Below are 144,179 nucleotides of genomic sequence, written 5' to 3'. Positions count from 1 at the left end.
TAGGGATAGGATCTTGCTATGTTGCCCAGGCTGGTCTTGAACTCCTGGGTTCAAGTGATCCTCCTGCTTTGGCCTCCCAAAGTGCTGGGATTACAGGCATAAGCCACCATGCCCAGCTTGTAATAATGTTGATGATGACAACTGGAACTGCCATTTCTGGAGCTTACATGGGCCAGGCAGAGTGGAGGCACAGCACGCATTACTTCATTTGCACCTCACCAGGCCTCTATGAAGTGGGTGCATGTTGTTATCCCTGTCTTACAGATAAGGAAACCGAGGCTCTGAGAGGTCTTATCACTTGCCTCAATTTGCATCGGCAAGGAAAAGAGGCAAAGCTGGGATAAACCTAGGTCTTTTTGACTAAAGAGTCCCCGACCCTTTTGGTAGATGCTTAAAACCTGTCCTGTGGGAGGGAAATGGGTTTGGTGGCCATGCTGGCTTCCCTGATGCTCCTAAATCCCATTAGGCTTGCTTGGACCTCAGAGCCTTTGCACTTGTGGTCTCCTCTGCCTGGAATGCTCTTCTCCCAAGTGGGTGTCTACAGACTGGGCTTCCCAACCTCCTGTAGATCTTGGATCAAACATCATCTTTTCAATTAGGATGCTGTCACCTCCATACAACTGCAAAGCACCCCCCGCTCTAGTGTCCTCTATCCTCACCTGCTTCATTCTCCTCCACAGCATTGCCGTCATCTGACATACTCTATGCCAAGCTTGTCCAAGCCACAGCACATGGGCCACATGCAGCCCAGGACAGCTTTGAATGCGGCCCAACACAAATGCATAAACTTCCTTAAAATGTTATGATTTTTTTTTTGCAATTTTTAAAGCTCATCAGCTATCATTAGTGTATTTTACGTGTGACCAAGACAATTCTTCTCCTTCCAATGTGGCCCAGGAAAGTCAAAAGATCAGACACCCCTGCATGCTTTACTTACTATGTTTGTCTGTCTCTTTCCACTGGAATGTCAGCCCCATGGGGACAGGAAGCCGTGGCTTACTTTGTTCATAGCTGCATCCCTAACACCTGGGACAGTTCCTGGTGGATATCAGGAACTCCTGGAGCATTTGTTGAGGAAAGAAGGGAGAGGGGAAGGAAGAAAGGAAAGGAAAGGAAAGGAAAGGAAAGGAAAGGAAAGGAAAGGAAAGGAAAGGAAAGGAAAGGAAGAAAGAAGCGAGGGAGGAAGGAAGGAGGGAAGGAAGGAAGGAAGGAAGGGAGGGAAGAAGAGGGAGGGAGGAAGGAAGGGAAGGAGGAAGGAAGAAGAAGGCAGAAGGACACGGAAGGAAGGAAGAAGATGGAAGGGAGGGAGGAGAGGGGAGGAAGTAGGAGGGAGGAAAGGAGCGAGGGAGGGAAGGAGGGAGGAGTCCTTGACAGGAAGAATTAATGGAAGGTATAGGCGGAAGGACCCTGCACGGAGCCCACAAGGTACGGGAGAGAAAAGACGAAGGAGGACTGACTCGACGGCGGAAGGCCAGAAGGAAGGCGGAAGGAGGAGGAAGAAGGGAAGGGGGAGGGAGGGAAGAAGGCAGGAGGAAGGGCAGAGAAGGAGGAGGCGGGGCGGCGAGGGGAAGGAGGAAGGAAAGGAAGGAGGGAGGGAGGAAGAGAGGAAGAAAGGAAGGAAGGAAGGAAGGAAATGGAAATTCTCAAAAGTCCCCCAATTTTTCTTACAGCAAAACTTCTCAGAGCCTTCATCATGCTCACATATATACTGTACATTTTATTTATACTGTACACATATATTTTATTTATACTGTACACATATATTACTCTACATAAATATTCTAAATAATTTATGACAGCTTTGATCATTCCTCACACTTACTGGATGGCAGAGCACTTCTTGGTAGAGCTGCCATTAACCTGACTGTCCCCAGGCATGTTCTACACTCCCCTGTGCTCTCAGGCTCTCCCTTCTCACTCCTGCCCTGCTTCCTGCACAGAGTGCACAACCAGGCATTGAGGCACATGGACACCTACCTGCACACTCACTTGGTGGCTGTGTTGGAGATCTGCCTGTGTGACAACACTGGCCTGTTTGTGGAGATGCATGCCGCCTTTGAATGGACCAATTGTCAAAGGCAGAGAAAGGCCAGCTCACCTTTGAAAGAGGCCACTCACCAGGCAAAAACAGGGTGGCCTGAACTTGGAACAAACAAAACAAGGCAGACAATGAATCCATTGGAAGCAGTTGGGAGCCGCAGGGGCTGTGAGAACTTGGCTTTGCTGCACTAGAAGGACAACAGGGAACCAGGTCACACTGGGACAGAAGTTTCCATGTCTTTTTTATCTGCAATCGAGCCAACAGTCCCGGGGGCCGAAGGACTCCAGAAGTCAAGGATGGTCTCATTCATCAGACCTTTGAATTCCCGAGGACCAGGCTGGACCAACCTGGGAGGCTTTGTGTTTTCCCTTTACCTGCAAAGACCTCACCATTTAAAGAGAAATGGTGTCAAGAGGATGCCCTTTGGAATCAACAGGGCTTGGTTCAAATCCTGATTCAGACAGTGGCTGCTGAGTGAACTCAGGCAAGTTGCTTCACCACTCAGAGCCTCCGTCTCCTATAAAAAGGAGCAATCACACCTGACTCACTTTCTCCCTCCTATTCTTCCTGCAGTCAGTCAGACTCATTGATTCATCTGTTCGTTTGTGTGTTCATTCATGCATTCACTCCTTCTACATTTACTATTCTGGGCTCCTTTTCTTTTTCTTTTAGAGATGAGGTCTTGTATGTTGCACAGGCTGGTCTCAAACTCCTGGCTTCATGCAATCCTCCCACCTCTGGGCTCTTTTTTGTTGTTGTTGTTTTTTGTTTGTGTTTGTTTGTTTGTTTTGTTTGTCTGAGATGGAGTCTCACTCTGTTGCCCAGGCTAGAGTGTAGTGGTGCGATCTCGGTTCACTGAAACCTCCATCTCCTGGGATCAAGTGATTCTCCTGCCTCAGCCTCCCCAGTAGCTGGGATTAGAGGCATGTGCCACGCCCAGCTATTTTTTGTTTTTATTTTTTTATTTTTAGTAGAGTTGGGGTTTCACCATGTTGGCCAGGCTAGTCTTGATCTCCTGACCTGACACGATCCACTCGCCTCATCCTCCCACAGTGCTAGGATTATAGGCATGAGCCACTGTGCCCAGCCAACCTCTGGGCTCTTCTGATGATCCACAGTGATCATCCTTGGATGCCAATTCTCTCAGCATCCACCATCCCACACATGGCCCAGAGGAAGGAGCCCTGGACGAGGTACATGGGGACTGGCTCCTGTGCTGCCAGCATCCTGCTGTATCCCACACAGTGGTACTGGAGGTCAGTAGCTTCCTTTCTAAATAATTTTTGTTTCCTCTGATTTCCAAATAAATAAGAAAACAAAAACCTCTAGAGATGCACTTCTAATACTTTGTGTATCTCCTATCAGTTTACATATGTGTGTGTATACATATCACGTATATATATAAATGCATTACAGCTCTTAACACTATGCTGAGCTTTGCACTAAGCAAATTAAATGCATAATATCCTTTAATCCTTCCAATAGCTTTATTATGTATGTACTATGATCATGCCTCTTTTCTAGATGGGGAAACCATGGCTCAAAGTGGTTAAGAGCTTGCCTGGGGTCACACAGCTGCTAAGTGGTAGAAGTCCCCGCAGATGGCAGGGGGCAGGTGGGGCACAGTTACTTGGCTGGGCAGAGAAGGCAGGAAAAGTGGCAAAGAGGAGCAACTTTTAAAGCATGCAGAGAGGTACTCAGGTGAGCACTGTCTTAAATAAATAATGTAGGCACACTGTACAAATTGAAGAATAGCAGATCAACAGAAGAGACTAAAAATGACCTCTGAACCCACCCCCATCCAAAAATAATCTCCTAGAATGCTGATAATTTTTTTCACTCCAGTTCCATTTAATTCTAATGCCTCTCATCTCCACGCTAAAGTACCTCTTCTAGAAGTGCTTCCTGACAGGTTCTTTTCACTTAATAAGATGCCATAGCCATTTCTGCATGCAATTAAGTATACTTTTGCGGGGGGGAATAATTGTAATCACGAGGTCAGGAGATCGAGACCATCCTGGCGAACACGGTGAAACCCCGTCTCTACTAAAAAAATACAAAAAACTAGCTGGGCGAGGTGGCGGGTGCCTGTAATCCCAGCTACTCGGGAGGCTGAGGCAGGAGAATGGCGTAAACCCGGGAGGCGGAGCTTGCAGTGAGCTGAGATCCGGCCACTGCACTCCAGCCTGGGCGACAGAGCGAGACTCCATCTCAAAAAAAAAAAAAGAAAGAAAAATTGCATGATGGTGGGGATCATTTATCTCCAATAGACAGATTTGTCCCCAGTTTGGGATATTTAAATTGGATCTATATTTTAGCTGTTGTCAATTACACTGGGATGAACATTCTTGAAGATAAATCTTTTCTCACATCCTCAGTTATTTCCCAAAAAATTGCTTAGAGATGAATTGCTTTATCAAAGAGTGTGCAAAATACTAAGCACTTTGTGCCTATTGCCAGGGTAGGTTAGGAGGGCAGCTTTGCGTTCAGATGTGCTTGACCCAAACCTCTTAACTCTGCCCGCTTCAGTGGACACAGCAGCCTGGCATTTGGAGTTAGAACTACAATCCCAGCAGTGTTTGGCTCAAGCAACTCTCCTGAGGTCCTTTTCTCCACAACCCCAGTAGAATGTGGATATTTTGTCTACAGTATTGAATTCATTAAGGGGAGTTGTGGTATTAATAGGCGTAAAGAACTCAGCGTGAGTAACATTCGATCACTCCCTAAACAGCTGAGTGAATGAGATCAAGTTCTGCCCAGGGCAGGAGACCTGAATTCTAATTCTAATCTGCCGCGGACACTCTGAGGGACCTTGTAAAAGTCACTTCACCTGTTGCCTACTTTTCAAAATGAGGGGTTTGGGCCAGGCGCAGTGTCTCACACCTATAATCCCAGCACTTTGGGAGGCTGAGGTGGGTGGATCATTTGAGGTCAGGAGTTTGAGACCAGCCTGGCCAACATGGTGAAACTTTGTTTCTACTAAAAATACAAAAATTAGTCAGGCATGGTGGCAGGCACCTGTGATCCCAGCTACTCGGGAGGCTGAGGCAGGAGAATTGCTTGAATCTGGGAGGCAGAGACTGCAGTGAGCCAGGATTTTGCCACTGCACTCCAGCCTGGGTGACAAGAGACACACTCCATCTGTATGGATGGAGGGGTTTGAATAAGACCACGGAGGAATCTTCCAGATCTAAAATGTGAAGGTTCATCCAGCCCCTTGATTTTTCAGGTGTTTACTCACTAAGTTAATTGGAAATTAACTTATATTTAAACATTTGGGAACTTGAGGCCCATCCTGGAAAGTATCTTGCTTGAAGTCATGCTGCAAATGAGCAGCAGCATCAGGGTCAAAGCCCAGGTGTCTGGTTTCCCAGGCCTTGCAGCTTCCTTTCTGCAACATGGATGATGACGGAAGTGTGCATGCATCTCTCTGGAGGGATGTGTTTGTGCATGTGTAGTCACATGTCTGTGCATGTACACCTGTCTGTGGGTGCCCATTTCCGTGAGTGCTCAAGTATCTGCCTACACACAGTTCTCTGCACACATATATGTCTTTGTGCACATGTATGTGTTTGTGTGTATGTGCATACACATTTTCTGCATGTATACATTTATGTGTGCACATTTTCTGTGTGTACGCATGTCTATTGTATACACATGCCAGTGTGTATGTACATGCCTGAGTGTGTACATGGCCTTTATGTGTATATTTGTGTATATGCACATCACTGTGTTTATGCCTATGTTGTGTGTGTGCCTCTGTTGGTGAGGATGTGTACACATCTCTGTGTACATGTGTATTTGTGAAAGTCTTGTGCAGGGTGAGATGTTGACTCCAAGGCAAGCTCTGGCCTTGGTTTTCCCCTCTGTGTGGGGAGCCTCCTGACTGCTTGGGGTCCCAGTAAATGCTTCCTTTGAACACATGGGGTATCAGGTCATCCTTCAGCGTCAGCCAAATCAGACATTTTCACGTGGACAAGGCGTCTCCTGCTCTGGGAATGCTGCTTGGACAACCCTCAGCAATGAACGAACAGGGACTCCCGCTTGGAGCTGGCCTTAGAACCAGCCGTTCTCTCTTACTTCAGCCAGGCAATCACTCCGTGAGTCACTTCAAAAACACACATGGGGTGCCTACCACAGGCCACCCTTCATGCTGGGGCTCTGGAGAGACTGAGACGGGTGTATTAGTCTGTTGTTATGCTGCTGTAAGGATATATCTGAGACTGGGTAATTGATAAAGGAAAGGTTTAATTGAATCGCAGTTCCTCAGGGCTGGGGAGGCCTCAGGAAACTTACAATCATGGCGGAAAGGGAAGCAAAAACATCCCTCACATGGTGGCAGCAAGGAGCTGTGCAGAACGAAGCTGGGGAAAGCCCCTTATAAAACCATCAAATCTTGTGAGAACTCACTCACTGCCACGGGAACAGCATGGAGGTAACCGCCGCCATGATTCAATTACCTCCCAGGGGGTCCCTCCCATGATATGTGGGGATGATGCGACAGTTCAAGATGAGATTTGGGTGGGGACACAGCCAAACCACGTCAGACGGGCAAGGCAGGCATGGGGAAAGGGGCCTCTTTGAGAGAAGCCATAGTCCAATGCCATGGAAAGAGGCCACCGGCAGTGAGTGTCCTGAAACTTCACGGGGCTCTGATGGACATGAGAACCCAGGCCTGCGGCAGGCACAGGTGGGTGGAGCACATGGGACAGGGCTACCTGGGCAGGCAGTGAGGGCGGAAAAGTTGCATGAACTTGGGCCTGGGGTCTGTTTAGAGCAGGTAGTGGTGGGTGGTAAGGACTGTCTCCTGTTAGTGATGCCTGCTCACTGTGCAAAAGGAAGAAAAGCAGATGAACACAAGGAGAAGAGTAAAACTGAACTCCAATCCCACCGCCATTCAGAAACAGAGTTGAAATGGTGATATTTTTTCTGTGTGGCAGGGGGAGCGTGCATTTTTGCAAATCAAATTGGGATCACACAGCTGTATTATTTGGCAATTTGCTTTGATGTTCATGCAATACAATGTGCCATGAACATTTTCCATGTTGTCAGCATAGCTTGGCGGCTCCGAGCATGAACAGTGAAGTCCTGGGTCAAAATCGGTCCCGCCACTTGGAACATCTTCTTTGAGCCTCACTTCCTGCATCTGTATGAGGAAAGAAAAGTGGGGCCTCTATCAAAGGGCAGGCCAGAGTCCCCCTGCAGGACCAGCTCTCCAGATCAGCCTTGCTTCACTCCACCCCAACCAGGGGCCATTTTCCTAAGTACCTGGCAGCTTCTCCCTTAGCTTGGGATGCCGCTGCCCCCACCTACTTGGAGGACACTTACTCTTCTTTCAATAATCAGAGAACAACCTTGAGGATTAAATGAACATGGTGATGTATATAGACAGGGTACCTAGCACAATGACCAGCACATCTCAGGAGCTTACTTTTCTACAGTATCTTTGTTGATGGCTGCATACTATTCCAATGTATGAATTTCCCTCATTTGCTCAATAAATCCCTATTACTGGACATTTAAGAAGTTCCCAGCTTTTTGCTTCTGTGAAAACACAACTGCTTGCTGCAATCATTGAGAGAAGAACAAGTAGGTAAGGCAGGAGCATTCCAGGCTAAGGGGGCAGCAAAAAGCAGCCAGGCGCTTAGGGAAATGGCTCCTGGTGGGGGTGGGGGGTGAGGAAAGACTGAGCTGGAGAGACAGACAGGAATCAGGTCCAGCAGTGGGGCTGTGGCCTGTGTCAGAGCTTAAACACTGGCCTCTGGGTGACAAACCTGGACAGGGATTAATTAGAGTGAAATTGGTGCTCTTTGCAGGCCAGAGGGCAGGCCAAGGAGTGAAGAGATGGGAAGGGACCTGTGGAAACATTGGGGTGATAAGGAGAAGGGAGGGGGAAGCAGGGACAGGGTGCGAGCCTGGCACTGCTCTGAAACTATCCCAGTTCTGCTACTTAGTAGCTGTGTGACTGTGTGCAAGCTACGGCTTAACCTCTCTGTGCCTTAGTTTCCTCATCTAGACATGAACTACCTCTACCCCTTGGGATTGTGGTGAGGGGTAAATGAGTTAATGTGGATGGTCCCTGGACCATGCCCGACAAACAGCAAGTGCCCTGTGTGTTAACAATTATTATGATTCCATGATTGTAGAAGACAGGGGGAGGCGGGCTGCTACACAATGGCCTTGCAGTCACCAGGTTGAGTACACATAGGAGCAGGTGGCCCAAGTTGCCCAGATGTGGTGGTTTCAGTGCTGCTTCCCCAGCTGGCTCCTTGTCCCCAAGTCCACAGCGATGGCACAGCAGCAGCTCCAGGTCCTGGAGGACGGCCCGGCTGGGCTCTCTGCCTCTTGACTTCTCTCCTCTCGGTTCTCTGAACTCTTTGCCTTCCTGACATCTCCCCCACAGCCCTGCCCTTTCAGCTCTTCCTTATCTACCCTGTCCACTCTTTCCTGTGGATTTCGAGCCTCAGACGATGGGGCCTGGAGTGTGGCTGGGGAGACCTTCATGGTGGTCTGGGACTTGGCTGGAGGTTTCACAGCAGCCAGCCAGGTGCAGATAGCATCTTTTGCCCTGGGAGAAGTAGCCTCTTCTACTGTACCGTGCTGAAAGAGTGTCTGTTCTTCCTCACTTCGAATGATGTTGAAAAGGCCTTTTCTGTTGCCTTAGCCTCAGGAGACACCAGGCTCCTGGAAGGAACTGACAAGAAAAGCAACCTCAAAGACAACGCCTCCCGCTGACTGAGTGCTTTCTGCCCTTGACTTCACTGATGCCTCTTAACAGCCAGTCACCATTCACAGAAGACGGCAACATAGACGGCAAACTCCATGTGCCCCTGACCCTGTCCCTGAGTTAGCAACCATTCCGTGGGCTGCCTAGGCTGCAGACACAAGGGCCTGACCCTCTGTCCAGCCCCACCCAGATGCCACTGGGTGTGGGGAGCTGAGATAGTGGGAGAAATGCTTTGAGGGCTCAGCTGATAGGGCCTGGGGTGAGGTCAGCCCTGGGAGGCCCCGTGGAAGAAGCGAGTATTCCAGAGGCATTGGCAAGAGGGTAGGGGGTTCACTGCTGGTGCTGGAAGCTGGGAGGGGGCCGGTGCCAGGATTGACAATATAAACGTCCTGAGCACTAGGGAGAGACTGGCCTGGATGTGGGAGGCAGGAGGGACCTGTGTTCTTAGGACAGATGGTCACATATCTGCAGCAACAATAGCATTGGTGACAGTGACAACTTGCTGAGTACATAGTTCTCATTCAGTTTTCCCCTCTTTCCTATGGGGAGATGTTCTTACCTGTGTTTTCAGATGAGAAAACAGGCTCATAGGAATGAAGTGATTTGCCCAAGGCCACACAGCTTGTATGTGGCAGAGCCAGATTCAGGTCTACTCAACCCCAAGCCAAGGTCTCATTACAGGATTGGTTCAGGATCCAGGAAAAGGTGCACATTTCCAAATCTGCCTGCCTGAAGACTCATCCTTAAAATTCAGATTCACAGGCCGGGTGCGGTGGCTCAAGCCTATAGTCCCAGCACTTTGGGAGGCCGAGACGGGCGGATCATGAGGTCAGGAGATCGAGACCATCCTGGCTAACACGGTGAAACCCCGTCTCTACTAGCCGGGCGAGGTGGTGGGCACCTGTAGTCCCAGCTACTCCGGAGGCTGAGGCAGGAGAATGGCATAAACCTGGGAGGCGGAGCTTGCAGCGAGCCGACATCCGGCCACTGCACTCCAGCCTGGGCGACAGAGCCAGACTCCGCCTCAAAAAAAAAAAAAAAAAAAAAATCAGATTCGCAGACCTACTCCAGAACTACTGACTCAGCCTATTCCAGGATGAGGGAGTGGCCCTGGTATTTCTCACCTGAGTAGAGTCAGGGTAGAAACCTTTAGACAAGAAAAACATTTGGATCCCTTTGAGCTGTGAGATTCCTTGAATCACGAACAAGACCACATTGGAAGTGAGTGCCTCGTCACAGAAAGCATGCCCAGAAGCAGGTCATGTTTCCTCCAAGGGGTGTGGGGTGAACAAGCAAAGATTGAATGGATGGTCATTAGCACAGAGGAAAACATTTAGGCTTTGGACCTGAACAATCCTGGGTTTTGTTTGTTTGTTTGTTTTTGTTTTTTGAAACAAAGCCTCACTCTGTTGCCCAGGCTGGAGTGCAGTGGCACGATCTCGGCTCACTGCAACCTCCACCTCCTGGGCTCAAGGGATTCTCATGCTTCAGCCTCCCAAATAGCTGAGACTAGAGGCACGAGCCACCACGCCCGGCTAACCATTTTTTTTTTTTTTTTTGTAGAGATGGTATTTCACCATATTACCCAAGCTGGAATCCTGGGTTTTAATTACACTCCCCCTACTTTCTTCTCTGCAAACACAGAGAAAAGGTATCTGTATTGTAATATGAAGGCCTAGAGAGAATAGCTGGGAAGCCCAGATCACATTGGGGACCCAATGAGATCTCTGTTGCCAGAGTGCCAGGATCGGAGGCTAGGGCTTTATTTTCCTTCTCTTGGAACCTTTTATAAATACCACCTGGCATAGGTCTTAAACCATTCATTGGAGCTCAATATACAGTCACTGAACAAGTTCCAGGTATATATTTAAATATAAACCCATCTTTTGTTAGTCATTAACACTTTAGTGTGAACTAGTATATGGAAATACTAACTCTGGCAGCCAGGAGAAAAACCAAGTCAAACTGCATGGGAATAGAGTCAGGATTTGGGGAAAGAGGTTCTGAAGGAAAAGACGGGTCTGCGGGAGACGTCAGACCTAGAAGAGTCCCTCCAGTTCTCACAGGTAGAGAAACTGTAAGAATTTTAAGAAATTAAGAAAATTAAGCATTTTCTGCTTAAAGGCAGAAAATGAATTGTCTGAGGTTGCACAGCAAGATGGAGGAACTAGAACCAAGTGTCTCAAAACCTAGGCTGCCACCTGACCTCCGTACAACCCCTTCGTCATCCCAAATGGTGGAGAGGGTGATGGCTGCCCTTCTCAGAACTCATCCATTCAGGGATGAATATCTGGCAGAGGTGTTTGGGTCCTTGGAGAACAACTTAGTTTCTCTTCTTCTCCCTGCTGGTGATGTGCTGGGAGGAAGAGTCCATCTGAACTGTCCTGTTCATCTCTCTACTAGCTCAGCAGGTGGGAGTCAGCCTTCTCCAGTCTCCTGATTTTTGTTAAAACAGAGAAGGGGATGGAAACAGCCTCGCAGAGGAAGGCAGGGATCATTCTCAGTCCTCATTGCAGTTGGTTTGTGCCAAGGGCAGAACTTTCTCCCCCGAAGGCCAGTCGCATTCTCCGGTCCGATGTCTACCTAAGTTCCTGCTCCTTCCAAGCTCCTCACCCCCTCTCAGCGGCTCCTTGCCTTCTACCATCCCTCCAGTGATATCACTGGGTCAGGACTGATGCTAAATACAGCCTGCTCACTTTTCCATTCCAAATAGCTGCTTGACACCTTTTAGCAAGCATCTCAACCTTAACATGTCCAAAAGCAAACTCTTTATTTTCTAGCTAAACTTTCCTACCAAAATCTTCCCCCTCTCAGATGACATCACCAACCACCCAGGTGGTGGGGTGCCCAGCAGCAAGGGAGATGTGTGGGGGCCCCGATACCATCCATCGCATGAGTCATCCTTCATTCCCCGCTCCACTCACGTCCCACATCCACCCATTGGAAACACCATCAGCTCTGCCTTCCTGGGGCATTCCATTATGACAAGTTGTCACCACGCACACTTCTTCATCTTAGTCCATGTCGCCACTGCCTGTTGCCTGCACCAACCCCACACCCTCTGCTCAGCCCATCTCCTGGTTTCACTTTGGCCTCCACCAACCATCCTACAACCAACCACCAATCCAATCTTCTTTCTTTCTCTCTCTCTTTCTCTCTTTCTCTCTCTCTCTTTCTCTCTTTCTCTCTCTCTCTCTTTCTTTCTTTCTTTCTTTCTTTTCTTTCTTTCTTTTCTTGCTTCCTTCCTTCCTTCCTTCCTTCCTTCCTCCCTCCCTCCCTCCCTCCCTTCCTCTCTCTCTCTCTTTCTCTCTCTCTCTGTCCTCTCTCTCTTTTTATTTTCTTTCAAGACAGAGTCTTGCTCTGTTGCTCAGGCCGGAGTGCAGTGGCTCGATCTCGGCTCACTGCAGCCTCCACCTCCCTAGCTCAAGTGGTTCTTGTGCCTCAGCCTTCTAAGTAGCTGGGATTACAGGCACCCACCAACACACCTGACTAATTTTTGTATTTTCAGTAGAGACAGGGTTTCGCCATGTTGGCCAGGCTGGTTTTAAACTCCTGACCTCAGGTGATCCACCCTCCTTGGCCTCCCAAAGGGCTGGGATTACATCTGTGAGCCACTGCACCCAGCCCAATCTTTTAAAAACATAACTCACATTAGGTCACCATCCCTCTGAAATCCTTCTGGAACTACTCATTGTACTTGGAATAACACCCAAACCTGACCTTGGTCTACAAGGTTCAGAGTGATCTGCACTTTCTTTACCTCTTGTACTGAATTTCTCATCATTCTCTTCCTCACTTGCTAACTCCTGATTCCTTTACATCGACCCCTTTTTATTGTTCTTTAAATTCACCCAGCTGGTTCTACCCTCAGATCCCTTGCATTTACTGTTTAATTTGGATGCTTTGCCCCCAGCCTGGACTGGTTCTTTCTCATCTTGGGGAATCTCAGTTCACAAGTCCTCCAAGTCCCTCTTTGTCCTATCAGCCAGCTGAATTTCTTTGTAGCGCTTTGCACTATTGGCAAGTATTCTGTTGATATTTTCCCCCTGCTTACTTCCTGTGTCCGCAGCTACAGACTCGGCACTCTGAGTGCAGGAGCCTTGCCCGTCTCCCTGCCTAGGATACTGTATACTCACTGTCTAGGACAGTGCCTGGCACATACAGGCTTACAATAAAAATCTGTTGAATGAATAACTGAATGACTCTCCTCCCCTAGTCCCTATCTGTATTAGTCCGTCTTTGTGCTGCTATAAAGGAATACCTGAGACTGGGTAATTTATAAAGAAAAGAGGTTTAATTGACTCTGCAGGCGGTCCAGGAAGCATGGTACCAGTGTCCCCTTGGTTTCTGATGAGGCCTCAGGGAGCTTCCAATCATGGTGGAAGGTAAAAGGGGGAATCAGTGTATTACATGACACGAGATGGAACAAGAGTGAGGGGAGGTACCATGCTCTTTTTAAACAAAGAGATCTCCTGTGAACTCACCGAGCAAGAATTCATTCATTACCAAGGAGATGGCGCTAAGCCATTCATGAGGGATCCACTCCCATGATCCAGTCACCTCCCCCAGGCCCCACCTCCAACACTGGGGATTGCATTTCAATCTGAGATATGGAGAAGACCAGGATCCAAACCATGTCCCCTTCTTTAACTGCTTTCCTCTCCTGGTTTTGGACAGAGGACACTGGCAATGCTGCCCTCTATCTGGACTGTGTTCTGGGGGGTCTACCTCCCCCAACCCCCAGGAAGAACCCTGACCCCATAAGCATCTGTGACATTGACTCTTCCCTCTGGACTCAGGAGGACTACATACCAAGCCTGCCCCACCAGGGCAATCACAGCAGAAACGGCATCAACAACCTCCTCTGCTTTCATATGGGCTGCCAGACCTGAAACTTTTCTCTTTCTCTTGAAGAATCTCATTGAGGGCTACATAAAGGAGCCAACACAGCCCAACATCCTTACATTTTTCCAACAAATTCCCTAAGGCTTTAGCCCCTGAGGCACAAAATCAGAGTCTCAGTATACAACTAGTATAGTTCAGCCAAGTGCCTCCTCTTACCTAACAAGGATTTTCAATTTCCCAGCAAGGATTGGGGAACCCTCCCAGGCCTGCATCTCCCCTCAACTCAACTCATTCCACATTTTAGGTTGTCATTTATAATATATAATTTTGGGGTACCAATTTCTAAATATATCATTACTGTTTTAGTTGCTAATGATTAGAAACATGACCTTAATGAGCCTAAGCAAAAAGGGAAGGCGTTGGCTCATATAATTAGAATACCGAGGGTATGACAGTGTCAGGCATGGCTGGATCCAGGGACTCAAGTAATGTTTCCAAGACTCTGGCCATCTTTCTTCATTCCTCTCTCTGTAGTTTTCAACTCTGCTTCCTTCTGTGTGTTAGCTTAAATCTCAGACAACTTTTATCTCACAGAGTGAGAAGAAAACTCTGCCAAACTCTATATTGCTTAAGATCCAATAAGTTGTTTTCTCCCACAGTCCATACATCTGACCTTGTGGAAGGAATCTAATTGGCTGTGTTTGGATCAGCTGTCCACTCCTTGGGCCAATAACTATGAGGGGTGAGACCCATGGCAAATCAACAGGCACAGTAGGGAGCCCTGCCATTGATATATCCACTGGAACCATGCGGGATGGGAACCTGGGGAAGATGTAGCAAGTGATGTCCCTTGCACCTGTGCTCCAAAGGTTATCTTTGATTCAAATGGAAAACAAAACAGTAATAACTATAAACCCATCAAAACCTGTCAGCACTATAGTTGTTTCCATGCAGGTCATGATGCCAGTACTGTTTCCATGCCAAGGCGCACATAGGCTGTGAGTCCTGAGCAAAGCCCAGGGCTAAAGCTGTAATTCCACAGCTTTCTCTTGCACCCCAAAAGCTGTCCAAAAGTACGTGGGTGAGAACCATGATAGCTCAATTCCTTCTGAGTCTCAGTAACTTTCTGTAGAATTAGCTGGGATACACCTCCCACAGATTTTCACTTGCTAGGCAAACATTTGAAAGCTGTTGTTCTAATGAATGAACACAGCGATTCCCACAGTGTGTCCCGTAAGATATAGTTGTCATGGGAAGGAAAAAGAACTACATGGTCATATACATTCAGGCAAAATGGATATATGGTTTGACTCTGTGTCCCCACCCAAATCTCATCTCGAATTATAATCCCCACATGTCGAGGGAGAGATCTGATGGGAGGTGAGAGGTGATTGGATCATGGGGGTGGTTTCCCCCATGCTGTTCTCCTGATAGTGAGGGAGTTCTCATGAGATCTGATGGTTTAAAAGTGGCAGTTTCCCCGACACGCTCTCTCTCTCCTGCCACCTTGTGAAGAAGGTACTTACTTCTCCTTTGCCTTCCACCATGATTGTAAGTTTCCTGAGGTCTCCCAAGCCATACGGCGCTATGAGTCAATTAAACTTCTTTCCTTTATAAATTACCCAGTCTCAGGTAGTATCTTTATAGCAGTGTGAGAATGGACTGATACACTAGATTAAACAATATCAATCCAGCTTCTTTCATGGAGGATTTCTCAGAGCCTTTAGGTACTAATGAATATTGTGACTTTCCAAGAGGGAGAAATAGTTTGCAGCATTTCCCAAAACACTTCACCCAAGAAGTTCTTTTTTGGCATATTACCTGGTGGCTCTCATGACCCATAGGACACACTTGGGGAGTGGAAAGATGACAGGACTTGGAGACAGCACAACCAGGTTTGGGGCCCAGCTCTGCCATTGGGCAGCTGTGTGACCTTTATATTTTGAGCCTCCGTTTGCTCACTTGTAACATGGGATCATTATAATTATTGCCTTACCTGTTTTATTTTTGCCTTGTTTTGAGGGTTATTTATATGAAGTCATCCATTGAGAGCCTGGCACAATGAGTTATCTTTCTCTGAACTAAATTCTGCTCTTGCAGCAGAACCATCAAAGGATATGAACAGTGTCCTTGGTGGTGATAGCCTAAGAGTGTCACCCACACACTGAATCCCCCAAGTACAGAAACACGGTAACCTTGGGAACTCAATAGCTTGCTTGCGTCTGACATCCTGCAACTGCCCTCCAGCAAGCAGGGGCCTCCGGCCTACATCACCGGGAGCTTTAGGAATGGGAAATGTCAATGTCTAATGGCTCTGACCAATAGGTTGAGGTGCATTGAAGGAGGGGAGATGTCAGTTCAGCCGAAGCAGAAATCTTTGGGAACCTCTTTGTCCAGTGGCCATTGCTATCTAATTATCCTGTGAACTGTCTGAGTCTTAACTTCAGAGCCCCTTATGTTTACATTACTGAAACTTTAAATGTTACAAGCTTTATAAGTCCTACCCTATGAGTATAAGGCATGCAAAAAAAAAAAAATTTTTTTTTTTTTTTTTTTTGAGACAGAATCTCCCTTTGTCACCAAGGCTGGAGTGGAGTGGTGCAATCTCAAGTGATTCTTGTGTCTCAGCCTCCCGAGTAGCTGGGATTACAGGCGTCTACCACCATGCCCGGCTAATTTTTGTATTTTTACTAGAGACGAGGTTTTTTCACCATGTTGGCCAGGCTGGTCTTGAACTTCTGCCCTCAAGTAATCCGCCTGCCTTGGCCTCCCAAAGTGCTGGGATTACAGGCATGAGCCACAGTGCCCAGCCAAAAAAAAAATTTCTGTTAAGGATGCTGTATTTGACTACACTTAAGTTTTGCATTCCATTAGTCATGGATATAGAGCTGACTAGAGGGTGAGACTGGAGGGGCCTATACCCGGAATCTGTCCCTTTGGGATTCATCTCCCCTGATTCCATGGCTTTGAAGAGGAAGTGGGAGGAGGCCGCTCAGGAGCTATCAGGCCCCTCTTCCCTGCTGAAACCAGGGGAACCAAGCAGGAATAAGAGGTAGATGCAGATGGTCCTGATCCCCAAGGCCAGCCTTTTAAAGCTGTGAGCTTCACCCGCAAGGCAACACATTCCTTTTCTCTTATAAACCAAGTTATGTTTCTGTCTCTTGCAGCCAAAAGTGTACTGATTAATCTGAGGACTATTTGAGCCATTTATTAATAAGCAGTTGTTCAGCCAGGTGCAGTGGTGCATGCCTGGGATTCCAGCATTTTGGGAGACCAAGGTAGGAGGATCACTTGAAGCTAGGTGTTCAAGACCAGCCTGGACAGTAAAGTGAGACCCCAGCTCTACATAAAATTTAAAAGTTAGCCGGGCACAGTGGTGTGCACCTGTAGTCCCAGCTATTATACTTGGGAGCCTGAGGTGGGAGAATTTGTTGAGCATAGGAGTTCAAGGCAGAGCAGCAAGTTATGATTACACCATTGCACTCCAGGCTGGGCAGCAGAGTGAAACCCTGTTAAAAAAAAAAAAAAAAAAAAAAAGGCAGTTATTAAACAAATGTTTATTGAGCACCTACTATCTGCCAGGTCCTAGTATGAGTTCTGGAAATGCAACAGGGGACAAAGCAGGCATGTTTCTGGTCTTCTTAGGCCTGTCTGAAGTATAGACTCAAAGGGTGAACTAACTTAAAAATACTACCTTTAGGCCAGGCGCGGTGGCTCACACCTGGAATCCCAGCACTTTGGGAGTCCAAGGCAGGTGGATTGCTTGAGGTCAGGAGTTCGTGACCAGCCTGGCCAACATATAGTGAAACCCTGTCTCTACTAAAAAAAAAATACAAAAATTAGCTGGGCGTGGTTGTGCATGCCTGTAGTCCCAGCTACTTGGGAAACCAAGGCAGGAGAATCACTTGAATGCAGGAGGCGGAGATTGTGGTGAGCCAAGATTGTGCCATTCTACTCCAGCCTGGGCAAGAGAGCAAGACTCCATCTCTCAAAAAAAAAAAAAAAAAATTACCTTTAATTCCCGGTTATAAAACGAATACAGGCCAGGTGCAGTGGCTCACACCTATAATCCCAGAGCCTTTAGGAGGCTGAGGCAAGAAGATTGCTTGAGGGAGGAATTTGAGACTAGCCTGGGCAACATAGCAAGACCCCATCTCTAAAACAAAACAAAACAAAAATAGGCAGGAGGTGGGGGCTCACGCCTGTAATTCCAGCACTTTGGGAAGCCAAGGTGGGAGGATCACTTGAGGTCAGGAGTGCAAGATCAGCCTGGCCAACATGGTGAACCCCCATCTTTACAAAAAATACAAAAATTAATTAGCTGGGTGTAGTGGCGCATGCCTGTAATCCCAGCTACTGGGGAGGCTGAGGTTCAAGAATCACTTGAACCTGGGAGGCGGAGGTTACAGTGAGCCAAGACCGTGCCACTACACTCCAGTCTGGGTGACAGAGCGAGACTCTGACTCAAAAAATAAAATAAAATAAATAAATAAATAATAAAAATAACAAAACAAAACAATAAAACACAGAAAAAGAAAAAAGTAAGAAAAAGAAATAAACTCCTTGGAATATAAAAAACAGTAGAAAAAAGACATATACAAAAAAACTGGAAGAAAGATTTAAAAATTGACGTATTATCCCATCACCCAAGGACAATTACTATTAACATTTTTATGTATTTAGGGTTTTCAAAACAAATATGCATTTTAAAATGAAAGAATGTGGAATTTACAGTCTTTATCTTGCATTTCCATAAAAGGCATCATGAATATTTTCCCATGTCATTAAATATTCTTCAAAAGTTTTATTCTGAAAAACCATGATTCAAAGCAGCTGTCTTTTTTTAAGCACATGGATGAACAGCGTTTTGAAAAGTGAATCCTCTATTTTGGGGCAGCCAGGTTATTTCCAACACCGTGCTGTGATAAATAACACTGAAATGAACATCTCTGTACAAAAAACAAACTTCGTCCGTATCAAAAGACTTCTTTAGATGAATCTCCAGGGGTGGCATAGTGGTAGGCCATAGGAAATTAATATTTTAATGTTTTTGGATGGATGTCACCAGTCTGCCTTGCAGAGAAGCTGTATCAGTCTGGATCCCAGCCAGTAGGACAGGAGCAGGTCCGTTCACAACACCTTCTTCCTCTTTTAGAATTTACCTGGGCTGAGATTGGGTGAGACCCATGAGACACTTAACTGGGGCACAAAATTTGAGAGGGTGTCAAAAAGCTCAGTAATTAAGATAAATGCTATTTCAATGCAATACTTTATTTAAAAATCAAAGTGAATGCCAAAAGAAAATCCATGATGAATAAAATATCAAAATTTTTAAATAAAAATAAGATTTGACAGTGCCCACCACACTGCTATGGCGAAGCCTGAGGAAAACTGTGTGCCCCTATACACACGATTTTATGCATTTTTCAAAAATATGCTTCCCAGAATGTCAAAGAAGCTGAAAAGTTATTAAAACATTAAAAAGTGGGTTATTAAAACTCACAATAGTATTTTAAGCTTAAATATCTAGAGAGTATATTCATATCTTTTTCTAAAGTTTTACATTCATCAAACGTACTTTCAAAGCTTTCTCTCATTTGTTGTAAGTTACAACTCTCAATTGAAAAAGAAAAATAAGCATAGCCAAGTGTGGTGGCTCACGCCTGTAATCCCAGCACTTTGGGAGGCCAAGACGGGAGGACTGCTTCAGCCCAGGAGTTCGAGACCAGCCTGGGCAACATGGTAAAACCCTGTCTCTACCAAAAATCCAAAAAAATTTAGCCAGGTGTGGTGGCACCTGTAGTCCCAGCTACTAGGAAGGCCAAGTCAGGAGGATCGCTTGAGCCTGGGAGGTCACAGCTGCAGTGAGCAAAGATCGTACCACTGTACTCAAAACTGGGTGACAGAAAAAGAAAGAGAGAGAGAGAGAGAAAGGAAGGAAGGGAGGGAGGGACGGAGGGAGGGAGGGAGGGAGAGAGAGAGAAAGAAAGAGAAAGGGAAAGAAAGAAACAGGAAGGAAGGAAGGAAAGAAGGAAGGAAGGGTGGAAGGAAAGAAGGAAGGAAGGAAAGAAGGAAGGAAGGAAAGAAGGAAGGAAGGAAGGAGGGAAGGAGGGAGAGAAGGAGGGAGGGAGGGAGGAAGGAGGAGGGAGGGAAGGAAGGAAGGAAGGAAGGAAGGAAGGAAGGAAGGAAGGAAGGAAGGAAGGAAGGAAGGAAGGAGAAAGAAAGAAGAAAAAAAGAAGCCAATAAGTAGACTGACTTTACATTTTGATTGTTACTGATGAGTTTGTTTTCAGTAAAGGCAGGCGGGCAAAATTACAATATATTCTGATTTTGCTATAAATAAAATATTGAAACTTAATGTTGTGATTTTTAGTACCCTTGCTTTTTATTCTTCAGTATTCCTTTCCTTAATGTTCTAGAAAAAAAGTAACGATTGAAAAACCACCTAAAATATGTATAGAGAAGTGCACATTTTTCCTTTTGCTTGAATTCCAACACGGCTTGGGACAGTGGCCCTGGAATTTAGCTCGGTGGTGGTTGATGTGAAAATGACAATGGTTACATACTCATTTATTCATTCGCTCATTCAGTCATTTGATTTTGTGCACATATTATGCTGGGTCCTGGGAGGAAGGGTGTGCAGAGGTGAGTGCCACACAGTCGGCCCTGGGAGGGAGAACTGATGCCAGTGAAAGAAAGCATCATTTGGACCTGGGTCCTATCATTTACCAGCTCTTCGCCTTGAGCAAGCCTTCAACCTTTCCAGGCTCAGTATTTCCTCATGTAAGGCAGTGATTTTAAAAACCTCCTTTGCAGGGTTGGTTTAAAGATTACATGAGATGATGCAGGTGAGGTGCTTGGTGCACGGTGACTGACGACAGTGATGCTGTGATCATTTACACATCCAGTTACTTCAAGGCATTCATTCTGCAAACAACTATGGAGCAGCACCTAATGTGCCAGGCACTGCGATTGACTCTAAGAATTGTGCCAACACATCTTAAATCTAAACTTAAGGTTCTTATAATCCTGGGGGCAGTCAGCATGAATGGATAAAGGACAATATAATGCAGTAACTCTGACGGAAGTTGTGTCCTGCAGGACACGATGAGGAGGAGTTTGCCAGGCAGGGAAGGGGGAAGAACAGAGATACCAGGCAGGAAGAGCCTGGGAAAGAGCGTCAAATCCAGGTGGCTTCAAGGAGGGTGAGTAGTGCAGTCCCAACCGACCTGGCTTCACCCTGGGAAGAGATTCCTTCACCATCCCAGTGGCCGGGGCGCAAGCTGGTCTCTCCCTGTCTCTCTGCAGTAAATGGCGTGAAGTGCTGAGTGGCTAAGGGATTTCATCCAGGACACAGAACAGGGGACTCCAGGACAGTGATTCGGTGAAGGCCGAACTTTGTGTTTGTCCTTTGGGGAAGCTGGAGAAGCCATGGCATTTATGCTTGTTTTCCCCTTTTTCAAATCCCATCTTTGATTATTCACCCCTCCTTCCGCCCTCGTGCATATGGACTGTCCCTGACATTTGGCCATGAGTGTGTTCAGAAACAGCCGCCTGTAAATCACATCTTGTCAACTTGGAGCCAGTGAGAATCGAATGAATGTGACTCCCTGCTCCCCACCTCCCGGCCCCCCAACACCCTGTAAAGGCCACGAGAGCCGGGGGGTCCTGTCTGGCCGCTTCCCCCGTGTTGGAGGCAGCACGTGGCCTGTAGTAGACGCTGGACTAACCCGTTTTGAATCGACATCATCCAGGTGATGGGAGGACCCTTTGAGGGATGTTTTAGCCGCAGGCTGGTTAAGTGCAGAAGACTTCTTCCTTTTTCTCTGCATCTTCCCAGTTTCCCTGGCTGTGTCCCTTGGGGCCTCCCAGCCTCTCTGTCTGGAAGTTACTGAGCTATAAACAGACACCTAAATGAACGAGCTTAGCTTTTAAAGAATCCTTTGAAGAAGGATTGCAACGTGACTAATCACCCCCTAATTTATTGGCCTGTAAATTTGCATTTTCCTACAATACATTTTTCTTCGCAGAGGGCCCTCCCATCCCACAGACAAAGGGAATTTCAGCTGTGGCTGAGCTGCCCATTTAGAAGCTACAGATGCTTGTCTTTTCCAGCAGTGGAGTCATTATATTGTTTTAATGTCAAAAAAGGAGATTATAGGCAGGCAGGGGCCAGGAGAGAGGGTGGGGGCGGGGGCGGGGGCAGGAAGGAGGAGAAGGATGCGAGGGGGCGGGGCTAGGAGAGGGCTGGGGTAAGGAACGTGGGCAAGGGAGGGGGAGGTCAGGGGCAGGCCGCCTGGCCCATTGTTGCCCCCATTCTCGGTCCCTGTTGCAGCCCCTGTCAGCTCCATCCTTCTGTACCTAGAACTGCCCTTCTACACCTTGCCCCTGCCCCCTCTTGCCTCCCCTCCCCCATCCGTTGGCCAGGGGACAGGGTCGCGCAGGATTTATGGAGCTGGCCCCTGCGGAGAGGATCCGGGGATAAATCTCAGCTTATTTAGGAGCGTGATCTACATTTATTGCACTTAATGTGATCTTTAACGTGTCCAAAAGGGGCCCATAAATCCCAGCCTGGCCGGCTCTGCCAGCAGGGCCCCTGGGCCGGCTCCTCCCCTTGCTGGGGTGAGCTAGTGCAAGTTCCTGGATCTGTTGATCCCTCTTTCCCTGGGGCTTGCGCCCTGGCTCAGTCACCCAGGAGTGGTGCCCTCCCTAAGTGGGCTGAAGCCACATCCAGAGTGTATGCCAGGCTCTGCTGAGACCTGGGTTACCACTCTGGGACAGAAACAGCGCATGCCTCTTTGACTGGGTAACTTCTGAGATCCTTTCCCCAGCTAGATCTGAAAGGGCCAAGATTTGTAATTAACGTGATGCAGGCCCAGATGACAGAAGTGAGGGGAGCGGAGCAGAAGGGAGGCCATGGGAACAGCATCCCAGTGCAGAAGGCAGAGGCGGGGAGAGGGAGATTCTACCAACACTGTTTCCTATGGTTTTTATAAATATGAGCCCATGCATATCTAACAACGGTGGGCTCTCTAATGTAGACAGCAGTTTACAATTTATAAAGCACGTCCACACCTGCCCTCCCACTGCCCAGAGGAAGAACAACGGCTTCCAGAGGCCACCCTTGCTTAAATTCACAAAGTTAATAAGCAGCAAACTGGACACGGACCTGTCTCTTCTCACAGGACCACGCTGCCCAGATGTGTGGGCACATGTGTGTACCCCCCCAAAGCACACACATAGTCCTTGGGACTATGCCGTGTGTGTGTTTGTGTGTGTGTGTGTGCACATGCACGCGGGTGCGCCTGCTGGAGCACTCCCAGTGGAGATTGTGCAGACACGCTCGAGGTCACTACATGTATTTTTAAAATCCTTTTGTCTCTGTTTTTCTCCCAGCAAAGAGAAGACATGCCTAGCTGTTAAGAATCTGTATTTTCACATGTGTGTCTCTTGGGTGTGTAAGTGCGTGTTTGGAGTAGGGTGGGAAAATGATGGGGAGGGAATCCCAATGAGTCTATTTGCCTGGAACGAGAGAAGCAGCTTTAAGAACCAACTCTCACATCAAAGATCATTCTCTTCTCTGGATTAGAGATTACTGTCCCAATCCCTATTTTGGCATCAGCTGGCAGCGTGCCCAGCCTCAGGAAACACACTCTGCACACATCTGTCTGCACACACGTGTGCATGTACATGTGAGACACAGGGTTGAAATCCAGGACCCAGCAAGGAGCATTAGGACTGCCACTGAGGGTGAGGGCCATATATTTTTCTTGGGTGAATTTCTATAAATGGTGTCGTGTCTGTAATAAAGGTTTGCCACTGAGGGTTGTGTAATAAAAACCAAAGAAAGATTAATAACTGGTGTTCCACTGGATTTAACAGAAAGGTTACCCTTCTGTGTATTATTTTCTAATTATAACACTAATCCATATCCATCACAAAAAATTTGGAAAATCAGGAAAACACCTTTAAGAAAAAAAAGTTCACAAAATCGTACGTAATTCTTCTGTACAGAGATAAGCAATTTTTAACTTTTCCAGGGTATATTCCATCAGACAATTTTCTGTGTGTATATCTTTCTTAAAACCTAGGATCAGTCAGGCACAGTGGCTCATGCCTGTAATCCCAGCACTTTGGGAGTTCGAGGCAGGAGGATTGCTTGAGCCCAGGAGATTGAGACCAGCCTGGGCAACATGGCGAAACCCTGTCTCTACAAAAAACGCAAAAATTAACCGGGCACGGTGGTGCACATCTCTAATCCTAGCTAGTCAGGAGGCTGAGGTGGGAGGCTTACTTGAGTCTGGGAGGTTGAGGCTGCAGTGAGCCAAGTTCACACCATTGCACTCCAGCCTAGATGACAGAGTAAGACCCCGTCTCAAAAATCACAGAACAGAACAAACAAACAAAATTCCTAGGATCATCCAATGAATCCTATTTTAAAATCTTTTTTGCTTAATGTATTGGGAACCTTCTCGCCTGACATTCCACATGCTGCTTCCCATTGTTGTGAAAGGACGCCTTGCATTCCAGGTATGAATGAGCCACAATATTCAGGTTGATTTTGCTATCTTTTATTCTTCCAAACAACCCTTGAGGCTAAACCTCAGTGCATCCCTGTACTGAGGTTTTCCTTTGATTAAATTCCTAGAAGTAGAATGGCTACCTCAAAGGTTTGTACACATTTGAGAGGTGTCTACTAATTCCTTTTTTTTTTTTTTTTTTTTGAGACGAAGTCTCGCTCTGTCGCCCAGGCTGGAGTGCAGCGGTACTATCTCGGCTCACTGCAAACTCCACTTCCTAGGTTCAAGCGATTCTCCTGCCTCAGCCTCCCAAGTATCTGAGATTACAGGTGCACATCATCACACCTGGCTAATTATTGCATTTTTAGTACAGGCAGGATTTCACTATGTTGGCCAGGCTGGTCTCAAACTCCTGACCTCAAGTGATCCGTCCTGCCTTGGCCTCCCAAAGTGTGGGATTACAGGCGTAAGCCACTGCGCCTGGCCAGTTTCCACTAACTCTTGCTGAATTGCTCTCTGGAAAGCAGAATCTGGGATGAGAGGATCTGCTTGAAAACAGGAAGGGTTTTGTTGATAAAGGAGGGGTTTGGGAGTCAGTCCCTTGGGAGCAAAGGGCTGGGGTCATCCTGTCTCTTCTGCTGTGGTTTGGGGTGACAGAGGAAAGGAGGGAGGTATTGAGGCCGTTCTGCCACCCTGAGTCTTTTGCCAAGGACCAACTTGGCTTTATGCCACCTGGGGCTCTGTCCCTAATACCACATCTGCAGTCCCTGTGCACAGGGAAGGAGCTGAGTCAACACCGGTGAGAGAACAAATATTTGTTGAATGGGCCCATGTTTGTTGAATGTTCCAAAGTTTGCTGATGGAATGAATGTTTGTTAGGAGAACACTATTGTTCTTGGAAAAGCCGCTGCTGATTCACAGGCTGCTTCCCTTCTCCGGGGTTCCTGGTAAACTCATGGCCCACCTCAGCAGAGCCACACAGGGGACCACGAGAGCCTCCTCCTGGCCGTACCAGGCGGCTTCAGGAGGGTGGGCTGGGCGTCTGTCTTCTCTGAGACTCCAGGATGCAGCCCATTTCCCTCTTCCCACTGTGTTCGAGAAACATCGGTTAAATGAATAAAATGCCTTGGTTTTAGATCCCTGCCCGACTCACTGCTACTGCTCAGTGAGGCATAGGATAGTTTGCTTAACCTCCCTAAGCCTCCACTCTCACATACAAAATGGACAGACTGGCCTCTCTGTGGGTATCTGTCTTCTTTCTTTAAAGCAGAATTTTTTTCTTCAAACAAATTCCATTCCAAAGTGCTGCCTCCCCTCCCTCCATGAAACCTCTAGAGTTCCGTGGTACCTAGTTTGAGGGCCCCTGGAATTAATTGTTTGCGTCTAAAATCCACACTAACTCAAGGGCGCCATGGCTGGACTCAGCACCATGGATTTCCCCCAAACATAGATGATCCGTCCAAGAAATTGTGAAGAAAGGGACGTTTAAATCATGGAGGAGAAACTGTGAATTAGATAGAAATGTTGTATCGATATTAAATGTCTTGGATTGTGAAATTATATGTTCTGGGTTATATAAGAGAAGATCTTTATTCTTAGAAAATACTCACTGAAGTAGGAAGGCAAACAGTAGCATCACATGGTCTGCTTTCAAATGGTTCAGAAAAAGGGAATATATATACATAGAATGAGGAAGCAAATACAGCACAATGTCCAAAATACTGAATATGGACAAAAGATACCCAAGAATTGTTTGTACTATTCTCTTGCAACTCTTCTGCAGATTCAAATGATCTCAAAATAAGAAGCTTTAAAAATAATTCATCTTTTTTTTGAACTACTTGGTTAAAACAAACTTAAAACTTTAAATATTTCTCATTTTAAAATAATAAAAATGAAAGAAGAGACTCTAAGGCCAGGGAACATCTGTTTGAATATCTACAGGCCGGCTCAGGTTAGTCCTTTCTGAAGGCCAGAGGGAGTAGGCGTCAGGGATCTCTTCTTCTTCTCCTTCTCCTTCTTTCTTCTTCTTCTCCTTCTCCTTCTCTCTTCTTCTTCTCCTTCTCCTTCTCCTTCTTTCTTCTTCTTCTTCTCCTTCTTTTTTCTTTTCTTAAGATAAAGTCTTGCTTCATTTCCCAGGCTGGAGTGCAGTGGTATGATCATGGCTCACTGTAGACTTGACTTTCCCAGGCTCGAGTGATCCAGAACCCTCCTCTTAGTAAACTTACTGGCCAGAAGTTTGGCTGCACCAAAGCTGGGGCTGGGATCCCTCTTACAGAAGCTGAAGTGGCCCAAGTTTTCAATGTGCTACCAGATCCCACTGGGAGAATTTTGCTGATGAATATAACCTATTGGGCTGCTTGATTTTCTAGCCTTGTTTCCTGGGACAAAAGAGGAGGAGGAGAGGAAGGGAGGGGGAGGAGGGAGAGGAAGAAGAGGAAGAGGAGGGTGGTGAAGGTCTAGAAGGGATAGGAAGGAGATGCTTAGGGAGGAGAGAGGAAGGAGGAGGGGTCATGGAGAAGGATGGGGTTCAGGGCAGCTGCAGAAGCTGGGTAGCCACTCGATGAGGCTGTTGTTGAGAGGATTCAAGAGATGCCTTTGAGGATCCCTCCAGCCTTGAAAGAGAAAAACTCAAGGACTGAAAGAGGCAAGAATGTTCCTGGTATGTGGACGTGTATGTAGGTGCACACACACGCGTGCACACACACACACTCACACACACACATGGCCCCGTCCCTCCTGCTCCCATGGTAAGAATATGGCTCTTGACATTTATTACAAGTGAACAAATATGTGGGTTGGTGTATGTCAGGACTGAGCAGCCCACCTGGCTGAGGGACTCGTGAGAGGCACTCACCTGTGATCCTGAAATCCAAGAAGTTCGGAAGGCCATGTTTTCTGTTAACTCATGAGCCTGGTAAAACACAACTTGAAATGTCACGAGGCTATTTATGGACTTTATTTTCCCCACTTACTGTGAATATTCACACATTTCACTGTAGAAATAGTCATGTTTGCTTACTGAGTGCTGCTCAGGCCCTACAGGAGTTATTATGAAATCTACGGTATATGTACCAAATCCCCCTTCTAAAATTGGACACATTCTGAAGTCTGAAATGTATCTGACCCCAAGGGTTTTAGATAAGGGACTGTGGACTTGTACGAGAGTAAAGTTGTAGTTTCCAGAAGAGGGGTGGGGAGAGCAATTTGCAAGGTGCCTGTGTGTGATTGTGTGTGTGTGATTGCATGTGTGTGTACATGTGTGTGTAAAGGCTTCATCTGGGTGCCAGTGTCTAGCAATGTTGATCTCTGCAACCAAACATCAAGATATTGGCTTTGGATCTTACAGAAGAATGGGATTCATTCATCCATTAGTTTTGGAAACATCAGTATGGTCGGTTGAAAAGAGCAAAGTTCACTTTATAAATAAAGTAAATTACAGGTACAAACAAAGAAAGTGGGGAGCAGGCAGAGGGCTAGAGTTAACCACCAATCCCCACTCACCAGGACACAGTGAGGCCAAGTCCTGTCCTAGGTCCCCTGCTTCATCCCTCCTGGCTCTATGCCTCTGACTTGCCTTTTCTACTTATTTGTTTCCAGTTAGACGATGCTGTACCACACTCACCTGACACATTTCAAGGCCCACAGTGATGCAGCAAGGGTGGATGGAGCTGGTGCGCCAGGGGTGGATGGAGTTGATGCACCAGGGGTGGATGGAGTTAATGCACCAGGGATGGACGGAGCTGATGCACCAGGGATGGACGGAGCTGATGCACCAGCGGTGGACGAAGCTGATGCACCAGTGGTGGATGGAGCTGATGCACCAGAGGTGGATGGAGCTGATGCACGAGCGGTGGATGGAGCTGGTGCACCAGGGGTGGATGGAGCTGATGCACCAGGGGTGGACGGAGCTGATGCACGAGCGGTGGATGGAGCTGGTGTACCAGGGGTGGACGGAGCTGGTGCACCAGGGGTGGACAGATCTGATGCACCAGTGGTGGACGGAGCTGATGCACCAGTGGTGGACGGAGCTGATGCACCAGTGGTGGACGGAGCTGGTGCACCAGTGGTGGACGGAGCTGGTGCACCAGTGGTGGAAGGAGCTGGTGCACCAGGGGTGGATGGAGCTGATGCACCAGGGGTGGATGGAGCTGGTGCACCAGGGGTGGACGGAGCTGATAAACCAGGGGTGGACGAAGCTGGTGCACCAGTGGTGGACGGAGCTGATGCACCAGGGGTGGATGGAGCTGATGCACCAGGGGTGGACGGAGCTGATACACCAACTGATGCACATAGCTGTGGTTAAGGAAGATGTTGGCATTTGGGAAAGCAGTGTGAAGGGTATGTGGGAACTCTCTATAGTATCTTTGCAATTTTTCTAGAAATCTAAAATTATTCCAAAATAAAAAGTTTATTTTTTAAAAACTTTCTCTTGATTCCACACCCCTCCTACTTTTTTTTGCTTCTTATTTATCAAAACTTCCCCCAAAGAACTGTCTGCGCTCATTGTCTCCGGTTCATCTTCTCTCAGTCTTCTGCAAGCCCACACTCCAGTCATGTCTTCACCCTCGATATGTCACCCAAAACTACTCCTGTCCAGGTCTCCAGTGGCCTCCATGCTGCTCAATCCAACGGCCCATCCTCAGGGCTCGACTTTCTTGGCCTCTCAGCAGGATTGCTGATCAACTCCTTAAAACGTTTCCTCAACTTGGCTTCGAGGTGCTGCTGTCTCTTGGCTCTCCTTGTATCTCACTGAGTCTCCTGTTTCATCTTCCTGCATTTGCTTTCTCTCTCCAACCTCTGCATGAGGCATAGAGTCCCAGTCTTTGGACGATCTGCACTCGCTCGCCAGCTGACCTTATCCAGCTCCGTGACTTTGTATACCAACTGCAGCCCAGCCGCTTCCAAGTCCAAGTCCGCAGCCCCTGGATCACCCGGGAGCAGCCGCTGCTGCCTACTCATCGTCTCCACTTAGAGGCACAAGAGGCTTTTCACACTGAACCCGTCCAAACCCAGCCCTCGAATCCTCACCATCTTTCCCATGACAGTCAACGGCGACTCTCTCTTTCCAGTCGCTCTGGCCAGAAACCTTGAATTCATCTTTGACCTCTATTTCTCACACATCCAGTCGATCAGCAAATCTAACACATCCAAAATCTGACCACATCTCCCCGCTCCACTGCAGCCGCCCCATCCAGGCGCCGTTGCCTCTCGCCTGGATGAGTTCCCTCACCTCCGCCTCGGTCGCCCATCACCTCCTCCCGGGGCTCCCTGCTCTGCCTTCCCCCAGCCCCCACCTGCTTTCGTCTATTCTCAAAACAGCAGCCAGAGGCCCCTTTGCAGATGCGTCAGCTCAAGTCATCTTCACCCCTAGTGACTTTCCCCGGCATTCACATGGAGAATCGAAGCCCTTACAATGGCCATCAAGGTCCCCTGGGACCTGACCTTACCCCCTACCCCACTTCCCCTTGTCCACTCTGCTGCAGCCACAAACGTGCCAAGCACATTCCTGCCTCGGGGCCATTGCACATGCTGTTCCCCTGTGCCGTCACTTTCCTCGAGTTTCTGCTCAGAGGTCCTCCTCCCAGTGAGGGCTTTGCTGACCACCTTTCACAACAGAGTCAAACCCTGATTCTTCCCCCCAGTTCATGCTTCTGCAGCACTTGTTCTGTGATGCGCTGTCTGCTTGCTCTGTAAGCGGATTGTCTGTCTCTCTGACTAGACGTGGAGTCCAGGAGACAGATATTTGATTTTGTTTCCCTCTAGATCCTGACAGCCTATAATAGGGCTTGGTGGTGGAGAGATTTTTTTTTGTTTTAATTAACTTTCATGACTTAAGCTGGGAAAATAATCACTTGCTAGGCCGAATGCCGCCGGAAACATTCTCTCTCAATTCTGGAAGGCCTTTCCTGGGGCAGCCAGAGCTGCCACCTGGCCAGCAGGGCTTTGAGCGTCATTGTCTCCCTGTCCACACCGTGGGAATCTCCCAACAGGTGTGCATGGTGACTCACCCATGTGCCTGCGGCCTGAGTGTGTGTGGACACTGGGGGACGTGAGAGTGTGTGGAGCATGAGGATGGCTGCAAGGCCCAGGTGTCCCCAGGGCTGCTGGCTAAGTGACTTGTCTTCCCTCAAAGGTTCACTGTGACCTCCCAGGGTGAAAGTGGGGCTCGGGTGAGGACTCCTGGAATCGGAGTCCAGGAGGTTCCCCCCCACTCCTCCTCTCTCCCACCCATGCAGCCCTCCCTCTGGCTGACTGCAAACTCTGGCTGGGTCAGGTGTGGAGGGAGGGGGGCCTGAGCACCAGGAGGGGCCCAGCCCAGGCCAGAGGGGGCTGCAGGACCTGTCAGCTGAAGCAAGGCTGCTGCCCCCTGGTCCTCTCCTCTAGCTGATGGGCTGGACCCCTGTCCCTTGTCCCCAGTCAAGGCCACCTGTCAGGTATGTGTCCATCCCTCTGTCCACTCCCTCTGGCTCCACTTCGTTTCTGTCACTCTGCTTTTCCCTTGTTGGCTCCTTACCTTTCTTCTGGTCTCGTTTCTGCTTTTCTCTGTGTCTCTGAGTCTGTCTCCCTTTCTCTGTCTCCTTATCTCTGTGTCCCCTCTGTGGGACTCTCTCTCTCTCATACCTCCGTTTTCTGACTCTTTTCTCCCCCTGCCTCTGTGTCTCTCACTCTCTCTCCCTTCCTCTCCTCCTTCAGCCTTGCTCCCTGCTCATCTCTGCTCATTCCTCCGCCCTGCTTGCCCTGCCTGCCCAGCCTGCCTTCACTGCCTCCCTCTCTCCCCACCGGCCTCCCCGTCGTCTCTTCCTCGCCCGGCCTCGTCTGTCTCCCGTCACCCTGTCTGTCTCTCCCTCCGCTTTCCGGGAAGGCAGCGTGATTTATGAGCTGCGGACAGGGCCAGCTGCGGGTGCGGGAGGCCCTGATTACAGTTTCCCGGAGGAAGCTGCCTGCTCGGGGATGGCAGGGTGACAGCGTTTACACAGAGCAGCCCGGGCTCGGAGCGCGGCTGTCAGCCTGAGACGGATGGAGTGCCGGAGAAGGCCCATTACTTCATTCACACCTCTGCGGGCAAACAATAAAACACTTACACACGGCTTTGACAAGGGGGCGGGCGGGTGGGCCTCCCCCAGGAACGTTCCCAGCCTGGCCCAGGGGCTGGGCCTCTCTGATGGGAAAGAGTGTGGCCAGGGGGGGCAGCGGTGGTCCCAGGGGAGGCCCACTAGGCCCAAGCCCCAGAGAGAGCCCCGGAGCTGGCTTTGAGCCCAGGCTTTGGTACTGCCAGTCACTTCTTGCCGGGCCTCAGTTTCCTCATCTGTGAAATGGAGTATAATGCTCACACTGGAGAAACAGGAGAAAAGAGTGTGTTATCATCAATATGAACTAAGAGTCACATTCAGGTCAGCATCCTGGGTGGAAAGGGAAGTGCTCAGGATTCTAAACCTGGCCTGTGAAAGAAGGTATCCAAGGACGTGGGCTGTGACCCAAGGCTGCCATTGGACAGGCAGAAAACTGTGAGGTCGGCAGTCACCCCCTTTCTGCCTGTTTTCTGGGGAGCCCTTCACCAAGGCACGCAATTCTGGAATCTTCATTCACATGGAGGTGAAAGTGACTATGAACAGCTGGCCGGGTACAATGGCTCACACCTGTAACCCCAGCACTTTGAGATGCCAAGGAGGGTGGATCACCTGAGGTCAGGAGTTCAAGACCAGCCTGGCCAACATAGTGAAACCCCATCTCTACTAAAAATACAAAAAGTTAGCTGGGCATGGTACTGCCTGTAATCCCAGACACTGGCTGAGACAGGAGAATCACTGGAACCCGGGAAGGGGGCAGTGAGCCGAGATCGCATCACTGCACTCCAGCCTGGGCAACAAGAGCGAAACTCCACCTCAAAAAACAAAAACAAAAACAGCCATCATGTGCAGCATCCCTCCTTCCCCAGCCATAGTAACACCCGTGGGAAGTTGCGTTTCATCCAGGAACACAGCTTTCAATCCAGGGAATGCTGCCCCAGTGGCGGAATTCCAGGCACCATCAGGATACAGAGAAAGGACTGAGACTGGGTTGAGGCTGGTTTCACTGACTTGTAACTGACCCCGCATTTCTAGAAAATGAAACTAGAGTGGAAATATCGGTCATGACACACTCACGGGCCGTGGGACATGAACCACAAGTGCCACTCCCATTTGTCATACCCCTTCCATGTGCCAGGCATAGGCCATGCCCTTTCTATCCCTTGCCTCATTGGGATCCTGCAAAGTGGGTATTGTGTCCACATTGCACAGCTGAGGAAACTGAGGCTCAGAGAGAGTAAACAGCCGGCTCAGGCAGCTTGTACACAATGCAACTCAGGCTGGAATCCAGCTCTGAAGCTGTGTTCCTCTCCCAGATATGGGAGAGCCATGGGTGGGCTCTGGAGCCCAGTACCTGGGTCCCAAGTGCCGGCTTCTTGACTTGCCAGCTGTGTGACTTTGGACAAGTAGCTCAACCTCTGCTGCCCTCAGCCTCCTCATCCAGATACTGGGGAGAATGATGCTGAGGATCTTCAAGGATGGCCGTGAGGATGAACTGGGATGATGCATGGGAAGTGCTGGGAACAACGCCTGGTACACATACCATGCATCCAGTCAATTCCAGGCCATGAGCAAGGCTCAGAGCCTCTATCCATGTCCACAGGCCAGCCCCTGCTTCCTGCCCCTCCTTGCCCATCCCTGCCCCTCAGCCCCACTGTTCATCACTGGTGTCAATTTAACACCGATCCTCTCAGGGCAAGGCAAGAGGCTGAGGTTACACATGATAGCTGTTAACACAAGGGGTTGATCACAGATTACTTAACTCAGGGAATAAAATCCACCCCCCTACCCCAACGAAAGCCTGCACAACCTGCCTGGGGAAGCAGCCTGAAGGGAGCAGAAGCCAGCAGGTCAGTGTGTGCCTCTGTTTCTTTCTTTATGCTGAACCAACCAGTTGGTGTCATCACACACCAGCTTGTGGTCAAGAGGTGAGAGGCCTTGGTTTGATTTAGGCTCCACTGGTTACTGGGTTTGTAGAGTAGCCAATTCCCCTTTTTTGGAGCCTCAGTTTCCCCATCTGCAAAATAGAACTGAAGTTGCCTACAGCGAAGGGTGGGTATAAGGATTAAATGAGTGTGGTCATCAATCTAATGAGTATTTATTGAGCACTCACCATGTGCCAGGCTTTGTTCCTGGCACTGGGGACATGTGACAAACCAGACAAGGTCTGTTCTCACACTGTGGTGCTCACACTGTGGTGCTCACACTGTGGTGCTCACACTGTGGTGCTCACACTGTGGTGCTCACACTGTGGTGGGGGGTTTCAGGTTGTGGGAAGGGCTAAGGAGAAGACAAACCAACAAGGTGTGACGTAGGGGACTGGGGAGGACATCTGCGGCCAGGGTGAGTGGGTGGCGGGAGCAGGTTCTCTGCCGAGCCACTTCTCTTTTCCCACCTAAATTGTGAAAGCCCCATTCCTCCAGGGTGAGCAGGCCCCCTCCCCGAGTGCTGCTTTCTGGGGGATCCCCTGTCTCCACGCTCACAGGGGTTCTGACCAGACCTTTGAGCAAAGAGGCCATGGGGAAAGCAGCCTCCATCAGGGTCTTCTGAGGACTAAAGCGCGCCTTTTCCCAGTGCAGCCTGGCCTAGTCCCCAGTGTCCCATGGCTCCCGCCCCAGCCCTGCCCTGCTGCTGGCTACCAATGGGAGGCTGCTGGAGAAGGCGTCCTCCATTCCGGCTGGGGTCATGGGGCAGAGTTCACAGAGAGGCTGCCGCAGACAGGATGGCCGTGAGCCCAAGGGCAGCAGGTATTGCAGCAAATGTGGTGAGGCCTCAGTCCCGTGGGTGACTGGGCAGGGAAGCCTGATGTCCCAGGTGAGAGTGTCAGGCACAGCCAGTGCAACCGCCAGTGAGGTTGTCTCGCCTTCAGTGTGAGGACTCCAGCTGTGGGGTAGCTGGCCACCAGCATGTCTCGCACCCTGAGGAGCCTTCCTGGAGCCACTGGAATGAATTTACAGGTACCCTCTGGGATCCCCCATTTGAATGGAGCCTGGCGCCTGGCCCAGAAATGACCCTCTGACTTAAACTGCATAAACGAGACCTCTCTGGACTCTAGGGTTGGGGCCGGAGCTGGTACTGGAGTTGGGGCCAGGACTAGGGCCAGAGCAGCTTTGCTGTTCTATCCTAAACTGAGAGCTTACAGAGTATGAGCTGGGAGCTGCTGAGCAGAAGCAAAAAGGGGGAAATTCTTACCTCTGTTAGGCTCAGTCAGAGGAGGCTTCCTGGAGGAGGGGGTATTCTTAGGATGCTAAAATATGGTTATGATAATAACATTTACTGAGAGTACTGTGGACCCCTATGCACACTGCATCTCATTCTTTCCACGGAAGCTCACCAGGGAAGGGCCTCCAGAGTCTTTGATTAGAAATGGGGACCCTGCAGCTCAGGAGGTGGCAGGGACCGTTCCAAGCATTCACGGTGGGTACGGGGGGAGCTGGGTTCCACACCCAGGCGTGCCAGTCCCAAGAACCCGTGTTCATAACCACCGTACCGCAGGTGTCCTGAGTTTAGGCAGCAGCGTGAGACAGAAGGCGCAGGACCCAAAGGCCGTCCAGCTGGAAGAAACCTCCTATTTGCCCACAGCACAGGTGAGAAAGTGGAAGGGGAAGTGTCCCCCCATTCAGCTGTGTCCCCTGTGAGCTCTGAGGCAACCTGGCTTCTGAGAGTTACATGAGCAGAGAGGAAAGTGGCCTGAACCATCATCTCCTAAATACCTGCTACGTCCTGAGAATTCACCATGAGTGGTCTTATCACACACACACCTGCAGAGATGCCAGCAACCCATCCATTCACCAAGGATTCCATTGATTAATTTTTGTTTTTTAAAATAGAGATGGTGTCACCCAGACTGGAGTGTAGTGGCATGATCTCAGCTCACTGCAGCCTCGAACTCTTGGGCTTGCCTCAAACTCTTGGGCTCAAGTGATCCTCCCACCTCAACCTCCAGGGTGGCTGGGACTACAGGTGCACATCACCACCCAGTTAATTTTTTTTTCTTTGGGTAGAGATGAGGTCTCACTACACTGTCCAGGCTGGTCTCAAACTCCTGGCCTCAAGTGATCCTCCTACCTTGGTTTCCCAAAGCACTAGGAGGGCAGGCATGAACCACCAGGCCCGGCCACTTTAATCAATCTTTTTTGAACATCAAGTATGCTTTCACCATTGTACTAAACACAGGGCCAGGGGTGGGGGATAACAAATGTCAGGAAATATAAGACATGACTCTTGCCTTTAAGGGGCCTGTGATCCTCAGATAGTAGAAATGTGGGCTGAGTTACGCCAGAAGGTGAGTTTTGTTCTTTTAAGTGTCTTATAAGTACGATCTGCAAATGCTACAAGAACATGGAAGGGGTTGAGGACCAGTGATCAGCGGGCTTTCCAGAAGGAGGGTGCTCAAAAAGCCCTGTGGAAGTTACCAGCCCCTTTCCACACACAGACACCTGGTCACTCCTGACTGCTGGTCATGTGTGGAGTACCCAGGTGCATGTGCTCATGGTACCCTGCATCTGCCTGGAATGCTTTGTCCCTGGTCTACCTGAAAACACCTACCCCTCCTTCAAGGACATCCTTGATGGTCCCCTCTCTATGACTTTCCCACAGAGTTGGATGGATGGATGGATGGATGGATGGATGGATGGAATGATGGATGGGTGATTGAATGGATGAATGGATAGGTGATTGAGTGGATGGGTGATTGAGTGGATGGATGGATGGACGGACGGACGGACGGACGGATGGATGGATGGATGGATGGATGGATGGATGGATGGATGATTGAGTGGATGGATGGATGGATGGATGGATGGATGGATGGATGGGTGCATGGATGGATGGATGGATGGATGACTGAGTGGATGGATGGATGGATGATTGAATGGATGGATGGATGATTGAATGGATGGATGGATGGATGGATGGATGGATCGATCGATAGGTGATTGAGTGGATGGGTGGTTGAGTGGATGGATGGATGAATGGATAGGTGATTGAGTAGATGAGTGATTGAGTGGGTGGGTGGGTGGGTGGATGGATGGATGGATGGATGGATGGATGGATGGATGGATGGATGAATGACTGAGTGGGCAGATGGGTAAATGGATAAATGAGTGATTGGGTGGATGAATAGAAGGATAGGTGGGTGGTTGAGTGGATGCATAGGCTGGAGGGATGAAAGGGTGGTGGGTGAACAAATCCATCCACCCACTCAACCACCCACTCACCCATCCATCTCCACTTTCCCATCCCTCTCCACTTCCTTTGGCAGAATTAGCAGCTTCAATCTCTGTAGTCCGATCACTATAACTAATATGGACTCTCCTACCTCACTGATCACACAGAAATGTGATCACCTGTTTTTCTCTTCCTTCATAGCCACCATGTAGATGAAGAGTCAAGAAGTGATGGCCATCAGGTGCTTCCTTAGCATGGGACCTGACACCCAGCAGGGCCGCAGCCATACAGGTAGTTCTTGATGTGGCCAGTGGCGCTCCACTTATTCAGCACATGGGTGAGAATGGGAGGAAGCTCACACCTGGGGCAAGGCTGGCCAGGAAGGAGCATACATGCAGGGGGTGCATCTAGGAGGCTTGGAGCACTCTGAAGATCTGCAGAAGGGGATGCCTGGTGGAGGAGCTGAGCAAGAGGAGGGAAGAGGGAGGCCGTGTCATCCTTCACTGAGATGAATGGTTCCAGCAACAGCCCAGACAGGTAAACAGTGGGGCTGGGGCCAGACCACACCCCCGCTGGCTCTGCACTGGTGACAACTCCTGTCAAGGCTTGATGGGAGGCTGCTGGTTGCTTCTGCCCCTTTTGCCCTGCTAGGGGGTGGGGTTTTACTCAAAGTTGGGGAGCCAGTGTCTACTCTGTTGACTCCAGCTGCATGAGAGAGCCCAGGGGGAGAAAGAAGAGAGGTTCTCCTTTCCTCCACCTCCATGGAAATTCAGGAGGACACTAGTCCTGCCAGATGTTCTGTGTTGGTCAATGCCCCCTTCCTCCAGGAAGTCCTCCCTGACCAGTGCTGTTTATCTCTGCTTCTATTCACCACCACTTCACACCCTCGCAGAAACTGATCTCCCAAGCGATGGCTCCGGCATCCACTGTCTGTCTCATTCACTCAACACTTGCACTGCTGTTTGTACAACTGAAGTCCAGTCTTCCCTCGCCGGCTGTGTGGTCTGGTCTGCTCTAACCTTCAGTTGCTTTATCTACTTCATGGGAATATGAGGTAGATATTCTTTAAGCTGAACTTTGATCCTAGATCTGCCACTTCCTGTTTTGAACCTCAGCCTTGCATCTGGCAGATGGAGATCACAATGCTGGGGTCCGGATGAAGTGAGGCCCTCGTGTGAGGGGCTGGGTCCAGGGCAAAGACGGCAGGTACTTCCTGAGCGTTAGTGATTGCCTCTTGTGACCAGGTGAGCACAGGGCTCACAGGCTGCCCCTGGACAAGAACTCAGGTGTGAAGGTTCCTGCTCCAGTCTCTCTGAGTTGGGATAAGGGATCTGGGAGAGAAAAATGGGGTGTCTGCTACATTCTCCAAAACTCTGTTAACCCAATGACCTGTTTACCTTTTGATGCCCCCCTTCAGTGTTTTTGCACCCACTGAGTATCTGATTTTGTTTGCTCCACTTTTTCTTTGTTTTTTAGCTACTCAGCTTAAAGACATTCATGCGTGATTTGGGGGTGATTAAATAAGGATTTCTTAACTACACAGTGTTTTGGTAGGAGACAGGTGTCCCTTTAAAATTTGTAAATTTACTTTGGAACACTTCAATACAATCTTTCTAGTTTTTTAGAGTTTAAGATCAAGTCACCAAAAGTAATTTTAGTTAACTAACCTTAAAGTGCATTATTATTTGAGGGAATTTTCAGTTTCATTTTTAGTTTCAAGACAACTAAAGAGATGTAAAACCACCCCCAAAGTAGAATTCACTGTAACAGGCAAAAGGCTCAAATGTTCAGGCATTTGTACTGAGGACAGAGGCTGCCTCCTCCCCCCCAGGGGCTGATTTGGGGTCCTGAGGGGAGCTGTCAGGACACCCCAAGAATTGAAACTGGGGACCAAAGAGAAGGGTTACTGTGGTCTTCCAGTTGTTCCCTCAAACTTTGCAGGGCAGGACAAATTAGAGTTGGGGGTGAAAACTATAAGCACAAGTCACTTAGGTGGGGACAGAGAAGACCAAAATCTGAACAGAACTGTAGCATCATCCTTCCATCTCATTCCTTCATCCATCCGTCCATCCATCCATCCATCCAGTCAAATTTGTTCACCCACCACCCTATCATCCCTCCAGTCTAACCATCCACTCAACCACCCATCCATCCATCCATCCATCCATCCAACCATCCGTCTAGTCAAATTTGTTCACCCACCACCCTGTCATCCCTCTAGTCTAACCATCCACTCAATCACCCACCCACCCATTCATCCATTCACCCGGTCAAGTTTGTTCACCCACCACCCTTTCATCCCTGCAGTCTATCCATCCACTCAACCACTCAATAACCCATCCATCCATCCATCCACCCATCCATCCATCCATTCATCCATCCATCCACTCACTCACTCATTTATCCATTTACCCATCTGTCCACTCAGTCATCCATCCATCCATCCATCCAATCACCCATCCATCCATCTATCCATCCATCCATCCATCCATCCATCCATCTACTCAATCACCAGTCCATCCATCCATCCATTTATCCATCCATCCATCCAGTCACTCATCCACCCACCCATACGTCTATCCAGTGAATACGTTTTTTTAAAGAGCAAAATAGAAGTAATAGTAAGACCCCTGGGGTATGTAAAAACAGAGAGCTTGAGGATTTGAAAGAGGAACCACGTGACTGAAAGTGTTGAGTAAAAAGCAAAGGGAGGGAGAGCTGTTTGGGTACCCGGGCAGGGACCAGGCAGTGCTGGACCTTATGGGGTCTGAAGTCTGGGTCTGGAGCTTGAGGCCAAGCTGGTAGCGAGGTGGAGGTGAAAAGGAAGACAGAAGCCACAGGAAGCCCAGACCCTGAGGTCTCTGCAGTAGCCTTAGTGCCACCACCAATGACCCAGCAGCCGTGGCAGAGGCAGGAGCTGGGACTGGGAGAAGAGGGTTGGGTTTGGAATCTCCAGACCTGGGTGTGTGTTGGGCTCTGCTTCTAATTGTCTGTATGACCTTCCCAGGCCTCAGTCTCCTCATCGACAAAATGGACATAATCTTTCTATCTCCTAGTTTGCTGGGAGAAGCAAATGATGTAATGGTTGGGAGATGCACAGGTGAGGTTATGAGAAGCCAAAGAAATCCAGGTACATCTGAAGCAGCAGGTGCAGGGAGAGGGCGGAGAATGTGGGCGACTTGCCTAAGTGGCCAGAAGGCAGAGGTGGGGTGTGCCCAGGCTCTCAGACTGTCCGGGGGCTCTAGCTGTGGGGCTGGAGCCTTCTGATAGCAAAAGATGGGCAGACAATTCAAAAGGGAAATGCTATACTTAACCCTACTTGCTCAGGGGAATGAGTGGGGAGTTTCATAACAGAAACCTTCAAGAAAGGTTTCCATCCGTCCCTCTGCCCCTGCAGGTGGGAGCCACCACCTATAACTGTACGACTTGGATCCAGCTAGTAACCTCATCGCAAAGTGAGGACAGTTGGGTGGCTAGGGGGTAAAGCAGAAAACATCCTTCTCTCCCCCAACCCTTGATTTGTTCCAGAAAAGTATTTAAGGCTGATGTAAAGTACCTGGCACACAGCAAGTGCTAATTCATCCAACAACATTCTCCAGAGGCCCTGAGTGGTCAGCCCTGTGCCCTCCCACCCGTCTTGGCCTGCTAGAGGCCCCGTTGCTCCTTTCCCCTGGGACTCAGTGGGTTTTGAGGAAAGTAGGAGCAGCGACTCGGGAGGAGAAGGCTGGGGCACCAGACCCTGGCAGCTGCCCCCAGGCTAATCTCTCAGAGATCTGAGCTGGGCCGGGACGCACTCAAGCGTGTGCTGGATTCGGGAGCATCCTGGAATCTGTGATGACTGTTTCTTTCCATCTACTCATGGCCTTTGCAAGCATTTGCTGAGCACAGGTTCTGGCTTCCCTAAGTGTGGAGGCCTGGCTGGGGGCCCTCGGGCCTCTGATTGGCCTGAACACCTGGCTCACTAAGCCCAGAACTGGGGAGAGAGGGGTGGGTGAGGGTGGGAGGCGTTGTCCCAGACAGACAGGCAGACAGACAGACAGAGCTAAGATAGCCCCCAAGCTTAGTCACCGTTTCAACTTTTCACATCTGAACCCAAGACAGCAGATGTCAAACCCAGGCCCTGCCCAGACTCCCACACCCCTCTCCCCTCTCTGGGCCCCTCTCCATCCCCCACCCCTGCCTGGAGTTTATGGATGACTCCCAACCTTGCCCTGACACTGTGGGATCCTCACTTCCTGTGTTTATCTTGGAAAGGGATGGGGCTCTCTCCTCTCACCCACCCTGTTGGCTGACAGAGCCACCCCACGCAGGTTACAGCGTGTACTCATGTGTGCACCATGAGTGTGTGTTTGTGCACATGGGCACGAGGGTGAACCAGGGCACATGTGTGGGGCCAGGAAGCCTTGCTGTCCTTCTGGGGTCTATGGTGTTTGCGGGTTCTCACTCGTGTGGGTGCCTGAGTGTGTGGGGGGGGCATCACAGATGTTGGGCTCCTACCAGGGGTACTCTCAGCACCGCCCCTTTCTGTCTTCACTGCATCCCCATTAAAGATGGCCCCATTTTGCTGGGAAGGGAGATGAGGCTCATTGTGATGAGGTCATTGAAGCAGAGTCAGAGAGCTGCTGAGTGGGTGGTGGAGGAGAGTCTAGAACACAAGACGTTCCTTTTTTTTTTTTTTTTTGAGACAGGGTTCCACTAACACCCAGGCTGGAGTGCAGTGGCATGATCTCAGCTCACTGCAACATCTGCCTCCTGGGTTCAAGCGATCCTCCCACCTCAGCCTCCCAAGTAGCTGGGATTACAGGTGTGAGTCACCATGCCCGGCTAATTTTGTATTTTTTGTAGGGATAGGGTTTCGCCATGTTACCCATACTGGTCTCGAACTCCTTGACTCAAGCAGTATGCCTGTCTCAGCCTCCCAAAGTGCTGGGATTATAGGGGTGAGGCACTGGGCCCAGCACCCTTTCTTTTTCTTAATAGTTGTGTGATTTCTTCCCAATTAGAAAAATTAAAAGTACAAAGAAGAAAATGAAAATCACCCATAACTCTACTAGAGATAGCAGTTGTTAACATTTTTGTACATATGCTCCCCGACTTTCTTCATGCATACAAATACACACACAACTCATTTACTTAAAAAATGGAATCACATACGGAATCTGTCTTTTCTTCCCTCCTTCCCTCTCTCCCTTCTTCCCTCCTCACTCCTTCCTTCCTTTCTCCCTCCCTCCTTTCTTCCTTCTTTTCCTTCCTTCCTTCCTTCCTTCCTTCCTTCCTTCCTTCTTTCATTCTTTCCCTCCCTCCTTCCTATTTTTCTTTTTTACTTTTTATTATAGAAAAACTCAGCTATACAAAAGTTTAAAGAATAGCGTAAAGAACCCCTAACAGACATTTTAAAACCTCCTCTCCTCTCTTCATCATGTGAGCAAATAAACACTCACGCCGTGACTTCTGCCCACCTATGAAGCCCTGACCATCAGCCGTGTAGACCATGGGAGTCCCGAGGCATCGGTTTGTGATTTGTCTTGTTCAGGGCACACAAGCTGAGCAGCTGTTTCTTCCCTTTCCATCCCAGCTCCCCCAGACTCCACCAGCTGGGTATAAACACTCATTTCTGGTCTCCTGAGCACAGGATGGGGCTGGCACAGGGTTTGGGGTGGTTAGTTGGGGGCACTGCCTGTCAGAAGTCACTGTCCTTGTCCCTGATTGCTTCCTCAGGAGGCATCCTTCAAAGGAGAATGACCTAGAACAAGGGGCACGGAGGCTACGAAAGACCCTGCTCCTGGTGCTGTGTGGCCCCCTCCCAGACCAGCGTTTACAGTTTACCGTCCACCCACCCATCTTCTGCCTGCAACACAGGAGACGGTCCAAGTCCCTCCCCCTGGGAACACTGGTGGTCGCTCTGCAGACCAAGAGAAGGTCAGAGGGGTCTGTGGGTGGGGGCTGCGCAGAGAAAGCCCCCTCCCTCCCAGGCATCTCCCCTGGTGGCATCCCAGTCTCCAGAGTGGCTCACTCTGTGGGGAGCTCTGGCTTTCTTTCCTCTGGGATGAATCCCTATCTTCCCCACCTGGAAGGAAATCTGCTCAGGGAGTGAACAGATGAATTCAGCCTTAAGTGTCACTGCCTGATGACCAGTTCTATGTCCTCCCCCGTAGCGCTCACATGTAACATACGGGAGAGTCCCAAAGGTGAGCAAGGCTCCTGGGGACTCAGGCAGTCAGAGAGGCATGGTGTACAAGCAGACCGTGTCCGGGCTGCAGCTGAGATACACTCAGCCTCAGTCTCCTCATCTGCAAAATGGAAATAACCCTTGCCTTGCCTTACTGGGTAGCTGTGAGGATTAAATAAAGTCGTATGTGGAAAATGCTTTGCTCCTGGGAAGAGCTAAACATCATTTGCTGTTATCATCAGAAGAGCTGATGCCTGGGTCCAGAGCTGGTGGCAGAACTGGCCCCATTTACCTAGAGGGCGCAAGGAACACATCCTCATGGGACCTTCACATAATTATTAAATCATTCAATAATCTATAAATGATAATAATTACAATTTAATTATCAACAATCTAATTGATAGGAAAATGTTCATTAAATCACCTATAATCACTACAAAAAATGATCATAAAGTGTGCCAAGTACATTAGGAAAACAGAGGGCTGGACTGGAGAATGGATTGGGTCACCAGTTGGAGGCTCTTGGAGGAGGCATCATTCAGTCCGAAACCTGAAGGCCGAGGAGGTCTCTGGAGGGTGCAGAGGAGAGCGTTCGGGCAGTGTGAGCAGTGTGTGCAGAGGCCCTGGGGTGGAGGGAGATGAGCTTGCTGAGTTTCAAGGAACAGAAGGAAGCCTGAGTGGCTGGAGTAGAGTGGGCAAGGCAGAGTCCCCAGGAGTGGTGCTGGAGGGGCTCCGGGGTCATTTGTCATCACCCTGTCTGACTTTAGGCTCTGTCAAGGCCCCCTTCCCGGCATGCCAGTCCATTGCCCCTCGAAACAGGGCTCTCCGTTTCCGTTTGCCTCCCCCAGTACTTCATCTGAGGCTTTGCGCCAGGGCCTCTGGAAGCCCTAGACCCATGGGTGGGCAGGAGCCTTCTGGCCTTCTCCAGACATCCCAGCCCTAACTTTGCCTTGACCACAATGTGCAGTGGGCCCAGGGCCAGGCCAGGGCTGGGGGAGGCCGGTTTCCCTCTTGCTTTCATCTGCAGGCAAGATCTCTTTCATCGTATCTGTTGTTTTTAGGCCATGTGTTGGGCTGTGGACAGTGAATGAGAGATCAGGAACACACGCCTATAAATCTGCACAGAATGAAAGAAAGGTCCAAGAATCAGGGCGCCTGACACCCCACGGGCCCTCCCCCTTCCCCTGTCCATCTGAGGACTCCCTGGGGTCTGATGTCAGGGGACAAGCTAGGAAAACTAAGGAACAGGGGTGGGTGGCAGAGAGATGAGACCTGGAAAGGAGCCCAGAAATATCAAACCCAGCACAAGACGGGTGGGGGACTCACTCAGCACATTCGGCCAGAGCTAGACCAGAACCAGGGTCTCTGACGACGTTCCGTGAAGGACCTGAGCACCTCCTGGATGCGGGTCCTGGAAGGAAATGAACAATCCCTATGAGAAATGCCCTGATGTGGGATGGCCACCTGACAGAGCAGATCCGGGAACTCTGGGCCAGCTGGGTGACCTCGGGCAAGTCGAGACCTCCCTGAGCTTTTCTGAGCTTTTCTTCTTTCTCTTCTGCAAAATGTTTCTGCCAGTGATGTTGGGAGGTTCTGAAATCACATGAAACCACCTATGTTGAGGGGCTCCTGGAGCTGTTGTATCTGTGCAAGCCTCTGAATCCTGTTTTTAAATTATTTGATTTTTTTTTTAACCAGTCAGGCATGGGGCTTCATCCTTGTAGGTACATCCCATTTCTGTCTAGCCTGGGTTAAAGGTGGAGGACTGGGAAACAGACTAACTCACATGACATAGAGCAAACAGTGCAGCATGAATCCAGTGTCTGGTATCTCCTCCTATGGCTGCACAGATGGGCAGCTTACCACCAAACAAGGCTGCCGTTTTCCATGGTGAAATAGCACTGATGGGTTATAAAGTACCTCCGACACCAAGCTGCAGTCAGCTCTCACTCCTAAGCCGTTAGACCTGCAATAATCCTGGTTACTCACCCATTTTCATGGTGATCCTTCTAGAATCCTCTAGCCTTGAGTGTGTTTCCCTGCCAGCTCCCAGAACCCAGGCTGACTCTAGTTTCTGAAGCCTTTCTCATCTCCCTTGAGTTTTCTACAATGAGCATGTGCTGCTTTTTCTATTTTTCAAAGAGATTATATTATTTGTGATAACCAATCAATACAGAATGTAAGAAGAGGAAGTGAAAGTCTCCCTATTTTTCTCTCTCCAAACCTGGCTCCATGCAAGGCCCGCGGCACCTTGCTCCCGGCTTTTCTCTCCCTTTGGTTATGTATTGTTTGGAAGCACAGAATACCACCGAGAATGCAGCAGCCAGCACGGGGGAGGGGTTGAGAGCACAGGCGCTGGAGCCTGCCTGTGGCCGGGACTTGAATCCTTCCCCTGAACCTCAGTCTGCTCATCTGTAAAATGGGGTCATTAGGGTACCTGCCGCACAGGGTCATTAGGAGGATCGAGTGAGTCATGTACACAAAGCACCCAGACTGGTGCTGGGCGCACAGGAGCCATTATAGGCGTTTTACTTTGTTTGTTTAATTAAAAACAAATGGCACCACACGTACATTTCATTCTGTAGATTGCATGTACATCATGGACGGCTCTCCGTGGGAGCTCAGGTAGGCCTATCTCATCTTGCCAACAGCTGTAGAGCCGTTGCGTGACCACACTCATGCTTTATCCACGTTTAAGATCAGGAAAAGTCACTTTTAAGAAAGGACCCAAGGTGGGGTCCTTAGGGAGCCTTTGGCTGCTGTTGGTATCATTTCGTCCCAAGAAAATCCTTTGGTCCTCTCCTCGGTGGCCCATGGAGGCCCTGAGCCGGCCAGGCCAGCTCTAGGAAGTGGGAACCAGGCCCTGACCAAGAAGACAGCTGGGCCCAAACAGGTTTTGTCCCCAGGGAGAGGGTGGGTACAGATGAGAAGTGACCAGGCTCCTCCTGGTGTGGCCAGAACCCCTCAGAGAGGATCATGTGGGCAGGGCTAATCAGAGAAGGCTTCCTGGAGGAGGCAGGGTCTGAGTGAGGTCTTGAAGAGTAGGACAGAGCTGAACAGACAGAAGAGGTCTGGGGGAGAGGCACTCATGGCAAAGACAAAGCCATTTGGGCTGGTGAGGAGTTAGGGTGTCTAGAGCCAAAGGGCCACATAAGGGAAAAGGTGGAGGACCTTGAACACCAAGATGCATATGGATTTGCCCTGCCAGCAGTGGGGAGCCACAGAAAGCTCTGGATGATAACAAATGATAACACTCTGTGTGACCCTGAGAAGGCTCAAAGCCTCTCCAGGCCTCAGCTGCCTGTGGGTGCTGGAATAGACCCGAGGGAGGCAGAAGGGACTACTTAGGTGCAGGAATTTGGGATCAGGCCCTGCTTCCTCTAATCAAGGGGACCCAGAAGCATGGGGGCAGTCCCAGAGGTCAGTCTCTGCCTTCAGATCCCCACTCCACAGAATTCAACGTTTCCTTTCCTTTTAACCTGCCGGCTTTCCAGGGAAATCTGATTTTGCAAACATGTTTTCTTAGCCAGGGGAAATGAGCACCATGCAAACAACGAAGATGACTGTGTGTGATAAGGCGTGTGGCTGCTCCAGCACGGTCTGGAGGGAAAAGAGGGACTGGTCGCTGCTGGCTGCCTTAGGTGGAGAGAGGACATCAGGCCTCAGAATGTCTGAGCTGGAGGGGGCCTTGGGAAGTGTCTAGCCCTCAGATGGGAAAGTAGAGGCTCAGACAGGGAAGGGGCTTGCCAAGCCAGGACGGAGGGCCTGAGTCTGCTGGGGCTCATGCCCCACACTCAGCTGGAGGGCTGAGGTGGGACTCCCTTTCTTTCTGTAGCAGGCTGGGCTGGTTGAACCCATGCTGGGATTCCCAGTCTGGCTGATGGTGGCCCTACTGGGTCCTCTCTGGTGGGGATTCACAGAGGTAGGGAGGAGCTGGGTACTTGAGGTCGAGAATGCGGGAGATGAGGGTGATGGGGTCAAAAGGTATGTCCCGCCCCACCTTGTTTTTGAGTCTTGATGAGAAAAGGACAGAGAAAGATGCAGCCCAAGCCATTGTCATGGAGACCATGCAAGACCCAGGGCCCTGGAAGGTCTGCCTTAGGGCCCAGGTGATAATTTGCAAACTGGAATTGGCCTAAGTCCACTGCTTGACCACCTCCACGGCGATGTGGCAAACGTGGTGCTCCATCGCCATGGCAAACGTGGCACCTGGAAGCTTCAGGTGACCAAGGTGGAGGATGGCCACACCTGGTGCGGCATATTTACGGGAGCATCTGTGGCCGATGCAGTCACCAGGCATCTTACCAAGAAGTGAAGAAAACTCCTAGCCGGGGGTTGGGCACAACTTGGGGGGCGCCGGGAGTAACTGGCCTTCCAGCTGGGGCTGGGGAGGGGTGTTTGAAGGGGATGAGGTCTAAGAAACTTCATCTGAATATTAACATAAGTGTGACGTGGGTACCTATAGGCTGGTGAGGCCTGGGCACAGCGGAATTCCAGTGAGTTGCCTGCCGTCCTCCTGCACTCTGCAGCAGGGCCAGAGGCTCCAGGTCCGCTGGGAGGCCCCTCCACTCAGGAAGAACACACCTCCTTTGGCCCCTGGAACTGTGTTGGGAGTTTTCACAAACTGAGGGAGTTGGTGTTGGTTCCATTTTCGAGATAAGGAAACCGAATCTCTTAGGCTGCTGTGCAAGTGGCCTCGCGTGTGACTTTCCTTTCTTCCCAACAAGGTTGTGCTTTCTCTGGAAGCTGTTAATGGTGGAATTTCTGATGTTGCAACAGACTAAAAGCAAAGGATGTTGCTGGGCTATTTGTGCTCCTGGGGGCACCCACAGCTTCAGCTGAGCACTAGGAAAGAGTACCAGCTTCCTTTGCAGCCCCCCATTCCACCCCCATCAGTGACTGTGGGAACCAGAGATGTGGGGTGTTTTCCTACGTGATTTCATCTTCCTGAGGACCATTCCACACAGAACAGGCTGCCCCCAGGGAGGCCCAGTCACTTCCCATCCCTGCTATTCTTGGGCAATAAGATGCCAAAGTCAGTTCAGTCAACATCTCGCACATAAGACTGGCATGACTGTAACATTCTGACCTGACTTAACCCTGCAAAGTGAACCAGGCACTTCCCTCTTCCCAGCCATTGTTCTTTCTAATCCTCTTTGGGCAACCTCTCTGAGCCTCAGTTTTCCCTGCTGTAAAATGGGGATTCATAGAGACAATGCCTCATAGGCCTGTTATCTTTCTCCATGGCTTGACATTGTCACTGAACAAACTCAGAGACAGAGGTTCAGCTGGGCGTGGTGGCTCACACCTGTAATCCCAGCACTTTGGGAGGCCGAGGCAGGTGGATCATATGAGGTCAGGAGTTCAAGACCAGCCTGGTTTAGTAGAGATGGGAAGACCCCATCTCTACTAAAAATACAAAAAATTAGGTGGGTGCGGTGGCTCGTACCTGTAGTCCCAGCTACTCAGGAGGCTGAGGCAGAAGAATTGCTTGAACCCAGGAGGCAGAGATCATGTCACTGCATTCAGGTCTGGGTGACAGAGCAAGACTTGGTCTCAAAAAAAAAAAAAAAAAAAAAAAGAGGTGAAGGTTCACTTGCTTCCTATCCTATGAGCTCCCACCCCAGTTCCCCGTGGGCTTCTCATCCAAGCCAGGACCACCAGCAGCCCATGAGAGACCATGCAGCTCTCTGGACCTGGATCCCGATACCTTTACTTACCCGATTACTTACTATGACCTCAGAAAAGTCCCGTAGCCTCTAAGTGCCTCAGTTTCCACATGTGTAGAATGGGGACAGTAATAGTACCCACCTCGTAGGATGAAATGAAACTCAGCCCAGGGCCTAGTTTTCAATCGCTACGTAGTACACGGCAACCATGAGTGCAGCTGGGAAGCACAGTGAATATGGGGAATGGAAAGTGTTTCATCCCCGGGGAGGCCACATCAATCTCACTTTATTAGATCATAAGTGCTTTTCACAAGGCAAACAGCAGAAGGCAGGCAGCCGGCCAGCCAGGGCCAACAACCCAAGTCCAGTTCTCCAAGACCCTGGACATCAAAACAGCAACGCAAAAGGCCGAACATCAAAGAATGAACAGCAAGTCCAAACATTTCACTGTGCTCTTATCTTAATTAAAGCAAGTCATACTCAGAGTTTTGGATGACACAAGTTGAAGAGCAGGGTCTGGTTTTATTAGCTTTTGCTGACACCCACAGAGAAGTTTGTGACTTGCCCAAGGTCGCCCAGCACCCTGGGGCCAGAGTTGGGGTCCAAAACCAGACCTCAGCTGCTAGAGCCGGTGCGCCTTTCATCACCTCCCTGCCCCCACCCTAACCTGAGCTATAGGGACCCAGCGTTGTCATTTCAAGGGAGAAGTCTCCGTTCGTTCATCCAGCTATACACTGAATCATGTTTATTGAAGGCCTTCTGCTTTCTAGGTACTGTTCTAGGCTCTGAGGATACAGCAATGAACAAGACAATCTAAAGGGGTGGGGAAAGCAGACATCAGTACATAATTATGTAGATAATCATAGTCACACATTACATAATAATGTTTTGGTCAACTCTGGACTGCGTATATGACCGTGGTCCCATAAGATTATAATGGTGCGTTCACTTTGCAGACACCGCCACCGTCGCGAGCCCCGTACTATCAGCCACGGTCAACCCCACTGTGTTCGTTGAGCAGATAAGTTTCCAAAGACAGCAGAAAACTTTCGTGCTGTGAGCACTGGAGAGAAAGGATTTGGTTATAAGGATTTCTGCTTTCACAGAATTATTCCAGGGTTTATGCGTCGGGGTGGTGACTTCACACGCCATAGTGGCACCGGTGGCAAGTCCATCCACCGGGAGAAATTCGATGACGAGAATTTCATCCTGAAACTTACAGGTCCTGGCATCTTGTCCATGGCAAATGCTGGACCCAACACAAACGGTTTCCAGTTTTTCATCTGCACTGCCAAGACTGAGTGTTTGGATGGCAAACCCGTCGTCTCTGGCAAGGTGAAAGAAGGCATGAATGTTATGGAGGCCATGGAGTACTTTGGGTCCAGGAATGCAAGACCAGCAAGAAAATTACCATTGCTGACTGTGGACAACTCCAACAAATTTGACTTGTGTTTTATCTTCACCACCAGACCATTCCTTCTGTAGCTCGAGAGCACCCCTCCACTCCATTTGCTCACAGTATCCTAGAAACTTTGTGCTCTCGCTTAGTTCCCTTTGGGTTCCATGTTTTCCTTGTTCCCTTCTATGCTTAGCTGGATTGCAGAGTTAAGTTTATGATTATGAAATTAAAACTAAATAACAAAAAAAAAAAGATTATAATGGTGCTGAAAAATTCCCATCATTTAGTGACGCCCTATCAATGCAACTCATTACCTTTTCCATATTTAGATGCACAAATACTTACCATTGTGTTACAGTTGCCTACAGTATTCTACACAATAACATGCAATACAGGTTTGTAGTCCAGGAGCAGTAGGCTAAGCCATAGAGACCAGGAGTGTGGTATGGTGTACCATCTAGGTTTGTGTAAATGCACTCTATGAAGTTTGCACAATGACAAAATTGCCTGGGGATGCATTTCTCAGAATGTATCCCCATCATTACATGAGGCATGGCTGTATTTTGTTGCAATGGTAAATGCCATTTATTATGTCCCTTCTCTCTGAATCTGGCCTTGACTGACAGATTTCAATGGAAGTGTTTGCTGTAATGCTTTCCAGGCCCAAAGCTACTTTCCCTTCTCCTGGGATGCTCATGTCTGAAACCCAGCTGCCATGGTACGAAGAAGCCCAAGCTGCCCCGTCGAGAGAACCATGTGGGAAGAAGCCAGTCAAGTCAGTCATTACTGTGGAGGGCAATCCCCCAGCCCCTGTCAGCCAGCCCTGGCTGCCACCTACACCACGGGGAGATCAGCTGGCTCTGTCCAGCCCTGCCCGAATTGCAAATTCATGAGCAAAACAAAGGATTGTTGTTTTGAAGCCATTCAGTTGTAGAGTGGTTTGTTATGTAGGAATAGGCAACTAGAGCGCCACCTTTTACCCTCACAGGGTAGCATAGACCCAATGATGAGCCTCATTTTATAGACGAAGAAACTGAGGCTCAGAGAGGTAAAATGATGGGCTCAAAATAACGAGTGGCAAAGTAAGATTAAACGACGTCAACTTCTGTGTTTTTTCCGTGCTACCCCTTTACCGTTAGCGCAACAGCAGGGCAACTGGGAGGTTTCCATGAACACCATTCTCACTCAAAAGCAAGAAACTCCAAAGGGGGATTCTTGGGCATGGCGAAGTGACTGGGGAGACAGTGGCTGAGCAGGGGAGCTTACAGCGGTCTTAGGGTCCTCCCGAGTGTACCAGGTAGATGGGAGTCTGCTCGTTGTTTTATAAGCAGAGGCCATGGAGGCCTTTTGAGATGAGAAACACAGGCTCCTTTGCCTGTTGAGGGCCTCTGTTTCCCCATCTGCGAAAGGGGTATGGGAAAACCACCCCTGTCCTGCTCTAGCCGGTGCTGGAGATGAGCGGGCCCCTGGTCAGCTGCTAGCATTCCATTTTGAAAGAAATGAGTAATAGCGGAGACTCCCACAATGAGAATTTTTAATGCAAGAAAGTCTGTGGTAGGCAAGAGGGAGAGGGCAAAGCCCGCTCCTGAAAGCTTTGTAAGCAAAGCCCCTGCCAAACCGTGTTGCTTCTGAGGCCGGAAGCAGCTTGAAAGATTCAACCGGGGAGGGAGGCGGGGACTCTGATTCTGGTCCCAGCTCTGATCCTCACCTACTGTGTGACCTTGGGCAAGTCACCGTCCCTCTTTGGTCCTTATATGTACAGTGAGAGGATGGGCTGGCTGATCTGGAAGATCCTGACAGTGTCCAACAGGCAGGATGGACAAACGCAAAGAAACTGAGAAGCTTCTCTACCCCCCAACCCCAAAGCTTGCAGAATTTAGCTGTCAGTGAGGAACCGATCAATCCCTTAGGCTGTTCTAGAGGCAGTGATGTAGGTGAGTCTCCAGGCAAATTCTTCTCCTCCCCCTCCTCTCCTTCCTTCTCCATTGTCATCATTATTATTTATTTGCCTTTCCAATGGGCCACCCGGAGCTCTTTATAAAGATAAAAATAGCATAATTCAAAGCCTCCACCAGCCACCCAATCCCATCTGTGTGATGGAGGGTTGCACACAATCACTTTGTTCCTCCCAACTCTGACTCCTTCAGGGTCTTATAAAATGAGAGCATGCACTTTCAATGTTTAATTGAAGCCGATGAGGACGATGCCCATGCTGAGGGTGGTGGCTGTCATGTACCTGCACGGGCTCTGTGCCACACTGTGTATAGCATGGTCTCATGTGCTCTTCTCAATAACCTTACAATGTAGTCAACTATCATTACTTTTTCTTTCTTTCTTTCTTTCTTTCTTTTTTTATTTTTTATTTTTTTTTGAGACGGAGTCTTGCTCTGTCGCCCAAGCTGGAGTGCAGTGGCCGGATCTCAGCTCACTGCAAACTCTGCCTCCCGGGTTTACGCCATTCTCCTGCCTCAGCCTCCCAAGTAGCTGGGACTACAGGCGCCCGCCACCTCGCCCGGCTAGTTTTTTGTATTTTTTTAGTAGAGACGGGGTTTCACCGTGTTAGCCAGGATGGTCTCGATCTCCTGACCTCGTGATCCGCCCGTCTTGGCCTCCCAAAGTGCTAGGATTACAGGCTTGAGCCACCGTGCCCGGCCTTCTTTCTTTTTTTCTATAGAGACGGGGTCTGGCTGTGTCACTCAGGCTGGAGTGCAGTGGCATGATCATGGCTCACTGCAGCCTCATCCACCTAGGCTCAAGTGATCCTCCCAAGGAGCTGAAACTATAGGCATGCACCATCACATCCAGCTAACTCTTTACTTTTTTGTAGGGATGGGGTCTCCCTATCTTGCCCAGGCTGGTCTCGAACTCCCGAACTCAGGGGATCCATCCACTTCAGCCTCCCAAAGTGCTGGGATTACTGGCATGAGCTACCACATCCAGCCCCATTACTACTTTTACACAGATGAAGAAACTGAGGCCTACAGAGGGAAAGTAATTTGTCCAGGGTTGCAGAATTAGTGACTGGGATTCAGACCCATGCATCCTGACTCCAGAACCTTGATTCTGAATTATTAGGCTATTTTGCTTCCCAGCAGCAGCAACAACTACTACTACTATTGCTATTACCCACTACTATTTCACTGAGCACTTATTATGTGCTAGGCATGGAGCTCGGGGTTTTAATTCTGTTCTAGCAAATCCATGCTGCAGAACAAATCAATTCAAAGTTGATTAGAACAATGAGTTATATGTTTGTGTTCATGCATCTGTAATTTGGATGGGGCTCAGTGGAGACTACTCATCTCTGCCTCCGCTGGGATGACTCCAAATGCCTGAAAGAGCTGGGGCCTGGCTGGGTCCCTCCCTCCCTCTCTTCCTGCAGGTCAGGGCCTCCACGTGACCTTGCCAGTATGGAGTCCCCAGGGTCATCAGTTTCTTTTCTTTTTTCTTTCTTTCTTTCTTTTTTTTTTTTTTTTTTTTTTTTGTGAGACAGACAGAGTTTCACTCTTGTTGCCAGGCTGGAGTGCAGTGGCGCAATCTCGGCTCACCACAACCTCTACCTCCCAGGTTCAAGTGATTCTCCTGCCTCAGCCTCCCAAGTAGCTGGGATTACACGTGTGCACCACCACGCCCAGCTAATTTTGCATTTTTAGTAGAGATGGGGTTTCTCCATGTTGGTCAGGCTGGTTTCAAACTCCCTAACTCAGGTGATCTGCCTACCTCAGCCCCCAAAGGGCTGGGATTACATGTGTGAGGGTCATCTCTTTCTTCAATGGTGGCTGGGGTCTCCTAGAGACTAACACAGAAGCAGCAAGGTCCTTCTGCCCTGGCCTTGGAGGGCAGTGGCGTCACTCCTGCTGCATTCTGCTGGCTACAAACAAGCATAGCGTGGGTCCAGATCCCAGCGGGATGGAAAGTGAATCCCCCCATCTCAGTAAGAAGCTTGTCAAAGGACTGATGGCCATCTTCAACTCACCACACTTACGTTCTCATTTAAGAACCTTTATGGCCGGGTGCGGTGGCTCACGCCTGTAATCCCAGCACTTTGGGAGGCTGAGGCAGGCGGATCACAAGGTCAGGAGATTGAGACCACGGTGAAACCCCGTCTCTACTAAAATACAAAACATTAGCCGGGCGCGGTGGCGGGTGCCTGTAGTCCCAGCTTCTTAGGAGGCTGAGGCAGGAGAATCGCTTGAATCCGGGGGGCGGAGGTTGCAGTGAGCTGAGAGCACGCTATTGCACTCCAGCCTGGGTGACAGAGTGAGACTCCATCTCAAAAAAAAAAAAAAAAAAAAGAAAAGAAAAAAGAACCTTTACAATAATCTATGGGATCCATTTATCCACTCACATCCTTTGAGCACCTACTGTGTGCCTGACACTGCTGCAGGCCTTGGAAGACAGCAATGAATGTGAATATCATTACACACACTTTACAGATGAGGCGATGAAGACTTGCTGGGGTCTCAGGGACCAGCCCTTTCCCTGTAGACCCTCACAAGTTCTTTACAGCGAGCTCATGAGGGTGGTATTGCGACGGCCAGCCTTGAAGTGGAGGAGCGAGATCGCATGCCGGCCAGGCACTTGCTCAGCAGCCCGTCCTGCCTTGCCTTGGTGAGTCCCAAGGCTGCACTTCACTGTGACAGGGATGCATGGGTCCCACCAGACTTGGGGGGCATCCTGCAGGAGGTGCCAGGCTCATGGAGAAGAAGCCCTCGGTGCTGTTCAAATGCCAGCCCTGATACAAGCGAGGGAGCCTGACAGCGGGAAGCGGTGAGGGAGCCGGGATAATGGCCCAGCCTGAACCTGTCGCCACGGCAACCGCAGGGGCCGTCTGGAGCCAGCAGCCTGCCAGGCCTTGGCCCCACAAAGCCCGAGAGGGAGGCAGAGGGGGCGGGCCCGGCGGGGCATAAATCAGGGAGTTCTATGCCCCTGACTCCGGGCAGACGATTTATGGGACTACTCCAAGCCCACGAGATGCACAGGGGAGAGCTGAGAGGGTCTCCCTGTTCCCACCGCCCCTGGGGCCCCTGCTTGGACTGGGGTGCGGGTGCGGGGTGGGCAGGAAGAGGCCCCTCCAGGCCACCCTCAGCGCTGCCGGAGGCCCCTGCCCCCACCCGTCCTATAAGATACCTCTGCCCACTGTACCAGCACCAACAGCAAAAGCCTCAAGAAAGAGATACCCCTAAATTCTTGAAACGCAGGCTGATATTTTCTATCTTATTCTGTTCTATTCCTTTTTAAAAATGCTGGTCACAACTCACTAAATTAATGTCATGACTCATTCATGGTTTGTGACCTGCACTGATCCAAAGGAAGCCAGAGGGGGAAACTGAGGCTCACCGACTCCCTCCCCTCCCACACCTGGAGCAGACTTATATGCATCAATCAGCTCCTCCAGTCTCCCCACACACCTGGCTCTGCCTCAGGGCCCAAGCTTGTTCCCCACCATCCATTAGAGCCATTCAAGATGGAACCAGCTTCCTTGGAAGGTAATGAGCTCCCCATCTCTGGAGTCATCCAAACAAAAGTTGAATGACCACCTGCTTCAGGGGATCCGAGCATCCCTTAGAGAGAGGCCAGACTAATGCCTCTGAGCCTGTACAGAGTGGGAGGCAGGAAACGCTGACTACTTTGCCCACATAGGGGCTGAGCCATGGACAGGATGGGAGAGAGGCTGCAGGCCAGCCAGCCCCACTGGAGGGAGCTCAGAGCTTCAGGCTGGCTCAGACAGACAAGAGGCAAAGATGGTATCAAGAAGGTGAGTGGCCAGGGATGGTGGCTCACACCTGCAATCTACCTCAGTACTTTGGGAGGCTGAGGCCAGAGGATCATTTGAGCCCAGGAGTTCAAGGCTGAAGTGAGCTATGATTGCACCACTGCACTCCAGCCTGGAGTCTTCTTTTGTTGTCTCAACAAAAGAAGGTGAGTATGCCTGATGGGAGCTTGGCAGAGACAACAGGGACCACTTAAGAGGTCCCAGCACCCAGCCCCCTTCCTCCTGGCCCCTTTGCACTCCCTGCCTAGACCTGCAGGGGGCTGTGCCTTCCCTGGCTCCGCCCCTAGTCCTGGAACAATGTTCCCAGCCCTACAATCACCGTTTTCCCCCTATCTCCTGCCTCTTTCAGCTGTCTACCTCCAGAAACAAGTTCCTCTTAACCAGGTGGTGTTGAGATGCTAAGAATGACTGATGACGGATGACGGCATTTCCGTACAGCACAGAGGCCTGCTGCTCCAGACTCAGACAGATCCAGATCACAGGCCCAGCTCTGCCACTCACCTGTGTGTGACCTTGAGCAAAAGCCTTGACCTCTCTCAGCCATTTTAGTCAATAACATGAGGCTATCATATCTCCCTTGTGATCATTGATAAGGGAAGAAATCCAGGGTATATTAAGTCAAAAGGGCAAATATGTTCCCATGTCTGTTAAAAACAAAAACAAAAGCAAACCCTTTTATTTATATGTTCGCTATACATGCAAAACCTTGGAAGGAAACGCCCCAAACAGGTGAAGAAGGGTCACGGAGGGGAGAGGTGGATGATTTTCATTTCCTACTCTATACACTCTTTGAATTGTTTTTTTGTGACGGAGTCTTGCTCTGTCACTCAGGCTGGAGTGCAGTGATGTGATCTCAGCTCGGGCAACCTCCGCCTCCCGGGTTCAAGCGATTCTTCTGCCTCAGCCTCCCAAGTAGCTGGGATTACAGGCACACGCCACCACACTTGGCTAATTTTTGTATCTTTAGTAGAGACAGGGTTTCACCATCTTGGCCAGGCTGGTCTCGATCTCCTGACCTCATGATCTGCCTGCCTCAGCCTCCCAAAGTGCTGGGATTACAGGCATGAGCCACAACTCCTGGCCTGAAAAATTTTAAACCAATAAGCATGTACTAATTTTGTAACCAAAAAATTGAAATTAAAAACAATCTAACCCCAGCCCCCGTTCTTGCTGTGAGGACCTAAAGGGTAAATGCATACAGAAGGCTGGTGGTGGCGGGGGTGGGAGGCAGCCCAGCCCCCACCTTCTCATTCATTTTTTCTCTTCAGGGGTCTTGTTCATTCCCAGTTTGTGTGTTTCATAAACTGGTGAATTAAAGATGTGTAAAGATTAATAAACAATTAATTAATAAAAAATTAATAAAAGATTAATTGGACACCAATAACTCTCCTTCACCCCAGAAAGCATTTTTTTGACCACTGTCCAGTCTCCCGCAGGAGTGAACAGTGGAAATCCAAGGACAGAGGGATTTGCACCTCCCTTTAGTGACCCCCACTCCCTTTAGGGACCCCCAAGGAAAAGGCAGCCTTTAAGTTTCACACCTGTCTCAAGAAGTGCATGCAGTTATGATGGCCATCTTATAGCGTGAGAAAGTGAGGTTCAGCGCTAACGCCTGGTCCAAGGTCAAAGGCTTGTGAGGGGCGGGGACGGGGGAGTCCAAGTACTTCTCACTCTGACTCCTGTGCCTAGGGCCTCACAGGGCTTCCCTCGGACCAGGAAGCGGAGTGACTGGGTGGCTGGAGAGCAGTGCCAGGTACAGAAGCTTGACATGGGAGGAGTGAAGTCAGTTCCTGCCAGCCTCCTCCGCAGCAGGCCCATGCTGAGTCCTCTTGCTCATTCCATCTTCACGGTGGCCCTCTATCCCCTCAGTGCCTCTGCACTGACTGTTCCCTGGCCTGGAACGCTCTTCCACCAGATGTCTGAATTTTTGATTTTCTTAATGTGCAGGTCTCAGTCCCAGAGGCTACTTCCTCAGAGAAGCCTGTTCTGACCATCCGGGAGGAATGAATGCCATCCCTGTGTCCTCCAGGGACCTTGGCCAACCACCTACCGCTGTGTGTTCCCTGCCTGCTCTGTTGGGCATTATCCGCTGCCTTGGGGCTTGCTAGGTCACCATTTGCCTCCCTCTCTGAGTATCAGGTGGGGAGCTGCACCGCATGAGTTTAGAAGGTGCCTGCACCACACTGTAGGCCCTCAGTAAAGACCCGACGGACACTGTTGCTGGTCCACCCACACCCCCTCAGAACCCCCTTCCTGACTCCCAACATTCCCAACTGGCAGCACCTGCAATCCTCACCTGGGGGCTTCTCTGGCAGCCTGAGCCTGCCTTGTCCACACGTTACTCAGACCAGAAGTTTCAGGGGTGGGTGCTCCCCAGGAGAACCCTTCAGGCAAGGACAGACGGAAGCTGGTGAAAAAGACCCCAGCCTGAGCTGGGGTAACTCCGAGGCATGATCCCCCCGTCTCCTTGAGCAACCCCGAGGGACCGGGCCTCAGTTTTCCACATTGGAATCTGCTATACATGCACACTGCCCTATGTTGACTCTCTCCCCTTCTCTTCTAGTGTCCTAGGGCTGCCGTAGCAAACTTCCACAAACAAGGTAGCTTAAAGCAACAGAAATGGACTCTCTCACAGTTCAGGAGGGTAGAAGTCTGAAGTCAGGATGCTAGCAGGCTTGATTCCTTCTTGGAGGCTCAGAGGGAGAATCTCTTCCATACCTCTCAACTTCTGGTGTTTGCTGGCAATCCTGGGCGCTCCTTGGCTCATGTCAGCATCTCGCCGTCTCCCTCCATCATCACATGGTGACCCCCATGTGTGTCCCTGTGCCTTCACATGTCTCCCTACCCTCCCTGTATGGTGATGAGCCCCAATTCCCTTCATTCAGTAAGGACACCCAGGCCTACGCTAACCCAATATAACCTCAACTTGATCACATCTGCAAGACCCTATTTTCAAGTACAGGGTCACATTCCCAGGTGTCAGAAGTTAGGACTCTTTGTGTGGGGAACACACGATTCAATTCACAACACCTTCCCCATCTCAATCTTCTCAACCCCAAGGTCCTTCCGGAGCTTCCCTTCCAAACTACTTCACTTGAATCCTTGTCCCCAGTCTGCTTCCAGGGAAGCCCAGCCAAAGACAAAATATCTGTGGAATACATGAATGCATGAATGAATGATTCCTGACAGAGGAGGAAGCTGAAACTCACAGGGGTGACAGCGTTGCTCAGGATATCTGAGCTGGGATTTTACCTCAATTCACTTGTTTCCAAAGCCCCCCAAGAAGAGAGACTATGGAGAGCTGCCTATTAATATCATGGTTGCTTTGAAAGGTAGTGAGTTCCCCAGCTTGGCATGGTGGCTCACGCCTGTAATCCCAGCACTTTGGGAGCCCAAGGTGGGCAGATCACCTGAGGTCAGGAGTTCGAGACCAGCCTGGCCAATATGGTGAAACCCTATCTTTACTAAAAATACAAACATCAACCAGGCATGGTGGCAGGTACCTGTAGTCCCAGCTACTCAGGAGGCTGAGGCAAGAAAATTGCTTGAATCTGGGAGGTGGAGGTTGCAGTGAGCTGAGATGGCACCACTGCATTCCAGCCTGGGCAACAAAGTGAGATTCTCTCTCGAAAGAAAGGAGGAAAGAAAGTAAGAAAGGAAGGAAGGAAGGAAGGAAGGAAGGAAGGAAGGAAGGAAGGAAGGAAGGAAGGAAGGAAGGAAGGAAGGAAGGAAAGGAAGGAAGGAAGGAAAAGGAAAGGAAAGGAAAGGAAAGGAAGAAAAGGAAGAAAAGAAAGAAAAGAAGGAAGGAAGGAAGGAAGGAAGGAAGGAAGGAAGGAAGGAAGGAAGGAAGGAAGGAAGGAAGGAAGGAAGGAAGGAAGGAAGGAAAGAAAGAAGGAAGGAAGCAAAAGTCCCCATCCCTGGAAGGCTGCAACCAGAGACTGCTCAGGGGATCCCTGCACAAGGCTAAGAGTTGGCTTGGGTGACTGCAAAGGCCCTACTGGCCCTGACATCCGAATCTACATTTTCAAAGCATGTGGTAAAACATCCAGGCCTCAGGGTCAGCAAGCAGAATAACCTTCCCCTGACCTCCCTAGAGCCTCTCAGCAAAGCCAAGTTTGTCCAGAATCAGCTTTAATTTGATGTCTCTTCTTCTCGTTTATTAAAGGGACACAAAAAAGAGAAAACCACTTGAATGGTCCTCCAGGCGGGCTGGCTATAAATGTCTTCATAAGAAGGGCCCAGCCTGGACTTTGGTGCCCAGCAATTACGGCTGCCGTGCACCCCGCCCAGACGACCAGCCTGAGGCACCTCTTTGGTCTTCTTCTTGCCCAGGCAGGTCACAGCCAGCAAGAGTCCCTCTAGGAGAAGAGCCCAGTGACCCCAAAGGGCCAGCTACCTAGCAACTCAAAAAGCACACCCAACTACTCTTGTCCAGCGCAGGGATAGCGTGTCCCACAAGGGCACAGCAAGCTCAGCTGGGAGAGTGTGGAGGAAGGAGGGTCATTGGTGAGTTCTCATACACAAAGCACCCCTCACCCCTTCAGTTTCCATATGAGACTCCAGCCTTCCACAAAAGAGGGGAGGAAAGGTTTGGCTCCCCAATTTCCTCCTCAAGAGCCGTGCACAGCTCTCTGCTGCCTCATGAACAAAGCCCCAGTCCCCAGTCTGGGAGAGGAAGAGATAGAGTCAGAGAGACCTAACAGAACAGAACAACGGCGACAAGCACAGACTCTGGTTCAAATCCCAGCTTCCACACTTCCGAGCTGTGTGGCTTCAGGCAAGTCGGTGAACCCATCTGAACTTCTGGGTCCTCATTTGTTAGATGGGTTGATAATAATGGTACCTACTTCATAAGGCTGAAATTTAGAGTTAATCCATGAAAAGTCCCTAGCACAGTGCCTGCTACCAGGCACTACTCAATAAAAGCCGGGTTTAATACCTGTTGAGTACTTGCCACGTGTCCAGCACCATGCAGGGCACTCCACACTGTCACATTTTATCTTCATGATCACCTTGTGAAGTAGATGTTATTATTGTTCCCATTTTACTGAAGACAACACTGAGATTTCTTTTTTTTTTTAATTGTTTTATTATTTTTTTAAATTATACTTTAAGTTCTAGGGTACATGTGCATAACGTGCAGGTTTGTTACATATGTATACTTGTGCCATGATGGTGTGCTGCACCCGTCAACTCTCAGCACCCATCAACTCATCAGCACCCATCAACTCGTCATTTACATCAGGTATAACTCCCAATGCAATCCCTCCCCCCTCCCCCCTAACACTGAGATTTCAAGCAGTCAAGTAGCCTCCCCACAGTCTCACAGGAAAAGGGATGAGGCTGGGATTTGGATCCTGGTTTCTCTGATTCTAGGAGCTGAAGTCTTCCTGGGATCCAGGCAGCTCCTGGATAGAAAAGGAAGGTCTGACCAGGCGCAGTGGCTCACTCCTGTAATCCCAGCACTTTGGGAGGCTGAGGTGGGTGAATCATGTGAGGTCAGGAGTTCGAGACCAGCCTAGCCAACATGGTAAAACTCCGTCTCTAATAAAAATACAAAAATTAGCTGGGCATGGTGGCATATGCCTGTAATCCCAGCTACTCCGGAGGTTGAGGCAGAGGTTGTAGTGAGCCTTGAACCCCGGAGGCAGATGTTGTGGTGAGCCAAGATCACACCACTGCACTCCAGCCTGGGAGATGATGCAAGACTTTGTCTCAAAAAAAAAAAAGAAAAAGAAAAAGAAAAAAGAAAAGGAAGGTCTGCATCTGGCTCTGCCCCAGACACATTTATTCATTTGTTCCTTCCTTCTGTCGTGTATTCATTCAACAAACATGTAGATGTTGTGTCAGGCCCTGCAGATGGAGGCTAACAAGAAACACAGAGACCATGCTTTCAGCGAACCCACAGCCTACTGTTCCTTCTGACTTCCTCTAGATACCATAATTTTCAACTATAAAGGTTCTAGAATATACTAGTAACCCTTCCAAGCCTAGCTCAAATGTCTCTCTCAGAAAAGCCTGTCTCAATCTCCTCCCACAACCTGATAATCACAGGTGACATGTTATAATGCCAGTTGTGTGCCAGGCATGGTGCTGAGAGCCATTCAGTTATTAGCCCACTAGGCGAGTAGGATAAAGCAGCCTCCTGAACTTTCTGACTTCTGAGGCAGAAGGTACATGGTAGATCCACGGAAAATCCTACTGACTTACCGTCGCTCTTTCTAGGAGCACAGTCCATTGCACATTTGTAAAAGACCAAATCCTTCCAGTGGTTGAACTTGATCTGCCCCAGCCCTGACCTCATCTTCTACCACTCACCCCCTCCCTCACTCTGCTCCGGCCACACTGGGCTTCTTGCTATTTCTAGGTTCTCCAAGCACACTCGCACCTCAGGACCTTTGCACGTGTCCTTCCTTATGTCAAGAAGTCTCTTCTCCAAGATGCCACCACACCTGGATTCTTCAGCTTCTTTATGTTGATGTTCAAATGTCATGTTATTCAGGCCTTCCTTGATCATTCTGCTTAAAATGACAGCTCCACCCCACCCCCTAACCCTGCTTTTTCTTTCCCATAATATTACCTATCATTGTCTGATATATTAGATTTTTTTTTTTTTTTTTTTTTTTTTTTTGAGATGGAGTCTCGCTCTGTCGCCCAGGTTGGAGTGCAGTGGCGCGATCTTGGCTCACTGCAACCTCTGCCTCCCTGGTTCCAGCGATTCTCCTGCCTCAGCCTTCCAAGTAGCTGGGATTACAGGTGCACACCACCACACCCTGCTAATTTTTGTATTTTTAGTAGAGATTGGGTTTCACCATGTTGACCAGTCTGATCTCGAACTCCTGACCTCACGTGATCCGCCCACCTCGCCCTTCCAAAGTACTGGGATTACCGGCGTGAGCCACTGCGCCGGACAGACATTTATTTACTAGCATTTATCTCCCCACTCCCCACTTTTCCCTCCCAAGAATGTGAATTCTAAGAGGTCAAAAATGTCATGTGTATTTTGTTGATTGAAGTGTTCTCAGATCTTATTACAGTATCTGACACACAGCAGGTACTCAAAAAATGCTTTTGAGTGAACAAATGAATGTATGTCTGTGGTTCCAAAAAAGGTTTTATTCATAATAAGTAATAGTTTGTGAATAGTAAGTAGCCAATAAGTGTATGTGGCTTTTACAAACAACTTTGGCAGGGTGTGGCGGCTCATGCCTGTAGTCCCAGAACTCTGGGAGGCTGAGGAGGGAGGATCACTTGAGGTCAGGAGTTTGAGACCAGCCTGAGCAACAGCAACTCTGTCTCTACAGAAACATTTTTTAAAACGTCGGGTGCAGTGGCTCACACCTGTAATCCCAGCACTTTGGAAGGCCAAGGCAGGTGGATCACATGAGGTCAGGAATTTGAGACCAGCCCGGCCAACATGGTGAAACTCCCGTCTCCACTGAAGACACAAAAATTAGCTGGGCATGGTGGTGTGCATTTGTAATCCAAGCTATTTGGGAGGCGGAGGCGGGAGAATCACTTGAAACTGGAAGGTGGAGGTTACAGTGAGCAGAGATCGCGACACTACACTCCAGCCTGGGCGACAAAGTGAAACTCCATCTCAAAAAAAAAAAAAATGTTTAAGATAAAAATAAAAACAGCTTTACTGAACTACAATAAGCTTGTACAGTTAGATGCATTTTGATATGTGGATGCACTTGTGAAACCAACACTACAAGCAAAAGAGCCTCTGCATAATTTTTCCTTCCTCCGACCCACCCTCTTCTCCAGGCAACCACTGATCTACTTTCTGTTACTAAAGATCAGTTTGCATTTTCTAGAATTTCATATAAGAGTAATCATACAGTATTTACTGATGGCTTTTTCACTCTGCCTAATTACATTGCTAGGCATCTATGCAGTCTCATATGTTAGAGTGTGTTCCTTTTTATTGCTCCACTGCATGAATATACCATAATTTGTTCATTAATCACCAGCTGAAGGACATTTGGTTGGTTCCAGTTTGGAGCTATTACAAATAAGTCTGCTAGGAGTATTTATGAACAAGTCTTTGTATGAATAGATGGGTCACGTGCTTTTTTTTTTTTTGCTCATGGGTTATATGGTACATGCATGTTTAACTTTGTTAGAAGTTGCCAAACTGTTTTCCAAAATGATTGTACCAGCTTCCATTCCCACCAGCAGCATATAAGAGACCCAGTCATTCCCCACACTCAGCACCAACACCTGCTATGATCAGTCTTTCAGATATCAGCCATTCTAAGAGACGTGTAGTGATAGATATCTCCTTATGCTTTAATTTACATTTTTCTAATGACATGTTTTATTTTTTTTTTGAGACAGGGTCCCGCTCAACACCCAGGTGGGAGTGCAGTGGCGCCATCACGGTTCACTGCAGCCTGGACCTCCCAGGCTCAAGCAATCCTCTTGTCTCAGCCTCCCAAGTAGCTGGGACTACCGGTGTATGCCACCACAGCCTGCTGATTGTTTTATTTTTTGTAGAGAAGAGGTCTCACTATGTTGCCGAGACTGACATGTTTTCTTTCTTTCTTTTTTTTTTTTTCTTCAACTTTTATTTAAGTTCTGGGCTACATGTGCAGGATGTGCAGGTTTGTTACATAGGTAAACATGTGCCATGGTGGTTTGCTGCACAGATCATCCCATCACCTAGGTGTTAAGCCCAGCATCCATTAGCTATTCTTCCTGATGCTCTCACTTCTCCCAGCCACCCCCGACATATTTTCTATCAAACATCTTTTCATATGATTATTTACCATCCGAATATGTGACTTGGTTAAATGACTTCAAATCTTGCCCATTGAAAAAATTAAGTTGGGTGCTCTCCTACTTGTGTTTTTGAGAGTTCTTATGTATTCTGGAACATAAGTCCTTTATCAGATATATTATTTGAAAAACTTTCCTCCGACCGGGCGCGGTGGCTCAAGCCTGTAATCCCAGCACTTTGGGAGGCCGAGACGGGCGGATCACGAGGTCAGGAGATCGAGACCATCCTGGTTAACACGGTGAAACCCCGTCTCTACTAAAAACTACAAAAAACTAGCCGGGCGTGGTGGCGGGCGCCTGTAGTCCCAGCTACTCGGGAGGCTGAGGCAGGAGAATGGCGTGAACCCGGGAGGCGGAGCTTGCAGTGAGCTGAGATCCGGCCACAGCACTCCAGCCTGGGTGACAGAGCGAGACTCCATCTCAAAAAAAAGAAAAAAGAAAAAAGAAAAAAATTCCTCCTACTATGTGGCTTGTGTTTTCATTCTCTTTTTTTTTTTTTTTTTTTTTTTTTTGAGATGGAGTCTCGGTCTGTCTCCCAGGCTAGAGTGCAGTGGCCGGATCTCAGCTCACTGCAAGCTCCGCCTCCCGGGTTCACGCCGTTCTCCTGCCTCAGCCTCCCGAGTAGCTGGGACTACAGGCGCCCGCCACCTCGCCCGGCTAGTTTTTTGTATTTTTTAGTAGAGACGGGGTTTCACCGTGTTCGCCAGGATGGTCTCGATCTCCTGACCTCGTGATCCGCCCGTCTCGGCCTCCCAAAGTGCTGGGATTACAGGCTTGAGCCACCACGCCCGGCCGTGTTTTCATTCTCTTAACATTGTCTTGTGAATTGTACAAGTGGTTTTTATTAAAAATTTTTAATGAAGTCCAGTTTATCCACCTCTTTTATGGACCATGCTTTTGGTGTTACATCTAAGAAATATTTGCCTAACCCAAGGTCATAAGGATTTTCTCCAATGTTTTCTTCTAGGAATTTCATAGATTTAGCTTTTACATTTACATCTATGATCCATTTTGAGCTCATTTTAAAAATAGAGTATAAATTATAGATAGGAGTTCTTTCTTTCTTTGTTTTTGCAAGTAGATATTCAATTGTTTCAGCGCCATTCCATAAAAAGACTGTTCTTTCTCCACTGAATTGCCTCTGCGTCTTTGTCAAACATCAGTTGTCCATATACATGTGGATCTATTTCTGGATTTCCTTTTGTATTCCATTGATCTATGTGTGTATTATTATACCCATGCCACACAGTGTTGATTACTGCAGCTTTATGCTAAGTTTTGACATCAGGGAGTGTTAAGTCCTCCCACTTCATGGTTTTTCAGGGTTGCTTTGACTATTCTAGGTCCTTCGCTTTTCATGCAACTCTTAGAATCAGCTTATCGGTCTTACACAAAAGACTGAGATTTTGATTGGATTATGTTGACTCTATGGGTTAATTTGGGGAGAACTGACATCTTTACTATTGAGTCTTCTAACTCATGAACATAGTATACCTCTCCATTTGTCTAGGTTTTCTCGCACTTCGGCAATGCTCTATAGCTTTCAGTGTACACGTTTGGCATATTGTTTTTCAGTGTTTGCACCGTGTTTCAGTGTTTTCATGTCTTTTGAGGCTGATGTGAATGTTGCTTTTTAAAATTTTCAGTTTCTGGCCGGGCGCGGTGGCTCAAGCCTGTAATCCCAGCACTTTGGGAGGCCGAGACGGGCGGATCACGAGGTCAGGAGATCGAGACCATCCTGGCTAATACGGTGAAACCCCGTCTCTACTAAAAAATACAAAAAACTAGCCGGGCGACGAGGCGGGCGCCTGTAGTCCCAGCTACTCGGGAGGCTGAGACAGGAGAATGGCGTGAACCCGGGAGGCGGAGCTTGCAGTGAGCTGAGAGCCGGCCACTGCACTCCAGCCTGGGAGGCAGAGCAAGACTCCGTCTCAAAAAAAAAAAAAAAAAATAAATAAATAAATAAATAAATAAATAAATAAATAAATAAATAAAATTTTCAGTTTCTGTAGTGTTCATTGCTAATATGCAGAAATAGAATTGAATTTTGAATATTAATCTGAAATCTTGCTAAACTCAGTAATAAATTCAAGTGCAAATTAGTTTTTCTACACACAAGATTAGGTCATCTGCAACAGCTTTACTTCTTCCATTCTAATCAAAATGCCTTTTATTTATGTATTTATATATTTACTTTCCCTCATTGCTCTCGTGAGGACTTCCAGGACAGTGTTGAATAGAAGTGGTGAGAGTAGACATCCTTGTCTTATTCCTGATCCTAGTTTGTTAATAGGGTGAATTACATTGATTAATTTTCAATGTTAAGCCAAATTTGCATTCCTGGAATAAATCCTACTTGGTTATGATGTATCATCCTTTTTATATGTTATTGGATCCAATTTGATAAAATTTTGTTATGAATTTTTACATCTATGTTTATGAGAGATATTAGTCGTAGTGTTCTTTTCTTGTAATGTAATTTTCTGATTTTGGTATAAGGGTGACGCTGGCTTCATAGTATGAGTAGGGGCGTATTCCCTCCTCTTCAGTTTTCTGGAAAAGATTGTACAGAATCAATATTATTCTTTCTTAAATATTTGGTAGAATTAACCAGTGAAGCCTGAGGTTTCCTTTGAGAGTTACTTGAAAAGAATATGTGTTTTGCTGTTTTGAGTGGTGTGTTCTATCAATATCAATTAGATCAAGTTGGTTGATAATTCTGTTCAGACTTTCTGTACGCTCACTGATTTTTTCCCACTTGTCCTATCAATTCTTGAAAGAGGAGTATAGAAATCTCTGATTGGCCGGGCGCGGTGGCTCAAGCCTGTAATCCCAGCACTTTGGGAGGCCGAGACAGGCGGATCACGAGGTCAGGAGGTCGAGACCATCCTGACTAACACGGTGAAACTAAAAACACGTCTCTACTAAAAACTACAAAAAACTAGCCGGGCGAGGTGGCGGCGCCTGTAGTCCCAGCTACCCGGGAGGCTGAGGCAGGAGAATGGCGTGAACCCGGGAGGCGGAGCTTGCAGTGAGCTGAGATCCGGCCACAGCACTCCAGCCTGGGTGACAGAGCGAGACTCCGTCTCAAAAAAAAAAAAAAAAAAAAAAATATCTGATTATAACTATGGATTTATCTATTTCTCCTTGGAATTCTATCAGTTTCTGTTTCTTCTACTTTAACCTCTTTATAAGGTGCTTTGAGAGAAGTTTTCTAGCTATAATTCAATTTCTTTAATAGATAATGGGTTTACATCTATTTCTTATTTATTTCTTTTTGAGTGACCCTTGGTAACTAACATCTTTCAAGGAATTTGTCCATTTTTTTTTTAACTCATGGAATTATTAGCCCAAAGTTATTCATATTGTTCCTTTATTGTCTCTTTAGTATCCATAAAATTTGTAGTAACGTCACCTCTCATTCTTGATATTGTAATTTGCATCTTCCCTCTTTTTTGACTTGTGTGACTAGAGGTTTATCGATTTTATTGATATTCTCAATAACCAGCTTTTGGGTTTATTGACTTTTCTCAGGTTTTTCTGTTTTCTATTTCATTTATTTCCTCTCTGAGTTGTATTATTTCCTTTCTTCTGCTTCCTTTGGTTTTATTCTACTCCTGTTTTTCTAGTTTCTTTAGGTGGAAGTTGAGGTCCAGGATTTGGGATGTTTTTTCCTTTTCTAGTAACATATTAGTGCTGCAAATTTCCACCTAAGAACCGCTTTATCAGCATCCCACAAATTGTGATATGTTGTGTTTTTAATTTCATTCCATTAAAATATTTTCTAATTTCCCATTTGATTTCTTCTTTGAGCCTTGAGTTATTTAGAAGTGTGTTATTTCATTTCCAAGTATCTGGAGGATTTTCTGGAGATCTTTCTCTTATTGATTTCCAATTTAATTCCATCATAATCAGCGAACATTCTTTTATGACTTGAATCACTTTAAATTTATTAAGACTATATTGAGAATATAGTCCATCTTGCAACCATTTCGTGTATACTTGAAAAGAATATGTATTTTACTGTTTTGAGTGGTGTGTTCTATCAATATCAATTAGATCAAGTTGGTTGATAATTCTGTTCAGACTTTCTGTACGCTCACTGATTTTTTCCCACTTGTCCTATCCATTCTTGAAAGAGGAGTATAGAAATCTCTGATTATAACTGTGGATTTGTCTCTTTCTCCTTGGAATTCTATCAGTTTCTGTTTCTTCTACTTTAACCTCTTTATAGGGTGCATATATACTTAGAATTGCTATGTCCTTTTGATGAATTGACCTCTTTATTATTATGAAATGACTTTCTTTATCCATTGTCAAATCATTTGCTTTGAAATATACTTTGTATGACATTAATATAGCCATTGCAGTGTTCTTTTTATTAGTGTTAAGACGATATTTATTTTTCTATAATTTGACTTTTAACCTATTTGTGTCCCCATATTTAAAGTTGGTTTCTTATGGGCAGCATATAGTTGGGTTTTACTTTTTCATCCAACCTAACAGTTCTATCTTTTAATGGAGATGTTCAGATCACTTATATTTAATGCTATTATTGATATAGTTAGGTTCAAATCTAGCATCTTAGTGTTTGTTTTCTAATTGTCCCATTCGTTCTTTGTTCCCTCTCTCCTCTATTTTCCCCCTCTTTTTAGATTAATTAATTTCGTTTTCTTTTCTTTATTTGCTTATTAGCTACAACTGTTTTGCTATCTTGGTCATTGCTTTAAGGTCCACAGTATGCATATTTAACTTATCATCCTACCTTCAAGGAATATTATACCATTTCACAAATAGTATAAGAACCCTAAAATAGTATTCTTTCATTTCTCCTCTCTCAGCATTTGTGCTATTTTCATACATTTTACCTCTATCTATGCTATAAATTCCTCATTATCTTGTTATTGATTTTGTTTAGTCAGATATCTCTTAGATTTTTATAAAAATTAACAAATAATAATTGTATGTGTTTATAGGTTACAGTATGATTTTTTAAACATATATGTATGTGTATATATATATAGTGAAATGATTAATTCAAGCTAATATATTCATCACCTCACATACTTATTTTTGTGGTGAGGTCATTTACAATCTAGTCTCTTGGCAATTTTCAAATATGCAATGCATGATTATTAACTATAGTCCATGCTGTACCACAGTTCTCCAAAACTTATTCCTCTAATCTAATGGAAATGTACCTTTTGACCAATATCTCCCCATTTCCTGCCCTCCCACCCCAGTCCTTGGTAACCACCATTGAACTCTCTGATTCTATGAGTTCAGTTATTTTAGATTCCACAAATAAGTGATATCATGTAGTATTTCTGTACCTGGCTTATTTCACTTAGCATAAGGCCTTCCAGGCTCCTCCATGTTGTTGCAAATGACAGCATTTTCCTCTTTTTAAAGGCTGAATAGTATTCCATTATGTTTATATACCACGTTTTCTTTACCATTCATTCACTGATGGACACTTGTATTTATTCCATATCTCATCTGCAATAATGAATTGTGAATAATGCTGCAATGAACATGGGAATGGAGATGTCTCTTCAGTGACTTCAATCCCTTTGGATATGTTCTCAGAAGTGGAATTGCTGGATCATGTGGTAGTTTTATTTTTAGTTTTTTGAAGAACGTCCATACCATTTTCCATAATGGCTATACTAGTTTACATAGCTACCAATCCCATACAACTTTCCATTCTCTCTACATCCTCACCAACAATTGTTCTCTTTCACCTTTTTCGTTAACAGTCATTCTAACAGGTGTAAGTAGTCAGTTATCTTTTAAAGAGATTTAAATAAGAAAAAAGTTTGTATTTTTAATCTTTAGAGTGATCATGTCTGGTGCTCTTCATTCTTCTGTGTAATTTCATATCCCACACAATATCATTTTTTTATTCTGCCTGAAGAACTTCTTTGAACACTTCTTACTGTGTGAGTCTGCTGATAGTGAATTATTTTGGCTTTTGTATGTCTGAAAAAGTCTTTATAATATATATATTTTGAGATGTGGTCTTAGGCTGTTGCCCAGGCTGGAGTGCAGTGGTACAATCATGGCTCACTGCAGCCTCAACCTCCCAGGCTCAAGCAATCCTCCCATCTCAGCCTCCTGAGTAGCTGGGACCAGAGGTGCAAGCCACTGTGCCTGGCTAATTTTTTTATAGAGACAGGGTTTCACTGTGTTGCCCAGGCTGGTCTTGAACTCCTGGATTTAAGCAATCCACAAACCCCGGCCTCCCAAAATGCTGGGATTATAGGCAAGAGCCACTGCACCTGGTCTTGAAAAAGTGTTCATTTTACCTTCTCTTTTAAAAGATATTTTTCTGGGCATAGAATTCTAGATCAATACTTTTTTATTTTTCTAATACTTTAAAGACATTACTCCACTGTCTTCTCACTTGCATTGTTTCCAACTGGAAATCTGCTGTCATCTTTACCTTCGTTCCTTTGTACATTGTGTCTTTTTGTCCTCCGGCTGTTTTTAAGATTTTCTCTTTCCCGTTGGTTTTGAGCAATCTGATTATGGTGTAACTTGTTATAGTTTTCTTCATGCTTCTGTGTTTGGAGTTCAGTGGAAGTCTTGGCTCAAATTTTAAAAAATACAATCATTTTTTCTTGGAGTATTTTTCTGTCCAATGATTTTTTGCTTTCCCTTACCCCCTTTCTCTCCTCTCCTTTGGGAACTCCATTTACCTATGTATTAGGCTGCTTGAAGTTGTCCCACAGATCAATGATGCTTTGTTCAATTTTTAAAAATTGAATATCTTTTTTCTCTGTGGTTCATTTTGGCTTTCGTTTGTTTTGTTTTGTTTTGTTTGAGACAGGGTCTCGCTCTGTCGCCCAGGCCAGAGTGCAGAGGCATGATCTTGGTTCACTGAAACCTCTGCCTCCTGGGCTCAAGCGATTCTCATGCCTCAGCCTCCCAAGTAGCTGGGACCATAGGCAGGTACGACCATGCCCAGCTAATTTTTGTATTTTTAGTAGAGACAAGGTTTTACCATATTGGCCAGACTAGCCTTGAACTCCTGGCTTCAAGTGATCCACCCACCTTGGCCTCTCAAGTGCTGGGATTACAGGCATGAGCCACCTCACCTGACTTTCTGTTGTTCATTTTGGATAATTTTTATTTATATATCTTCAAGTCCACTGATCCTTTCTTCTACAATGTCTAGTCAGCTATTATCCCCATCCACTTTATTTTTCATCTCAGATGTTGTCATTTTAACAGACTTTTTATTTGGGTCCTTTTGATACCATCTCTGATTCCACTTAACCTGTTCAATCTTTCCTCTCATTTTTCTTTAACAAATAGAATACAGTTATAATAACTTTTTGAATGCTTTTTGTCTGCTAATTCGAACCTCTGTGTCAGTTCTGGGTTGGTTTTGATTGACTTTTCTCCTCCTTTTGGGGTTGCATTTTCCTGTTTCTTTAAATGCTTGGAAATTTTTTATCAAATGCCAGACATTGTGAATTTGACCTTATTGGGTGCTGCCTATTTTTGTACTTTTATAAAAATGTTTGATCTTTGTTCTGGGACACAATTAAATTGCTGGAAAATAGTTCGATTTTGTCTTGCTTCTTAGATTTGTTAGGAGTGACGAGAGCTGCATTTTGTAAAGGGATAATTATTCCCACTGTTGAAGCAAGACTCTTTTGAGTACTCTCCCCAGTGCCCCATGAGTTATGAGGTTTTTCAATTGCCAGATGAGAATAGGCTCTGTTGCATACTCTGTGTGAGTGTTGAGTACTGTTCTCTCTCATGCTTTGGGGTGGTTCTTCTAATCTTGGGCAATTTTTTCACATGCTTATATGCTTATGGGACTTAGGGAATGTTCAAAAGCCCTGAAACTATGCACAGAAAGACCCCTGACTATTCACCTGTCATCTGGAGCCTCCACTCTATTTTCTTTAAAAAAAAAAAAAGAAAAGAAACCCTTTTATTTTAAGTTCAAAGGTACATGTGCAGGTTTGTTAGATAGGTAAACTTGTGTCTTGGAAGTTTATTATATAAATTATGGAATCACCCAGGAATTAAGTTTTGCACCCATTAGTTATTTTTCCTGATCCTCTCCCTCCTCCCACCATCCACCCTCCAATAGGTCCCAGTGTCTGTTGCTCCTCTCTTTGTGTCCATGTGTTCTCATCATTTAGCTCCCACTTACAAGCTAGAACATGCAGTATTTGGTTTTTTTTCCTGTGTTAGTTTGCTAAGGATAATGGCCTCCAGCAACATCCATGTCCCTACAAAGGACATGATCTAGCTCCTTTTTATGTTTGCATGGCATTCTGTGGTGTATATGTACCACATTTTCTTTATCCAGTCTACTACTGATGGACATTCAGGTTGATTCCATGTCTTTGCTATCATGGATAGTCCTGCAATTAACATACATGTGTATGTGTCCTTATAATAGAAGAGTATATATTCCTTTGGGCATATAACTGGTAATGGGATTGCTGAGTTGAACGGTATTTTTGTCTTTAGTTCTTTGAGGAATTGCCACACTGTCTTCCACAATGGTTGAACTAATTTACATTCCCACCAACAGTGTATAAGCGCACCTTTTTCTCCACAACCTTGCCAGCATCTGTTATTTTTTTTGTTGACTTTTTAATAATAGCCATCCGAACTGGTCTGAGATGGTATCTCACTGTGGTTTTGATTCACATTTCTCTAATGATCAGTGGTATTGAGCTTTTTTTCACATAATTGTTGGTTACATGTATGGCTTCTTCTGAAAGGGTCTGTTCATGTCCTTTGCCCACTTTTTAATGGGGTTGTTTGTTTTTTTGTCTTGTAAATGTGTTCAATTCCTTATAGATGCTGAATGTTAGACCTTTGTCAGATGCATAATTGGCAAAAATTTTCTCCCATTCTGTGGGTTGTCTGTTTACTCTGCTAATAGTTTCTTTTGCTGTGCAGAGGTTCTTTAGTTTAATTAGATACCATTTGTCAATTTTTGCTTTTGTTGCAATAGCTTTTGACATCTTTGTCATGAAATCTTTGCCTGTGCCTATGTTCTGAATGGTATTGCCTAGGTTGTTTTCCAGGGTTTTTATAGTTTTGGGTTTTACATTTAAGTCTTTAATCCATCTTGAGTTAATTTTTGTATATTGTGTTTAAAAAGGGGTCCAGTTTTAATCTTTTGCATATGGCTAGCCAGTTATCCCAGCACCATTTATTCTTTTTCCCATTGCTTGTTTTTGTCAGCTTTGTCAAAGATCAGATAGTTGTAGGTGTGCGGTCTTACTTCTGGGATCTCTGTTCTGTTTCTTTGGTCTTTCGGTCTGCTTTTGTACCAGTGCCATTCTGTTTTGATTACTGTAGCCCTGTAGTATAGTTTGAAGTGGAGTAGCATAATGCCTCCAGCTTTGTTCTTTTTGTTTAGGATTGTCTTGGCTATTCAGACTCCTTTTTGGTTCCATATGAATTTTAAAATAGATTTTTCTGGTTCTGTGAAGAATCTCAATGGTAGTTTAATAGGAATAGCATTGAATCTATAAATTGCTTTAGGCAGATCATTTTTACTATATTGATTCTCTCTATCCATAAGCATGGAATGTTTTTGCATTTGTTTGTGTCATCTCTGATTTCTTTGAACAGAGTTTTGTAGTTCTCCTTGTTGAGATCTTTCACCTCCCTAGTTAGCTGTATTCCTAGGTATTTTATTCTTTTTGTGGCAATTTTGAATGGGATTGCATTCCTGATTTGGCTCTCTGCTTGACTGTTGTTGCTGTATAGGAATGCTAGTGATTTTTGCACATTGATTTTGTATCCTGCTGCTTTCTTGAAGTTGTTTATCACCTTAAGAAGCTTTTGGGCTGAGACTGTGGGATTTTCCAAGCTATAGGATCATGTCATCTGCAAACACAAGGAGAGCTTGACTTTCTCTCTTCCTATTTATTTCTTCCCAGTGGTGTTGGTGCCCTTTCTTTCTCTTGCCTGATTGTCCTGGCCAGGAGTTCCAATGACATGTTGAATAGAAGTGGTGAGAGAGGGCATCTTTGTCTTGTGCCAGTTTTCAAGGGGAATGCTTCCAGCTTTTGCACATTGATTAGGATGTTGGCTGTTGAATTGTCATATATGGCTCTTATTCTTTCGAGGTATGTTTCTTTAATACCTAGTTTATTGAGAGTTTTTTAACATGAATGGATGTTGAATTTGATCGAAAGCCTTTTCTGTATCTATTGAGATTATCATGTGGTTTTGTCTTTAGCTCTGTTTATGTGAGGAATCACATTTATTGATTTGCATATATTGAACCAACTTTGCATCCCAGGGATAAAACCTACTTGATCATGGTGGATGAGCTTTTTGATGTGCTGTGGGATTCGATCTGCCAGTATTTTGGTGAGGATTTTTGCATGAATGTTCATCATAGATATCGGCCTGAAATTTTCTTTTCCTGTTGTATCTCTGCCTGGTTTTAGGATGAGGAGGCTGTTGACCTCCATCGTATTTTCCATAGTTTTTCTATATTCCAAACATCACAGCAATGAAGACAAAGAGCCCACCCTCCAACCCAACACCTATTCTGAATTTAAAAAGCAAATCCAATGATGATGACATGACTTGGGGACACTGTAGACCTGCCAGGTGTAATCCTTGGTCACCGGTTTTGGTCTTCTGTTTCTCCCTTCTTATTCTATTAATGCCATTATCAAGCATAACAGAAAATCATTTATTAAAATGAGGGACTCTGGGGACCCAGATTTGAGTCTTTTTTTTTAAATTTTCTGCAAGTGTGGCACAAAATGATTTGAGGCTTGTTAAACAAAAACAATACTGATAAGATAAGCAGTTTACCCCTCCACAAAATTCCCAAGCTGAAATTATTTTCGAAGTGTACCCCAAATAAAATATCATTTTTTTCTTCATTTACTGAACTTAATACTCTTAATGTACTATGTCAGTATATGGATGACATTTACTTCGATTTAATATTCTTATTGTGTGGTACTTTGGTGCATTGCCAAGCCAAAAGGTACTAACTTGGATCAGATTCCTTAAGGAGTCAGTGACCAAAAAGCAAATTAAGAATAACGGGCACAGTGACTCACACTTATAATCCCAGCACTTTGGGGGGCCAAGGCAAGTGGATTACCTGAGATCAGGAGTTTGAGACCAGCCTGGCCAACATGGTAAAACTGCATCTCTACTTAAAAAATAAAATAAAAGCCGGGTGTGGTGACGTGAACCCGTAATCCCAGCTACTGGTGAGGCTGAGACAGGAGGATCACTTGAACCTGGGAGGTGGAGGTTGCAGTGAGCCGAGATCGGGCCAGTGCACTCCAGTCTGGGTGAGCAGAGTAAGACTCCATCTCAAAAGAAAAAATAAAGAAAGAAAGAACAACCATCCAGTTGGGCACAGTGGCACACACCTGTGTTCCTAGCTCAGTAGCTCTGGCAGAAGGCAGAAGGACCACTCAAACTTCAGCAGTTTGAGCAAGAGTTCTAATCCAACCTCGGAAATATAACAAGACTGTGTCTTTAAATAATAATAATTATAACCATCAGAGGAAGAAATTTTAACATTCACAGCTTCCTCCCACTCCCCTTCCTCTGTCCTCTTTTCCTCCCCTACTGTCTCTGCTCTTCTTCTTCTTTCCTGTCCTCTCCCCTTCTTTCCTGGCTTCTCCCACGTCCATATCAGGTTAAAGTCAAAATGACCTGGGCTCGAATCCTGGCTCCACTGTCTTCTTCTTGGATGACCTTGGTAAGGTGACTTCTTAACCTGTCTGAACCTGTTTCTTCACATACAAAAACAGGACGATGCTCTTTAGCTAAGACAGTGGTCACGAGGATCAAATGAGGTAATATGCATCAAACACCTGGCGCATCGTATGTACTTGGTAATGGAAGATATTAATTCTTCATTTGATAAACATTTATTGAGCACCTGTTCTGTGGGGGGTCTTGTGCTGAAGACCCAGAAACAAAGGGGTACAATAAGGGATGTAGGCAAACAAATAAATTGCACTGAAGTATGGTAAGAAATATTATAGAAATCTGAATAAAGTTATCAGAGGACAGGGATGCCCCCAGGCTGATGAGTCCTCCATCACTAGAGGGATATAAGCAGACAGCATGCGTACCTTTTTTTTTTTTTTTTTTTCGCTGCCTGGTGTCTGGGTATAAGGGTTTGGTGGAAGAGGGACCTCTGAGCTTCGGGTGCAGTTGACTCCACTCCCAGATGGTAAGGATAGCGGTGCATGTGACTAAGCCTGGCCAATGGGAACTCACATCCCAAGGTCTTCTGAGGGACTTGACAAAGGTTTGGGGCTGCTGGCAGGCACCTTGCCTCCTTATAATACTGAGAATGAGGCTACCATGGAGGGAGCAGAGCTGAGGGATGTTCAGAGACCCACCCTTGATGACATGGTTAGAACAGCTGGATTCAACCGTACCTGAAGCCAAACTCTCCTCGGACTTTGATGTAAACTGAGCCCCTCAAAAAATCCCCCTGTAGTTTTCATCTAGATCAGCTTGGGTACCTTTCCACTATTCCCTGTGACCCAAAGAATCCTGTGACTGACAATGAAGATGCTAAGATGCTCAGTAAATGTTTGGTGGGAAGGGGGTATGGAAGGAGCTAGATGACCTCCAGAAGCCCTTCCGTTGAGAGAGGCTTTGAGTTGGGCATTGAAGGGGCTGAATTGCTGGTTGTTTGAGGGACAGCAGAACAGAGCGGGCAGTGCAGTGCCCCAGAGTTCCGCCGACTCCAGTTTCCATTCCGGGAGCACTTCCTGGTGCATTTAAATGTGCCCCTGTGTATGCGTGCCTTCAGGGGGTTCCAAAATAGCCTGAAATATAAACAGACTGGAAACCTACTCCTTCTCTTCCTCTCCCTGCTTTTCCTCTCTCCCGGGGTAGGGATGGGGGAAGCTGGTACCGGTGCTGCAGAAGCTCCATTTGGAGGATTTATAAAACATTTCAAGTTCGGTCTCCTTTCTAAGTCTGGCAAGCCCGCCTGCCTGGGGCACTTTTCCCCCTGAGTGCCAGGCCCAGGTGTGTGGGCAGGAAAAAGCAGCCCATTGTGTTCCAGCTTCGGGTCCTTCCGGTCCTAGGACTTGGCCCCTGCCAGGCTTGGGTTCCCAAGGAAAAGAGGCAGGGAGTGCACTAGAGAAGTGGTGGGAGCTGGCACTTTCCTGCTGATGGAACAGATCCTGTCACGATAAAATTCCAGGCCACAACAATTTATTGAGCAACTACCCCTGGGAGCTAACCAGAGGGACAAAAATCAGGGAAAAAAACATGCTTTAATCTGGGATTCAGGGTGTTAGCCTGCCATGAACCTGGGGTAGCTGGTTTGAAAGCCAGCTCCCAGCACACCTCCCAAAATTCAGACCCTTGTGGGGCCTCTCCCCTGGACCTGCACGGGCTCCATGACTCACTTTTAACCAACAGAACGCAGCAGAAGGGATGCTGTGTGATTTCGGAGGGGAGGTCAGAATCCTTGCAGCCCCCACTGTCCTTCTCAGGACACCTGCCCTGGGGTGCTCCCTCTAGGGGCCCAGCCATCCGCTGTGGGAAGCCCAAGACACAGGGAGAAATCACAGATAGTATTATGTGTTCCGTAGTGTTTCCCCCACCCCACCCAAATTCATCTGTTGAAGTCTTAACCCTCAAAACCTCAGAATTTCCTAATCTAGGAATAAGGTTGTTGTAGATGTACTTAGTTAAGATGAGGTCATCCTGGAATAGGGTGGCTAATCCAATGTAACTGGTGCCCTTATAAATTGGGGAGATTTGGGGCACAGAGACATGCACATGTGGAGAATGCAATGTGAAAATAAAGACAGAGATGGGGGTGACGCTTCTACAATCAAGGAAATGCCAAAGATTGCCAGGAAATGATCAGAGCCTGGAAGGTTCTCCCTCACTTGGACTTTGATGTGAACTGAGTCCCTTAAAAAGTCTCCCTTTATTTTTCCTCTAGATCAGCTGGGGTGCCTTTTGTCTTTTGTGACTAGAGGAGTCCTATAACTGACAACGGAGATGCTGAGATGCTCAGTCAACGTTTGGTGGGAAGAGGGGACAAGAGGAGCTAGATGACCTCCAGGGGCCCCTCCTTCTGTCTATAGGAGAGAGCCTGGAAGATTCTCCCTCACAGTCCTCAGAAGGAACCGACCCTGCTGACACCTGGACCTTGGACTTCCAGCCTCCGGAACTGTGAGACAGTGTGTGCTGAGTGATGACCTGACATCTCCTCCCCCTGTTTCGGAAATTTCAAAAATGTGGGTACCAGAGCAAAATTATTTGAGGGTTGACATCAGTCAACCTCCCAAATAGTTCAGACCAAGGTGTTCTTAGCCAATATGGGACATTCTTTCCTTGCTCAGGAAAAAAGCAAACGTTCCCTTAATTCAGTGATGCCAGAGTTGTTCTTTTGCAAGGATTAGGGTCAACACATGGCAACAGAGGGCTACACGCTCATCGTGTGAGACCAGACTGGCTTGGGTCCAGGGAAGAAAAAATCCATGCTTGCTAAATGCAATGTGGGATCCTGGATTGAATCCTGGAATGGCATTCATTGAAAAATGGGTGAAACCTGAATAATCTATAGTTTAGTTAAGAGTAATGTACCGACGGTGATGTCTTAGTTTTGAGAAATGTGCCATGGTAATGCAAGATGCTCACATTAAGAGAAATGGAGTGAAAGGTATACAAGGACTCTCTGTACTATCTTTACAACTTTTCTGTAACTCTAAATGTTTTTCAGGATAAAATGTTTATTAAACAAAAAAAGCTAGCATTCGCGGTGATGAAATGTGTTTGTCTTTAGACAGGTCAAAGGGGAGTTGGCCAAATCCCTTGTTGATGAGGAGGTCATCTCAAAATCAAAAATCCTTTGCCCTCCCAGGTGACAAGTGGGGTAATAGTTGTTGTTCATAGGGTTATGTCAAAGACTAAATGAAATAAAACATGTAAAGGGCTTGGCATAGAGCAAGGAACATGGCAAACATTCAATAATCATAAGCTGCTGTTGTTGTTTAGTAAAACCACTTCACTAACAGTATCCCCACGATGCCACATCGGCTGGTGTGAGGAGTTTAGAGCTCTGCCAGCCCACTGTGGTTTTGCTCGAACACACTCTCAAATGTATGAATTCTCTGTTGCTGAATAACAAAATTACCATTAACTTAGTGTGCTTTTTTGCTTGTTTGTTTTTGAGACAGAGTCTTGCTTTGTCGTCCAGGCTAGAGTGCAGTGGCACAATCTCAGTTCACTGCAACCGCTACCTCCTGGGTTTAAGGGATTCTCATGCTTCAGCCTCCCGAGTAGCTGGGACTACAGGCACCTGCCACCATGCCTGGTTAATTTTTTTTTTTTTTTTTTTTTTTGTATTTTTAGTAGAGATGAGGTTTCACCATGTTAGCCAGGATGGTCTCGATCTCAGACCTTGTGATCGGCCTGCCTTGGCCTCCGAAAGTGCTAGGATTACAGGCATCAGCCACCGCACCCAGTGAATTTAGTGCTTTTAAAACACATTTATGGCCAGGCACAGTGACTCACACTTGTAATCCCAGCACTTTGGGAGGCTGAGGTGGGCGGATCGCTTGAAGTCAGGAGTTTGAGACCAGACTGGCCAACATGATGAAACCCCATCTCTACTAAAATACAAAAAATTAACCAGGGGTGGTGGTACACGCCTGGAATCCCAGCTACTCGGGAGGCTGAGGCATGAGAATTGCTTGAACCCAAAAGGTGGAGGTTGCAGTGAGCTGAGATTGTGCCATGGCACTCCAGCCTGGGCAACAAAGTGAAACTCTATCCCAAAAATAAATAAATAAATAAATTCAACACATTGATTATCTCACAGTTTCTGTGGGTCTGGAGTCTGGGCATGGTTTACCTGAGTCCTACGCAAAGCTGCAATTGAGATGTCAGAAAAGGTCAAGGTCTCATCTGAAGGACCAACTGGGGAAGAATTCACTTCCAAGCTCATGTGGTTGTTGGCAGGTCTGAAGTCTTTTATAGTGCAACACCTCTCACACCAAATGTGTAGGGGGTTTTTTCCATACCACAATAACCAGTTCTCCAACTCTCCAGATACCAACTAGGTATCCAGTGATTCAATTCAAGCCTGACACTAACTACTGGGAGTTAACATCTGTCCCCACAGGTTAAGGGCTCAGTCTGGCAAGACTGCTTCCATTCAGGCACCAACTGCAAGTCCTGGGCTTCCTGTACTTCTGACCAACAAGCTATAAATCAGGAGTTCCCATGACCACCTCTCTATAATTTGCTAGAAAGACTCACAGAGGTAAGCGGCGGGCTGTGGAAAGTGGGGTTCTGCAGTTGCCAGACCCCCTAGTCCAGCATGATGATGAAGAGGAAGATGAAGTCGAGGATGAGGACGAAGACAATGATGACAGTGACGAGGAAGAGGATGAAGAGGATAACGTCACTGACGAGGAAGTCAATATTGAATTTGAAGCTTACTCTCTATCAGATAATGATTATGATGGAATTAAGAAATTACTGCAGCAGCTTTTTCTAAAGGATCCTGTGAACACTGCAGAACTAACAGATCTCTTAATTCAACAGAACCATATTGGGAGTGTGATTAAGCAAACGGATGTTTCAGAAGACAGCGAATATGATGTGGATGAAGATGAGGTTTTTGGTTTCATAAGCCTTTTAAATTTAACTGAAAGAAAGGGTACCCAGTGTGCTGAACAAATTCAAGAGTTGGTTCTAAGCTTCTGTGAGAAGAACTGTGAAAAGAGCATAGTTGAACAGCTGGACAAGTTTTTAAATGACATCACCAAGCCTGTGGGCCTTCTCCTAAGTGAAAGATTCATTAATATCCCTACACAGATCACTCTACCCATGTACCAGCAGCTTCAGAAAGAACTGGCGGAGGCACACAGAACCAATAAGCCATGTGGGAAGTGCTACTTTTACCTTCTGATTAGTAAGACATTTGTGGAAGCAGGAAAAAACAATTCCAAAAAAGAAACCTAGCAGCAAAAAGAAAGCTGCATTAATGTTTGCAAATGCAGAGGAAGAACTTTTCTATGAGAAGGCAGTTCTGAAGTTCAACTACTCAGTGCAGGAGGAGAGCGACACTTGTCTGGGAGGCAAATGGTCTTTTGATGACGTACCAATGACACCCTTGCGAACTGTGATGTTAATTCCAGACAACAAGATGAATGAAATCATGGATAAACTGAAAGAATATCTATCTATTTAACCCATGTCCAATGGACAGTGATGGGCCTGTTTTTGTAACATTACCAGAAAACTCAGTGGAGATTTACTGAAAAACTCATGACTTTATTCAGATTAAGGTCCTCTACAAAAAGTAGGGTTCTGTCCCATGTGTCTGTGACACATTTACAAAATATCAGTTTTTTTAAATTTTGGTCAAATTATGAGTGGTTGATTTAAAAACTTTTCCAAGAAGAAGAAAAACATGGAGTAGTAATTTAAAGAACTTAATAAAAAAACTTCTATTTTTTTATTTAAAAAAAAAAGACTCACAGCACTTAGGAAGGCACTTTACTTACTATTACTGGTTTATTATAAAGAATACAACTCAATGACAGCCAAATGGAAGAGTTGCATAGGGCAGGGTGTGTCGTGGGAGGGTGCAGAGCCTCCCTGCCCTCTCAGTGTACCTCCCTGGCAGCACCTAAATGTGTTCACCAACCCAGATCTCCAAACCTGTTGTTTAGGGTTTTCATGGAGGTCCCATTATGTAGGCATGATTGATCAAATCATTGGCCATTGGTGATAAACTCAATCTCCAGCCCTCCTTTCTTCCCCAGAGCTCTGGGGGATAGGGCTGAAAGTTCCAACCTTCTCATCTTGCCTCAGTCTTTCCGGCAACCAGCCCCAACCCTGAAGCTATCTAGGGAACCCCAACCACCAGTCATCTCATCAGCATACAAAAGACATTCATCACTCCAGAGATTCCAAGGGTCTTAAAAGCTCTTACGCCAGGAACCAAGGACTAAGACCAAATATGATAACAACAGATGCTCCTATCATCCCATCATGCAGGAAATTATAAGCATTTTAGAAGTTCTGAGCCAGGAATCAGAGATGAAGAATAAATATATTTTTTTAATATTCATCGTATCACAGCAGCATTCAGTTCCTTGTAGGTTGTCTTGCTAGTATTGGCTGTAGACCACCCTCAGTTCCTTGCCAAACGGGCCTCTCCATGGGGCCGCTTACAGCATAGCGGCTGACGGCAGCAAGCAAGCCAGGGACAGAGGTTACCAGCAAGAAGGAAGTTACAATCTTACCAAACATCATCCCAGAAGTGACTTCCTGTCATCTTTGCTGGTTAGAAACAAGTCACAGATCCTCCCGAATTCAAGGGGAGGGGATGACACAAGGCATAATAGCAGGAGATAAAAGTAAAAATAAAACTAGGTAAAAATCACTGGGGATCATCTTTTTGTTTGTTTTTGTTTTTGTTTTTGCTTTTTTTGAGACAGGGTCTGTTGCCCAGGCTGGAGTGCCGTGGTATGATCTCAGCTTACTGCAGCCTCAACCTCCTGGGCTCAAGCAATCCTCCCACCTCAGCCTCCTGAGTAGCTAGACACATGTACCACCACACCCAGTTAATTTTTAAAATTGTTGTAGAGACAGGGTCTTCCTCTGTTGCCCAGGCTGGTCTTGAACTCCTGGGCTCAGGTGATCTTCGCACCTCAGCCTCCCAAAGTGCTGGCATTACAGATGTGAGCCACCATGCCTGTCCCCTAGGGAGGGACCATCTTAGAGTCCTCCAAGCCCAGAAGTGTTGAATCAAGGCCTGGCAGTTGATGAATGCACAGCTGCCTAGTACCATGCATTAAAGGAAGCTGAAGAGGGGCTGAGGTGTCCAGGGAGATAGACAATAGTAGCTACTATTTACTGAGCACTTACTACGTGCCAGATACTGTTCTAAGCACTTTGTAAACACTTGCTCATTGGCTCTTTCAACAACTCTTTGAGAAAGGTTACAAATACCACCTTAGAGAAAAGGCCCAGTGAGGGTCAGAAAGATTAAGTGACTTGTCCAAGGTCACACAGCAGAGTGGTGGCAGAGCTCAGACTGGGATTCAAGCCCAAGCTGCCTCACGTCAAAGTCCTGGCTCTAAACCCTTACGGTGACTTGTCTGTGTCCTCTAGTTGAAAAAAAAAAAAAAGATTTGAATCAATGGCTGCTGAATCTGGACATTTCTCTAAAAATAAAAATAAAGGTCAGTCCCTGTCACATGAGGGAAAGATGAAAGAGCTGGGTGTGTTCAACTGGAGAAGAAAAGGAAAAAGGTCACTTTCGCTGACTTCAGAGCTCTGAGTGGCTGTTGCAGGAAAGAGCAGGGACACTTTTTCTGGATGGCTTAAAGGTAGAAATGGAGGGGCGGGGGCGAGCTCTGGGATCTGAGGGAGAACCGTGGACAGACCCCAGCCCAGGCAGCGTCTTTCCCCTTCATGTGGAAGGAGAGACTCGAGCTTGTCCTTGCAGCTGAGCAAATATTTCTACTTCCCCGTTGCAGGCTGGAGTCGGCCTCTTCTCCAGCCAGCTCGGCGGGCCTTCAGAGCAGCGGCCTCAGGCCGTGGGGTGGAGGTCAGCTCGGCCACCCTGACCAGATGGGACCAGAGTGACGACTGCCAGGCCCAGGTCAAAGGGCTTTGCTGACATCCTGTCTCCTTCTGAGCCTCATCACCGTGACTGCAAGGGGCTGCAGAGTCCCCCTTTCCAGCCCATTCTCCATGCCACTGCTGAGTTGTCTTTCTAGAACTTAAAGCAGACCAGGTCACTCCCCTGCTGAAACCCTTCCATGGCTCCCTACTGCCCTCAGGATACATTTAACCTGGCCCAAAGGCCCCACATGATGTGGCCCTGCTCACCTCTCAGGCCTTCCCTCCAACTGCTTCCCCCAAAAGTCCCATCCCACCTTTCAGGCCTCTGGAATGATATGCTGTTCCCAAGACACCAGACAATTCCAGGCCTCTAGGCTTACTCTGCCTGGGCTGCCCTTCTCCTGACAGTCTCCTATACATCCATCAAGACTCAGTCCAAACATCACCTCCTCTGAGAAGCCTTCCCTGGCTCCCTCCTATGGAGTTGCTTCCCCTTCCTGTACCACATTAAACCCAGGTCTCACAAAAGCTCACATGTGGCTGGGAGCAGTGGCTCATGCCTGTAATCCAGAACTTCAGGAGGCTGAGGTGGAAGGATCGTTTGAGCTCAGGAGTTCAAGACCAGCCTGGGCAACATAGTGAGATCCTGTCTCTATATAAAAATTAAATAATTTAAAAAACAAAAAACAAAAAACAGAAACTCACATTTCCTGAGCACTCACTCGGTGCTTGACATGCATGAGCTCACTCAGTCCTCCCTGCTGTTTCAGTTTCTCACCATCCTTATTTCCCAGATGGAGAGACAGGAACAGAGAGGTTGAGTGCTTTGTTCTAAGACACACAGCCAGTAAATGGCAAAGCCAGGACAGGAACCATTTGTGTCTGACTCCAGAATCGGTGCTTTTTAAGTTTCATTGTTTATGTGTTGAATAAAGTAAGCCATGCAAAAGGTAACAAACAAACAAATGCAGGAGTGGCAGAGAGAGAAGACAGGTGAGGGGAGTGGGGGGGAGAGGAGGGGAGGGGAGGGGAGGTCTCTACCCCCACCCCACACCAGCGACATCAGCCAGAAAACTTTTTTGATGTGTTGAGAAGCTGGGCCCAATGAAGCCCCCAGTTGCTCAAATGCCTGTGTAAAAGGTCCATCTTGCAAGGCAGAACAGAATCCCACAGAATCCCGCTGCTCAGGGAGCTCAGCACCAGCGCAGGGGCAGCTGCCACCTGCTTCTCCATGTTGGCCACAAGGCCAGACGTCCTGAAATGGCCTGGGGTGAGAGCATCAGCGAGGAGTGACTTCTCACACAAATGTAAAGCAGCTTTTTCGAGCTGGGCGTTATCCCCCAGAGGAGCGCTGTGCTGGAGGAAGACAGGCGGGTCTAGGGGTTCACACCCAAGAGAGCACCGGGGGACAGATTCCCAGGCATTTCTTAAACGACAAAAAAAGACCCTTCTTTTTTCTTATGGAATATTCCACTGAAACCCACTAGGAAAAGCAAAGAGTAACAGTGGCTCACGTGTATTGAAGACTCACCACAGGCCAGCACTTGTGAAGCATTTTATAGCATACGTTCCTGGAATCCTCACTGCACCATTCTGAGGTCTCTCCATTCTCATGTTACTGAGGAGAAAACTGAGGTGCAGAGTGATATGTGACTTATCCAAGGTCTTATAGCTCATGCATGGTGGAGATGGGATCCAAGCCCAGGCAACGTGGTCCCAGAGTGCATGCCTCTTAAATACTGTGCTAGGTAAAGCTACTCTGGTTAAAATAGGTGTGGGAGTAGGGAGGGGAGTGAGCCCTTGTACTCAACTGCCCCAACCCACTCTCAAATCCTGACAGCCCAGGAGGGATCTCTGCAGACACCACAGTTCGGAAGTCATTGTTGGACAGTTTTATGGCATCTCAAACCCACAAAACTGTTTATACCCTGGTTCTTCTCAGACAAATCCTGTGACTTGATTGGTCCTACCCAGGTCAGCCTTAAGGTCTGCAGGGCTCAGGCATAGAGATGACTGTGGGTACCAGGAGGGAGGATGATGGCAAGAAGAGTCCAGGCATGGGAGACAGAGAAGCGTGAGGTTCAAGCCCATCACAGACTGGAATTAGCCAGGCCTCCCTCATTGTCAGCAGCCAAGTCAGCCCTGGCTGACATAAGCAGAGGGGAATGTACTAGAAGGAGCACAGGGGCTCTCTGAACTGACAGGAGGCTGGAGGAGTGAGCTCAGGAGAGGCAGGTCTCAGGGAGGCTCTGGAAGGGCTGGAATGAGGGGAGCAGGAAGCTGCCTGTTGTGGGCACTTCTGGGACCTGAACCCCCAGCCTGGTGCCTGGCTCTGAGTGGCGTTCCGGGGATAGCTGCCGAATGAATAAATCCACGGGCATCTGATGACAGGAAAAGGCCGATTAAGACATTGCTACAACCACCATAACAACAACAAATCCCCAGCCGTTGTTCCTTTTGACCTTGGATCAGCGCTCAAGATTCAAAGACTTACCAGAGCACAGGCAGCTGGTCAAGTGGGAGTGTGCGCTGGAATGGGGGTGACGGAGGGGGACTGTGGCTCCCTCTATTCTCACAGAAGGAGAGGAACCCCTAGAATTACCCCCATCGCCACCATCCCCACTGAGATGGCACACAGAGGGCATGGCCATTTGCCCCAAGGAATCCAGAAGCTGGACTCTGGCAACCAATCCAACAAATGTCTGCTGTAACGGCCTGCTCCTGTTGGTAGTGATAATCACACTGACATTGGCGCTACTATTTACGGGCATGAGGATATCCCAAGACTGTGCCGCGTGCCTCTCTGCATTGTCTTACCAAGTCTTCGTAACAGCCTTACAGTTACTACTCCTATTTTATCAGCGAGGAAATTGAGGCTCAGAGAGACAAAGTCACCTGGCTAAGGTCACAGAGCCAGTAAGTGGTATTCACAGAAACCAGACTGTTGAACTCTGAAGAGGGTCTTCCTGACCGTGAACACATGGCTTTCTCCTCTGCCGTGGTGCGGTGTGACCTTCGGAAAGTGGGTCAGACTCTCTGGCCCTCTGTGGCTCTGCTCACCAAGCCATGACTGCCCAGAGGGGAAAATTTTTGTAATATATACAAAGGTGCCCTACGGGCCTGCAGTGGTCCCGACCCTGAACCTGAGTTTCTGCCTCTGTAATGACCCACGCATTTTCTCCTACAGAGATACGGTGAGAACACAGTAATATAACCTATGCTAAAGCACATAGTAGGCTGACAGTTCAGGGAGCGAAGTGGGGCATCCACCTGCATCTCCAGCCCTGACATCATGCACATATCAGGTCCAGAGAAATTAGCATGCACTCAGGACCTCCCCCATCAGTGCCTGAGATTTTTCACTCAGCTGTACAGGCTTAGGCAAGTCACTTTCCATCATGAGCCTCAGTTTCCTTATCTGTCACAGGAGGGGGTGGTGGAGGCAATCTCCAAGGGCATGGAAGCACTGACATTGAATTTTAGGCAGTAAAATACCCGTGCTCACCTCCGGAAGGCATTTCATGCAGGCCCCACGGTGTCCTTAGAACGGGCCAAATGAATGCTGTAAATTTCCCCTCCTCCGAGGACCTCTCTCCTTCCACACCCTCCTTCTTGACGGCTCACACTTTCTCTGCTTTCAGAGAGATGTTTTTCAAGCAGCCCACGTGGGGGCCCAAGCAACAGCCGCGTGCAGAAGCCCAGCCTCGGCGGTAATCCCAGGCGGAAAGTGAGCGGGAAGAAATGTGCGGGATGAAGGTGCCAGGGAAGACGTCTTGTCCCTGATTTCCCAGTGGCCAGTGTGGGGTGGAGGCCAAGGACCAGGCCTGCGGGAAGTCCAGTGGGTCCTCTGAGAGGGCGTCACTGGGACTATTCATAGCCCAGGATCCTCACCGGAATCTGGCAGGCAGGGCCAGGCACCCGCAGGGATCTTGCCTGTTTGTGGCACAAATGCAAGCTAAGTCGTTTATGTTGTTCTTCCTTCTACTGCCTCACTTAGCCTCAGACCAAATACCAACCATCCTGGAGCTTGAATAGATGTCCAAGATTCAGAATATGGTCTGTGTGCTGCATGTAATAAAATGAGAACTGGATTTGGAGTGAAGGATATAACCATGGGATTTGGCAAGACACAGAAGAGGGTTGCTGTGTGTGGTTGTTAAGGTTGTGCACTGAACAAATATACCTGGGTGATGAAGTGAATGGGGCTAACATCTACCCTGTGCTCTGCTCTCTAAGCCATGATTGCCCAGAGGGGCATAGTTTTCAAATATACACAAAGGTGCCATACGACCCACCCATTTTCTCCTACAGAGATATGGTAAGGACATAGTAATATAACGTATGTTAAATAACCTAATGGTTATTTGCAATGAATTACCATTATTAATATGAAGACTTGTTCTACAAAGCTTTAAAAGCAGCTTATGAAATTATATATGGTTAAATAGAAAATATGATTAGATAAAATATTATACATTATTTGAATGAGGGAAGGCAAAAATGAGGCATATGCACCAGTACTTCCCTTCATGTGCCCATGGCAGACATCACTAAAGGATGGATCCATCATGCACCTTGTTCACATTCTGAGAGTCAGTTTTCACCCTGGCACAAAGGAAACGAAGAAATCGGTAAAGGGCTGTATCTTCATGCTGCGCAGTAGGTCAATAAATGAAAATTATATTCTGGGGCCTGTGGCAAGGGGAAGGGGAGGTGACCTGGATCAGGAAGTCCCATGCTGTCGTGTGTCATAGTTTTAGCCTTGAGCTTCATCATGGGCAAAACAAAGATGTAAACACTCAGGCAAGCATGCACACATACTCACAGACACAACTGGTGTCCAAAATATAAAATGATACCAGTTTCTCAGACTTCATGCAAATCGCCTACATTGAATTCTCGGCCAATTTTTCCTGGGGTTCCTCATAATGGGATCATGTGATGAGTCAGAAAACACGCTCAACAGCAGCCCTAGAAGAAACACATTGGCAGATTTTCATTGGTGACTCCTTACAGTGAAAGCCCTGGGTAGAAAACTTAATCAGAGCCCAGTGAGAGCGCTGTAAACCCTTTCTCCCATTACACCCGGCTCCTGGGAAGGGAGCTGGAAGAAACAGAAGCCCAAAGCCCTACTAAGTCTCTGGTATGGGAGAGTAGGCCTTCCAATGGACCCCAAGTCCTTTTCTACGGATGAGGAAACCAAGACCCTGGGAGGATAGGGAGGGTCTCCAAGTCCCCAACTCCAAGCCCAGGAGTATTTCCCCTCTACTTCACCACTCCCCCTGGAGGTTGCTCACCCCTGAGCAGCACTTCCTAGTCCAGCTCAACCCACCAGCAGGGTTGACCCACCAGCCTCCAAACCCCACGGCCCAGCCCCCCAGGCAACACCAACTGATGGACCCCTCACCGGAGGGCAAGGCTGTGGGCTACACTGTCCCCAAGGAACCCCTCTGGGGTAACACAATCTACAGGTGGTCCTGGGGTCCCCCAGGGTAGGTGGCATTTGAGTAGGCCTCCAAGGACAGGCCCCTCCTGCCCCACAGCTTGGCCAAACAGCCAGATTATGAGCTTTGGGATCAGGCAGACCACAGTTCGAATCCCAGCCCTGCTGTTCCCCGGCTGTGTCTTTGGGAAAGTTATCTCACCACCTCTAAGCCTTAGCTTCCTCGTCTGTAAAGTTGGAACCGCTCCAAGGGCAGGCATGAGGGCTGCGTGAGACCAAGACTTCACTAACTGAGTAGTTTATTACGCTATTATCACGACCGACGATAACTCACTCACAGCATAGACAGCACTGGCCAGGAGTTGGACAGATCTGAGTGTGGATCCTGGCTCTGATACAACTGGCCAAGTACCTTTCTGAGCCTCAGTTCCCCCATCTGTTAAATGTGAGGCAGGACTATTCCAAAGGTCAGTGGCCTGTGAGGGTGCAGTTCCCGTTTTGGCCCCTCAGATGCTGGAAGCACAAGGGAACCGGGACTTGGGCTAGAGGGAGGCAGGGCCCGAGAAGCCCTGAGAAGCCCTGAGGCCTGGAGCTCACCAGCAGCTCCCCTCTCGGGCCTGGGCTGGGGGAATGTGTAGGAGGGAGGTCCGGGGAGGGGGGCCCTGGAACCGGGAGGAACAGCCCTGGCAGCGGGCAGCGGTGCGGTGACCCAGGAGGGAGGGAGAGCTTGGCTCTGAGCTCATCACTCAGAGAGCTGTCTCCCCCTGGGCCGGGAACCCCGGCGGCCTGTCCTCCCCACTTCCTGCGCGCTGGGTCAATATTGTGATTTCCACTGTGCCGCCCGCCTGGGACGGCCTGGCCCTGTGCACCGCCCAGGGTCACGGGGCTGTAGGGAGACAGGGGTATGGAGAGGTCACCCGCTGCCTGGAAGATGACTCAGGACCTGTAGGCTGCAGGCGGCGCGGCCGGGAGCCAGGAGCCCCAGTGCAGCCTCACCTCCAAATGCACAGAAATGGCGCCTGAATAAGGCCTATGCACTCTCCCATCCAAACCGAGGGATCAACCAAGGCCCGCAGAGGGTGAGGACTTGCCTGAGGTCACACCGTGAGTCTGTAGCTGAAGGAAGCCGTGAATCCCATCTCCTGACCTCAGCTCTTCACCAAACCTCCATCTTCTACCCTCCCTGCCCAAGTACCTACCTTCCTCTTCATCAGCATCTGGAATGGACATCTTCCTACACCCCCGCCAGAGCCCGAGGAGAGAGGACAGGCTGACCCTGACCAAGGAGGGTTGGTGTGGAGGCTTCTCCGGGAGTGAGGGGTGGTCAGGAGGACACAGTTTGGGACACCCATACACTGGGAGTTACGAGGATGGAGGGCGTCAGCACCAGCCCTGAGGATCCGGAACCTGTGGCTTCGTTTTTCCTAGTGAGCTATCTTGTCAAGACTGAGTGCAGCCTTCTCCTCCTCCCTGGAGCACCCACCGCACCCCTGCTCTCCTCCAGACCGCCTCCTCCGTGCAGTGCACTTCTCAAACCACACACCTGCCTCCCTCCGTGGATCAGGAGCTCCTGGGGGAAGGCGCCCGGGCGATCTCACTTCCAGATCCCAGGCCCAGCCCAGGGTGAGGCCATCCCTGCGTCCTGTTCCCACTGCTGAGTGAGGGAAGGGAGGAGTCCTGTCTTCCCACATCACTGTCAACTCCACGGGGGCAGAAACTCCTGACCTCCCAGTGTCACCTCTCCCGGAAACTCTTTTTATTCTTCACGGGGTTACCTCCTGCTCTTCCTTTAGGTCTCCACTTAACTGTCACCTCCTCCTGGAAGCCTTTCCAGACCATTCTGCCAAAACCACATTAGTTGGCCCTGCTCTGAATCCATTATACTTCCCTATCAGTGCTCTTACCCCAGGGGAATATAATGGCTTGTTAAATGTTCTTCCCCTCTAGGCTGAACTAAGATTGGAGTCCCTATCTCTGAGTGAGATGAGACTCACCATTGTGTTTCTAGCTCAGGGTCTGGTGCAGAGTCAGTGCTAGATGGATGGATGGATGGATGGATGGATGGATGGATGGATGGATGGATGGATAGATGGGCCTGGTGCAGAATCAGTGCTGGATGGATGCATGGATGGATGGATGAATGGATGGATGGATAGATAGATATGTGGGGGGAGGGAGGGAGGGAGGGAGGAAGGGAGGGAGGGAGGGATGGATGAATTGCTCATGGAGCCAGGCCCGAACTAGGGATTCAGGAGATGCTGGCAGATGGAGATGATGGTTGTGATGATAGTGGTGTCTGGGATGGATATCTCTTGCTCTTTTCTGCCCAGCACCCCTCTTACCCCAACCTTGGTTTATTATCAGCCACCTGGTCCCCTATGGGAAACTGCTCTTCCTTCCTTACATGAGTCTGTCAATTACTGAACCCCAATGCCTCATCCACATGACCCAGACTTGGTCAATGATTGTCCCCCACTTCCTTAGCCACAGTGATTGCCCCACAGGCACATGGCCCAAACAAGGTCTGTCAGTCCTTCCTTGGAACTGACATATGGATCTTAGAAGAAAGCAGTTCTCTGGTTTTAGACTGGGGTTCCCAAGCCAGGCTGATGGTAGCCAAGTTCTCCATCTCACAGAAGGGAAAGAATGAGGCCAGCCCCAAAGGGAAGCAGAGACAGCAAGGATGAATGACAGACAGAGATAATCCTGTTTTCCCTGAGCCGTGATTCCAGTCCCCTAGCTCTACTCCCCAGGGCCACTTCCCAGGCCAGCAAGTCCCCTTTTGTGCTCAAGATAATGTGATGTGGCTTCTCTCAGCTGCAATGGGAAGGATTCTGAATAACAGTAAGCCAAAGAGAAAACAGTGAGAGAAGCAGGGTGGGTCCAAGTGGAGACACAGATGTCGAGCAGCAATTGACCAGCAGACTCAAGGAGATGAAGGAATCTCCTGCTAAGGGCATAGCCAGAGACCCTCCAGCCCCACTGTGGGCAGAGCCAAAGGCCAAAGGCTGTGGGGCAGAAGGAGGGACCTAGGGTGGGGTTGGAGCACCTTTGCTGCAAATGACGGAAACCCCACTCAAACTGGCATATTTAGCAGTAAGGCAAGTTTATCAGTTCACATATCTAAAATGTCCATGGTTTTTAGCTTCAGGCATGGCTGGATCCAGGTACTCAATTGCAGTTGTCAGGAGCTGTCTCTCTCCAGGCCTCCACCCTGCTTTCCTCTGTGTTGGATCCATTCTCAGGTAGGCTTTCTCCAAATGATGGCAACTTTAGGCTTCCATCCTAACAGCAAACCCAACTGAAAGGACACCTCCTTCTCCATTGTTGCAGCAAAATGCCAGAACTTCATCTGATTTGCCTTGATTTGATCACATGCTCACCCCCAAACCAACCCTGAGACAAGACGAGGGGAATGTGGTGCTCTCATTGGCCAGGCTTGGGCCACAGGTGCACTCAAGGTAAACCCCACCCAACCCACAACTTGAGAGTGGGGAGGGGGCCTCTCTAAGGGGTGCTGCCATCAGAAGCGGGAGCATGGGCTGGGCAGGCAGAATTAAAGTTGTCTACAATCTGTGGGAAGAGGTCTTTGGCTGGAAGTTGCTCCCCACAGGAATGAAGGCCTGAGGGAGAGGAAAGGAGCTCTTTGGGGAAAAGATAACGTTGCCTTTGGCTGGGATGATCTTCGGGGGAGGGTAGAAGTCCCCCTGAAGGCAAAAGGATGGATAAGAGGAGCTCTCTCTCGGTTACTCCCAGCCCTGGAAGTCTCTGGTTTGCAGCTGTGACGCCAATGGTCTGAAGCCAGACACATTCCTGGACTTAGCCAAAAAGGCACAGATGAGATTCAAAGATGTAGGAACACCTCCGATGTCCACATCTGCATGCTCCAAACTCATGTGTGCACCCATCCTGCAGCCCTGCACACAAAATTGCAGCCTGACCTGTTCAAATTGCCCAAGTTCTGCAGTTTGCAGGAGAGAGAGCCGATGGCTTCCAGGTTGTCAGAAGGCAGCAACGTCCAGGGCCACTCTGGAGTGGTCATCGAGCCCACCCTGGAAGGAGACTGCAGCTGCGGAGCTCAGAAACCCTTGCTTTGTGCTTGGAGAAAAAGAGGGAAATGCCCTCTTGGCTCTTCAAGGCTGCCAGGCTCCCGCCTCGTACTTCACAGTGACAACCTGGCCTCATGCCCACGTCCCCCAACCTGGCTTCCCTCAGCCAGGCACTTCCCCTTAATCCCCTGCTTCAACTCCTCCTGTCGTCTGGAAATTCGAGGATATATGTGCCATCCAGGGAGTACACACATCTTCGTGGATGAGGCATGTGTTACTGTGAGAGTCTATGTCCTCAACTCTGTGATGAAGGAGAAACCTTCCTGGCCAACCTCTGAGGCATGCTAAGACCATCACATGGCCCGCGGCTGTGATCATGTCTTGGGAAATTAGAAAGCCTCTCTCACAGGGCACTTCATAGTGACCCCCTCTATGGATATGGGGGAGGAGGGCAGGCAGGTTCTGAATCCTCCAGTGTGCTGTCCATTGGAGCTGGGGTTTGGGGAGAGGATGAGTCTGTCTGGTCTGAAGGCAGGAGGATGGAGGATGGCATGAGGAAGTCTCAAAATCCTTTAAAACCTTCAGTGGAATTGCCCAGCCTGGACATAGTGCAGTCAGACTTCTCTAAATTCCCACCAGACAGGAGCCCAGCCCCTTTGTCATCTCTCCAGCATGCGCTGAACATGTAATGTGGGCTCAGAAGTCACGTATGGAGGGAGCCTTCCCCAAGGCACCCCACGAGTGACACTTCTTGCCTTCCCTTTCAATCTGCCACTGGTCCTGTGATGCTCCTCCACAGTCCCTGCAGAATCCACCCACCTCTCACCACATCTGCTGCTACTGCCCTAGTCCAAGCCACCCTCTCTCCCAGCCAACTTCTCAGTCTCCTCACTGGCCTGTCTGCATCCACTACCCTGGCACCCTTTCTTCGTGTGGTAGACAAAACACAAGCCAAGCAACAAAACACAACGGCCCAGATATTTAGGGCCATTGCCCTTCTAATGGCATCCCATTACTCTTAGAAAAATAGAAAAATATCCAAACTCAGCCAAGGAGAAAAGATGATCAAATGTTTCTTTCTGTTTCTTTTCTTTTCTTTTTTGAGATGGAGTCTCGCTCTGTTGCCCAGGCTGGAGTACAGCTGCAAAATCACAGCTCACTGCAACCTCCGCCTCCCAGGTTCTAGTGATTCTCCTGCCTCAGCCTCCCAAGTAGCTGGGATTACAGGTGCCTGCCACTACCCTCAGCTAATTTTTTTGTATTTTTAGTAGAGATGAGGTTTCACCATGTTGGCCAGGCTGGTCTCAAACTCCTGACCTCAAATGATCCGCCCGCCTCGGCCTCCCAAAGTGCTGAGATTACAGGTGTGAGCCACTGCATCAGGCTCAATGTTTCTTTTTAAATTGTGGGAAAATATATACAAGTTAAAATTTACCATCTTAACCATCTTTAAGTGCACAGTTTACTAGAAAGCCATTCACATGGCTGTGCATCCACCTCCAGAATTTTTTCATCTTCCCATACTCATCTCTGTCGTTAAACAATAACTCCTAGTTTCCTCTCCGCCCCAGTCCCTGGCAGCCACCATCCTACTTTCCGCCTCTATGAATCTGACTCCCTTAAGTGCCCCATATAACTGGAATCATACCGTATTTGTCATTTTGTGCCTGGCTTAGTTCACTGGATATAATGTCCCCAAAGTTCATTCATGTTGCAGCATGTGTCAGAATTTCTTCTTCTTCAGGGCTGAATAATATTCCATTATACGGAGATACCACATTGTCCATATCCATTCATTCACCAGTGGATGCCTGGGGTGCCTTCACCTTTTGGCTATTGTGAGCAATGCTGTTATGAACATAGGTGTGCAAATATCTCTTCAAGACCCTGTTTTCAACTGGGCACAGAGGCTTACACCTGTAATCCCAACACTTTGGGAAGCCAAGGCAGGCAGATATCTTGAGGCCAGGAGTTCAACACCAGCCTGGCCAACATGGTGAAACCTCATCGCTACTAAAAATACAAAAAAAAATTAGCCAGGCATGGTGGCAGCCACCTGTAATCCCAGCTACTCAGGAGGCTGAGGTGGGAGAATTGCTTGAACTGAGGAGGCACAAGATGCAGTGAGCCGAGATCACACCACTGCACTCTAGCCTGGGTAACACAGCGAAACTTCATGTCAAAACAAACAAACAAAAAATCTGTTTTCGATTCTTTGGGGTATATACCTAGAAGTGAAATTGCTGCATCATATGGTAATTCTGTGTTTGATTTTTTTGAGGAACTACCATACTGTATTCTACAGTGATTGTACCATTTCACATTCCCAACCCAAACGGAATGTGCACAAAGGTTCGAGTTTCTCCACATCCCTACCTACACTTGCTATTTTCTGGTTTTTTGATAGTAGCCATCTTAACGGTGTGAAGTGGGATCTAATGTTTCTTTCTTGCTTGCTGTCTTGCTTTCTTTCTTGCTTTTTTTTCTGTCTTCCCTTCTTCCTTTCTTTTTCTTTCTTTTTTTTTTTTTTTTTTTTTCTTTTTTCTTTGAGACAGGGTTATACTCTGTCACTCAGGTTAGAGTGCAATGATGCAATCATGGCTCACTGCAGCCTCCACCTCCCAGGCTCAGGTGATCCTCTCACCTCAGCCTCCCGAGTACCTGGGACTACCAGCACATGCCTTCACACCTAGCTAATTTTTGCATTTTTTAAAATAGAGATAGGGCCTTGCCATGTTGTCCAGGCTGGTCACGAACTCTTGGGCTCAAACAATCTGCCCACCTCGGCCTCCCAAAGTGCTGGGATTACAGATATGAGCCACTGCGCCTGGCCCCGATGTTTCTTAATGGGGGAAATAAGAGTATTGTGTGGGACTTCTGGGTATTGCAGAACATTTGTCATCCCTCCCAGCACCAAATGCCAGTAGTTTGTCCCCCAGTCCCTGTGACAACCAGAAAATATTTACTGGGGAGGGCAGTGCCTCCCTGGCTGAGAGCCATCCACCCTGCCCACCTCCCCTGCCTCATTTCATGCAACTCTCCCCTTGCTCACCACCCAAGCCACGCTGGGCTTCTTTCCATCCCTTCGTCACTCCCACCTCAGGGCCTTTGCACTCGCCATTCCCTCAGCCTTGCCTGCTCTTCCAGATCCTCACACAATGAGCTCATCCTTCAGGTCTCAGCTCAAATAGCACTTCATCAGGGAGCCCTTCTCTGATCACCCCATCGAAAGCATCTTTCTCTCTCGCACAGGGCCGTGTTGTATTATTCCATCTTGATACCTGGAATTACCTTATTTTCTGAAGCCAAGGTGACCTTTTAAACAAAAATAAAAATAGGCTGGTGTGGTGGCTCACACCCGTAATCCCAGTACTTTGGGAGGCTGAGGCAGGCAGATTCCTGGAGCCCAGGAGTTTAAGATCAGCCTGGGCAACAGAAGGAGATCCCATCTCTACAGAAACATTAGCCAGGCATGGTGGAATGCACCTGTAGTCCTAGGTACTTGAGAGGCTGAGGTAGGAGGATCACCCGAGGCTAGAAAGTGGAGGCTGCAGAGAGCTGTGATTGCACCACTGCACTCCAGCTTGGGTGACAGAGTAAGACTCTGTCTCCAAAAAAAAAAAAAAAAAAGAAAAGAAAAGAAAACTAAATGTAATAAAATTAAAAATGGAATTACCTTATTTATTATTAGTGTGTTCACCATCTCTCCATCAAGAGTACAAGCTCCTTGAGAGCCGAATTTGTCTGTCTCCCTCTCATTGGTAACCCGAACACCTGGAGCAGAGCCTGGCACATAACAGGTGCTCAATAAATGTTTGTTGACTGAACGAATGATCAGTTACATTCAATTTTAGAGCTGAAAGTTGGCTCACCCATTCTTGCCATCACTCCATTATACAGAGGGGGATCACAAGACCCAGGAAAGGGAACGGACTTCCCCAAGTTCACTCAAGGTCTAAGCCAGGGCCAGTACCTGGTTTTTATGACCCCAGCCTGGTGCTCTTTCTTCCACATCTCACACCTGGAGGGTTTCTGCGCTGGGCAGAATGAAAATTCAGGATCGTCACAGGGCAGCGAGAGGGAGAGCCTCCAGAGGGGCACGTGGAACCGAGGCTGCCTGCCACCAGCAGAGGCTCACAGGCACCAACTGCACACAAAGTTGATCGGCAACAGGTGGGCAGAGTGGCCCTCCCCGTGGAATGACCCTCTAGCCATCTTCTTTCTCTTGCTCTTTCTCTCTGTTATCTCTCCATCCTGAGGGAGTCCAGCCAGATGAACTCTTTGATCACTGTGTCTGCCTTCTCCCGAGAATGGCCACAGCAACCTGTAAATGCCCCTCTCCCAGGTCTGCTCCAATTCCAGTCCATTTGGAGAAACTAACTTTGGCCCCTTTGATCCATGGAGCTCTCGGCCAGCGTTAAACTGACGTGAGCTGGAAGGTATTTCTCCAGGGAGGCAGTTTTGCTTAGAAACAGGATGACCTGGGTTCAAATCTCAGTTCAGCCCCTCGCAAGTCAGAGCCAAGTCACCCGTTCTGATTCAGGGGTTTCCTTGTGTGCAGGGTGAGGCCGCCTTCCCAGGGGGGTGGTGAAGAATGATTTGAGATGATCATGCATCTGCAGGACTCAGCACCATTCACTGCTGTTTGTGTCCAGCAGCCGAGGCACCTGCTAAGCACCATCCTCACTCTCCCATCTTGCCTAGGCTTCCCCAGGAAGCTCCTCCCATGTCCATTTCTAGAGGATCAGGAAAGACTCAATGGCCAGTGCATCTAGAAAAACAGGATACGTGCAATGATAACTAATAGGACCCCATTTGTGGAGTGTTTATGATGTAAAGATGCCATCCTGAGCCTTCTGCAATTGATAACAGATGCAAAGCCCACAGCTAGCTTGGAAGCAGGTGTGATTTTATCCCCTTTTAACAGATGAGGAAACTGAGGCAAAGAAAGGCTTATAGAATTGGCTGGGTCACATGATTCAGAAGCAGCTGGGCCAGGCAGCCTAGGGCCAGGAAGAAGGTGCACACAAAGGCCATGGAGCACCAGGGGGTGCCCAGCCCAGCCAGGAGAGTAGGGTAGGCTTTGCTCCCAGGGCCCGAAGGGGAAGCTGGTGAAGGAGAAACACTCTGCTATAGCATCACCTTCTCAGCGAGGCCCCCACGCTAATAATCCCACCTAAACCAGCACCCCTTTGCCCCAGCCCCCCCGACTGGCCTCTGCTTTGCTTACTGTTCTCGTAGGGCACAAATTTACCAGGATGGAGCAATGGACAGAGATCAATCAGGAAGGCTCAGGAAGGCTGGGTCAAGGGTTTGGACCTTACCCTTTTTACCATTGACTACCTGGGAAGAGGGGGAAGGGTCACGGGAGGCAGCCCCCACAACACACACACACACACAGACACACACACGCATACACACCCCTCACCCCAAACAAGGCTTTGCCAGTCATCCACAGGAGCATTCTTCAATTCTTCATTTGAACAGGGATCCACCACCCTCAGCATGGATCCATGGCTGAACCCTAGAGAGTTAGGTGAAGGGGAGTGAGCAGACAGACCATTCTGAGGGTATCCACAGTCCTCCAGGAGATGTGACACATGAACCCACGTATACAATGGCCTTCCATAGACAAAGTGGCAAAGCACCATGGGGGCCCAGAAGAGGAATTAAACTTTTCCATCCCCTGTTGAGACCAGACCGTGAATACCTCCATGCCTCTCCTACACAATCCTGCCACCTGGAATGCCAACAACCCAAACAGCAAATATTTATTGAGCTTCTGTTACATACCAAGCACTTCAGAAACAAGGATGATTCATGACATTTATGGTTCCTGCCTGCACAGAACCCTGGTATATCTCAGAAACTCCTGCACATCCCTCAAAACCCTACTCTAATGCCCTCTCTTCTCTGTGAAGCCTCCTGACACCTCCAAGCAGCACTGCTTCTTTTCCAGTGCTCTCCTAGCATCCTATGACTTCATTTGTAGAGGAGGGAGACAGGGAATGACTGGCCACTGAAAACTCACCATGCCCCAGGCTCCGTGCTAGGTACATCACAGGCAATATTCTTCCTCACACTCTTAGCAACTCTGCAAGGGAGCAAATAGTCCTCCTTTTTGCAGATGGAAAAATTGGCTCAGAGAGGCTGTCTTTTGCCCAAGGTCACACCATCAGCTGGTAAGTCAGAAAGCAGTGACAGGTAACCAAAGCAGTGTCACCCCAAGGTCAACCACTGTCCGTGCTGTAAATGCCTGAAAGGCCGGGGTGGTGGGTCACACTGGGATTGCCCAGGTCCCAGTGCCAGCAGGGCACACAACGCATGCCTGTGGATGGGAAGAACCCAAGAGATGGCCCTGGAGCCCGGTGGGGGCTGCACTGCCCTCCTTGGGGCCTAGGTGGCGATGTGCACACTCGTCTCCCCAGTCCTTGCAGACATCCACCTTGTGCTCCCGAATTCAATGCCCTGAAAGGCACTTCTCTCCTTCCCTAACTTCCTCTCCCTAGCAGCCCCAGGGGTAAGCTCAGCCTTTGTCCCTGCCAACTGGGGTGCCCCCCTGGCTGAAGCTTGCCACCAGAATGAGGTCTCAGAATGGGCCAATTCTGCTTCCCCAAAATGTTTCAGGGAGCGGACAGCAAGAGGTGTGGAGAGGACTCACTCACTTCCATGGTCAGACCAAGTAAGCGTCTGTGGTTCAGGCACCCACAGGGCTGCCATGGACCCATCCTTGCCTGGTCTCCTCACTCCCTTGGTCCCAGTGGCGCCTCCTCAAACGCAAACAAGGCCAAGAGCTGCCACTTACAAAGTTCCAGGGACAGAGACAGAACATGTCATCCACCTGCACCATTCAGATGTGAGATGGGACTAAGACAGGGACAGGAACCAGATCTTGTGCTAAGTGCCCTGCAAGTCAGGAGGAAGCGAGGGTAGAGCCCAGATGTCCCGATTTGTGTCCTCAGCAATTTCCAGCACAATTTGAAGCTGTTTCTACAGGGCCCCAGGGGCAACCAGAGAAAAATGCAGTCCAACCAGTTATCTGATGTAGTAATAATAAAAATAACAACAACTCCCATTTCTGTCTAGTTTCCAGCCTTTCACCTGCATTACCTCATTTGTCCTGTCACCTGCAGGGGAGGTACGTGCCACTGTCCCTTGTTTTATGGGTTCCCCAGGGAGGAAGGGGCTGACTCAAGTTTCTAGAGTGTTAGGACCAGGTCCCAGCTCCTAGGCCGGAGTCTCTCCAAAGGGAGGGCTGGGGGGGTGAGGAGAGGCATGATGGGAGGGAAAGAGGCAGGGAAGGCTGTGTTCTGGGTGGGGGGAGCAGTCAAGCCATAAAGTGTGAGTGGGGAGTGCCCGAGGGCTCTTCCTCCTCCCAGACCTGCTCTCGCCTACCCCTCTTCTAAAGCAGCAGCCAGGCCCTCCCCCTGGCCACTTACATCTCCTCCATCCCTTCCTCCCCTCCTGAGGCCCCCAGACAACTATCCGGGCCTCCACTGACCATCAGGCCTGGCTTTCTCTGCCTGATTTAGTCAAGATCCTCCCTTGCCTTGGACTCAATTTCCCTGTCTGTTAAATGAGTAAAGTTGGGCTTTGGCTTGGACCTTTGAGCTCTCATGGTCCAACCCCTCTAGGGAAAAGGGTGAGGGCAAGATAAAGGGAATAGGAACAGCTGTGTATTGAGCATCGATGATGTGCTAGGTGCTAAGCACTGGGTTCCTTGCTGGTGGCACAGAGCAGTCAAGACAGATGCTCAGGGTCTTCCTGAACCTCGATGTCCTTATCTGTCTAGTGGAGATGACTAATCTACCTCATAAGATTGTAGGGAGAACCCAATGTGATCACATATGTAGTGGACTTCACATAGCACCCCCCAGCACCCATCATCAGCACCAGCAGCACCACCATCTACCCCCTCCTTCTGGTCTGGTCCAGCCCATGCAGGACTCAGCCCTAAAAGGAATCTCCTGACCCCAAATCAGAAAAGCCTGGGCTCTCCTCCTAGCTCTGCCATTAACCTGCTGAGTTGCGCAAACCTCAGTTTCTTCACCTGCAAAAGGAGACCAAGGTCTGTGTGGGAACGCATTAGGGACAGGCGGCAAGATCACTCATGGAAAAGCGTCTCTTGCCAGGCCTGGCCAATGGCAGGTGCCCACGAACACTTGTTTCCTTCCTTCTTTGTTGACTCAAAATGAAATTGTATGACAGGATAGAGCAAAGACGTGACAATACTACAGTGAATTCTTAGTAAGCACATACCATATGCCTCTCGCTTGCCTAAAGATTTTGCTCATTTCACTCAATCTTCCTAGACAACACTATGGGGTGGGCCAAGCCATTATCCCCTTTTTACAAAGAGGGAAATAGGCCACAGAGAAGGAAAATACCATCCTCTTGAAGCCTCCAACCCTGCCTAAAGCCCATCAATAGTAAGCACTCAGGCTTATTAAGTAGCCATTATGCGCCAGGGAGTGTCTTAATCCATTCCCTGTGTGAGTCTCTTCAACCATCCCAATAATGTTTCTAAGTAGCTACGATCATTGACTCCATTTTACAGATAAGAAACTGAGTCACAGAGAAGTGAAGTCACTCATCCAATCAGCACATGGCTGAATCAGCTTCAAACCCAGGTCTGGGTGACTCTCCTCCCTGGTTCTCTTAACCACTACACCAGACCTCACCTGGAGCCTGGCACTCCCCTGAGGCCTCAGCACCACCCAGGGGTGTAGGCCAGACCCCATGGCCTCAGGGAGGCCAGTTCTCGTATTAAGTATCCTCAAGGAGCTGGGGGTCTCAAGTTGGGCAAAGCTACCTTCCCTGGAAGGACAAAAACTTACTCCCCTAACCCCACCGTTTCCCTAGACGGACAGGGAACAGGTGTACAGGTCCCTGGCCCAGGGCTAGGTGAGGGGGAAACTTGTTTGGCAGCCAGGGCCCTGCGTGAACAAGAAGAAACCCAGCCTGCAGCCCCTCAGCCCTGGCTGGAGATTAACAAAACAAATCCCCGACCAATCTCGTTTTCAACACTTGGGGAGGGGGGCCGTGTGTCAGGGGCGGGGGGCAGGAGGGAAACGCAGAGACATTTTACCACCTAAATAACCTTCCCTCTGTTTAGTTTCACACAAATGTACACTCCAGTGCTCGCAATTTTTTTTTTTTTACATTTTTATTTTATTTTGACAAATGCTCAAACTTTCCTGCCACAAATTATTCTTGGCCAGGTTACAAGTAGAAAGGCCGTGTGTATCCTTTACTTGACAAAAAGAGAGTGGGGGGAAAAAGGGAGAGTTCTTATAAAATATTTTGGTTGTGGGTTTGAGGTGGGATTGCTTTCTTAATGTTCCCGATGGTGCCTTTGCCCAGGAGTCCACAGGTTTTCTCACCCTCTTGTACACGAGCCGTTTCGACGTGGTCTAAATCCTTCCACCGCTGTGCTTACCTCCAGCTGTCCTGACGGGATTTTGCGGTTCTGGTTTCACGGAGCCAATTTGGAACAGCATTTGGCAAGGGCAGATTGGAGCTGGCACTTGTGCATCTCACCTCACCCAGGCCCAGCAGGATCTTGCACCTGGGCGGGCTGGAGGGTCCTGTTTGCTGAGCCTGGGGGTTGAGACAGAAGTTCCAGGTGGACCTACCCTGCCCAGGACCCAAGGAAAGGGCTGACTCTGGGGCTTCCCCAGATGTAAGGAAAGGAGTCAGTTGTTCCGTTCACCCTGAACCTGCCCCGTCCATCCTCCAGCCTCCTCCCCTCCTGCAGGCTCAGCCCAAGTTCCACTCCCCAGCCTCACCCCCACCACTCTGTCCTCTGTGGCTTCACTCCAGCCAGGGCATCTCTCAGACAGAGGGAGCCTTTCCCACCTCAGCGCCTGGGCCCGTGCTCCTCCCTTGCCTGGAATCCCCACCCCTCCCCTCTTCTCATGGAGGTCTCAGTGTGGCTGTCACCTCCTCACAAACACTTTCCTGACTGCCTCCTCCAAAGCAGAGACCTTGCTCTTTGCTGCCTTAGCCCCTGGTTGGTTTCCTCATAACACTTAGGCAATTTATTCTAGCATTATTTGTCTATGTTCTTTTTTTTCTGATTCTTTCTAACTAAAGTAAATAAATGACAAGTAAATAAATGAATGAGTGAGTGAGTGAGTGAGTGAAGGAGTGGTGAGTGAATAAATGAATAAGTAAATAAATGAAGTGAATGAGTGAATGAATGAGTGGTGAGTAAATACATAAAGAAGTGAGTGAACAAATGAGTGAGTGAATGGATGGATGAATGAATGTGTGAATTAGTGAATAAATGAACAAGTGAGTGAATGAATCAATGAGTGAATGAATGATAGTGAATGAATGAATTAGTGAATGAGTGAGTAAATGAGCAAATGAAGGAGTGGTGAGTGAATCAATGAATGAATGAGTGAATGGATGAATGAATGAGTAAATTAGTGAATCATTGAACAAGTGAATGCATGAATGAATGAGTGAAAGAATGAATGATAGTGAATGAATAAATTAGTGAGTGAGTGAGTAAATGAGCGAGTGAAGGAGTGATGAGTGAATCAGTGAATTAGTGAATAAATGAATGAATGAGTGAATGGATGAATGAATGAGTAAATTAGTGAATAAATGAACAAGTGAATGTGTGAATGAATGAGTGAATAAATGAATGACAGTGAATAAATTAGTGAATAAGTGAGTGAATGAACCTGAGTGAACAAATGAGTAAAGGAGTGAGTCACTGAATGAGTGAGGCATCCGACCTGAGAGGACCCTACAGCTCTGCTGGAGGGACTGGGGACACCTTCAAACTCTTCTCTGGGACGAAAATCCTGCCCCCACTGCAGAAACCATTAAAAGTTGATTCCTTTTGTTTCCACTTGAAGACAAGGAGCCTGGAACCGTTTGTTCCCCTGGCCAAGCCCAGGCCACGGGCAGCTTTGCTTTTATCCCCAACTGCCACTGACAAGGCTGCATTTGGTTTCAGTGTAAGTGAAGACCCCACGTCTCTGAGCCTCTCACTCCCCCTGAAGCCTGGGCCAATTTTCCATTCCTAACATTGACATTAACCCTTGCCATGCCTGGCTGCCCTTTGTGAGAGGCACTCCCCACGGGCTGCTTAGCAGGGAGCACAGTGGTGCTGGCCTAAAGGGCTTGGGGGTCCACCAGTCCAGTGGGGGTTTTTGTCCCCAGCAGGGAGGGTCTAGGCCCTCTGGGGACCTGACTGTATCACCAAGAACATTTCAAGGCAGCTTCTTATAAAAGCAAAATCACCCAGCCACCTGAATTAGTGACCACTTCCGTGCCCGGGGCCTAAGGGTGGGGGCCACACTCTTTCCATTTAAGTCAGGCAAAACATACTCAAATCGTGGGTCTTAAGCGGATGTCATTATGAACTTTTCAATGCGTGCTCTCACTCTCAGAGGTGCTTGGAGGCAGAGATTCTGAATCCCATTTGACAGGTGAAAACATTGAGGCTCGGAGAGAGGCTGTGAATAGGCCAAAGCCACCCAGTAGCTCTCATCTTCATCTCTCTGCACTGTCATGGGGCCTTTTCTCCGGCTTTGATTTGTGGTCACCACCATTGCCCCCCACCCCCCAATGTGCAGGCCAGACATCTGGGAGTTATCTTTGATGCCTTCTCCTCCTCAGCCCACATCTGAAGGGTCCCCAGTGCTGTGGAGTCTGCCTCTGCACCCCTGTAAGCACCAGTAATTGCTCGACAAATGTGTTCTGAGTTCACAATTATCAGCCTCAATTTGCACGGCCGCAGAACAACTGGTGAAACCATTAGCCCTGACGTTACTTCAGGAACATTTCATTTTATTAGTGTGATGAATGCGTTTATGGAGCTCTGTGATATATAATTATGCTCTCATTTTACTGATTAGTAGCTTGAGGCTGAATTTTTTTTTTTTTTTTTTTTTTTTTTTTTTGAGACAGAGTCTTACTCTGTCGCCCAGGCTGGAGTACAGTGGTACGATCTCGGCTCACCACAACTTCTGCCTCCCTGGTTCAAGCAATTCTCCCGCCTCAGCCTCCTGTGTAGTTGGGATTTTAGGTGCCCACCACCTTCGCCGGCTAATTTTTGTAGTTTTAGTAGAGAAGGGGTTTTGCCATGTTGGCCAGGTTGATCTTGAACTCCTGACCTCAGGTGATCCACCCACCTCGGCCTCCCAAAGTGTTGGGATTACAGGCGTGAGTCACTGTGCCCGGCCGAGGCTGAACTTTCTTATTCCTTCATAGGAACCCTGCCACTTCTCTCCAGGAATTATAATGAAAATTAATGGCTACTTCTATATAAGTGAGTTCTTGAGCAATAATTTTGGGACCAATGACATGTGAGTTGTGAGAAATCTTTCCAGAGAGGATGTCCAACCAGCATCCTGGATAGAGGACCCTTACCCTCATGGTGGTCTTCAGTGGGCTGGATGGTAGTTATGGCAGGGAGAGTGGAGTATGTCGCCTACCTTCTGTGAAGCTCTGGAGGGGACATGGCTCCCCCATCTCTGCACCCCAGCTCTGAGCACCACTAGAACCCAACAAGCCCTTGTTGAATGGATTCCTCCAACATCCCTACATCCACCCCTAGCAAAGGAGCAGAGAGATTAGTGGGGAGCTATGGGGGAGTGTGTGGGCTGTGAGGAGAGGTGACAGAAGGGACTCCAGGCTGGAGGAGGCCCATCCACTTGGAGCAGAGGCCCCTGGACAGGTAAGGGGAGAATGTTCGGGGAGGGAACAGGAGACTGGGCTGGGGCAGGTAATTTACCTGAACGTACAGGTAAGTACTCAACACATATGTTCTGAGACTGCTGCTATCAGCCTCAATTTGCACAGACACAGAACAATCTCTCTGCTAAACACCTTCTCCGTCTTGGGTCTGGGACCTGGGCACGCACCCTGGTCCCACATGCAATATGATGTATTGCTTGTCTCTCATACACCAGGCACTATCTAAGTGCTGGGGATATTCAAGGAACCTCTCTGCCAGTGGCCCCCTGCCCTCCCATGGACATACTGGAGTTCCTCCCAAAGATGGTCAGGCCTGAGGGAGTCCTGAGGGCTGTCCCTGCCCTGCTCCAGAGTGGCCACCTCCCTCGTAGGCCCACTTGGGCATCCTAGCTCTAGTGCTCTTTTGGAACCTGTCACAAGGCCGTCCACAGCCTCAGCAACCTCTGCCCTCCTTTGCATCTGCACCTGCCCACTGCTGACCACCCCACAGGCCGTGCCTAGACCCTGCGTGAAAGCTGGGCTTCTTGGCCCTTTAGGACCAGAGAAAAAACTGAAATTGTTGGGACATCCATCCAGGGCTTTCAAACGCCTGGAGTGAAGTCCAGGAATGTCAGGCAGGGAGGCAGGAAGAAGAAACCCCGTGGGTCTAGGCAGAAGAGGAGGCCAGTGAAACAGTCGCATCGACCCTGGAAGAATGGAAGCAGAGCCAGATGTGGGGAGGCAGGGGTGCGCTCTGGACCCCACCCCGCTGGACAGGAGCTGGGTTGCTCAGTGATAGGCACAAGCAGCTAGGTACCAGCAAGGCCATGCCAGAGAGAAGGAAGCTTCTTGCATCCCAGGGACACCAGACCCTGCTGCCCCAGGCCAGCTGGAAACCCCCTGCGCCCAGCCTCCCCTGCAGCCCCCAGGTGTGGAGGAGGGATCTCTCCAAGGGAGCGAGACGATCAAAAGGAGGTGCCTGTAAATCACCACGGAGCCTCCCTCTCTGCTCTCCACGCACCGGGGAGCCTTCCCAGAGCTCAGATGTGGTTCAAGGACCCCTCAGAGATCCCAGCCTGGCATGGCTCCCTCCAGCCACAGTTCAGCCCCCTCTGCCAGGGAGGAGGGTGGGTAGGGGCAGGGGAGGCCTTCCACTAGACTCAGGTTTTCACCACACAGGTCTGACTTCCCACTCCCACCCCAACAACACACACACACACACACACACGCATGCATGCACACACACACTCAGGCCCAGCAATGCACACGCCACACAGCCAGGGGCCAGCCACCCAACACCCTCCATTGGGTGGGAGGTCCATCTTTGACCACCTGCAGCATCCCTGCCCAAACTAAGGCCATCTCAAAGGGACAGTATGCCTAGGGCCATGTGCTCCTGGAAACTGTCCTGCCACACCTTCTCCCCGGAAGCTAACATTTGCTTTAGAAAAATTGGATTGATGCTTGAACCAGGAGGTGGAGCTTGCAGTGAGCCAAGATGGCACCACTGCACTCCAGCCTGGGTGACAGAGCAAGACTCCATCTCAAAAAAGAAAAGAAAAGAAAAATCGAATTGAAATGAACACCCAGGGCCCTGCTGCAGGGGAAATGGGGGATGCCATGAGGCTACACCACAGCAGTCTTTATACCCCTGAGCAGAGGTTCCTGGACACGTGGGTCAGTCTTCAGACCCCAGCTCCTTCCGCCTGCCTGGAGCCTCCTATGCAGTGGCAGCCTGAAGCCATGGGGAGCATGGCCAGGAGTCAGTTCCAAGGAAAGCTTCACCCTTTCCTTGTGGCCTTGGGCAAGTCACTTGGCCTCTTTGATGAGCCCCAGGTTCCCCATTTATCAACTGTACAGGGACCAGGCACTTAGTAAATACCACTCTCCTAAGCCCTGCCCGGGGCTGCCATGGCTCAGGGTCAATAAGAATAATAAGGGGGCCATGTGTTGTCTAAGTCCCACACAGACACCATCTCATTCAACCCTCACAGGCACCCTGCCTGGGAGATACTCCCATTATCTCCACTTTACAGATGAGATGACAGGGCTCAGGGTGGTTAAGAATTTGTCCATGGTCACAGGAAGATGCAAGCCCAGGTCTGTCTGATGCCAACACCCAGGTGCCCTGAATCAACTGCTGGCACTGCCCCTTAGTTCAGCTCAGCCCCACCTCAGCTCACCCCTGGGGCCTCTCCTAAGGCTCTAAAGGGGAGGGGTGTTGAAACTTTGCACCCACAAGAAGCCACACAGCCAAGCAAATGGGTGATGTAGCTCCCAGGAGAACTGGGCTTTCATGCCCCAGACTGCTAATGGCCCCCAGGTTCACATGCCACTCCAGGCTTGGGTCATCAAATCCCTGATGTCCAACAATTATGTCAAACTCAACATATCTGAGATGCCCTCCTGCCTCCCCCACTCTGCCCTCTGTTCCCAAGCCACCATCACGTCTCAGTGGGTTCTGACGACAGCCTCCTCACTGGTCCCCCACCTCCCACCTACTACCCAGCATTCCTGCTGAGTCCTGCAGTGACTCCCACGACCACCACGGTCACTCAGAGCAAAAACCAAAGCCCCCCCGGGTGACCTAGAGGCTCTGCTGACTCCTCTCCTCCCGCCCTCCCCCTCACCTGCCCGCCCCAGCCACACTGGCCCCTTTACCATCCCTAGAACCCCACAAGCATGCTTCCACCTCAGGGCATTTGACCAGCTGCGTCCTCAGCCTGGGCACCCTGTCTCCAGAGAATGACATCTCCAGCCACTCATGCTTCATGTCTCTGCTCAGATATCTTCTCAGTGGCCCTCCTTGACAGGCCATGTAACACAGCCCTCCTTTTCCCCTCATTCTGCTGAATTTTGTTCCCTAGCATGTGTCACTATGTGCCATGCTACAAATGGCTTGTCTGGTTTAATGTCTGTCTCATCACCGAGGACTTATGCTTCTATAAAAGTAGGAGCCTCTCCCGCCTTCTCATCTCCCATTCATGCTTGGAGCCTAGAACAGTGCCCGGCACAAGGCAGACCCTCGAGAAACATTTTTTGAAGGAACGAAGGAATGAATGAAGGAATGTTGGCATAGTGGTGGGGCTGAGGACTGGGCAGGAAGGGTGGAGAGAAGCAGGAAAGGGAACTGTATGGAAACAGACATGAAAGAGCTGCACAGAAGTGTGCATGTGTGCACGGGATGGACACGGCACACATACATGCACGTGCACACACACACACACACACACACACGTGTCGGTATGGTAACCACGGATGAATAGCAAGGCCAACAGGCAGAGACACAAATGCACTATCTACTAACAAACACATTCACACACCACACAGATATGCTTACACACAAATATACACACACATGCCCATCCCCAAATATACACACACATCCTCATACATGCATCCCCAAATATACACATACATGCACATACACCCTGGCGTGCGCACACACACACACACCCAGGTCTCCTTACCAGCACTCCGCTCTGGCCCTACACCCCCCCACCCCAACTCTACACCCGGCTCCCAGGCAGGAAAGGAGCTTTTCCAGGTGACCTCACTGAGCGGGAGTTAAACTCCACCAGCTCTTTTTCAAAGCGGATTTGGCTCCAGTCTCCCTTGTAATCTGCTCCTGGATCAGTGCTCACAGGGGCGCTGGCCCTGGCCTGAGGTCAGGACCTCTCACCTTCTCCCAGGAAGTCCCACTGAGTCCTCCCCCACCCCCCAGACCCCCAATCAGCTGCTTCCCCTGACCAGTATAACCTGCTGAGCTGAATTCTTGCTGGGTATTTTCAAACAATTCCAGTTATTTGGGGGGAGGGGTGGCACTGTGACTCCCAGGAGGGATTTGGGGTGGGGGTGGGGGCTAGGGAGCAGAGGGGATGCCCATCAGGGTGGGACAGACTCTAAGCTGCCTGTGCCGCAACAGAGACCTGGCCCTGCTCCACCCTCTCTTCCAGCTTCTTCCAACCTGACTCCAGCCTCTGTTTCCCGAAAACACGCCTCCAGGCCTTTCCACTTGCAGGGCTGCCTGCGCTTACTTCCCTAGTGAGTAAACTCCACATCCTTCAAAGCCTCAGTCCAATCTCCTTGCCACTTCTAGGCTGGGGCTGCCATCGTCCTCTGCCCGTCCTGGTCTCTGTGTTATCCTGGCCTGGCTGAGTGTCCGCCTCCTGTCTAGATGGAGGTCTCTGAGAGCAGGGGGCACAGTGATGCCGCCAATACCCAGTGCAGATCCCAGTGCAGGGCCTGACACCGAGCACAGGCCCAGGAAATGCTTATGGAATGTGAAAAGGGGGTGGGGGGAGGGTAATGCAGAGGTCTGGACGAGGCACCTGGATCTGCCCCTCCCTTGCTTCTGCCTTGAGCCAAACACGCACCCTCTCTGGCCTGCTGTTCCTAAGAGCCTGGGCTCACTGAGGCCTCGGAAGAGCTGACCCCAAAAGGAGGAGGTGGGGCCTAGCGGGAGCTGCGATGGCCTGGTGGGAGTTGGTTGTGGCCCTCAGGGTCGAGAGAGTGAGGGCTGCTCCTGTCTCACACATGTCTTTACTGTCACCAGCACCACTGTCACCAGAACCATCTCTAAGACCACTGCCACTACCTTCAAGACCACCACCCTCCCCCAAAGCACCATCCTCCTGTATGGCCCCCGGCACCACCGTGATCATCAATGCACTGTCCATACAGCTCTTACATCACTCTATCTGCACATGCGCATGTGCACACACACACACACACACACACACACACAGAGACACACACACACACAGTCCTCCAAAGCACAACTGTATCATTTTTCTCTCTGGACACCCCCGCCCCGCCACCACCCCCCAGAGGAGAGCCTGGCACATTCTAGAAGTTCCATGTTGAGGACTGAAGGAAGGGCTCAGTAGACGAGGACGGCTCCCCTGATTTGGCCCCACTTGCTCCAGCTCGCCCAGCCAACAGAGAAGGATGGAACAGGACAGGCCCGAGGTCTAAGAGGACTCCAATGTCCCTCGTGTCCCTGCCCCTGTTCTGGCTGCTCAAGACCAACAGGGCCACCAAGGGAATTATTTCTCTCTGAGTTCCCAAGTTCTCCTACACAAACCAGGCTGAGCCTCCACCTGAAATCCCAGGACCCACAGAGTTATATCAGAAAGCCCAAGACACAGTGAGAGCTCCTGAAGCCCACCAGCCTCCATTTCCTGGTTTGTAAAATGAGGAGCACAGCCCCACCTTTCAGGGCTGCTGGAACGATGCCATGAGAGGCAGTAGGGCAGGTGGCCGGCTCCAGGGCCTGGCATCTGGGGGGGTTTCCCTCCACCTGGCAGCCCCTCGTCCCCTGGACTGCATGGCTGCTGGGGTAGGGGTGTTGCTGCCGCTCTAGAGTCAGTGCTGCAGAGGTGGGGACACCAAATGTGAAGCTGCCTGAGTCCTGAGCATTCCCTAGATGCTCCCATGAGCTTCTCACCAGCCCTGCGTAGAACAGTCCACCTTCCCAGCGGGCACATGAGCAAACAGCGATTCGCTTAAGGCTACCCGGCCATGAACAAGGCTCCCATGGCCCCTCAGCACCTCAGGAGGCTCTAAGGAGTGCTGTGAAGCCCTGGTCACTGAGTCACCAGCTGTCTCAACCTGGCGCTGCCACCCTCTTGGGGCAGCAGGTGACCAGAGCCTGGCTTGGATGTCCCACTTGGATGCATCCTAGGAAAGGAGTCTGCCCAGCCCCTTAGGCTGCGGAGATCGAACTGCCTGGGGAAGTTCTTCCCACAGTCTAACCTCAGTCAGGACCTGGGCAACCGTGCAGTTTGGGGGTCATCCCTGCTCTGCCTCACCCCTACACTCACCGGGGAGACAGGAGATTGGCGGCCCACACCAGGCCCTTCCCCCTGGACCTCTTCCTCTAGAAGATTAAAGAGTCTGGGTCTCCACCAAGCCTGCCGATCCCACCACCAGCCCAGGAGCAGCTTCCTGTTTGCAGGCATGGGCGCCCGTTGCCATGGTGACCACAGGAGGTGCTCCCTCCAGGTGGCTGATACCAGGCCCGGCCCCACCCTGGGCTGGCCCCTATCACTGAGGCCTGGCTCCTCCAGCAGCTGGACTGGTAGGACCATCTGGTCTGCAATCAAAGGGGCCGCAGGCAGGCACTACCCAGGAACCTGGGCAAGGCAGCCCTTATCTCTCCCAGACTGGGGAACTTTCCAGACTCAGGGCATCAGCCCAGTGGGGCAGAAGGGCAGGCCACAGGGCGTGGGAACAGACTAAAGGTCCCTGTGAGTGACATGGAGAATGTGAAACTCAAGCCTGAGACTGGAGACAGGCAGGAGTGGTCAGTAGCTCATTTTTAGGGTTTGCTACCCCACATCCCCCTCATCCTGCCCTGGCCTCAGCCTGCTGTGTGGCCTGGAGCACCGCACTTCACTTCTCCGAGACTTGGTGTCCTCTCCTACCAAGTGGGAACCACAGTGACAGGTGTGAAAATCCGAAGGTTCAAGACCCATAGGACATTGGTGGGTGCTTGGTCCTAATAATAAAGATGTTAGTTACCATTTATTGAGCACAGGCCCCTAAAGTGCATTATCTCTTTCAGTGCACACAGGCCCCTGAGATGTGGGCCTCACCGTCATCCACCCTCTACAAAACATTAATTTTCAAAGAGGTGAGGAAATTGCCCCAAATTGCACAAGTGGCTAGCAAATATTGCTATTTTCCTCCTATTATATTTTAGCTGAACTCACAACAGGCCCCAAACCTCCAGGACCCAAACCTCCATCCTCCCACCACAGTCCATCCTACCAGGCCAGTAGCATGATCTTTACCCAGCAGCTCGCAATTATCAGTGACTCGTGTGTCATTGATAATAACTAGTAAGTGCTGATCCCAGGTACTGAGCCAAGTGCTCTGGAATCTTTGTGACAGCCCCGTGAGATTGAAACTGCGATATGAGTGGGGAAACTGAAGCCCAGAGAGGGGCAGAGGCTCCCCCAGCATCACACAGCAAGCTGGTGTCACAGCAGAGGCTGCCAACTCTGACTGCCTCTCCATAAGCACTTGGGGCAGGGTGGGAATCCTGGGAGTGGCCTCATAAGGCCCAATATTGTGCACCCCAGCCCTAGCGCACTCCTGGAGAGTTCAAGGAGGCAGGAAAAGGTGGAAATGGTGAGATCGGAAGGGCGAGCATGAGTCTATTCATGAGGGAGAGGAAAGGAGAGGAGAGAGGCATCTCCCCACCCTCGCCCACCACCTCCTGTCCCTCAGCCCCACTCCTGCCTAGGCAACCTAAACTCCCAGAAAGCACTGCTCCTGCCTCCACCACCCCCTACCCTATAGGGAAGGTCCCAATGGGAGGAAGACGCAGCCACAGTTGTAGGGGGCAATGGTTGCAGGAAGTCCACGCTGGAAAGGCTCCCCTTCTGACCCAGCAGAAAGGCCTTTTCCCTGGGGAAGCCCTCATGGAGGCCGACATCTAAACGATCCATTCTCTGCAGATGGCCAAGAGGTTGCTTCTAAATTCCAAGCCTAGTCATGCCCTCCCCTGCTTACAGCTCTCTCATATGCCCCACCCCATTGTTTCCAGTATGAAGAGCAAAGTTCCTTGGCCTGGCATTCAAGGCTCTTCAGGTTCCAGCCTCACTTCTCACCACTTGCCACACACCTGCACGCACACCTGCCACACACCTGCACATACATGCACACAAAAATGTGCACACACTGTGCTCCGATCAGACCCAACTTCTGTTTCTGGAATGTACATCCCTCTGTCTCACCTCTTGGTCTTTGTGCTTTTCTCCCTGCCTGGAACATCCCACCTATTTACAACCTGAGTCTAGACTGGAACACAGGCTCCGGGAAGGCAAGGACGGCATCTTTGCTGCTGTATTCCTAGTGCAGAGCCTCGCCTAGAGGAGGCTTTGGGTATGCAAACAATGCAGGACTCATGAATGAATCAAGAACTGCCCAGAATCTTCTTCCTATAAATGTAACAGAGCCTAAGAGACAATCATTAATCCCTGCACTTTCCAGAGTCTCCCCAGATAAAAGAATTCCAGTTCCTTTAGCTTTTCCACATTTTCCACAATAGAACCCTGAGCTTCCAGTAGAATAAATGAGTGAGTGAATAAATGACTGGATGAATTCATAAGTGAGTGAGTGAATGAGTTAGAGAGCTAGAACATGAAGCAGAGATTTGTTGAAACAATGAAGTATATGTGTGAATAGAGAGATAGATGAGTGAATGGGTAGAAAGAAAGGGAGGGAAGGAGGGAGGGAGGAAGGAAAGAAGGAAGGAAGGAAGGGAAAACGGAAGAATAAACCCATCCCGGTGGAGGGGCACCACCTGCAAGGTCAAAAGCACAAGAGTCAGGTCATTGCCCTGCAATCCACAAGCTTCCAGGAGAGCCCCCATACCCCCACCACAGTCCCTAGACCATAGGCTCTATATAGTCAGCAAGCTGTGGTTCAGGGTCCACCCCTGGCCCACTGTCTTTTTTTGTAAATAAAGTTTTATTTACAAAACCACATCCACATCCATTCATTTATGTATTGTCTGTAGCTGCTTCCAAGCTACAGTGGCAGAGTTGAGCAGTTGCAACAGAGATAGCAGGATGACCCGCAAAGCCTGAAATATTTACTGTCTGGCCCTTCCCAGAAAATGTTTGCCTGTCTCTCATACATGAGGGACCTGAACTGGCATCCTGCCTGGAACTCTCCCAGCGCTGACTGGAATCCTTCTAGTCTTCAAAGGGTACCCAGCTTGCACACCTCTGGAACCTGGTCCTCACCACCTCTTCAGGCAGCCCCTCCAGCCCTAGGGCAGCTCAGGCTCTTCTTTCTGCTGAGTGGAAATGTTGTCCTCCTTGTCACCACCCCCATCCCGACCTCCCGCCTGGAGCACGGGTGTTTACCCCGACCTCTGCCCTGTGTCCAGCTCCCCGCCAGCCAGGACAGCTCAGGCCCAGCCGGATATGATTCTCAACCAGGGAGGCAAGTGAGTCACCGAGTCCAGAGAGGGGACATCTGCTGGGCTCTGGTTCTCAGCTAATCTCAATAATTCTGTGTGAGGGGCCCAAGCCATCCCTGCTGCCTCTTGTTTGCATTTGGGCCTGGCGTGGAAGCTTGGGAGGAGATTCACTCACTCAGGATTCTGGAGTGTATGGACCCCCGTGTTTATTTCAACTTCAGTTTTGTCTTCAGCCCCTGGGATGATTTCCCAAAAGAGCCGGGGCCTAAGAGGCTCTCTGACCTCGACCCGGGACTGTGCACTGGGAGGCAGAGTTGTTCTCATTTGACCCCCACACGGATTCCTGGCCCCACTTTACAGACAAATACACCACAAGTTGTCCAGTTTCTGGTCCCGGGTTCCTGCCTTCTTGCTGCCTTCTCTAGAACCTTCCAGAATTATCCAAGAACCACACCGAGCCTCTGTGGGTGGCTTTGGACCCATTTTCACTGTGCTCCACTGATGCCTGGCTGGTCCCTGGAGGAGACTTAGCACAGTGGGGACCAAACACAGTGTCCTGGGGTGGCCATGGTCTCTGCCAAGACAAAAGGCAGCAGCTGCATCCTCATAGACATCCCAAGGCCCCTTCCCCGAAGTCAACACCCAGCACGGCATGGCAGGACTCCTCGGCCCCACCTCACAGGTGGGAAGACTGATACTCTGGACACGGAAGGTCTGGAATCTAGAAGGCTTCCTTCCCCGTAGATTCTAGGCCATGTTTGTTTTCTTTCCTCTGTTCAACGCGCCCATTGCCTCTGTAACTATGACTACATGGAAAGGGTCAACAGACTTGGGGGAGAAGAGGAAGGAGAAAGGAATGAATGAAAACAGCCTAGCAGTTAGGAACTCAGGTTCTAGAATCAGACTGGCTGGGTTCAGAACTGACACTGCCACTCACTTACTAACAGAGCCTCACTTTCTTCCTCCATCAAGTGGGGTGCATAAGGCCATCTCATGGCCTTCTGAGGGTGAAATGAGGTCATGTGCAACAAACGCCAGCCCAGAGTCTGGCACAGGCCAGTGGACGCCCCTTCCTTCCTCTAGACATGGGGGGTTTCTTGTCATTCGCTGTGTGTGTTTGCTTATTTGTTTTTTTATTTGAGACAGGGTCTTGCTGTGTTGCCCAGGCTGGAGCACAGTGGTGTGATCCTAGCTCACTGCAGCCTCAACTCCTGGGCTCAAGCCTTCCCTCCACCTCAGCCTCCTGAATAGCTGGGACTGCAGGCACATGTCGCCACACCTGCTAATTTAAAAAAAAAAAAAAAATTTATAGAGACAGGGTCTCACTATGTTGCCCAGGCTGGCCTTGAACTCTTGGCTGGAGAGATCCTCCAGCCTTGGCCTCCCGACTGGGATTATAGGCGTGAGCCACTGCACCTGGCTGCCCTGGCTATTTGAACCCAGGGCACGATCTTGAGCCATAGCGTGATGCTATTTCTAATCCTTGTTAGTACGAAACCTGCTGTGCCATCCCCAGCCCAGCCCAGCAAGGTCCAGCCCAGGCCTTGCCGCCGTGGGAGCCTACCTGGCCTGCGACTGCCCCTGTGGCGTCACCTGTGCACATTAATGAAAAATTCACGGTGCGGAGCAGAGCCAGGCCAGACCAGGAAATTGGAAAGTCGTGGGCGCCTTACCTCAGCCCCGCCGCACACTCTCTGCTTTTATGGCTCCACGTGTAATAACATAAAAGCATAATTTATTAAAGTATCACTTTAAGTGGGGATGACAGGAGGGGGTCCATGCCTGGGGAGCTATGAGTGCCATGTTGACCGGGAGATGCCAAGGGCGGGGGGCAGGGCAAAGTCTTGGCACTCCCCCACCCACTGTCACAGCACAGCCAGCTGGGAGGGCCAAGGAAGGGTCCAGGAGCCAGGAGAAGCCACGTGCAAAGGCAGAGCCTAGAGGCAGGAGCTAAGTGGCATGGCTTTGAATCCTGGCTGTGCGGTCTTGGGTGGGTCGGCTGCCCTCTCTGAGCGGCAGTTTCCTCATCTGTAGATGGAAGGATTTGCTCAGAGGCCCTGAGCCCCTCCTTAGCAGCTCTCCTCCTAGGACTGTTCCTCCCAGAGCGAGAGAGACCTCCAGGCACTGAGCCGTGCCAGGAAATGGCCCTAGGATTGCCTCATTAAACACGAAGGGCTATTTACACTGGAGAAACAAATATTTATCTCTGGATCGAGAAGGAGGAAGGGCTTTGGAACCGCAGTCTGGCTCAGCCCTGCCTGGTGGGAGGGGGAGGAGGAAGGGGCAGGAGGAGGGGGCAGCCCCTGAGAGGACAGGAACAGGGCTGGGAGTCATGCAAACCCGGGTTCAAATCCCAGCTCTGCCACCACCCAGCGCAGAGTCCTCACGCCCCTGTGCCTCTGTGTTCTCCCTGGAAGCATGGTCCTAAGAGCACCCTGACTTCTCAGGGCAAATGAAGATTCAGTGCCTGGAACAGGGTAGCAGTCCAGCTATGGCTGCCTCTATGCCAGGCACTGGGAAAGGGCTTGCGATCCTGCGGGGAAGAAGGCAACAGGTAGCAGGTACTTCCATTAGAAAAAAAAGGCATGCAGGGAGAAGGTCTCACAGGGTGACCTACAGAGCTCCAAGGAGCTGGCAGCACCGGGGAACGGGACATTCAGCACACCGCCTGCAGAGGGTCAAATAAATCGATCAATATGCACCCGACGACTAGACGCACAGCAGCCCTCTCCTGGTTTCACAGACTCACTCACCCTAAGGGAATAATGTCTGGGCCGCCACATGGGAGACAGGATGCAAATTTCAGAACTCAAATTCAAGAGCATCCTTTTTTGTTTTTTGTTTTTTTTTTTTGAGACAGAGTCTTGCTCTGTCGCCCAGGCTGGAGTGCAATGGCGTGATCTCAGATCACCACAACCTCCACTTCCCTGGTTCAAGCGATTCTCCTGCCTCAGCCTCCTGAGTAGCTGGGACTACAGGCGCCCGCCATCACGCCCAGCTAATTTTTTGTATTTTTAGTAGAGACGGGGTTTCACTGTGTTAGCCAGGATGGTCTCGATCTTTTGACTTCATGATTCACCCGTCTCAGCCTCCCAAAGTGCTGGGATTACAGGCGTGAGCCACCGCGCCCCGCCAAGAGCATCCATTTCTACTCTGCATGGAGTCTGGGTGCTGAAATGGGAGAATTTCTGGAATCCAGCCAGTTTCCTCCACCTGCAGGGCTGCCAGCCTCATCCAGGCCACCATCCTCTCCTGCCTAGATTATTTTGGAAGCCACCTGGTTGACCCCTTCCTCCGCCCTCGCCCCCTACAGTACTTTCACAGCAGCCGGTGTGTTCTTGCACCTTGGTAGCAGCTGGGGGTGGTTGACGGTGGCTGAGAAGAAGCCTGTGAAATGGACAGAAAGCAGGGGAGGAGGTGATCGGATGTGGGAAGAATTCACTGCATGGGAGAAGCATCCTCGGTAAATCCTGGGAGAAGCTGCAAGGGGCCCGGCATCAGGGTTGCTACGAGCGGCTGTTTAGCCTCTCTATGGGCCTGAGGCACAGCGTGGGCCCGGAAGACCCCAGAGGGTTGCAGACACCAGAACACCAGCAAGCTCAGGGTATGAGCAGACCAGACTGGTCAGACAGGAGCAAAGGCCTTCCCCAGAACTCCAGGGCTAAGCAGCCGCCCTGCCTGCCAGACCTTATTTATCTAACATTGTGGTTGTTGAGTTTGATGTTTGTGGAAATGATTCTGGGGCTCTCCTCCCACAGAGCTCCAGACCCACTGAGAACTTGAAAGTGACATTCCTCACCCCAGCTAAGGGAAGGGTGGGAGCCCAGCCAGAGGAGAGGGAAGGGAAAGCTAGCTGGAGACAGGGCAGAGAGATACGGTCAGTGTCCCAGCAGGAAATAGCCTCACGGAAAAGGGATTTACAGTCCAGGCACTGTGGCTCGTGCCTATAATCCCAGCAATTTGGGAGGCCAAGGTGGGAGGATCACTTAAGGCCAAGAGTTCAAGACCAGTCTGGCAGGCCGGGTGCAGTGGCTCACGCCTGTAATCCCAGCACTTTGGGAGGCTGAGGCGGGCGGATCACAAAGTCAGGAGATCGAGACCACGGTGAAACCCCGTCTCTACTGAAAATACAAAAAATTAGCCGGGCGCGGTGGCAGGTGTCTGTAGTCCCAGCTACTCAGGAGGCTGAGGAAGGAGAATGGCGGGAACCCGGGAGGTGGAGCTTGCAGTGAGCCGAGATCGCGCCACTGCACTCCAGCCAGGGGGACAGAGCGAGACTCCATCTCAAAAAAAAAAAAAAAAAAAAAAAAAAAAAAAAAAAAAAGACCAGTCTGGCCAATATAGCAAGACCCTGTCTCTATTTAATACATTTTTTAATATATAAAACCCCACCACAGTGGTGTGGGTGGGGTTAAGAGGAACCGACCAGCAATGGTGCTGCACCCAGGGGCTGGTAGGAGTGGAAAGCTGCTACTACACTCAAGCCTGAAGGGGGAGGGGGAGGAACAGTTACTAGAACAGTTACTGTGTCCAGAGCAGGAGAGGGACAAAGCCAGCCCATGGCAACTCAGCAGAGACATAAATCCCACGACCCACTTCAGCTCTCACCCCGCTGTTCGCCAAGGCCAACCAGAAACCAGACAGCAAGGGGCCCAGGTGATGCCACCAGGGTCGTCAGGTCCCAGAGCCCAGGGCAGGTCTGGGGAGGGGGGCAGGGTGAGTCTGGAGGGGTCAGCAGCTCCCACAGGCCCTAGGAATTATCCTTCTGCAGGTGGAATTTGAGCAGGGCCTACTGTGGGTTCACATTTTCTACCTTAGCCTTGACCTAAAGTTCCAGGCATCCCAAAGACCCCTAGCAGCATGTGGCTCCGTTCACTGCAGGGACTAGGTAAAGGGGTGCTAAGCTTTTCCTCGCAGTGGAGAAAAAGCACAGACCACTGCGGAAGTAGGACCCTGGGCCACCTCCCTGCCTTTGCTCACCGTGTGCCCTCTCCCAGGCTCCTCTCTCTGCTCCCCTGCAGAAACCCTGCTCCTGTTGGAAGGCCCAGCTCCAGGGCCACTCACTCTTCCTCTAAGTTCAAGCATGAGGCCTCTCAGGGGAAAGCTGATGAGGAAGAGGGGTGAGTGGTGAAAAAGGCCAGAGTTGGGGTCGTCTCCAGCCTGGCAATCTCACCCCCGACCCCATCAGACCTACCACCTCTTGCCCAGATGGGGCATTCGGCTCTTCGGTGGCAGTGAGCCCCAGCAGCCCCTCCACCTCCCCACAGAAGCCAGTTCTTCTTCTGAAACCCGAATCTGTGCCCATCCCACCCACCAGCCCTGACCCTCTAACCCCTTCCAATTCCCCTCAGGAGCAAACCAGCCTCCCCAGGCTGGTGGACTGGACCTCCACAATCTAGTCCTGCCTGCTTCTCCATGGCTGCTCCCCCAAAACACAGACATTGTGCCTTTCCCTTTCACAGAGTCCCCTACTTTTCTAAAAGTGGCTGCAGCTCAGAGAGCATTCTTTCCACCCAAGCACCCTCCACCCCTCGGCTTGGCCCAATGCTTAGCCCACAGCAAGTGCTCTTCAATGGCCATTTGCATCGGAACCACTGACATGGGAGAACTGAATTCCGGACCCAATCTGCTCCCACTCATTTGTCCAGACATGTCCCCTCCCTGCCCCTAAGGCTTGGGGTCCCCATTTGTACAAGGAAGGGCATGAGCTGGGAGCCCGCCAGCTTGGAAGCAATGCAAGTGTCTCCTCTCTCTCTGCTTGCCTCTCTCTCTCTCTCTCTCTCTCTCTCTCACACACACACACACACACACACACACACACACACACACACATGGCCCATGCCAGCCTCTCCCCAGGACACCGGGCTTCTCCATGGATTGAATTACCAACATTTCATCGGTGGGAGGAGGGAGGTGGGGCAGGGGAAGGAGCTGTGAATTCCGCACACTGAGCCTGTCCCCGCAAGGCCTGGACCAAATGCCACAGCGTGTCTGTGCCCATCTGCCTCTGGGCGGGGTATGGGTGGGGGTGGAGGTGCAGGCAGGGAGAGGCTCCCTAAAACTAGAATGCCAAAAAAAAGACACCGAGGGTCACACAGACTCACACACACTCTTTCCCACGGCCACTTCTGCACACGCATGCATTCCCACATGTGCGCGTGCTGAAACACACGGGCCCCTCCTACACACACAGTCTCTCACACATGCCATCTTCTTTTTTATGTATTCAACAAATACCCACTGAGCCAGTCTGCCATGACAGCCTTGCTCTCCATCTCTTTTGTGAAACAGACCCCCACATCTGGTCACACCCGCACACACACCCATGCCCTCAGTCACTCACACAAGCTCACACATCCCAAGGCTGGAGCTGCAGGCTCCTTCCAGAGCCCCGGGAGGACCCTTGCAATGTGTTCACACGATGGTCAAAGCCAAAAAGAGAAATAAAAGTCAGTAGTACAGGAGTGTGCCAAGGAGTTAATTAATAAAAATATTATGATTTTTTCTGGATTTGGTAATGTTTGTGGTATTTGTCAGCTTAAAAATTGAGTAATTCGTTGTGGTTTCTTTTCTCGTTTTAAAGTCTCTTTAGTATTTGTCATTTTGCATTCTTTTTCATCAAGAAAGTCCCCACACTGAAGACATCTTGGGCCTTACCAAGCCTGACCCGCCTCTGCAAATATCCAAATAGTCAGACAATCACATCCACCCTGTCTCACACTCACACTGTTGTACACGTGTTCACACGCCCACACATTCTAATAAATCAAAGACTCATCACACATGCCCCAGTGTGCATGAGGCTCACACACCTGCCCGCTGCAGACAGGCAGCCCACCCGGGGCACCCCCGGCCGGGCCCGGCCTCAGGGCAGACCAGACCCCATCTCTCCAGCCTCCCAGGCTCCTGGCCCCTGACTGTAGACACTTGGCACTCCCTAGCCTACGACCAGCTCCCAAAAGCCCCACAACTGCTTGCCACAGTTGTCGACCACTCACCCTCCCTCTCCAACCCCGGAACTGGACCGTAAGCCACACACCTTGATTCTTTCTCACCTTGGACCCTCGGATGCTCTACGCCCACCGCCGCCTCAGCAGGTAACCACCAAAACCCACAGAATGTTCTGGAGTTTCCCTGGAGACCTCGTCGCCCATAGGTGGCTGGTATGGAAAAAGATATAAGAATTGGAATTGTACAGCCTTTCCTGGGTTCAAATCCTGACTCTAACGCCTGCTCTGTGCTCATGGGCAAGTAAGCACACCTCACTGAGCCTCAGTTTCCCTATCTGTAAAATGAGGGGCAATCATCTTACCTTAGAGGCATGTTGGGAGGATTAACTGAGCAAACACAAGCAAAGCACAGAGTGAGAGCCCAGTGCACGGTAGCGGTCATTACCACTTTTCTTCTCCACAACAGCAGGAAGGTGAGAGTGGAGCCCCATCCCCTCGGGACTGGCCCCTCCTCCAGCTCTCAGCCCAGTCCAGCCCCCTTTCCCTGTTGCCTCAGCCACATCACCCTCTCGGCCACCCGAGTGTTGGGATCCCAGCGCACCTGCTTCCAAGGGCTCTAATTTCCTGTAAGTGTAAGAATTCAGGTCAGACACGGCCCGCGGCCTGCAGCCCCCCTCCCGGCGGAAACCATAAATAACCCAGCTTCGCCAGCCTGGCCCAGGCACGAGACTTTCCCTCCTTACCCACTGTGCCAGGCAGGTACAGCGATTTCCATTCACACACAGGGAAACTGAGGCCGTAGAGAGGAATCTGAGTTTGAGATCCTGACCAGTACACTAGAAAAAGCTTCCTTCAAAATATGCCCTTCCCACACCTCCTGCCAAATAAATGCCTTTCCTCTAGTCCCCAACAGGCCAGTGACTTATACCTGAAATCTGCCCAGTAGTGCGGGGTGGCCAACAACCTTTTCCTCTAAGGGCCAGATAGAAAATATTTCAGGACTTGAGGGCCATACAGTCTCTGTTGCAAGTACTCAGCTTTGCTGATGTAGCCACAGACAGTGCAGAGACATTTTTTTTTTTTTACAAATGCAGGTGCCCAGCTGGATTCGGCCATGGCTTGCCCACCTCTATGCTGTGCACCAAGCCCCTCTGCCACGCTGCAAAGGAATTGAGTCTAGAACCCAAGACTGTCACAGTTCGGGCCCTCAGAGTTAGAGATTTCAGCTCAGCAGTGACCAGAGGACAAAACTGAGGCCCGAAGATGGGGACATGGCCTGTCTGTGTTTCTTCAGCTGGTCACAGCTGGGACTGCGGACTCCTTGTCTAGTGCTCTTTCCCTGACATCATGGGTCTGTCCTCCAAGCCCAAGACTCGTGACCTCCTGCTTGCTCCTCTGGAAGTTCCCTTGCTATGGTGGCTGAGAACAAGCCAGGCACTTGTCTGTCTCCCATGCTGGACTGGAGGGTTCCTGGACCACCAGGATTTGAAACTGGATCATCTCAGCATCTCCAGTATGAGCCCCAGGGTCTCCCACAGTGAGAGGCTTACAGAGAGTGTCTGAAATGGGGACATTGGATCCCTATTCCAACCCTCGGCCCAGGGACTCTAGGCCAGGGTGCCCCAGCTTTGGGACAATCAATGGTTCTCTGTTATGGGGGCTGTCTTGTTCATTGCAGTATGTTTAGCAACATCCCTGGCCTCTACCCTTATCAATGCCAACAGAATGGCGGGGCACACGAACACCGCCAGTTGCAACAACCAAAAATGTCTCCAGACATTCCCAAAAGTGCCCTGAGGGGCAAAATCACCCCTGACTGAGATTCACTGCCCTAAGCCAAGGGCATCCCCCAAGTGAGAAGGTCTTCTTCCCTCCCTCACTCTGTGTGGCACAGCATGGAAATCAGCACCCACTCTCCAGCGGCCTCAGTCTCCACAGCCCAGGATGGGTCAATGCCATTAGCAGCAGCTCCAGCTGGAGGGACCCGCGGGAGGGGAGGGGAGGAGGAGGAAGAATGCGGCCACAGCTGCAGGGCCCAAAAGTGCTGAGGAGACACGAAGACGAAGACGTTTCCCTGTGAGTCAGGACCCAGGAATGTGTCGCCCAGAGTGGCCACAAGCCAGAGCCCCCCACACGCCACCCCCATCCACCCCCAGGGCATCTGCCTTTTATTAGAACAGAAAAAGCAGCAGGTGCCAGGTCTCTGAGAGCCCATTAAGGACCCAATAAACTCCACGGAGGGGGCTGCTGAGCCCCTGCTGAGTCCCTGGAAAGGAGGCCCCTGCCCCAGTCCAGCCCAGAAAAAGGAGCACAGGCTTCAGTGGACACCAGGGACTTCCACCCAGCTGTGTTGCGTCCTGACTCTACCACCCCAGCCTGGTCGCCTGGGCTCCCCAGCGTGCGTTTCCTTCTTTTTCAAATTATTGTTTTTTAATCTTTGTTTGATGAGGGTTTTTAACATTTTGTTGTTTGGAATGAAACCCAACACATCACAAGCTCGAGCAAAGCTGCTCACGGCTGTCTTGCCCCTCCCCATATGAGTCACCAGCATGAATAGCTGCCCAGGAGCCCTCTATGGGCCTCAGTTTTCACATCTGTGTAGTGGGGCTCACCCACGCGTCTTCCCCACAGGGTATTTGGGAAGGCGTTGAGAGAATATGGGTCTCTCTTCTCCTTTCCCTTCCATCCCATTCCTCATTTTAAGGCAGACCTAGCAAGCCCAGTCCCTCAAATCACTTCCCTCCCTCATCCTCAGGGCTCTACCAGCAACCTCCTGAGCTCCCCGTAGCCCACCCTAGGTGCCCACAGCCCCCAGCTCCTCCTCCTGGTCCTGTTTCCACAGGCTCCCACCTGGACTCTCAGAACAGCTTCGAAGGCCACGCCTCCTCCAGGAAGCCTGTCTGCATGACACATTTCCAACACAAATCAAGTGCAACACTTCAAGAAGCATCTCCGTGGACCCGTGACTATCCCTGCACCAAGCAGAGACCAGGCGCTCTGTAAACACTTGATCGTCTAATCCCCACATCACAGCAAGGAGGCAGGAACTGCTCTCCCCAACTTCCGGATGTGGAAACGGAGGCTCAGAGAGGTTGAATGACATGCTCATGTCTCCTGCATTTTCTACAGTGCCAGGAGGCCCAGTTCGATTTTTCAAAAGCTGTATATTCACTTTTCAGAAATGACGCCAGTCATTCACATGCACAGCAGAAACTTCTGATTTTTTATTTTTTATATTATTCGTTTGGATTATAAATTTATTCTTGCTTAATGAACCCCTTTGTGAAGCAAAATAACTTGGATGAAGAAACTGCTTATCGATAGATGATAGACTTGATACAGAGACAGTTAATATTGATATGGAGACAGCTCCTGCACACGCACAAACACACACACACACACATACACAACCCTGAAATCATGTGGCCCCAGGACATTTCGGGAACTCACCAGCCCCCTGCATCCCCTCCTACTTCCCGGGGTCTCAGTGTGGCTTGAGGAAAGGCAAGCTCCCCTCCTGACTTGGTCTTCCCCAGGTCTCTGGACCTAGAATTGTATCTGCAGCCTCCTTCGTATACCCAGCCCTGGATCCAGCTTTTCATTAACTAGTAAATGGAGATCTTTCATATTTAAAAATCTGGGGGCAAAGGAAGGCAGCCGTGGGTGTTCTGGACCAAGTCCTGGGCTCCAAAGCAGGAGCCCTTGGGCCTGGCCCTGCCTGCAGGAGGTGCTGGGAGTCTTAGGTCCAAGGTCCCTCCCCTGGGAAGTGCCCTCTTCCTCCCACAGAGCCTGCGGCCCTCTCCCAGCTGACCCTGGCCCCAGCCTGTAGACCCCCATGACTATGGGGTGTGCAAGGCATCATCCTTTGCTTTTATCATTTCATCCAGGAGTACCCGTGTCCTCATTTTACAAATGGAGCAGTGGAGGCTCCAGAGAGGTTAAGCCATGTCTCCATGGCATGAGGCGTGGGTTGGATAGATGTCCTGGGAGCTCCTCCTCCCTGCCCCACACCTAGACCTTGCCAGAGCGAGGTCCAGTCTCACCAGCTTCCCAGAAGCCCTGGCTCAACAGGGCTCCATGAGAGCTTATGCCCAAGGCAGCTTTTCCCCAGGGTCCAGGCCGTGCCAAGAAGGCGGCCAGCACCCGCCCGGGAGGCTGCAAGGCAGGACAGGAGCCCAGCGTCCTCAGGGGCTCTCTGTCCATGCTCACACTCTCGCTCTGCGCCTCTGGCAGGCATTGCCGTCAGCAGCAGCCCGGTGGGTCCTGGCAGAAAGGTTGGGGCAGGCAGAGAGTATCAGCTGCTCTCCTGGCCTCGACTCAGGATCAGAATGGGCCAGCCCTGGGGGGCCACCTGTACCCATCATGACCACGGCTTGCCCTCCCATGCTCCCTCTCTCCCAAGAGCTTCCACTCTCATGGGCTGTGCTCTAGGGGCAAATATGCTTTCTGGACCACCTAGTGATCATGTACTATCCCCAGTATCAGTAACCCAGAATGCTCAAACCATTCTTTTTACTCTTATGAATTCTTCCCTTCATCTTAAAATGTCTGAACCAGCCCCTCTGTCCCTAGAACCTTCGAGCGTGAGGATCTTTTCCTTTCTTGCCAAGAAGATGGAAACCCAGAGCTGGATAAGACCTGAAGTCTCCAAATGACACCAATGAGGACACTGAGGCCCAGAGAGGGAGAGTGACTTGCCCAAGGTCACACAGTGAGATGCTGGCAGAGCGATGACAAGGACCCCTAAGCATTTCCTCTGTCCCTGCCTGTGGGTCGGGAGCCTCCAGTCCCTAGAGCAAGGGAGACTTTCTTTGGGGCCCTGGCCCTGCCTTCCAAGTCTGCCCACCAGGGATCAGGAAGAGGTGCCCCACCCCTGCCCTCTGTAATGGCCCACGGGCCAGGGCCTATGTTCCAAGCCTGTAGCAGGGGCAGGAGGCACCCCTTCCCCCAGTCAGGGTGCCTGGGCCTCCAGTGCCACCCCCGAAATAGAGCAGCTCTCAGCCCAAAGATCAAGTTGCAGCCTCGCTGTCCAGATGGGGCGCCTGGCAGGGCGGGAAGCGCTTCCCCCCCAACGCTGCCCCCACCTGCTCCCCCATCACATGTCAGCACTTGAACCAAGCCTTAAATCACAGCCTCCCCTGGAGGACACAGCCTTTTCTGGAGGCTGTGGGGACAAGAGCAATGGGTGCAGTGTCTGGGGCTGGGGAAGGGGGACGTTAGTAACCAGAAGAAATGGTGGTAGGGGGTCCCAGAGGGGAGACTGATTTAAGGGTTCTTGTACTGTTGGGGATATGCTGTGTGGCCTTAGAAGAGCCACTTGTCCTTTCTGAACCTCAGTCTCCTTGTCTGTAAAATGGGGAGAGTGCTTCAGTTCATGTAGAGGCTGCGAACAGATAAAAGTCCCCATCCTCAAGGAGTCCACCTTCCATGGGTCAGCAGACTCTGGCTCAGGCAGTGGGGCTCTAGAGCCCATGTTAGCAGCCAGTGGGCCATATGCCAGTGGGTGCTGGGAAGCCAGAAAAGGGGTTACCCTCTTTTATTTAGAGTGGTCCAAGAAAGCGTCATTAAGGATCTGAGCAGGGGTCTCTACCCTGGCTAGGAGGGATGGGGGTTATGGGTTGGGCCACAGGAGGCATACCCCTCTGCCACCCCAAGGCTCTAGGGGTGGAACTGAGTTTTCTGTTGCAAGTCTCCAGCTGGACTTTGCCCAACAGTTCCCATTCCCCTAACACCCAGCAGTGCCTGGCCCCTGCAGTTCAGGCTAGCAGGAGCCTGGACAGCCCAGGAGCCCTGTACTCCAGCCCTAAGACAACAGGAAGAGGCTGGTGTCCCTTATGGCTTCTCAGTGGGGTCCTGGGTAGTGAGCAGGAGGCTGTGGTGTGAAGTCCCCAGCTTCAAGGATGCACCTGCATGACAGGGTTGGGGTCCTGGAGCTTCAAGGGTGCTGGTGTCTGCAGTGGGTGGACGCTGTGACAGTCCCACAGTGAGGGGCTCCTTTCTCTTAGGGGCCACAACCCCAATACTCCAGGGGCTGAGAGCAGTAGTGACACACCTGACCTTCCCAGCCGTGACCCCATGTCATCCCCCAGCAGCCCAGCGAGGGTACAGATGAGGGCATTTAGACTCAGGGAGGCTGAGTCTTGCCCAAGGCCACACATCTGGGAAACAGCAGATGTGGCTGAGTCCAAAATTCACATGTTTTATTTCTTAGGGGAAAAATACAAATCTTATACTTCGTTTGTTGTCATTAAAGCACTTGTTTATTCAGTCTCTTTTTCATTTAAAGGTTTTCTTAGTCGCTTTTTCAAAACACAAAATAGCAAATGCACATTGGAACAAGTGACGCAGCGTTGTGTCAGCTGGTCATCACTTCCCCACCTCCCAGTGTCGGCAGGCTCAGGCGTCTCCTTCCAGGCCTTTCTCCAGGTCCAAGCATCCTCTTCGCCCTCAGGGTCTACCTGCCTTCTGGATGGTTCTTTCCTTCTTTGGCACGGGAACACTTCCAAAGAGCCTACTATATGCCAGGCTTTGTCGTGAGTGCCGAGCCGGGCGGACTCAAGGCAAAATCCCACCTTTCTGGAAACTGTGAGGACACGCACACAAACAGGTAAATGCAAGGCTCTCAGCTCCACAGAACAGGGAACTCGGGTGTGCTTATTCACGGCTGCACCCTCTGCCCCTAGAGTGGGACCAGCCACAGAGTAGTTACTCAATAAATGTGTGTTGGTTGAACGAATGAATGAATGAATTTGCTGAGATGAAGAATCCAGAGTGTGGAGCCAGTCTAGGGGGAAGTTGATGTTGAACTTGAGATCCCTGTGGGCCACCGAGGGAGGAGGGCGGGGGTCAGCCACCCTGCGGTGTTGGATGTCAGAACTTGGAGTGTAGCAAAGAAATGCAGCAGGAAGAAGTGTCCCTTTGGCTCCAACTCAGCTGCTCCACCCCCAAAGCCGGCCCCTCCCTCATGCCCCCACACCTCCCTTCCCAGGGTACAGACAGGAGGGTCTGAGTAAGGCCCCCTCCCATCGAGCCCCTCCAGCCCGAGACTGGCCAGTCCTGCCTCCCTCCCTCTCCTAAGCCGCCCCAACAAAAGCTGCCGTTGTAGGAGCCGGGACCATTGTAATTAAAAAGGAAACATAATAAAGCCCCTCTCTGAAGCCAAATCCCATCCCTAGAGCAGACGCCCGGGCCCACCCCTCACTGCCCACCGAGGACACATGGCCCCTTTGTGTGCCCCGGGTGAGGGCCACTCCTGCCCTGCCCCACCCAGTCTCTGCCCACCCTCCCCTTCCTTCCCTCGCACTCTGATGGCCCAGTATCCCTGCTGAGAGAACCTGGCCTCCTTTTTTCACAGGGGGGAAACTGAGGCCTGAAAAGGCAGAGCCTGGACCTAGGCCTCCTGACTTCCAGCCCGCTGCTCCCTCAGCCCAGCATCTGCCCAGAGGGAGCCCTCTCTCCTGGGATCCATGCCCCAGAGCAGGTGTCCCAGAAAGACAATAAAGAGCCCCTTCTCATACAGTTGAGCTCCAAGGACCTCTGAGAGACCAGGCGCTGAGGCCCAGAGAGGTTTGATGGTCCTGAGGCCACACAGCAGGGCAGAGGCAGACCTAGGACAAAGCTCCGAGTCTGCACAACTCTCTGTATGGAGCCACCAGCTTGTCCTGAGCACAGAATCTGTCAGGGGCCCTGAAGGACTCGGCCTCCAAACGTTGGCGTCAGGTCTCTGGGCAGGCTGTAGAAGTGGGTGAGGGATGAGGAGCTCCCCCTGCCTTCCTCCTGCACTGGAGTGAAGACCGCTGCGGGGGATATTAGAACTCCAGGAGGCCTCCAGAGGTGCAGGACAGGCCTCCCTGCACCATCGCACGTGGAAGGTTGGCCATGAGTTCTCAGTGAAGACGACAGCCAATCCCCTGTCTTCTGAACTTCCGACCTTCCGGAAACTAAGCAGTCTCTTCAAGGCCCCCGTTCAGCATCTTCTCCCAAACCTGCCAACCCCAGCTACCCTGGCCATCTGAATAGCCTCCGACACGGAGGTCAGAGCTGTCCAGCCGTTTCAACTTATCCCAGGGGACCTCTCCTCCGTCATCCCCAGGTCCTTAGCTGGGATCAGCCCATGGCTAAATCGTGGCATTGGCTACGGTTATCTGTGGTCCTGCCTGCCTCCCCTGTCAGGGATCCTGTTCCAGACTCTGGTTGTCTCCCCCTAGCACCCTCACCCACCTTCTCCCCTGGTTATCAGTAACCCACACAGAGGCGATCACAGCAGCAAAAGCTCAGAGGGCAGCCAGGGGAACACCACAAGCCTTCAAGTGACCAAGGATTGGGTCCCCTTCCCAACAGAGCAATGTTAGGTACGGTGATGGCAATATCTGCGGCATGGCGCCCCACCATATGCACGGATGGTCACATCTGGATACTCGTTTGAGACACAGGCACCTCAGGGTGTGCAGAGAAGCAGGACTATGACCAGGAAATGGTGACGTTCACAGCAAGACGCCACCATTCATGGAGCATCTCCCCGAGGAGCCCTGCTCATGCTGCCTCCTTCAAACTTCCCTTCCTTCCGGGGAAAATAATCACCATTCCCATTTGACAGATAAGGAAACTGCTCCCGCACATCCGGCCAGGGAGTGGTGGAGTTTGGATTCCAAGTTAGGTCTGTCTGGTCCCCACCCTCTGTAAGAGGATGTACAAAATGTCTAACACCCAGCCCGTCCCATCAGACACTGACATCAATCCCACCCTTTGTACGGCTGACCCCTTCAGAACTAAGTGGGGGTACAAAGGTACCACTCACCTGCCCTTTCTAGTCACATCAGCCAACCCAGAAATTCCCCAAAAGTGTGTGTGTATGTGAGAGTGGGCGTGAGTGTGTGTACGTGTGTGCCCGTGTTTGTGTTCAGCGTCATGCTAGACAGGCCTGGGACATGGGACCCATCCATGGCCTGCCATTTCCACCTCTCCCCATGGTCCAACCACCTTGGCCAAAAGGACTGGGGCGGGGATGCTCCTGGGCACCAAGGGCAGGGAGCAGCCAGGAGGGGGGCAACGTGGGCCCCACGCACTCCTGTGCCCCAGGAGCCAGCAAGGGCGGGCAGGGATTAGGCAGATAATGCCTCTTGTAAGAACAAGGGATTGTTGCAAAGGGGAAACTAGAGTGGGGGATTGGGGGGCCAGTTCAGATTTCCCTGGGGGTGAAAACTGAGCCCCCGGGAGGAGGCGCCCTGACTGCCAGGCCCTAATCCCTGTGGTTCTCACCCAAACCCCAAAGAAGAGCCTGTTCACGGGCAGCAGATTCCTGGGATTCATTAATTCAGGATTTGCAAGAGGGGCTGCCCGGCATCCCTCCCCACAGGCAGCAACCTGAGCAGGGCAGGTGGGTGCTGGTGGTCAGGGACACCCTGGGAGCCACAGGGAAGGGAGGCTGGGCTGGGAGCCCCAGGAGCCTGGGGGCAGCTCAGGGTCTGCTCTGGCGATGAAGGGAGCAGAATCTACTTCCAACTTTGCCTCACCCCAGAGCTGTTTGCCTGCCTGCCCTCCTTCCTTCCTTCCCTCCTTTCTTTCTTTTCTTCTTCTTTTCTTTTTTTTTTTTTTTTTTTTTTTTTTTGAGACTGGGTCTCACCCTGTTGCCCAGGATGGAGTGCAGTGGCACGATCTCAGTTCACTGCAGCCTCAACCTCCCATCCCACCTCAGCCTCCCGGGTAGCTGGGACTACAGGCGTGTGCCACCACACCCAGCTAATGTTTGTATTTTTTGTACAGACTAGGTTTCAACATGTTGCCCAGGCTTGTCTCAAACTCCTGGGCTCAAGCAATCTGCCCACATCAGACTCCCAAAGTGCTGGGATTACAGGTATGTATGAGCCACCATACCCAGCCACCCCAGAGCTATTTCTGTTTTACCAGTTTTTAGCTACTAGATTTTTCTCCTTCTCTTTATGAGATATAATTTACACACAGTAAAATGCGCAGGTCTTAAATGTACAGTTGGATGAGTGTGGCAAGTATCTACGCCCAGGTAACCACCACGATTAAGATCTAGAACATTTTGTCACCCTAGAAGATTCCCCTGTACCCCTTCATGTGAGTGCTCTGACCCAGGCAGCCACCGATCTGCTTTCTGTCGCCATAGATCAGTTTTGTGTCTTCCAGAACTTTCGTAAATGGAATCCTGCCGCCTGGCTCTGCAGTAGCTCCAGCCCCATGTTCATGTGAGTGGTTGGGTTTCTGTGGAAGATTTCATCCCAGTTGAGGGCTCCCTGGCTAAAATCAGGGTGCAGACCCTGGGATCTTCCCAGGCCTGAGGATTCTGGACTCCTGTGCATCTGAGTCTTTGGATTTACCTCCTGGATTTTTTCAAAACTTCCACCCCCGTCCTGTCCCAGCCCAGTTCTGTGTCAGTCCCTCCTCCTGTCACTTCCACCTCTGACCTCCACCCCAACCCTCAGGGTCCCCACAATTGCTTGCCAGCCCCTCCCTCAGCCACTCCCACCTCCACCTCCACTCCAGAGCAGCTTTCCAAATGCATAAGCCACTCTCCTTCTAGAACCCTCCATGTCTCCCTGTTGCACACAGGAGAAGGTCTGAGCATCTTTGCCTGGCGTTCTAGGACCTTCAGGATCTACCCTGTCTCCATCCCTTAAATCTCATCCCTCATACCCTGGGCTGCACCCACAGAACCACTCTAGGCAAAACCACTGCACCCTTTCTCCCTCTTACTCTCTTCCACGCCTGTACTCATGCCATTCCCTCAGGAGTCACCCGGAGCCTACTCAAGTACTGCTGTCCCAGGAAGCCTGCCTTGAACTCCCCCACCCAGACTGGGTCATGTTCCCCCCGCACCTCCTGCCCCGTCACCAGGTCTTCCATGCCAACACCTCCCCGCCTGCACCCCCTCCCCCACCTTGAGTTCCAGCCTCCAGGGATGGTGTGTAGTTCAAATCTGGATTCCAGGGCCCAAGCCAGGGTTGGCACATCATAAATCCAGCAAGGTCCTGCCCTGGCATCTCCCCTTACCCTCCTCAGCCCTGGCCTGCACACACCTGGGCATGAGGTTTGAACTGGACTGGATTGAATTGGCAAGGTGGCACTGGGACACAGCTGAGACCCAGGGTGGTGGAACAGGCAGGAAGGAGGGGGCACATCAGGTTTCTCCAACAACTGGACAGGTCTGGGTTCAAATACTGCCCCAACAGTTGCAGGGCTTGGCAAAGTCACCTCAACCCCTAGGCTTAAATTCCCCTGTCTATAAACGGAACCTGCCAATAATATCCACTTCACTGTGTGTGTGTGTGTGTGTGTGTGTGTGTGTGTGTGTGTGTGTATGCAGTGTGTGTTTATTTGTATTTTTTAGGATCCATTGACATTCTGTGCTCAAAAGGCCTTGCCATAATGTTGCCTCTGACTGTCACTATTAAGGTGAAAAGAGAGAGGACAAGAGGGAGGGAGAGGTAAGTGTCCCCATGGGAACAGGTGGAAAAGAGGTAGTCTCTACCCCTCTAAGACCAGCTATCTCCTCCCCAGCCTCCAGAATCCCCGCCTCACACACTAAGCCCAGCTTGTCTAATTGACCTCCCACACTGGCCTGCCTGCCTCCCAGCTTGGCTAAAAGCCAAGAGGCTAAACTTAGAAAGTCAGGCAAAATCAGGCAGAAAGCAGGTAAGGCACGGATGTTCATTGCAGCATACTTACAACAGAGTAAGCCAAAACACAGAAACAACCCATATGCCCGTCACCAGATAAATGGATAAACAAAACATGGAATGTCCCTGCAATGGAATATTATCCAGCCATGAAAAAGGAGGGAGTGACACATGCTACGACATGGATGAACCCTGGAAACACTGCACTAAGTGAAAGAAGCCACCTATCATCTAATTTCTCTCACACAAAATGTCAAGAATAGGCAAACGCATAGAGACAGAAAGTGAACCAGCAGTTGCTCAGGGCTGGGGGGTGGAAGCATAGGGGAGTGATGACTAAACGGTGCACAGTTTCTCTTTGTGGTGACGAAAACGCCCTAAAATTGACAGCGATGGCCAGGCATGGTTGCTCACACCTGTAATCCCAACATTTTGCAAGGCTACGGTGGGAAGACTGCCTGAGGCCGGGCATTCAAGACCAGCCTAGGCAGCAAACTGAGACCCTAGCTCTACAAAAAAAAATGTTTAAATCAGCCAGGTGTGGTGGAGTGTGCCTGTAGTTCCAGCTCCTCGGCAGGCTGAGGAGGGGAGGATCACATGAGCCCAGGAGGCGGAGGCTGCAGTGAGCCACAATCACACCATTGCACTCCAGCCTGGGTAACAGACAGAGACCCTGTCTCTGAAATAAATAAATAAATTGACAGTGTGGCAATAAATTGGTAGTGGTGATGGTTGCACTGCCTGTAAACATACTAAAAGCCATTAAACTATGCACTTTAAATGGATGAATTATAGGGTATGTGACTTCGAGCTTGATCAAGCTGTTTTAAAAAGAACAGATGTGGCCCGGGTGCAGTGGCTCACGCCTGTAATCCCAGCACTTTGGGAGACCAAGGCAGGTGGATCGCTTGAGGTCAGGAGTTCCAGACCAACCTGGCCAACATAGTGAAACCCTGTCTCTACTAAAAATACAGAAAAAAAAAAAAAAAGAAAGGAAGAAAATTAGCCGGACGTGGTAGCAGACACCCGTAATCCCAGCTACTCAAGAGGCAGGAGTTTGAGAATTGCTTGAACCCAGGAGGCAGAGATTGCACTGAGCTGAGATCTTGCCACTGCAATCCAGCCTGAGCAACAGAGTGAGATTTTGACTCAACAACAACAACAACAACAACCCCAAAAAACTAAAGGCTGGGCGCAGTGGCTCACGCCTATAATCCCAACACTTTGGGAGGCCGAAGTGGGTGGATCACCTGAGGTCAGGAGTTCGAGACCAGCCTGGCCAATATGGTGAAACCCGGTCTCTACTAAAAATACAAAAATTAGCCAGGTGTGGTGACACACGCTTGTAATCCCAGCTACTCAGGAGGCTGAGGCAGGAGAATCACTTGAACCTGGGAGGCAGAGGTTGCAGTGAGCCGAGATCGCACCATTGCCCTCCAGCCTGGGCTACAGAGTGAGACTCCATCTCAGAAAAACAAAACAAAACGAAACAAACAAAAAAGAACAGGTAGGGACAGACTGGGGAGTAGGCCTCCAGCTGGGGGACAGAGTGATGGCCCCCGGCAGGAAAGTCAAGCCCTGGATTTCACACTAGCTTCCTTGTTCTCCCAGCAACCACGAGGGAAGGTTGTCACCGTACCTATTTTGCAGAGCAGAAAGCTAAGGCTTGGAACATGCCACCTGAGGTCATGGAGCTGGGATGCTGAGATTCGAAATCAGAGAGAAGGGCCTGGCCCGGGCCTGCCCACCGTGCCCCTCCTTGGGCTTCCCTGACACTCCCAGAATGTGAGGCTGGCATCCCCAGCCTGGAACAGGCCACCCTCTGATAGGTTGGAGGGTAGAGGGAGCGGCCACTGTGCTGGCACCAGCCCCAGGCATGTCCGCACAGGTGTGGGCATCCCGGCTCTGCCCCAGCGACTGCCTGGCCCTGCACCCCTGGCCAGGGCCTCATCCCCACCCTCGGGGCAAGCCCAAGCAGCTGAGAACATCTGCCCCACCTGAAGGGGATCACCCTGGATGCCAGAGGCACCTGGCATCCCTGGGGTGGCATCTGGGACTGGGCTGGTGGCCGAGCATGAGGGGTAGCAGATGTGTGGCTCGAGAGGGGACTCAGACCACGTGCATCTGCATAGTGTGTGAGACCAGCTGCAAGCACATATGTGTGGGTGTGGAGGATGCGCCAGCCCAGGGCTGCGAGTGCGTTTCAGTGTGTCCTGCTGGAAGTGGGGATTGTGGGTGTGCAAGGGATGAGCCTGGGGACAATGAGTGTGCAAATGTGGGATGCCTGGGAGGTAGACACGAGGGCGACAGTGGGCTGGGGCCTAGTGAGCGTGCGAGTGGGTCTGTCATCACAGGCGTGTGGTGGGATGCGCACTCGCTCGTGTCTCCTCCTCTCAAATGGCTGTCACCCCCCAGGGCCTGCCCAGCCACCTCCTTCATTTATTTTTCTTTCCTTCTTGTCTCCCTTCAGGCTGTGAGCATCTAGGGGGTGGACACAACCCCCGAGGCCTACCTGCCACTTGTTACAAATTACAAAGCCGTGGGAGAGTGCTTGCCTCTGAGCCTCAGTTTACACATCTGTACAATGGAGATAAAAAAGTTCCTACTGCAGGAAGTTGCTGGGAGACGTGGACGAGAGTAAATACAGAATGCAGGGGCCCAATGCAGAGAGTAAATGCAAGAATTCAGCGGCCCAGTGAGTGGAAACATGCGCCCCCACCTCTCCACTGATTTTGCCCTGGGCACTCCCCTCCCGCCAAGGCCCCTGACAGTGACGGGCTCTAGGCAGCTCAGGGATGTAGGAGACTTCTGGGGTCAGGACTCACCCTCCTGGGCGGGCAAAGGCAGGCCCAAGGCAGCTTCTGGGGAGGTGACACCCAGAACACCAGGTGTTCTGCCTTGATGAGGACAGGTGAAGATCAGAGGACAGGGTGTGGGCTCAGTACCGACATGTATTCATTCAGCAACCCCCTTCTAGGCACTAACCGTGCCAGGGCCTGTGCCAGAATCTACAGAGCCCCCAACCCTGTCCGCCAGGGGTCTGGTGAAGGAGGAGGTTTTCATCCAGTGTGGTGTGTGCAGGGTGGAATTGCAGAAGCAGATGAGGACCCCAGAGCCAGCCTGGGGTGACCCAGTGACGGGTCCCAGAGGAGGAGGCTATGGAGATGGGACTCCCGAGGAGCAGTGAGCCAGGTGTTCCAGGCTGAGGGGACGTCTTGAGCAGAGGCCTGGTGCCACGTGAGCATCCACCTTGAGGTAAGAAATGATGGAGACAGTGCTGGAAAGGCTGTTAGCACCAGTGGCAGGTTAGACATGATAAGGTTAAGGCCTAAGGTTCAGTCCCAGTGGTAAAATCAGATATTGGTAACAATCGTTACTCTCACCCCACCTCAACAGGGGTCTCATGATTTGCAAAGTGCTTTCATATCTAGGATCTTACTTGGCCTTTGTTGCAATCCTACCATGGAAGTGGGATAAAAGGCTCACTCACCGCTTTTCACTTTGGCCACTAGGGAGCTCAAAGGCTACACTGAGCGCTTACTGGCAATTACAAAGACAGTGCAGACATCACTTCTTTTTCTACACCTGTACACCTGCTTTTCCCTCTTGTACTTTGATTTTTCTCCTGGTAGTCTTTTTTTTTTTTTTTAGATGAAGTTTTGCTCTTGTCGCCCAGGCTGAAGCACAATGGCGCAATCTCAGCTAATCACAACCTTGGCCTTTGGTTCAGGTGATTCTTCTGCCTCAGCCTTCCGAGTACCTGGGATTACAGGCATGTACCACCACGCCCGGCTAATTTTGTATTTTTTATAGAGACGGGGTTTCACCATGTTGGACAAGCTGGTCTTCAACTCCTGACCTCAGGTGATCTGACTGCCTTGGCCTCCCAAAGTGCTGCGATTACCAGCGTTAGCCACCGCACCCAGCCTCCCTGGCAGTCTTTTGGGGAGTAAGAGGGCAAAGAAGAGGGCAAAGAAGAAGTTGCCACTGATGGCATATTTTGCTGGGGTCAGAGAAGGCTGTGTGCACACACCCTGACCCAACCAAGCACCCAACTCCCTTATTCTCCCACCAGGCTCTCTCCCATCATCCCTTCCAGCAGACCCTCTTTCTAAACTCTGCCTGGCACACTGTCAGCTCCAAAGGAAACTGAACCCCGGAGGGAGACGTCACCTGCCCCAAACCTCTCAACAAGGCCAGAATCTGAGTCTCTGGAGCCCTGGCTTAGGATCATGCTACCCTTCACCTACAAGAGCAACCCTTCACCCCTGTGTGATGGGGAGTATGTCACTAAGCCTCTCTGAGCCCCCGCTCTAAGCTGGCTTCCACACTCACAGGAAGTTGCTTAAGGAGCTTAGAGGCTTGTTCAACGCTGATTGACTTTAAGCAAAGCAGAGCCCCTCCCTCTATTTCTACTTTGAAAAGAAACCATTTTCGGCTCCCAAGGCTGAGAGGAAGGTGTCCAAAGAGCCCTGGCTATGGGGTCACAGGACAGTGGCTTCTCCTTTCTGTGCCCCAGTTACCTCATCTGCAAAATGGGGAGGAGCGTGCTCTCCACACCCATGCACTCTTCTTCCTGGACTTCACACAGAGGACCTTCATTCCATCTTCCCCGTAATGACGGAAGGAGCTGGTGCTGTGCCCATTTTACAGATGAGGATACTGCAGCCTAGGCCACACAGCTCCCAGGTCTGAGTGAACAGCCGAGGTTCTTCACCGTGACACCACATCACCTCTCGGAGAGGACAGCCTCCTGCACACAGCAGCGGGTACCTAAGGGTCAGGGACCTCTGGGTCCCCATGGTCCAGAACCTAAGAAGGAGGGTATTAGCCCCAAAGAGGCGTGGACCCCACCCTGGGAGCTGCTGGGCTAGGCATCACTCCAGCAGGGTCCCACCGGGGCCATGTCGGCCACATGTGATGCAAAGTAATCACACAGCCTAATGGGAGAAGGTGCCAAAAACATGTGTATGTACAAACCAGCTGCCATCCAGCCAAGCTGCAGCCCAGGATGGTTGCGAAACTCAGCCTGGCAGGTGGACCCTGGAGGCAGCTCCCAGGAGGGTACTGGAGCCCAGGCTGGCACCATCTGAGCCATGGATACCAAGGGCTGAGCAGGGCCACTGCAGGCAGGCAGGTAACACTCAGGGGCAGGCCTCTAGGGAGAGCCGGGCAGAATCTGCCCCACGCTGCTGGTTCTTGGCCCCCTGGTCTTCCTGCTGTGAGGCTGGAGGCAAAGCAGGATCCAAGGGAGCCCTTTCCGGCCTTTGAGGCTCTGTCTGCCTCCATCTCATCAAAGGTCAAGTCCAGCCTTCCTTGTGGGGAGAAGAAGAGGACAAAGGAAAGGTCAGGACTTGGAACACGTCTCGGCTACCCTCTCACCCAGACACCCACTGATCCAGGAACCCTTCCAAGGTCTGCTGCTCATTATGACTCTGAGAAAATGACTTCATCTCCCTTGTACCTCAGTTTTCATAACTGTAAAATGGAGACAATAACAGTGCCACCCTCACAGGGCTGCTGTGAGGAGGCAACATAATGCACGTATAGCCTGACAACGGTATAGCCTGGCATGCAGTGAGGTCTTGCTAACTGTTAGCCAGCGGTGTGCTGGTAAATGCTTACACACAGGGTAGGGCATTGTGGCTCATGCCTGTAATCCTGACACTTTGGGAGGCCAAGGTAAGCGGATCACTTGGAGTCAGGAGTTCGAAACCAGCCTAGCCAACGCGGTGAAACCCCGTCTGTACTAAAAATACAAAACTTAGCCGGTGTGGTGACAGGCACCTGTAATCCCAGCTACTCGGGAGGCTGAGGCAGGAGAATCACTTGACCCCAGGAGGCGGAGGCTGCAGTGAGCCAAGATCACGCCACTACAATCCAGCCTGGGTGACAGAGTGAGATTCTATCTCAAAAATAAATAAATAAATAAACAAACAAATAAATAAATAGAAATAAATGCTTAACAATAGGCTTCTGGGGGTATGAGGGGTCCTGGTTTTGTAGCACTGCCCAGTTTCCATGGTACAAATACCCTCACCACCACCACTATTAAGCCACCAACACAACATCCCAGAACACGGAGCTGGGGAGAGCTGATAGCCAGCACACGCCTGCATAGATAGTGTTTCCACCCTACATGAAAATGGAAGATTTTAGCACTAAGAGACGTTTATAGGCAGACATTTAGAGGCAGCTAGCAGAAGTTTCTTACACCCGTAAAGTAAAAAAGAACCACTATTATTTATTAAGAGAAGAGATGACAGTACAGTTATAGAGAGAATCTATAAGAGAGCACATAATAGTTCAAATCTGTAAGAGACAGAAAATAGATAAAAGTATAATCCATAAAAAATACATAATAGTGTGATTATCAGGAAGTAGTGCACTGAGTGTTTATTATCTTTGTAACATGATTTGTCCAATTGCAAATTTATAAAATTTAACTTTTGGTGATAGCTGTCCCTAACAGCCGCTTTGCAAATTCCTGAGAACTCGCCAACCGGCTCTTGCAAGCCGGTGCAAGCCAGCTCCAGCTCACCCCTGATTTTACTATTCCGATTCTATCACACCTCCTTGTTTTCACATAGCCACTTCTGCTTGGAATACCCTTTTTTGGATGCCTTTTCTCTTGGCAAACTCCCACTGTTTCCCCAATAATCTAGATAATTCTGTGAAGACACCATGTCATTGATTAGAACCTCAATGAGCCCTCATGACTATGAGCTAGATCTTGATGGCTCCATTTTTCAGATGAGGAGACGGGCTTGGCAACGTCTGTCAGCTGAATGGTGACGTTCCCGGGGGGCCAGACTGTGTCAGGCATTGACTTTTGCAGAGACGAGGTGCGCAGATGACTTCCCAGCATGCTCGGAAGAACGTTTCACTGCCCAATTGCATGTTCCCTCTCATGCCCTTGACTCGAGCATTGGGCTCCATTTATCTGGGTTAGCATTGCCCTGTCTGGGTAGTCTGGGTAGTCTGGGTACAGTAAGCTGGAGGAGGCCCTGGGATGGACCAGGAGAGCCAGGCAGAAGCTGGATGGGGCTGAAGGAGCCAGGAAGCTCTGGGACCCACTGCCAAAGAGCTGGGGAGCAGAGCAGGAAGGGAGGGCTGTGCACAAGGAGGCACTGACCGCCTGCCCGCCTGGGGGAGAAGCTTCTGGAGGAATGTAAGCTATGAGGGAGGAGGGGGCAGGCAGGCCCAGGCAGTCGCAGCATGGTCCCCTGGGGAAAGTGGTGGGGGAAGGGGGACATAAGCCAGAGAAGACCCTGGTAGGGCCCTTGGCCTTGGCAGCTGCCCGCAAAGAAAGCAACCCCAGACTCATCCATCATGGGAGCTGGGAACCGAAGGGAGGAGGTACCTACTGGGGCCACAGCTGCCCAGCGAGGGCAGAGCTACTCTCCCAAGGCTCTGCTGGCACAGGGAAGTCACTGGGGTGTGGCAGCCAGAACTGGGTTCACACCCTGCCCAATCATTTTCTGGACGTGTGACCCCTTAGCATGACACCACCAACCTGAGCCTCAGTTTCCCCTCCTATAACTCCACCTCTCAGAGTCATGGCGAATCACACCCTGCGGGCAGTATCCGAGGTGTCTGGCCCATAGCAAGTGACCATTGGAATCACAATAATAAGAGCAGGCAGCCTCTACTGGGAGCTTCCCTAGGCCAGCACCGTGCTACGAGCTTCCCACAGTCCCAGCCTTCAGCTTCTCAAGGCCCCTCGGAAGGGGACTAGCCCAGAGCTGCCCTGGATAGGAAAGAAAACCCAGGCACAGAGGTTCAGGGTGTTCCCAGGGTCACAGTACAGCAGTGAGTAGCTGGGAGCCTGGCCCTGACCCGAGCTCTGTGCCCCTCAAGACAGCAGGCTCCTCAAGGGTGGGCCCTGTCCTCAACCCCAAGCACAGAGCGGCAGACCACAGAGCTCAGTGGCCGCTGAATGAACAGAGATGCCTCCCAGATGCGCCACCACCCCAGTGATCCCCCAGATTTGAGACCAGTTTGGTTCCCCACCCCCACCCCGGATCCAGGCCTCCATTGGCCAATGCAGACCCAGACTGTTTTGCCCCCACACCCAGCCTTGGCCCTGAGGGGGCTGTGGAGCTCAGGCACCCCATCTCAAGCTCAGTTTCCCCGCTTTGCTACTGGGTGATGGGAAGAACTCAGACGGGGTGGGAGCTCCAGCGGCTGCCTTCAGAACAGGAGCCAGAGGTGGGTGAAGGGGCTTCCTGCCTGGCGGGACTCAGGCCTGAGGACTTCCTACCACCAAATGGCTGCTTCTAAATCATCCTTACAAAATACAGAGATGCCCCAAGAGTGCCCATCCCCCCAGCCCTTGGGGGACAGAGGGAAGCTGGCTGAGTAAAGACAGTCCATGGAGGGGGAGGAAAGGGCTGCGGGGAGTAAGAATGGACAGGGAGTGACAGGGCTGCCCCCTGGTCATCAGGCCCCAGCCCTGCGTGCTCAAATGCACACACCCGAGTCCAGCCCGGCGAGGGCCTTCAATGCCTGCCAGGCCAATCCCTTCTCTCCACACGCCCTTCCAAGGGCTGGAGGCCCAGGAGTCCTCACACCCCTGGAGCCTTTCGGGACCTCACAAATGCAGGGCACAAACACGAGGCACTTTGTACATTTTACCCCATTTTCCCCTTCCATCCTCCCTGTAGGACAGGTGAATATTTCTCCACATCTACTGATGAGACAATTGAGCAGCCCAGAAAGGTGAGGTAACTTACCCAGGGTCACATCGTCAGGAAGAATTGAGCAGCCCAGAAAGGTGAGGTAACTTACCCAGGGTCACATCGTCAGGAAGGAACAAAGCCAAGACCATGGCTCTTGTCGGACCTGTCTGTCCTATCCCAAACCTGTGCTCTGGCTACTAGAGAACAGTTGGTGACCACATGCATCCTCCGCCATGTGTGCATGGGACATGGGCTCTACAACCTTGTCCCTGGGGAAGGGAAGAGCCATTTAGTCTCTCTGGGTCCGAGTGATGATGAAGATGGTGGTGAAGGAGGAGGGAAGTGCTACAGGGCTGGAACAGCGGCTGCAGGTGCATGGTCAGAGAAAGAAGCTGAGACTCAAGTCAAGGGAACCTGGGATCATTCCTGCATTGACATTCACAGGCTGTGTGGCCTCAGGCAAGGCACTTCCCCTCTCTGAGCCTCAGTGTTCTTGAGTGTACAGTGGAGGTGAGAATGCCTCCCTCTAGTGTTGACATGAAGGTCCAGGGACACCCATCATGCTGAGCATGTGGCACCTACTAGGTTCTCAATAATGGCTTTCTGTGTCCCCTTCCTCCACAGGATGTGAGTCCAAGACAACCTTTGTCCAAGCAGGTGGTCTTTCTGGAAGAATAGTAGGGAACTTGGTTCTGGTAGCATCCATGACACCGCCCCAGCTTCCAAAGCTGCTCAGTAAAGACTTACCGGATGTCCTCAGACCAGCCCTGGCACTGGGACAGGAGGGCAAGTAAAGCCTGCGTGAATCCCTGTAACAGCACAGGGCTCTGTGGTTACAAGCAGCCAGCCCATGAACGGGGACTATGTTTCCTCAGAGGGGCTTCCTGGAATGACAGTGGCACCAGCTATCTCTGGAAGCCTGTGAGGAGCTGGGGAATCATGAGCCCAGACATCCAGGGTGGGGGAGCAGGGGCTACTAGCCACAAGAGCCAGCCTGCCCACTCCCATGTTGTCTAGTCCTCACAGCAACCACCAGAGACACGCAGCCCCTTCAGGGAATGGGGGTGACTGAAATTAAGTCTGGAAAATCATCTCTGGACCTCCAGGGCCTCAGCATGTGCCTGAGACCCAGGATCTGGGAGATGATGGGTGGATGATAGATGGATGGATAGATGGATGGATGGATGGATAGATGGATGGATGGATGGATAGATGGATGGATGGATGGATGGATGGATGGATGGATGGATGGATATATGAGTGGGCAGATGGATGGGTGGATGATGGATGGATGGATGGATGGATGGATGGTTGGATGGATAGATTGACGGATGGGTGAATGAATGGGTGGATGGATATATGAGTGGGCAGATGGATGGGTGGATGATGGATGGATGGATGGATGGATGGATGGATGGATATATGAGTGGGCAGATGGATGGGTGGATGATGGATGGATGGATGGATGGATGGATGGATGGATGGATGGTTGGATGGATAGATTGACGGATGGGTGAATGAATGGGTGGATGGATATATGAGTGGGCAGATGGATGGGTGGATGATGGATGGATGGATGGATGGATGGATGGGTGGGTGAATGAATGGGTGGATGGATATATGAGTGGGCAGATAGATGGGTGGATGATGGATGGGTGGATGAATGGGTGGGTGAATGAATGGGTGGATGGATATATGAGTGGGCAGATGGATGGGTGGATGATGGATGGATGGATGGATGGGTGTGTGAATGAATGGGTGGATGGATATATGAGTGGGCAGATGGATGGGTGGATGATGGATGGATGGATGGATGGATGGATGGATGGATGGATGGATGGGTGGATGGATAGATGAACAGATTGGTAGGCAGATGGGTGGGTGGATGGATGATGGGTGGATGCACAGATGGATAGATAAGTAAATGATGGATGGGTGGGTAAGTCAGTGGATGGGTAGATGGATGGATGGGTGGACAGATAGGTGGGTGGGTGGGTAGGTGGGCAGATGGG

General features: G+C 49.8%; 1 pseudogene across 1 annotated transcript; it reads left to right on the top strand.

Annotated features, from left to right (window-relative positions):
- The first annotated feature begins 49,332 nt into the window (after positions 1-49,332).
- Positions 49,333-81,610, top strand: LOC104663242 (annotated as a pseudogene). Its single transcript, XR_004060321.1, has 2 exons — positions 49,333-49,580; positions 80,435-81,610. The product of XR_004060321.1 is annotated as a BRCA2 and CDKN1A-interacting protein pseudogene (transcript).
- Positions 81,611-144,179: the final 62,569 nt, after the last annotated feature.

This window comes from Rhinopithecus roxellana, chromosome 12 (genome assembly GCF_007565055.1).
Source record: "Rhinopithecus roxellana isolate Shanxi Qingling chromosome 12, ASM756505v1, whole genome shotgun sequence".
Classification (NCBI taxonomy): domain Eukaryota; kingdom Metazoa; phylum Chordata; class Mammalia; order Primates; family Cercopithecidae; genus Rhinopithecus; species Rhinopithecus roxellana.
Note: the sequence above shows the minus strand (reverse complement) of the source record. Positions and strands in the feature narration are given on the sequence as shown.